This window comes from Mesocricetus auratus, unplaced genomic scaffold (assembly GCF_017639785.1).
Source record: "Mesocricetus auratus isolate SY011 unplaced genomic scaffold, BCM_Maur_2.0 Super-Scaffold_100003, whole genome shotgun sequence".
NCBI classification, from domain to species: domain Eukaryota; kingdom Metazoa; phylum Chordata; class Mammalia; order Rodentia; family Cricetidae; genus Mesocricetus; species Mesocricetus auratus.
The window spans coordinates 55,515,334-55,659,512 of record NW_024429188.1 but is presented as its reverse complement, the minus strand read 5'-3'; the positions used below and the strand labels follow the sequence as shown (position 1 = coordinate 55,659,512).

General features: G+C 37.0%; 1 pseudogene; it reads right to left on the bottom strand.

The window, feature by feature from the left end:
- Positions 1-69,672: 69,672 nt before the first annotated feature.
- On the bottom strand, positions 69,673-70,667 carry LOC101832227 (annotated as a pseudogene).
- Between the last annotated feature and the right edge of the window lie 73,512 nt (positions 70,668-144,179).

The window sequence follows — 144,179 nt, the reverse complement described above, 5'->3', positions numbered from 1 at the left end:
TATCTCAAAATATACCTTAGCATATGCAAAATGTTGTCATTCTACTAGTGTAACAAAAGGAAAGTTCACAGCAAGAGACATGTTTAAAAGCCAAGGAATATTAAGTAAAAACAAAGAATAATTCCAGCTAACAAAATGTTTTTAGAATACTTTGCAATTAACAAAACAGTTTTAAACAAGTTAACTAACTGCAGTACTTAAGTGCTAATTAAAAGAAGGCATAATTTTATATTAATTAACCTAGATGATCACCTTTACCTATAAGCTATTATTGAAAAAATATCATGCTAAAAACGTTTTTGCATTTTGCATTAATCAAAGTAATAAAAATTTGAAGACAATTTTGAAGATGATTTTAATCTCTATTGTACCACTTCAACATACATAAAAAAATGAATTTCTTATTTTTGGCTTGTAAAGAGGTCGATTAGTCTATAGCACACAAAATTTTGACTGCTCATGAGTTCTCTATTTTGCTTTTAAGAGACTTCTGCATGTATATGTAGAGATAACTAGCTACAAGCAAACCATATAAGTTTATACATAATCTTAATATCAAAAATGCCAAGTTAATATTTTAGAGTATAAATCAAAATATTAGCATTATTTTCTTCTAATATTGAGTAAAATCAATTCCAATCATAATTTTTAGTTACTTAGTCAAAGAAATATATGTTGTTTGCAGTTTCTTAGAAGAAGTCTGTTAAGAAGCAGCAGTGCATATCCCTTATAGGGATCTGGGAACTTAATGCCTGACTTTGGATCTTTCCATCCCTGTGAAGATTGACTCTGGATTTTGTGGTAGACTGATTCCCATTTTTCTGAGGAATCTCCATACTGATTTCCAAAGTGACTATACAAGTTTGCACTCCCATCAGCAGTAGAGGTGTGTTCCCCTTTCACCACATCCTCTCCAGCATAAACTGATATTGGTATTTTTTATTTTAGTTATTCTGACCAGAGCAAGACGGTTTCTCAGGTATTCTCTCCATTACTGCTTAGTTTGCCAGTTGGTGTCATCCTTGTAGATCTCTGAAAATCTCACTAGTGCCAGATTGTTGGGGAAGTCCTGTTATTTGCCTGTGCACTTGTCAATAAAGTACTGTCTGGCCAATAGAAAACCTAGATAGGAGGGACTAGGAGTCGAGGAGGATTCTGGGACGGGGAAACACAAGAGAGTCGACATGTGACGCCATGGGGGTAGGAAGCCGGGAACTATTCTCCAGTAAGAAACATACTTAGATTAACAATTATGGGGTAATTACTTAAGGCAGAGCTAGCCAGTAAGGGACAAGCAAGGCCAACAGCTTCATAATTAATATAGCCTCCTGTGTGTTTATTTGGGACTCATGCGGATCTAGAACCAGGCGGGCGCGGCAGAGCCCAGGCGACTGGCGGGGGATAAACCAAAGCGGCTAGCAAAGAAAAGCTTCTCTTAACACCAGATCTCTCTTCAAATCTGTAATGACTCCCTCTATTAAATGCCCATCCTAGATTATGAGTGTGATGATTACCTGATATGCCATCCTAGAAGTTTTATCCAGTGACTAATAGAAGCAGAGACAGACACCCACAGCTAAACATTGAATAGAACTCCTGGAACCCAGTGACAGAGGGGAAGGAATGATGATCAAAGGGTTCAAGACCAAGCTGGTGAAACCTACAGAAACAGCTGACCAGAAAAAGGGAAACCTCTTGAACCACTAACTGATGATCGGGAGACCATCATGGGATGGATACAGTCCCCCTGAATGAGGGTGTCAGCGAGAAGGCCTGGACAATCTATGGAGTCTTGGGCAGTAGATCAGTATTCATCCCTGGTATACAAATGGACTTTGGGTGCCCCTCCCAGAATAAGGGATGCTCTCTCAGCTTGGAATCTTGGGGAAGGGCCTAGGCCCTGCCCTGAACGAAATGATAGACTCTGAATATCCACCATGGAGGATCTCACCCTCCCTGGGAAATGGAGTAGGGGTTGGGTGGGGGCTGCGGGGGGTGATGAGGGGAGAGAGAAAGAGGTGAGGAAGAGAGAGCTGGGATTGATATGTGAAGCAAGCTTGTTGCTAATTTAAATAAAAAAGATAAAGATTTTAAAAAAGATGGTATCTCAGAGTTGTTTTGATTTCCTTTTCCCTGATGGCTAAGGATGTTGAGCACTTACTATGTGTCTTTCAGCCATTTTGAATTCTACCAGAAATTCAAAGAATAGCTAATTCCAATACTCCTCAAAGTATTCCACACAATAGAAGCTGGAGGCTCACTGCCAAACTCTTTTATGAGGCTACAATTACCTTGGTACCCAAGCCACACAAAGACACAACTAAGAAAGAGAACTATAGACCAATTTCCCTCATGAACATCGATGCAAAAATTATACAATGGAAAAAAGAAAGCATCTTCAACAAATGGTGCTGGCATAACTGGGTATTGGCATGCAGAAGACTGCAGATAGATCCATATGTATTGCCTTGCATAAAACTTAAGTCCAAATGGATCAAATACCTCAACAGAAATCCAACCATACTGAAACTCTTTGAAGAGAAAGTGGGAGATACTCTTCAACCAGTTGGTACAGGAGACCGCTTCCTGGATATAACACCAGTAGCACAGACACTGACAAAGTCTCGATTTTAAACATCTACGCCCCAAATACAAAGGCACCTACATTCGTGAAAGAAACATTACTAAAGCTCAAAATGCACATAAAATCTCACACACTAATAGTAGGAGACTTCAACACTCTGCTCTCACTGCTAGACAGGACCTCCAGACAGAAACTTAACAAAGAAACAAAAGAATCAATAGAAGTTATGACCCAACTGGGTTTAACAGACATCTATAGAACATTCCACCCAAATAAGAAGGGATATACCTTCTTCTCAGCACCACATGGAACCTTCTCTAAAATTGACCACATAATAGGAAACATAGCAAATCTCCACAGATACAAAAAAATTGGAATAACCCCCTGCATCTTATCAGACCACCATGCATTAACATTAGGATTCAACAATAACACAAATCACAGAAACCCTACAAACTCATGGAGATTGAACAATGCACAATTGCACCATCCCTGGGTAAAGGAACAAATAAAAAAAGAAATTAAAGACTTCCTCGATTTGAATGAGAATGAAGACACAACATACACAAACTTATGGGACACTTTGAAAGCAGTGCTGAGAGGAAAGTTTATAGCACTAAGTGCCCACATGAAAAAACTGGAGAACAGTCATACTAGAGAATTAATAGCACAGCTGAATGTTCTAGAACAAAAAGAAGCAAACTCCCCCAGGAGGAACAGACGCCAGGAAATAATCAAATTGAGGGCTGAAATCAATCAAGTAGAAACCAGGAAAACACTGAGAAGAATCAATGAAACAAAGAGTTGGTTCTTTGAGAAAATCAACAAAATAGACAAACCTCTGTCCAAACTAACCAAAAGACAGAGAGAGAACATGCTAATTAACAAAATCAGGGATGAAAAAGGGGACATAACAACGGACTCCGAGGAAATCAAGAGAATCATCAGGGCATACTTTGAAAATCTGTACTCCACAAAATTTGAAAATTTAAAGGAAATGGACAATTTCCTGGATAGATATCACTTGCCAAAACTAAATCAAGAACAGATAAATAATCTAAACAGACCTATAACCCCTAATGAAATAGAAGCAGTCATCAAAAGTCTCCCAAACAAAAAAGCCCAGGCCCAGATGGCTTCAGTGCAGAATTCTACCAGAAATTCAAAGAAGAGCTCATTCCAATACTTGTCAAAGTATTCCACACAATAGAAGCAGGAGGCTCACTGCCAAACTCTTTCTACGAGGCTACAATTACCTTGATACCCAAGCCACACAAAGACACAACTAAGAACGAGAACTATAGACCAATTTCCCTCATGAACATTGATGCAAAAATACTCAATAAAATACTTGCAAACCGGATTCAAGAACACATCAGAAAAATCATCCACCATGATCAAGTAGGCTTCATTCCAGGAATGCAGGGATGGTTCAACATTAGAAAATCTATCAATGTAATCCACCATATTAACAATCTGCGAAAGAAAAACCACATGATCATCTCACTAGATGCTGAAAAAGCCTTTGACAAAATCCAGCACCCCTTCATGATAAAGGTCCTAGAGAGATCAGGGATAACAGGAATGTACCTGAATATAATAAAAGCAATATACAGTAAACCAACAGCTAACATCAAACTAAATGGAGAGAAACTCAAAGCTATTCCTCTAAAATCAGGAACAAGACAAGGCTGTCCACTCTCTCCATATCTCTTCAATATTGTACTTGAAGTTCTAGCTACAGCAATAAGACAACAAAAGGAGATAAAGGGGATACAAATAGGAAAAGAAGAAGTCAAACTTTCACTATTTGCAGATGATATGATAGTTTACATAAGTGACCCAAAAAACTCCGCAAGGTTACTCCTAGAGCTGATAAACACCTTCAGCAATGTGGCAGGATACAAGGTAAACTCAAAAAAATCAGTGGCCCTAGTATATACAGATGATGAAGTGACTGAGAAAGAAATCAGAGAAACATCACCTTTTACAATAGCCAAAAACAGCATCAAATATCTGGGGATAATGTTAACCAAGGAAGTGAAAGACCTGTATATCAAGAACTTTGTGTCTTTGAAGAAAGAAATCAAAGAAGATACCAGAAAATGGAAAGATCTCCCATGTTCTTGGATTGGTAGGATCAACATAATAAAAATGGCAATCTTGCCAAAAGCAGTCTACAGATTCAATGCAATCCCTATCAAAAGTCCATCACACTTCTTCAAGGACCTGGAAAGAACATTAATCAACTTTATATGGAAAAACAAAAGGCCCAGGATAGCCAAAACATCCCTATACAATAAAGGAACTTCAGGAGGCATCACCATACCTGACTTCAAGCTCTATTATAGAGCTATAGTCCTGAAAACAGCTTGGTATTGGCACAAAAATAGGCAGGTAGACCAATGGAACCGAATCGAAAGCCCTAATTTTAACCCACACACCTATGAACACCTGATTTTTGACTAAGAAGCTAAAACTGTACAGTGGAAAAAAGAAAGCATCTTCAACAAATGGTGCTGGCATAACTGGGTACTGGTATGCAGAAGACTGCAGATAGATCCATGTTTATCGCCTTGTACAAAACTTAAGTCCAAATGGATCAAAGATCTCAACATACATCCAGCCACACTGAAACTTTTAGAAGAGAAAGTGGGAGATACTCTTCAACGAGTTGGTACAGGAGACCACTTCCTAAACATAACACCAGTGGCACAGGCACTGAGATCGACAATTAACAAATGGGACCTTCTGAAACTAAAAAGCTTCTGTAAGGCAAAGGACACAGTCAAAAAGACAAAAAGGCAGGCCACAGAATGGGAAAAGATATTCACTAACCCTACATCTGACAGAGGGCTAATCTCCAAAATTTACAAAGAACTCAAGAAACAAGTTTCCAAAACACCAAAGGATCCACTTGAAAGGTGGGGTACAGAGCTAAATAGAGAATTCTCAGTAGAGGAGGCTAAAATGGCCAAGAGACACTTAAGAAAGTGCTCAACATCCTTAGCCATCAGGGAAATGCAAATCAAAACAACTCTGAGATACCATCTTACTCCTGTCAGAATGGCTAGAATCAAAAACACCGAAGACAATTTATGCTGGAGAGGATGTGGACAGAGAGGAACACTCCTCCACTGCTGGTGGGAATGCCGACTCATACAGCCTCTTTGGAAATCAGTATGGAGATTCCTCAGGAAAATGGGAATTAATCTACCACTAGACCCAGCAATTCCACTCTTAGGCATTTATCCAAATGAGGCAGGTTCATACAACAAGGGCATCTGCTCCACTATGTTCATAGCAGCATTATTTGTAATAGCCAGAACCTGGAAGCAACCTAGATGCCCCTCAACTGAAGAGTGGATAGAGAAAATGTGGTACATTTACACAATGGAGTATTACTCAGCAGAAAAAAACAATGGAATCTTGAAATTCGCAGGAAATGGATAGCACTGGAAGAAACCATCCTGAGTGAGGTAACCCAGTCGCAAAAAGACAAACATGGTATGTACTCACTCATATATGGATTTTAGATATGGATCAGGATAGTGCCAGTCTGCACTTCCACAGATAGAGAGTCTGGGAAACAGGAAAGAACCTAAAAGATATGCATATATGCATAGTACCCAAGAGAAGAGGATGGAGACAAGATCCTCTGAATGGATGGGGAACACGGCGAGGGGTCGGAGGGAGTGGGACCCGGGAAGAATAGAGGGGGTAAAGAGGAAGGGAGTTGGTCATGGGGGAACAGGAAGTTGAGGGGGTGGGGGTAAAATAGGGGGAAGAGGGAATCATAGGATCGAAGACAGATCAGGCACCAGAGTGACCTCGAGTGATCCAAAGGTATAACATCAATTGGCAAGCTAAGCAATAGTGGAGGGACCACCTCGAATGCCCATTCCTGATAATGAACTTGATGTCTATAACCATCCGGGAGCCTTCATCCTGTGACTGATGGAAGCAGAGGCAAACACACAACTAATCACTGAACTGAACCCAAGGAACCCAGTGACAGAGAGAGAGGAGTGATGAGCAAATTGGCAAAGAATGGGCCGGCAAAACCAGCAGAGACAGCTGATCTGAACAGGGGAGTGCTCTTGGACCCCTGACCGACAGTGGGGAGGCCAGCATGGGGCTGATCTGGACCCCCCAAATGTGAGTGTCAGTGAGAAGGCCTGGGCAACCTATGGGGCCCTGAGCTGTGGATCAGTGTTTATCCCTGGTATACAAACTGTCTTCATGTGCCTATAGCACAAAGAGAGATGCTCTCTCAGCCTGGACTCTTAGGGGAGTGCCTTGACCCTACCAAGAGTAAAATGACAGACTCTAGATATCCCCTATGTGGAAGGATTTGGCAATAGCGTGGGAGGGAGGGGGGAAGGGGAGTGCGGGAAGAGGGGAGGGAGAGGGAACTGCGATTGACATGTAAAACAAGCTATTTAAAACTAAAATAAAAAATGATAAAAGAAAAAAAATTAAAAAAAGAAGTTATGTGGAAAAAAAAGAAAAAGGCAGTCCACAGAATGGGAAAACATATTCACTAACTCCACATCTGACAGAGTGCTGACCTCCAAAATTTACAAAGAACTCAAGAAGCAAGACTCCAAAACACCAAAGGATCCAATTAAGAAGTGGGCTACAGAACTACATAGAGAATTCTCAATAGGGGAGTCTAAAATGGCTGAGAGACACTTGAGAAATTGCTAAACATCCTTAGCCATCCGGGAAATGCAAATCAAAACAACTCTGAGATACTATCTTACTCCTGTTAGAATGGCTAAAATCAAAAACACTGAAGACAATTTATGCTGGAGAGGATGTGGAGAGAGGGGAAAAAATCCTTCACTACTGGTGGGAGTGCCAACTCATACACCCACTTAGGAAATCAGTATGGAGATTCCTCAGGAAAATGGGAATCAATCTACCACAAGATCCAGCAATTCTACTCTTAGGCTTCTATACAAAAGATGCGAATTCATACAACAAAAACATCTGCTCCACTATATCCATAGTTGAATCATTTGTAATAGCCAGAATCTGGAAGCAACCTAGATGCCCCTCAACTGAAAAGTGGATAGAGAAAATGTGGTACATTTACTCAATGGAGTACTACTCAGCAGAAAAAAAAACAATGGAATCTTGAAATTCGCAGGTAAATGGATGACACTAGAAGAAACCATCCTGAGTGAGGTAACCCAGTCACAAAAAGACAAACATGGTATGTACTCACTCAGATATGGATTTTAGACATGGAACAGGATAGTGCCATTCTGCACTTCCACTGACAGAGAATCTGGGAAACAGGAAAGAACCTAAGAGAGATATGCATAGTACTCCAGAGAAGAGGAATGAGGCAAGATCTTCTGAAGAGATTGGAAATACGGCAAGGGGTGGGGGGGAGTGGGAGCTGGGAAGAAGAGAGGGGGAGAAGAGGAAGAAAGAGTAGGTCATGGGGGAACAGGAAGGTTGAGTGGGGGGTAGAATAGGGGGAGAACAGGATGAGAAATACCATAAAAGAGGGAGTCATAGTTTAGAAGACAGATATGGCACCAGTGAGACCTCTAGTGATCTAAAGGGATGACACCAACTGCTAAGCTAAGCAATAGTGGAGAGACCACCTTAAATGCTCATTCCTGATAATGAACTTGACATCTACACCATATGCCATCCTAGAACCTTCATCCAGGGGCTGATGGAAGCAGAGGCAAACACCCACAGTTAAACACTGAACTGAACCCATGGAACCCAGTGACAGAGAGAGAGAGGAGCAATGAGCAAATTGGCAAAGAATGGGCTGGCAAAACCAGCAGAGACAACTGATCTAAACAAGGGGAGCTCTTGGACCCCAGACCTACAGGTGGGAGGCCTGCATGGGACTGATTCAGACCCCATGACTGTGAGAGTCAGTGAGGAGGCCTGGGCAACCTATGAGACCCTGGGCAGTAGATCAGTGTTTATCACTGGCATACAAACGGACTTTGTGTGTCCATAACACAAAGAGGGATGCTTTCTCAGCCTGGACTCTTAGGGGAGTGCCTGGACCCTGCCTTGAGTGAAATCACAGACTCTGGATATCCCCTATGTGGAAGGAAGTGGGGATATGGTGGGAGGCTGGGAGAATGATGGGGGTGTGCAGGAGGAGGGTAGGGAGAGGGAACTGGGATTGACATGTGAAGCAAGCTATTTAAAATTAAAGTAATAAAAAATTTTAAAAAGATTCCTCTATTGAGAATTCTCTATTTTGTTTTGTACCCCATTTTCCACTCTTAGGCATATACCCAAAAGATGCACATTCATACAAGGACATCTCTTCAACAATGTTCATAGCAGCATTGTTTGTAATAACCATCACCTGGAAGCAACCTAGATGCTTCTCTAAAGAATGGATGGAGAAAATGTACCTTTACACAATGAAGTACTACTCAGCGGGATTAAAAAAAACAATGGAATCTTGAAATTCGCAGTCAAATGGATGGCACTAGAAGAAATCATTCTGAGTGAGGAAACCCAGTCACAAAAAGACAAACATGAACCTTCATCTAGCAGCTGATGGAAGCAGAAGCAGACACCCACAGCTAAACCTGAGCTCAATTCCTGGAATTCAGTTGCAGAGAGGGAGGAGTAATGAGCAAAGGGTTCATGACCAGGATGGAGAAACCCACAGAAACAGATGATCTGAACAAGAGGGAGCTTATGGACCCCAGACTGACAGCTGTGAAACCAGCATAGAACTGATCCCTGAGTGTGGATGTCAGTTAGGAGGCCTGGGCAATCTATGGGGCCTCTGGTAGTGGATCAGTATTTATCCCTAGTGCATGAATGGGCTTGGGAGCCCACTACACATAGAGAGATACTCTCTTAGTCTAGACACATGGGGGAGGGCCTAGGCCTTGCTCCAAATAATATAAGAGACTTTGAAGATCCCCATGGAAGGCCTCACCATCCCTGGGGAGCAGAAAGGGTTTAGAATAGGGGGCTTGTGGGGGGCAAGGGAGAAGAGGAGGGAGAGGATACTGGGATTGACATGTAAAACACCCTTATTTATAATTTAAATAAAAAAGGAAAAAATATAATATAATTTACAGAAAAAAGACTGACTCTGTGTCCTTAGACATGTTATTTGACTTCTTTGTCTCTTGGATAATTCACCTGTTGAATTACTAATACTAATTACTAATACTAATAGCTATGTCAAAGCTTTATATGTGTATCATATATGAGTACCCTTTAAATTAATGACTATAATAATGCTTATAATAGAGATTGTTATGAATTCTTTGATAATAACATTGAGTCCTCAGATTTTACAGACAGTATTACTTTGGTTTTTAAAACGTTGTACTCCATCAGTCTATTAGATACAGTGAATAATAGAGAATCTTTTTGTTCTTCATTTAGGAGCACTTAAATATGAAGTGTGTTTTTAGACTCCAGGAGGATGGCGTTGGACTTTAGATTTCCCAAAGGGGAAAAAAACTAAAGAATTTATATATCTTCAAAATAATAATTCAGCCACTGTTTCTCTGTTAAAGAACAAATAAAAACAGAAAAACGATGAAATCCCTTTGTTTCCCTGATACTAGGGGTCAAAAAGACTGATTTCTAGGATCTCCATATTCCCCTAGGCATTGGCTGTGGAATTGCTGGAATTACACACAAAATCTGAATGTAAGTGTTTTAAAACCTGGGAAATTTTTGGATGAAAATAAGACTTCCCTTTCCTTCTAGATTCAAGGATACATGAACACTACATAAACACCAACATGTTTTCATCTGCCATTATACTTCTTTCTGATTTTTCCAAATTTAATTAACTCATGCCACAACATTCTTCCAATGAGCCAAATCATTGTCTGGCTAAGGAAAGCAAGTCAAATCGTTCCTCTCAAGTCAGTGTTAAACCAGGCAAAGGATAGTTATCTAGCAAAAAAAAAGACATTCTAAACATAAAATTTAAGTGTCTACAAGGAAGACACAAATTATCCCCCTTTAATGATCCACAGTGTCTGTGATAGTATTTACAAACTGCGCCATTACACACTGCCCAATTCTCTGTGCTGGAAGCTGAAGAAATAGCTTGTACAGTGTTCATTCTTCAGCTTTTCTGAGATAGGCATTAACCCAGCAAGATAATGTGCTCCTTGCTTCTCTCACACTGCTACCTGTTTCACCCTTAGCATTGCGAGAATCATTATCATTTCAGTTAGGAAGATCATTTCGTTGCTTAGTTTCCTCTGCATAGCAACCAATTTTACAGAGTTTAATCTGAACATTAAATATAAAATTCCTTTTAAGGGATGGAAAATGGCTGTATGGAGGAGGGTGTTCTGAAGCTTCTTTTGTATTAATGAAACCAATATTGCAAAGGAGCTTATGCTAATAACCAATTTATGCTGCTGGGAAGGAGCATGTAAAACTGTGTCCCCATGTCTGTTTATTTATGAACAAATATTTCATTTTATTAATTATGTTTTAAAATATGCTTGGTTTGCTACAAGTCTGACAAATGAAGAAATCAGCTCTGGCCCTTCTATGGAGACTTCTAAGTCAAGAAAGAACTTAAGTCTGCTTTATTGTGAATTACCCAAGCAAAAGTAGGTGTTGCTTTTTATTATATTTTCTCTTGACTCATCCTTACAGCTCAGCTTTAACTTTGTACCACTAATTTTAATTTACTTATTTTTCCCAGATACTATCATATCAAACTAATAGGACATTGGTAATATAAACAAATCCAGGAAGTTGATATTTCTGGGTAAAAGGTAAAATCATTTTAAGTACCATAAGGAGTTTTGAAAGTTCCTATATAGAATTTTAGCAAACATAAAGAATGATGTATATTTCTATTTTAAACCATAGTATATATGATGAGCAATATATTAAAGATCATTAGCATTTTTCCTTTATAGTCACAAAAGCGAAAATCACAACAAAGTTGCAACCTACAGATCATCGTCTAGGAAATCTTCTTGGAAATTATCAGGAGCAAGACAAAGATCAGAGAAAAGGTTGCCCTTTAAATGATAAAGGCAAGTTCATAATACATGAGTCCCAAAAGGAAATGGATTGTAATGTTTATTTTTTAAACCTCTGTCTTTACAGAGAAGAAAGAAAAGCAACTATGAACTATAAAAGACAACTCGAAGGACAGGAAAAAAGAAAGGTGGAGACTCAAAAGTCAAGGGGAACATTTTAATAAAGGAACTATCATCGATCTATCCCAACTTTAAGAAAAGAAAAACTGAGTACTTGCAGATCCAATTTGCATATCTGCAAAAATGGTAGGGGAAAATTCATATAATGAACTAGATAGAATAAAAGCAAATATTTGTGACCAAAGTAAGCAAAATGAAATTGTATCAAATTGTTTAGGGACAAAGGCAGGTTGTTTTATTTATGTATTTAAATTCATGACTAACACAAATTTTACAATAAAAATGTGATATCCTTATTCTAGAAGAGTATTAAATCTCTAGCTCTGTGCTATCTTTGCTGCTGGCTTTAATAATTTTGTGGCTATTTGATTTTAATTTAGTTTTAGATTGTGTACATCTGCCACATAAGCATTGACCTAAGTGAATCTTTAGGTCATTATTAGTGGCTGCTGTACTGATAGTTTTGCATGCATTATTTATGGCCATTCATCCAGGAAGCTTTTGGCTCTCATGCTAGCAAGTGACAGTCAGGAAAGGGCCTCATAAACATTCTGTCTTCAAGTTTCTTAAAACGTTGTCAATGAAAGGGCACGTAAGTAATTCAATTGAAATACCCCACAAATTCACACAAAAGTGAGCACAAACAAGAAAATCTAAAATATGGATCTCAAAATAAGGTATAGAGAAGTTTTGATATCTCATGTATGTTGTCCATGATGATTCAGTTTGTTCACTGTAATTTATGTGGAGGTAGATGTGTTTTTTATGTGCCCTAGTGTAAATGTGGCAATTTTTTACATGCAACCACATCGTTTCAGGTTGAGTTTCTCAAACTCATGATACTGTTCAGTTACAAAATATTAATTTCTCTTTAAATGCATATTATTTGCAACAATATGGAATAAACTATCTAGGGAGTCTGTCTATATAGCTTTAAAACCATATAAGAAAATGATGGAAACCATTAGAAAAACAACATTATATCTTAGGTACCCCAATATTATTTGTCTACAATAAATGAATATACATGTGGACAGCAATAAACTAATTGCAGTCATTACAGATAGTTTTTGAACTTTTAAAAAACATTATAAATACAGGTGGATTTTGCAATACTTTTTTTTGTAAAAGACCGCATTCATTTTGAAATTCACCAGACAAACAGCACAGCACCAATTTCAGCAACAAATGCAAAAACAACAAGATGTGACTGTAATAACACTTGTCTCGTTTTCTGATGTGCTGTATAAACGACTCTCTGGGAAAGTTTACAGGACCACCTCCCAAATAGTATGGATTGTGGTAGTCTTCTCACTGGGATAAGTGGTATCCTCCTAAAGCTGCTATTCTGAAGGTGTCAGTGCTCATTTGCATGTCAGAAATCAGCTTTACCTCTTTATAATCACATCTTTTATATGTGCCATTTACACACACATCCATAAATATACACAGTCATGCACGTCATTTACATATTCAAGGTTAGCATTGTGAGTATTTACCACATGCCTCATGGAATATGGATTTGAATGTGTTCAGTAATGTTCTGTTCAGTTAGTTGTTTTAAGCTTAAGGCTGTGTATGAAGACACCACCACCCTGGTGCCGTGCTGTCGCATAAATATTCTCTCTTACCTCTGAAGTTTTCCTCATCTCCAGCAGCAGTGCTAGGGGTCAAACTCACAAAGGTGCTGTCCCTCAATTGCAGCAAACACCGCCATGTGTTGTATGTTTGATGAATTAAAAGGATGCTGCCAACTTAATTACACTGTAACCCTTCAATAAAGGAAGGGCAGAGCTGATTAACTAGTGAATAATTGGGGGCTGATTGATGGCTCTCTCCCTCACTGCTGAAGGCTGTATATATAATTATTTTGCCTTTGGGCCTAATTTTGCCACTGTTAGCTTCCACTTTTGTCATCAGTTGTAATTTATAGTTGAGGCCTGAAGCTTTAAAAAAAAGGATAGAAAATGAAATAGCTCTGATCCCCAGATATGTCACCTGCAAAAGGCCAGCAGCCAGCCTTGAACATCAACACTTGCAGTCATTTGACAGAATTAACAATTCATGCTTAGCTAGAAAATAATATTGTAATTTGCTAATAATCATAATATCACCTTTTTCAGGTTAAAACCATACTGTATCACTGAGTGCTTTTGAATATACTTTATTACAAGCTCATAAGCTTAAAACTGTTAATGTAGTTTGTTTCCTGTCAAAGATTCAGGCTTTTAGTGCACTAACAAATCTGTAAATATTCAGTTTTTAAAGGCGGTGTGATATGCTTTCTTCAAAGAATATTCTTAAAATCAAATTTTTAAAAAATATACCTAACAAGTGACCAATGGAATTAATCTTACACTGTTAATATGGCTTCAGAGGAGCAGAATATATAATAAATACCACAGACTTCATATGTGTGTGTGCATGTATAAATACACCATTCACAATAACCTGAATATAGCCAAGCTTCAACTTCAGATATTCTGTGCAATATTTATCTTGTAACAGTAATATAAGATAAACTGAGGTAAATAAAGAAAACTAGTCACAATAAAGGATCTGCTTTGTACCATACTCTACATTTTATTTTTTAAAAACAGTTCCTTATGTTAAGACTAACAAACATTTTTAATGATTGCTCCTCTCTAAACCAAGCTAAAATAAAGCAAGTGACTTTTCAAATGTTTTTGTGCAATGGTAACATCTTGAATGCAGACAATACTGCATGCTCAGAGTTTCTCACTTCTAAGCCAAGGTATACAAAATTTCTTTCCCACATTTCCTTTGTTTTTTTTTTCCTCCCTGAGAGCTCCCTAGCTTATGAATCACAGGATGATTTGAAGAACCTTTCAGTCAAAGCTCAGTAGCATGCCAGTGGGCACAGGCCAGGAGAAAAAAAATAAAGATTGATATTTGCCCTCTCTTCTTATCTGCACTTGATTTATAAGTCACTGTGAGTATGCAAGAGAAATAAAGGCAAAGACCTTGATGCTTCCCCATGGAGAATATTCACCGTTTGGATTGAAGGCATGAAAGAGGGGAAATTAATGGTAAGCTGTTCATCTGTCACTACTGCCAGCCTGATGGTTTTGCAGAGAAGGCGAGGACTATATGACATGCCCTCCAGTGAAGGGCAAGTCTGTCCGCTGTTCTCCTATTATAAACACACCGCACTAGGTTTCAGAGGGATTTAAATTTAAAATAAGACCGTCTTTTAGATAGATGAACATTTACACTAAAATACCTTATTATTTTAAAATATTAACTTTTAGTATTCTGCTTGTTTTAGGAGAAAGAAGTATTTTCCATTTCTCTTTCTTCCTTTCATTTCTTCTCTCGTTTTTAAAAATGTAAGTCAAACCTTCTGTTTGACAATGTGGCTGAGCCTTTTTACATCTGGCTGCATTCTTCCCCCCCCCCCCCCCGCTGTCACATTGCAATGAAATGTAAATAGACCCTGAAGATTAGGCACATGCAAAGTGGGAAGGACTTGGTTTAATTTCACTGTGCAAAATGCAGAAAGTGACTCAAACTAGAAATGATAAGGTGGAGTCTTTACTTCCATAGGAGATTACAACGAAAATATTATGAAGTACACAGTTGACAGGAAAAAAACATCATAAATAAAAGTTTTATCTTCTTTGGAAGATCTCAGAAGCCTTGTATTATTATGAAATGATTAATGATAGTAAGGACCTGATATATTGACAGAACACTATGTACTTTAGTGGGGAAAAGTGTACATAAATACGTAGCTAAAATTAAGCTTTCACATTTTTCATTTAACTTCCCAATATAAGTAAAAGCTTTATATTTTCCTATGACAGAAAGGAAATTTTGTGTACATAACTAATTTTGCTATTGAGATTCTCACACTCAGGTGATCATTTTGTTGGAAATAAGTTAAAAATTAAAAAGAAGATATAGATCTTGTTTTAAGTAGAGAACAAAACAAATTACTAAGAAAATTTATAGTATTTATGTGTTATTTAAATAACTTTTCAATACAGAAAGAAAAAATAATTTATCTGAAGTAGGATTTTAGTAAGAAAACTACAATCCAGAAAGCAAAGATATTTCACCTTTGCCAGAGATGCATAAATGAATATTTATAACAGAAATTATTCAAATATGTTTATTAAACAAGGACCAAGCCGGGCGGTGGTGGTGCACACCTTTAATCCCAGCACTCGGGAGGCAGAGGCAGGCAGATCTCTGTGAGTTCGAGGCCGGGCTGGACCGACAGCCTCCGAAACAATACAGAGAAACCCTGTCTCGTAAAAACCAAAAAATAAAAATAAAAAAATAAACAAGGACCAAAGTATTACATTTTAAATATAAAAAACTAGTTTCTGTATTTTAATATACAAAGATACATGATATCTTGTCTGTTTTCTCTGAGACATATGCATTCTATTAGCACAGTAGACTAGAACAAATAGATCATTAACTACATTAGTAAGTAATAGTAACTTTTATAAAATTCAAAACAAACATTTAAAAATGTAACAGATTCAAAAGTGATTCCAAAAAGTAAATACTTCATATACAAGAATATGATGAACAAAACTTTGAAAATTTTGGAGGATTTAGATATAAGTAATGGGAAATACACATTTATTTTGAGCATAATATTGCTGACACAGAGTTGTTCAAAAAATAGCAATAAGCAAACTTTAGCTAGATTAGGGGAATGATAAAGGAGACATTATAAGATAAAAGGGAAAGCAAGTGGGATCTACAGAAGTAAGAGGTTTGAATTCCGGGAAAAATAATATGGCATTTTTGAGTAAGAGAAAGACTGTACAAGCATTTTAGTAAAGAAAGGAAATATAGCAACTTCCACCACTATGAGAGATAGCCAGGGGGGGCTGAAGCTTTCAGGTCAATACAGGCTTGATCACATTCTATAACTCATCTATGTGGGGTCTTTGACCTAAGGTTCTGGATGATAAACCAAGCGCCAGCATTTATTATCATTGTGCACTTCTGAAAAAGTAATTAATCAAAGCTGTGAACACTAAGAGTTACAATAACAACAGACCAGGCAAGTCATACCCACTGTGTAATAGTGACATGAATGTCATGGGAGCAACCAATAACATTTTATTAGATACAAAACCCAGTCCATAATATGAGAACTTTGCCTGCATTGTTATAAAAAACAAGAACCTATGACAAAGAGGCCATAGGCTGTGAGTGAGAACCACCTACCACTATTCTGCTAAATAGACATAGTATTAAACAAACTTCAGATTGGTACATCTTTCAACCTTCATCCAGGAAGCTTCTTTCTACATTAGATAGTAATTTACATAGAGACCCATAACTGGTCAAAAGAATAAGAGACTATGGAACATTCAACTCAAAATGGGTCACATACATCACCATTCTCCTTTCACGAATCAGGTATCATTGTGAAGAGGCAATAGAGACTGTAAGAACTACAGGTGGTGGATGACTACAAAGAGTGTTTTCTAGACATATCGGGGAAGTTGCACATATAAACTTATAGTAATTGTGACAGATGTACAAGACCTGTGCAAACTCAAGAATAGGGAGAGGGCATAGGCAAGAAGTCTTACTTCGTGATAAGAAGCTAGTTGCAAGTGATTACTTCTGTGAAAGTGAACATCAGTTTTCATTAAGGCTCTGACTACTTGTAGGTTGGCCACATTCCAGTGTAAGACCCACATTCAAGCATACATGGACAACACAAGGTGGACTTGAAGTGGTTTTAAAAACTGAAGAGGACACAATATTGGGTGAGTAGGCAAGTAGAGGGTATCTGGGAGGAATTGGGAGAGAGAGGTGAAATTATCAAAATACATTCTATAAAATTATTAGAAAACTAATGAGAAATGAAGAATGTAAAGATGATAAAAGGAATTATTTACTAAGACTTATCTGGTAGCATGCAATGACATATAATGAAGACATAGACAGATGCCAAACATTTTGAAGTCAATTTTAGTTATGGACATGACTGGCAACAATTACTTGAAAAAAAAGCAAGGAGTAAAAAGAATCAAAATGATGGATCCTAGGACTCATTTATGTGGACGTTAAACCCACAGAGCTTTTTAAAGCAGAATGGTGACTTGCAGTATTGAGCTTTGATGTTAAAAGAGTGATGATAAGCAGTATTGAGCTTTGATGCTAAAAGAGTGATGATAAGCATAAAAATAGGAAAAAATAACAGGAGTAAGGACTTTAGAAGGTATCTAAAACTCAGGAATAGAAAAGAGAGTTTGTTTGTTTTTGGTTTTCTGATACAGGGTTTCTCTGTCGCTTTGGAAGCTGTCCTGGAACCAGCTCTTGTAGATCAGGCTAGTCTCAAACTCACAGAGATCCACCTGCCTCTACCTCCCGAGTGCTGGGACTAAAGGCGTGTGCTACCACCGCCGGTGGAAAGGAGAGTTTGAAATTAGAAATTCTTCCTTTGGAGATATCTTAGTTACTGTTTTGCTGTGATAAAGAGATACCATGAACAAGGCAAATCTTATAAAAGAGAGCATTTAATTTGGGTCTAGCTTACAGTTTCAGCGGGCAAGTCCATTATCATCATGGCTAGAAGATAACAAGCATGAAACTGGAGCAGTAGCTGAGAGCTTTACATACGGATCCATGGGTAGCAGGAAGCAAAAGAGAAATATTAGGCAAGGCATGAACTTTTGAAACTTTAAGAGACATTCTTAGTGAAATATCTCCTCCAATAAGGCCACATCTCCTCCAACTAGACCACACATCCTAATTCTTTCCAAATAGTTCATCAACTGAGGACTACTATGCCTGCAAATATAAGAGTCTATGGGAACCATCTCCATCCAACCCATTACAAGAAACCTGATGTAAAGCAAAGGGAATATCACATCATTACTTTTGACATTTAAAAGAAAGTCTAGAAAAATACATATAGTTTATGGAACTGTATATTACAAACAACTATAGAAAACAGCTACATTGGAACTCTCAGGTCTTCTTTCTGCAATACTGAAAAATTAATCCCTTTGTCATAGATTTCAGTTTAAAGGTTTCTTACACTGTTGATCTCTCCTGACACTTAACTTTATTTGAAATATTTGAGTATAATGAACTCCTCCAGGATGTAAATCTGTTACTTCTTTGGTGCTTTTTCTTTTTTAAGATTTATTTTTCTTGTGTGTGGGGGTATGGGGTGTTTTGCTTGCGTGTATGTAAGTGAGCTGCAAGCATGCCTAGAAACCCTGAAACATTCTTGCCAGTTTCTGATGACCACTGTTTATGTGCCTGTATGCACCCATGCCCTACCTGTATGCACCCATGCCCTACTCTCTCTCTCTCTACCCCCCCTCTCTGTGTGTGTGTGTGTGTGTGTGTGTGTGTGTGTGTGTGTGTTACCCTGCCAGAGAGAAATAGGAAGTAATGGAGCTAAGGAGAGGGAGACTATTTAGAAGAGAAGGAAGGAAAATGTGATGGAGTGCAAATAATACACATTACTGTGAAGATATGACCAGAAATATAACTATTTGGGATTTGGGATCTATGTTTTCAAGTACAGTGTCCTTCTGGAGAATACTTTGTTTACTGTTAAGAAAATGTTTGACATAACACACATACAAAGTGGTATGGCTTACTTAGAGGTTCATGAGCTGTTTGTGTTGCAGTTTACAGTTTGTCAGAAGATATAGTGCATGGCAAGCCAAAAACATACACATCATGATCACAAAACCATATTTGCTGTATCCACATTTGTGAGGAGACTCCAAGTTGTAGTACATAGACATGTGCCTATAAGACATCATACTGAGCCCTATATTTTCAAGGATACAACATATCCCAATGACATTAAGATGGAAACGATTAGCTATTTACATATGGGTCTTTTAGGGTCATTGAAAATCCCAAATGTACCATTCCTACTCTAGCCAAAAAATTCACTTTTCATCTTACCATACAAAGTACAAGAAGTTGACTGTCAAGAGTCTAAATGTTTTAACTGTTCCAGTAATGCTCAAAAGTCCAATCCACAACTCCCTCTGTGATTTAAAGAATATTCTTAGTAAAGTTAAATAGTAAAAAATGTTATATACTTCTAGAAGAAGGATGGGATGTAGTCCCTTTTGGTTGACTCTTTCTATCATATGTGTATGACTTTTTTCTTCCATTTCTCCTGAATCATGCTTTCCAATAAATGCCTTGGATTCCAGGAATAGGTCTTTTGGATAAACATCTTATGACAAGATTACCAAGCTAGTAAAGTAGCAGTATTTTTCTTGTGAATTAAAATACAGTGCTTGTCCAGTACTAAGGTAACTATCAACCAGTATTGCCCAATCAAAACTCCCATTTGTTATTCAGTTATTCACAGTATGCGCATCCTACACTCTTGACATTGCTATTTTTTTTCCATAAAACATCAAAGTTACTGTCAGCCTCTCCAAGAAGACCACAAAATCTTTTATTATTTTCTTCTCTCATATTATACAAATACTGAATAAAGTTTCATGTTTTTATTTATTTATTTACTTTTTAATCACTGTCCATCTGTTTAACTGACAGAAAAGTGGGTGGCCAAACAGGTTTCTTAGAGAGAAATATAGATGGAATTTTTTCAATGAAACTGTGGGAAGAACTTTGGAAAGGCATTGGAAGAGAAACTAGGAACTTAGGATTTTTGATGTGAAAGGCTAGCTTTTCCTGAATATAGACAAGAAACTAAGTGTCTTAACAATTACCAAACTTATCTATGTTTATTTAGGAGATTATTTTATATTTTTTCATATTAGAAGCAGTAACAGATGCTTTCTATTAGCATGCCCTAGAGAAGGATTTACCTGCTTTTAGACTATGCATACTGGTGGATCCTCTTCAACAGGTTTAACTGAACCTGGATTCTATTTCTCCTTGTGGGTTATTTTAGCACTTAGGGTCTGAGGAGAATATTTGGAATTCTGTTACAAATTGTTACATCAAATAGCAAGAAAATACATAAAGTGTTTAGAAAAGCCAGGGAGCTAGGTAGATTTTTTTAATTGTACGTTGTGTACTAAAGCAATGACAAATACTAAATCTACTCTATCAGGAAATCTTGTAAGAATTCTCGATGATTAGCCAAACTATATCTATGATAAGAAGATGATTTACTATTGTAATATAATATGATTTATGTATCTGCTAAACACAAAAGAAAGATGGCTCAAATAAATCACTGAAGTAGTTTTCTATTTTACAGATAAAATTGGTTTGTGAAAGATAAGAAAATTGGGAAATACACCTAGTACTTTATGGTTTTGCATCATCAATTTTCTTCTAAGTAAAGTAACAAACATATAATAAAGGGAAAGCAGATATTAAAGCAAAACTCTTCCCAGGTGGCTAAAAAATGTTGGATGGGAAGACAAGATAATATTACTTCAAACTAAGTCACCCTGTTTCCACCAGGTTTTCTACCCTCCTGCAATCCAGTCATTTCTTAGTCAATATAGTTCATACAATGTCAAGAAAAATATTCCTCCTCAATATCCTAGCAAGTCAGAAAAAGGTCACTTTTCACACTTGTGTGGGCATCCAATTTTGTGAGCACATTCATGTAGTAGAGTAAGAGAAATTTCAATTAAGGAGAGAGCTAGCAATGGAGATAGCTATCAAAGACCTACTGATAAGCTACTTTTGACTTGAGTCTCATTTCTTATTTTTTAACTTAGAAAAGCTGTAAGCCTTCCTATCATAACAATTACCAATAGATGGGGTAACATTTTACAAACATTTTTTCACCCATTGCATGACTGAGAATAATACAGGAAGGAGGAATACTAAATAATTCACCACAATTCACCTGAAACCAAGAGTAGCTATACACAAGATGACGGTTAACTGGAACCTAAATTACAACAATGAAAGAGTCATTATGATGAATTTATCCTATAAGAGCTCCTATCAGAGTTACCTAAGAAAAGAACGTTAAATAAGTTACAACAAACATCAACGGCAATTGAGGACCCTTCAATCTGGTTACAAATACTATAGTAAATTTCAGGCAATATAGTGCCTTCCACCTTTTTTTTCATATTTTTTATTTAACTTTTTACACATGTCACTCTCAGTCCCCTCCCCCTCCCCTCCTCCCCCACCCACTAGTCCTCCCAACCCCTCACCCTACTCCATCCCCCCTCAGCTCCCCAGGGAGGACAAGGGCTTCTATGAGGGATTTTCAGAGTCTGTCACATCATCCCGGGAAGGGCCTAGGTTCTTCCCCATGTTCCCAGGCTGAAAGAGCATCCCTCCACGTGGTATGGGTTCCCAGAGTCCATCTGTATGCCAGGAATAAATACTGCTCTACTCTCCAAGGTCCCACAGATTGCCAAGGCCTCCTCTCTGTCACCCAGGTTCGGTGGGAGGGATGTCTGGATCATTCCCATGCTAGCCTCTCAGTCATCAGTCTGGGGTTCATGTGTTCCCCCCTTGTTTAGGTCAACTACATCTGTGGGTTTCTCCAGCCTGATCTTGATTCGTTTGGTCATCACTCTCTTTGCAAGTGGGTTCCAGGAATTCAATTTGCTTCACAGCTGTGGGTGTCTGCCATGATAATGAGAATGATGACTACCTTATCTGCCATCCTAGAACTCTCATCCAGTGGCTGATGGAGGCAGAGGCAGACACCTTCCACCTTTTATATCTTTTGCAAAAGATCCTGCCATTGTTAGGAGTGCTTGTAATCTCAATAATTCAAATAGGTTAAAGGAATCAAACTAGAAATTAAAAACAAAATAACTACAGAAATTACATAAACTTATGAATACTGAACAATACACTCTTGAACCTTCACTCACTGAAGAACTCAGCGTAGAATCTTTAAACCTAGGAATGAAATGAAAACAAACACATAAGAAAATATCATGTGTGGAACATGGGAATAAAATATCTAAGAATGATGGCTATAGCTTCAGTTCTACATAAGAAAATTAGAGAGATCTCAAAGATTTAAAGGTGCATAGCCATCTCTGACAAAAGCAAATCAATAGGGCTGCAGAGGTGGCTCAACCAGCTGTTAACCATGCATATGGATCTTTCAGAGGACCCAAGTTTGCTTCTAAGCATCCAGGTCAGGATGTTCACAAGCAGTTGTGTGTCCAGCTGCAGGGGACACCACAACCTCTTCTGGACTCCACAGGCATCCATACTCTCACTTGTACATGACAACATTGACACACAGTTTATTATTAAGAAATAAGAAGAAATAAAAATTTGAAGGAAGTCTAATTAAGATCAGATATGAGATTAATTAAATGGTAACTAAAAGAAAGCAAAAAGGATCAATGAAATACATGTTTAGGCCTTTGAAAAGATAAATAATATTTACGCATTCTTAGTCAAAATAACCAAAAGGTGGAAGTGCTGATTTGAATGAGAAACACCTATCCTCCATACACACAAACTCATGAAGTTGAATACTTTGTCTCCAGCTGGTGACACTGTTCTAGGAGACTGTGAAACTTTTACAAGGAACAGATATGCTGGAGGAAGTACATCATGTGCAGGTGGGGCAGGGGGCAGATTTCGCCGGGTTTATATCATAATGTGTTTTCTTGCTCACTCTCTATGCTCCCTGTGTACAGCTAAGACATGTTATCTCAGTTTCCTGCTCATGACACTATGTCAAGCCTTCTTGTCATGATGGACTCTCCATCCTTCTAAAATTGTAAGTCAAATACATTCTTCCTGCTTTAAGTTGCTTTTGGTCAAAGACTATACCACTGTAATGGAAATGCACCTAATATAAGGCAGAAAAATAAAATTAATAAAATTAAAAATGAAAGGGGACATTACTATCAATATCAGTGAAAGTCATAGAATCATTAGAGGATGCTTTGAAAACGTATATATATATATATATATACGAATAGAAGAAATGGACAAAAATTTTGATATGCATTAGAAATGAGTCGTAATTATATAAAAATATTTAAGCAGACGATTTGTAAGCAAGAACTCTGAATAGTAAAAATTCTCCATACTCTACTTAAAAAACTTAATTTTAAATGGACTTAATGATTAATTTTCTTAGAAAGAGCTAATATCAATTTCTTCAAAGTAGCACCGACAGGGAAGGATCACTCTAAAATCACACTAAACAGTCATTGTTACTTTAACACTAAACACAGATAAGAATATCAGAGCACTAAAAAATGTGAAAACAAATTTCAGACATGAACACAAATGCCCAGTTTCTCTATAAAAGCCTTTCAGATGAAATGCAGCATCCTACTAAAAAGATTATGTACTATGACCAAGATATTTTCATTCCAGGAAGACAAAGAGTATTCAGAATACACCAAGAGTTAAATCTTATATGAGATATTTACAGAATAAGGGATGAAAGTCACATGATCATGATCATAAGATTTAGAAAAAAACCTTTGAGAAAATTTAATATCCTTTTATGATAAAAACACCAAAGAAACTAGGAATAGAAATATTAAACAAAGTATGATGAAGTCATTTTATGACAAAATTATGTTCTATATTATCAGTGGGGAATTGTCTTATTAAATGGATTGAGTTTGGAGGACAGCATAAATGTGGGCAGCAACATACCTTGGGTTTGAGTCTTAGAATGTATAAGAAAGGAGAAATATGACTGAACAGGAGCATGTATGAACACTTTGCTCTCTGTTCTTAATTATGAATGCTATTTAATCAGTTTCACCAAGATTTTGCTGCTGTGATCTCCTTCCTATGATGGAATAAAACCTAGAACTTCCAACAAAGCAACATTTTCTTCTCCAAGTTGCTTTTGTCTGGATATATAATCACAGAAACAGGAAAGAAAATTAGCAAAGTGCATAATACAAAATTACTTTATAAAACTCATTTCCTCTTAGATATTAATAATGTTTAACAAAGTATTCATAAACATAATTTCATTCAAAATAATCTTAAAATAATTAGAATTTGATCTATTCAGAGATGTCAAATTCATCTACAATGAAAACTGAAAAGACATTGCTGATGAAAGAAACATTAAGCAATTCGAGGAATGATTGCTATAATGGCCATAGAAATCTTTAAATTTTCCTTAAAAATTCGTTGACATTCATGATGCAAATCCAGAATAATGTGGACCACAAGGCCGTTTTGGCTGTCTGTATTGGTTCCTGGCTCCTGTGAATAACATTTGCAGTAGCGTTCATTTGCTGTTGCTTTGTTAGAATAGAAAACGCCTTTTCTGAGGCCTTTTCTTTTCACAATTTGTAAGTTTAGTTGGGTAGTGTCTTGCCTGAGGACACCCTTTTCTTTATTCTACTACAGACATATCAGGCCTCAGCTTGCACTTATATCTTTTAGCACACGCGTTGGTTTTAACTTAAAAATTTCTGGTGCCCTTTTTACTCTTTAAACCGTACATTTTGTATTTCTTTTTGGCCAAGTTGTTCTTTTTAATTGTAGACCAGTATAAAAGTGATTACTGATAACTTTGTCACAGAGCCATTTTTAAGTTGTCTGGAAATATCTACCACCAAATAAATTAGTTCATTATTATTCTAATTTATCCTCAGGCAACTTCTTAGGACAAGAGCAGAAGGCAGCCAAATTCTTTACCAAATGTCACAATTTTAATTCTGTCAGCACTACTGTCTTTCATCTAATTTCCAACTACATAGCCCATGAAGCTACACTTACACATTCCAACCACTTTTCTAGTCTGAGGTCCCAAAGTCATACACATTCCTTTACAAAACTTGCTTTATGTTCTTGGCAGCAATATGAGACTCTTAGTACCAACTTATGTATTAGTTACTTTTCTATTGCTGTTACAAAATGCAATGGTCAAGGCAACTTTTAAAAGAAACTATTTAATTGGGCTGATAGTGTCAGAGGGTTAGGGTCCATAATTGCAGAGCAGAAGCACAGCGACAGGAAAAAGTTGAGAGCTTATATCTTGATCTACAAACTAGAGTCAGAGATAGAACACTGGGAATGGCAAATGTATTTTTTAAACCTTAATGCCAGTCCCTAGTGACACACCTTCAACAAGACCATACTTCCTAATCCTATCGAAAGTGTCTACCAACTGGAAGACAGGTATTAAAGTATGAGTTTATGTGAACTATTTTCATTCAAACTATCACATTTTGTAAATTTTTTCACCTTATGCCTTTCTATATATTTACTTTTCATTTACATAACTTATGTAGGAAAAAGACTTTCCAGCCCTATGCCAATTTTTAGTCATTTAACTATTTTAGTCATTTAATAATGTATATTAATATCGTATCAGGCATAAGGTGTTCTACAATTTTGGTTACCATTTAATTTCATTGCTAGTATAATTTTACTAAAAATGTGTATGCTTTTATGTATTTATTGTATGTTCATATATTTATGTGTACACATATGTATATCTAAGTATAGGTAATTCCATGCATATTTGGAGGTAAAAGGGCAACTTGCACAAGTCAGTTCTTTTCTTCTACTTTGTGAATCCTGAGTATCAAAATCAAGAAGGCTAAGATTTCTACCATCAAGTGTGTTGGTAGAAACTTTAAGCTATTAAACCAGTGGTTCTTAACCTGTGGGTCTTTACACTTTTGGGAGTCACATATCAGATGTCCTGCATATCTGATACTTACATTACAATTCAAATATGGTGTATAATAAAAATAAGCATTCATTGTTTATTGTGAGGATATCCCAATTTTTTGTTGTTTGTTTTAAACACGGTATTCTCGATAAGTGTCATTCTTACCTTCATTAAATGTTATCTGACAAACTCTTTGAGTTTCTTCTGGACTTTATATACTAGTAAATGTCTTTTTATTTTTGAATTATGATATACTAACTCTTTGGATTATAATTGATTTTACACAATGTTGATGTAATTCAAGTTAAACCGCTAAAATTTTTATTTTGTCTTTTTTGACATTCTTCTCCTTCACTTTGAATATAAGAATTTTTTTCCCTTTTGTGCATAAAACTTCATCAGATTATAAAAGACATTTCATTTATTTTGTAAATATGCTAGGTATCCTTCAAAATTCTATCACACTAATTTTAAATAATAACAGAGAACGTATTTTCCATTTATATCATGGTAAGTGTATTTCTGTTATTCCTTGGTAAAGATTTATTTATTAATAATCAGTCCATTTATTATGGTGTAATGGTATTTTCTGATTTGTTTCAATTTGTTAGAATCGTAGAAATACAATTAATTTTGCCCATTGCTTTTATTCTCTGAAACTTTGATGAATTTGTTAGTTCAAATATATTTTTTGTGTGTACAAAATTTGATCTTGGTCAATTGATCAGATTTTGAGTTTACTTACAGGAAGATGAGTATTTCAAAGATAACTACAATACAAGTTATTCCTTTGTACAACTTAGAGCAGTTATACCACTGAAAATTCCTTCCACTGATTATTTACTATTTAAGCAATCTTGTTGATGGGAGGACATTTGCATACATGTCAAGAGCCTTATGAGCATTTTGAACCTCATGATTCCTATGACTTTTGAGTATTATTATTTTCCCTTCTATCACTATTATAGATAATGTTAGTAGACCCAAACACATGAAAATATTGTGTGGATGATCATATTCACACTGAGTCAATACAGAAATGATCATATACAATCTTGATTAAATAGCGATGTATTAGCAATTAGCTGTATTGTATGTTAGATCATGAAATGTAGCACCTTCTGTTTTGAGGGCATAAAAACTAATTTTCATAGTCCATATATTAATTTATATTCTCTCCAACAGTGCCTAATGGTTTCTTTCTCCTCAAATCCATCAATATTTGTTATTTTTTACTTTTAATAATAGGCCTTATTAAAACTATGTTGAGTTGAAATCTCAATATAACTTTGATATGAATTTCTGTGTTGATGAAAGATAATGATTTATTCATCGAATAGCCATTTATAACTTCTTACCAAAACTTTATTTTTGCTCATTTGTTCAATAAATTATTACATTACTCACTTCTGGTATTTCATTCTTAAAATTATTTTCATGTTCTGGATATAAGCCATTTATAAGTGAATAGCTTGCAATGATTTTTTTCATGTTCAATGAATTATATTCATGATGTTATTTGAATTGATGTACAGATGCTTTTCAATTTGGCATGATCATATTTGTCAATTATTGTCATTATTTCTTAACCTATTAGAGGGATTTTCCAAACCTATGTCCATACATTGAAGTCACTTCACTGCTTTTTTTTTCCTAGTAGTGTCAATATTTCTGGTACTTTATTAGCATGTTTGACTCATATTGTCTGATTTTTTTACATGAAGTTAAGAATTTGATTTCAATCTTCCAAATTTGGATATCCTGTTTACTTGGTACTACTTTTCAAAAAAAAAAAGGCTGTCTTTTCATGAATCAAATAGGTGTGTGAACTTATTTATGATTCCTTTATTCAATTTTATTATTCTACATTTCCATTTTGTACCAATAACACCATATTTTGTCACCAATCATTCGAAGTAATTTTTGTATTACCTACAATGTTGCTCTTTTTGCTCATCATAGCAGTTTGTATTAAGGGTCTGCTTTGCTTCTATATGAAATTTAGTGGTTTCCTAGTTGTGTGAATAATCACTTTGGTAATTTACTAGGGCTTGCACTGCATCTACAGATTGCTTCCAGTTATATAATAAGTTGCAAAATATTAATTCTGATTTCTCAAGTATGATGAATAGCTTTACTCATTTTTGTGTCTTTTTTAATTTTTGCCTTCAGGGTTTTTTAATTTTCATTATGTAATTCTTTTACTTTTTTGTTTGACTTTATTCTTCAGTATTTATTTTTTAACAAGATTAAATAAAACAAATATATAAATAAAATGAATTCATTAAGAAAAAAAGAGCAAATTAATCCCATTTGTCACAGCTATAAAAGAAAAGCAAAAGCAACAAATCTAACAAAGAAAAACATGGGCATTGCAGTGAAATTTTCACAACAGTGAAAATGGAGATTTGAGTAAACACTGAAAGGTAGAAAGACCTCCCTATTTATTATTTACCTTGTTGTGACAAAACACCTGACAGAAGAAATTTTAGGGAATAAGTGTTTACTTTGGCTTTCAAGTCAAGGCTAAAGTCTACCATTGCAGGGAAGTCACAGCAGCAGGAATTTGAGATCAATTGTAATAGTGTACTTGTTTTCAGGAAGCAGATTGCAATAAATGTTATTACTCAGTTCGTTTTTTCATTGTTATTTGTCTGGCACTGAGGGTGAGTACTCTCAATTGAAATAAATACATATGCACACACACACATTCACACACATACATACATGCACACACATGTGTGTATATATATTTCAAATAAACATATGTATATATTCCTTCAAGGCATAATCATAGGCCTATTTTCTGTATGATTCTATATGTTGTCAAGTTGACAACATTAGTCACTACAACTCTACCATTTCTAAACCTAACCCCAAAACACATATTTAAGCCATAGCTTTCCCTGTGATGGTTTGAATGAGAATGGCCCCCTTAGGCTCAAATGTTTAAATACTTGGTCCCTAGGTTGGTGGAAGTGTTAAGGAAAGGTTAAAATGGCTGTGTTGATGGAATTGTGTCACTGAAAGGATTAATGCTTCAAAAGCCAGTGCCATAACCAATTGACTTTCCCTCTCTTTTTCATGCTTGTAGATAAGTATGTAAGCTCTCAGGTATTTTTCTTAAACTCTGCATGAGTGCCTGCTAAAATCCTTTCCACCATGATGATGATGCATTCAGTATAACTTCAAAAGTACCCATAGTCTTTATCAATTAAAAACTTCAGGTCTCTTCTGAGACTCAAACCATCTCTTAACTATGAGCTCCTATAAACAAAACACAAAGTTATTACTTTCAATATGAAGTGGCTAGAAAAATATTTCCATTCCAAAAAAGTAGTAATGGGGTCATAGCAAAGTTGGATCAAAGAAAGACTGAAATTAACAGGGCAAACTCAAAATCCTGTAGTTCCATGTCTGGCACCTAGGAATCATGATGGGAATGTATGTGTTCTAAAATGTCAGAATAGGCAAGCCATTTCAGCTGTGCTCCTTGCAGCATATACAACTGTCTCCTCTCTTGGGCCAGCTCAACTTCATTTGTGATGCTCACCTTAGTGGATATTCAATGGTCCTAATGAGAGACGAGGATCTAGTCAGATGCCCTGACAGGCAGTCAAATAGAGAAAGGGACCATCACTAAATAATAATGATGGTAAAATTCTAGTGTGCCTGACTTTTTTCTCACATTCCTATTTTAAGTCTCACAACTTAAAACAAAAGCTGGTAGGTGCCGGGTACTCATAGATCTGCTCCAACAAGCTCAAGGCTTGATTATGTTATGTTTATGCCAAAGTTGTGAGCTTATCAGATACCTTGTCTTTTTTCAAACTGTACAACACTAAATTAGGGGAGTGAGATCACTCAAGTCACTAGTAATCTCTAACCCTTGAAGAGAGGTTATGTTTTCAGTTTCTAGAATTTCCCCCTCTGCAAAGCATAGGGGCTTTCTTTGTGCTTGCTGTGTGTGTGCATTTCCTCACTCTAATAAAAGACTTTCTTCATTGGCTGATTCTGTCTGCCATGTTTGAGATTTTCCCCACTACTACCTGTTATGCTCTAGATTTTTCATGCATTGTAATTTTTTAGCTGGCAGAGAAAATGAATCTAATCAATATCTCTAAACAATAACAATGGCATCTATAACTTGTCAGAGACCCATTGAAACTAAGTCTTCACCTTCACACCACCACACCTTCACACCTTCACACAATAGATACTCAGGGAAGCCTAGTAGGGATTTCTTTCTGCCTTATAGTGTCTGGCCTAATTAGCTCTTTGTAGTGTTGATTCAAGACTCCAAGACTCCCTATATCCTCTGTATTTCATGCCTACAAAATCAGCTTCTAGCCAGAAATGGAATCTGGCCACTTTGAAGCATAGTTGTGTCAGCCTCTGTTGCTGTGGGATAATCCTTCTGTATGCAGTGAATATGTGTTACTCTCATTGGTTAACAATACAGCTAACTTGGCAGAATAAGGCTAGGCAGGAAAGCCAAACTGAAAATACCGAGAGAGGAAGAAGGGTGGAGTCGGAGAGATTTGAGTCAGCTGCCGAGAAACAAGATGTGCTAGAGGACACAGCCATGTGACAAAATAAAGATTAATTGAAATAAGCTAATTTAAGTTGTAAAATCTAGTTAATAATAAGCCTGAGCAATAGGGCAAACATTTGGTAATAGTATAAGCTTTTATATGATTATTTGGAACTTGGAAGTTGGGACAAAAGAAAAATTCCACCTTCATTTACACGCTGTTGTCTTCTCAGCCTGATCTTGTAGAAGCATTTCCTTACTAGGTTCTATTTGTGTAGGGAATTCCTTTCAGATAAATTAGAATGTTCACATGTTAGAATCTATAATAAGAGGAACTCCTTTCCTGCTGTCCAGGGCAAAATAAATGATGAATCTTAACAATTACAGATGCTTATTTATATACACTCTTCTTGTCCACACAAATTTAAACTTATACAACTTATCTCACTAATATTCATGTTCTTTTTCTCATGCTTTCATTCTCTCTCACTATAAATTTGAATAACAGTACTAAGAAATAGCCAGGCTATAGTGCAAATGCTATACTGTCTTCAGATTTTCTCTGCCAAAAAAATCATTTCATTGTTCCTTAATTCTCCCTTTTCCTGGTGATTATCTTTGACAATTTTATATAAACTAGAATAATCTAGGAGAGATCACTACAGGGATTACCTTCATCAGATTGGCCTGTGGGCAAATATGTGGGGCCTTTTCTTTATTAATGATTGATGTGGGATCACCCAGTCCACTATGGTAGATTCTACTGCTAGGTAGGTGGGCGTGGGTTGTACAGAAAAAGCAAGCTGGATATGTCATAAGATGCAAACTAGTTAATAGTGTTCCTCCCTAGTCTCTGCTTTAGTCCCTGATTTGAAGTTCTGACCTTCAGTTTCTCCCCTGAGTTTCCTTCACAATGGACTATTTGCTATAAAGGTAAAGAAACAAGTTCTCCCTGAAGTTGCCTTTTATCTTGGTATTGTATCACAATAATAGAAATTGAAGGATAACAGTCTTCATTGAATTTCTTGGAATATGTTCAGAATCTTGCCAAAATATGCAAGAATATCAAACAGACTCCAACCCAGTTACTAACAGATTCCTTGTTCCCCTCTAAAACCTTATAAGATAGCTCTCCTTTATCAGTGTTTCTCTCAGTACCCTTCTCTTCCGTGTTCCCACCAAAATGGACCATTAAGCTCTGCTTGTAGAAATCTAGGGCTTTTGTAGGCCAAAACTACAAAACCTACTACATTCATCCTATAAAACAGTGTCAAAGGACTAGGGACATTATTATCAGGTTTATCATATATTGGTTCCACTTCTCAGTACCGATTGTTTTGGATTAGTTACTTGTTTTCATTTCTGTGACAAAGTACTTGATAAAAAACTTAAAAGGGCTTATTTGGCTCATTGATTGCTAAATCTATCATGACATGAAAATCACAGTGCTCAGAGCTTAAGGCAACTGATTATATTGCATCCACAATCAGGAACGATAGAGCAATGAATGCCACTGCCTGGAACCCTTTCTCATTTCTCAATTTCTAGGTTGATTTTTTTTTTGCATTTAGGGTGTTCTCACCTCAATTAATTAAATATTGATAGTATATCACAGGCATTCCCAGAGGCTTGTGTCCTAGGGGATTATTAATTCTGTCAAAATGACAATCAGTATTAACTACCACATCCTCCCATGCCCATGGGTCAGGAATACGTGGTGTTTCCATAACCTTACTGGCCATCTTTATCAATATAGTCATTAGAATTGCCATGAAAATCTCAATGAAACTTTTATAAAGACAGACTTAAAATCAGAAATTAACAAAAAACTCTAAAGATTATATATAGTCATAGCAATACTAGGCAAAAGAGCATTTGGATATGTCACAATACCAGACTTCAAAAAAGAGCCATACTAACTCAAACATAATTGTATTTCCACAAAAACAGGCATATAGACTGGAGAAACAAAATAGAAAACCTATATCTTGATTTGTGCATCTATAGTCTATAGATTTTTGTTGAAGATTTAAAAAATACACATTGAACAAGGATGATGTCTTTAACAAATATTACTTGGAAAATAAGAACACATATATACAGAAACTGAAACATAGCTCCATTTCTCATTTTGTATAAAAATTCATTCACTATATATCAAAGACCTTAATGTAACCTATAAAAGTTGAAAACTTAATGAAAATGCCCTTCAGTTGTCTGGAGAATAATATACAGGATACATTTAGAAAACCAAAACTAAAAAAAAAAGAAAAATACATAATTAACATTTTAAAATGTGGAAATTCTCCATAAGCTCTTTTTTATATACGGCCTACAAGTGACTAAAATGTAATGAAAAATCTCCAATAATAATATCCATGAAAATCAATGTAAAATGATACACCACATAATCAAATTGGAGTATTTGTTATCAAAGGTAAGAAAAGGATTTTTTAAAAATACATACTGATCAGTATGAGAAAGAAATAGAATTCTAAAATAACACTATTGGGAAGGTAAATTGGTAGCCATAATGGTGCAAAAAGTAGGTGTTTTCTCACAAAGGTAGAAAGAATCAATATATGATTTAGCTATTTTATTTTTTTGTATATGTCCAAAGTAAATTAAGTCTGAATACCAGAAATACTTGGACATGCAATATTTTGTTGCTTATTTATAATAACAAACAAATACATTCAGCTAAGTGTTTTGTCAATATTAACATTATTTTGGATTAAGAGCTTTAATTAATGTTTATTTATAAAGAAACTATAGTTATAAGAGAACATTTATATACAGATATGCAAGAAATGGGAAATGGGAAACTTAAAAGTATGGGTATTTGTTTTTTATTTTCTTGAGCAAAGAGAAAGAAAGCTTTATTTTAAGGTAGGGTTACTGGATTATTTTAGAGTATGGATAAATAATATCAAGGACAGAACTGAACAGCTAAGATGTGTATAAGGTTTGTGAAAGGTGAATTTTTTAAAAGAAAGTTTGAATATAGTCACACTGTCATAAAATAGGAAGAAAGCCACTGAATTATCATGGTAAGTTGAAAAGAAATATTAAACATACAATGATGATTATGAAATTATTTTAGCTCTGATTATATAATCACTCAAATACATAAGAAGTATAAATAATTTAATGAAAATTATCTTCTGTGGAAAATTCACCAGGCAGTGTTGGCTATTTCCATAATAGTCATGCCTCTATTGTACCACTCAGTACAGATTCCCTAGAATATTAATGTTAAAGCTCATAGAATTCAAAATGAGCTAGTTATTTGGTATCTTTCTCTCCTTGAGAAGCCTGTATAGCGCTCTTAGGCCCTATGAAATCTGGCCAGGTAGGATGAGACTTCCTTCTCAGTCCTAGCTTAATTCATTGCATATTGCAATGAAAGTGTATGGCATCTTCACAAATAGTGTATTATCAACTAGTTATGTTGGGAAACCAAGAATAGTTGTAAAGGCATATATTGATGCTTATCTAATGTTTTGAGACCACTGGGGCTAATAACTCTTAAGAATGTATCCAGCATCTGACACTGGACCTCTATTTTAAAACTCATGACTTTCAGGAGCAGTAGGATAGCTTTCTTCTCTTGTTGTTTGACTTCACATTTTTAATTGAATTGCAAAATAGTCATTTTCCACATGTCCTTTCATAACCCTTTTTATGTTACCCTATCCCTTTGTATACCTCTCTCCTTGTTCCCTCTCCACTTAAGCCTTTTTACACCTAATATCCCTATTCCCTTTACTACCTTCTTTCAAGTGTCCTCTCTTAAAGCAGTCCCCCAATGGCTTCTTTATAGTTCCTTGGCTTCTTTAGGTACTTCAAATGGAACATGCAGAATTAGAAAGTAAAAGTTAAGATACACGCGTGAATGAGAACATAAGACATTTGTCATTCTGAGTCTGAATTAACTCACTAATTATAATCTGTTCCAGAGGTAGTTGGCTATTGAGTTAGTGAGATTCCCAGGTCATAGTGGCAGAGCCTAGGCAAGCTCCAGGTCCCCTAATAGTTCAGTTCTTATGGTAAAGTGCCTAGACAAGCTCTTTTAGTGGACAGGATACTGATGAAAGGGATACAGACTTTCTAGCCATGATTGGCTGTTTGCATGATGGGCATTTGGAGTAGGCTCTAGGGGCCCCTCCTCTCTTTCTTACTTGATATTATATGGATGCTTTACTTTTCTTCGTGAGAAAAATCTAAGTGAACATGCACTGTGCATAGCACTACCAACATCTTGTGCTATACACAGAGATCCTAATTAGGGTTTGTGGGAAATTTAATTTTGTTCTACCTCAGGAACCTTATTGGTATTTGGCCTAGGACATTATTGTTTTCTGAATAATTTTTGCTGAGTGTTTTAAGATTATTTTCACTAATTGGAGGTAAAATTATCTGCAACTAAAATAAGTATTCATCTTAAAGTACATAAGAATAAATTGATTTCCCTTTATAAAAAATTTAATTGAGCTCTTGTTGACTCACCTTAGCAACAGTCAGGAGTTGGTTATATGGAATTTAAAGGCAATATATAAATTGAGAAACATTTTCTGATTTGTCACTGATTAGATTTCCCATCGCTACAAAAATGTATGGTTTTTCCTTTCAAAAATTGTACAGAAAAAAATTATACTCATTGAAATCACTTAACAGAATATCATTCTGTTCTTTTCTTTCCAAGCTGGAGGCTTGTGTATGGTGCTGAACAAAATAAAACGTGGCACTTACTATTTTTCCTTATTTTATTATCACTGAGAGCTTGATTAAAACAGAGATGATGTTGCCAATTCTAACACATGGTCACTGAATACATTAAGTAAATTACTCAGTGAAAAGGAATACATGATGTGCTCATAAGAATATATAACAATTGATTTGCAGAAATATGGCATGGATGACAAGCCTGAGTGTTTGCAAGCTTTAGACTCATTAGATTTTGTTGTTGTTGTTTGGTTTCCAGATGAATATGAGTTGTGGCACCAGGCTAATTGCAAAGTTACAGAATACATCTGTAAATCATACCATTTTTCATCTGTTTACATTAGTAGTTAATAGTTATAATACTCCAAACAAGGACTAAGACAAATGATGCTAAAATGTTTCTGAAGGTTTTAGTTATCATACTTTAAATTTGATTTAATTTACATAGACTTCTATTGTAAAGCATATTTAAGTTTCATCATGTTTTTAATCATAAAATTTCAGATACTAGTTTACATCTATTATTCATGCTTCAAGTAGCTTTGTTTATAGTTGGAATAACAAATGTAAAGATACAAATTAATACCTGAAAGTTTATAAACAGTTATAAAATTTTCTATATTCATCATAATGATTACTGAACATGATGGTTCTCATGACCATGACAATGGTGAGTATCTAGACATTTAAAATTCTTAACAGGAGACTGAAATTGTTAAAACAAATTTTTCCAAAATTATAATTGTCTTAAACTAACCTCTTTACCTAACTGATAAATTTTCCCAAAGTGGCCTGTGAATGAAGTGGACTGTGATCTAGCTTTCAATATAATCAAATGATAACCTAATCATTGTAATTTATTTCTCATTATGACGATAAAACATCTGACAAAAGTAACTTAAGGAAGGAAGAGTTTTATTTAGGTTTCAGCATGAGGATACAATACATCATATTGGGAAACCAGTATATCCCTGAGGAAGCTGGTCATTTTGCACACACAGTCAAGAGGCAGATGGGATGAATCCTTGTGTTAGGATTGCCTTCTCCTTTTTTTTAGTCTCGGACATATCCTCACTCTATTATTCCAGCCATGTTCAGGGTAAGTCTTCTCCCTTCATTTAAATCTTGCTGCAAATACCCTAATAGATACACCCATAACATTGTCTCCTATATGTGGTGATATATTTATGATTTATTAAAACATGCCTGAGGATTCAGAAAGCAGTCAGGCACAAGCTATAGAAGTCAGGTGGTGGTGGCGCACAACTTTAATCCCACCCTTGGGAGACAGAGGAAAATAAGATCTCTATTACTTAAAGGCCACACTGAGCTACACAAAATACATACAGTCCTTAAGAGAAACAACTCACACAAAGATGATCTCAGCACTTCTTATTACACATCTTTAATTACAGGACGCATTAGAGGTATTTAAGACAGGAACGGTGTCTCAGAGCTGGAATTCATTCTCCAGTCACATTAAGGATAGTAAGGCATTCAGTCTCATCCAGCCATGTTGAGAAGAGCCTAGCAGTCTGGGATTGCAGTATGAGATTTAATGTAGTCAGGATTACCTTCAGCCTGAGGTAGACATAAGGACTGGTGACCAGCTGCTTTTCTTTCATATCTTCATCTTGAAGCTTGAACCCCAATATCAGTTTCTGGGTCATTTATTTTTTATGCTACGCCTATATGTTTATAAGTGTCATCAAGTTGACAATCAAGATTAAATATTACAAGTCCACCCTGTGTCAACTTGGTACACAAATATATCACTCAAAATCATTCCACCTGTAGTCTCTAAACTCTCACATTCATATCATAATGCAAAATGCAATTAGTCTGTCTATAATAGCCCAAGTCTTCAAAGAGTTGAATGTTGCAGAAGTGCACAAATGTTGACAGAAGAGTCCTTTTTGAAATTTAGATAATTTCTTAATTGTATATCTCTATAAATAAAATGACACAAAATAAACACTCCCATTCTAAAAACAAAAAATGATAATATAGCTAGGAAATAAGAGATCAAAGAGAGAACAAACACAACAGGACTTTCACCAAACACTGCATATAGATTTGAGCATATTGGGCTCCAATCTCTATTAGTAATCCTAGTCCTCCAGTTCTGTTTCTTGAAGCACATATCACTACTTATCTAGATCATCTCTATTACAAACCTGCAGCTATACTTGATAGATAGATATTCAATGATCCTTGTATATCCAACATCTTGGGTTCTCTATTGCACATTAGACTTCCCATTCCCAACTTCATGTAATACCTCTTCACCGGGCATCTAACTGAATACTAATACTATTACCCATCGCTTGGACTCGTTGTGTTTCTAGATGCAATGGCTTGGGAAACTTCAAAGCTAAAGCTTAAAAAACAAAACAAAACAACCAAAAACTACTTCCCTAGGCAGCTTTCTTTGATCAGAATTCTGTTTATCAGTTCAGGTTGTTTCGTTTCTCTGTTTCAGAGTCCTGAACTCCAAAAAGGGAATCTTGTTTATAGTTAACTTAGGTCTCACCACACTAATCATTCTAACCAGGCATGCCCACAGGCTCATCTCTCATGTGATTCTAAATGTATCACACCCATAGTCCTCCAAGTAAGATCAATAAATACATTGTTTAACCAATTTGGATGCAATCCTTAGTTCAGCCTCTTCCTTGTGCCTCATAAGGAATGAATAGGCATTTGTTCTCATATGTCCAAGAAAAGTAACATCATGAATTTCAGTAAGAAATACCAAAATAGGTTGCTTTGACTTTCTTGAAATTATTATTCACAGCATAGTATATACATTTTTGGTAACATTAGAATGCACACATACATAATAACTCAGAAACATATGGTAGTTGAAGAATAGCATCAACCATATATTGAATATACATTTTCTAAAAGGAAAGTGGCTCACTTAGACAAACATAAAGCATTTTGGAAGCTGTATCCTAAGTGTATCAATGTAATTTTTAAAGTTAAGCATAATTAAACTGAGACTATTTGCTGAATTCATGTATACATTTGTCCCCCAGTGATGCAGTTAGATTAGCCTTCTTATTATTTCTTTATTTGAGTCTAGAATTATTCAATTATTTGCTTCCAAATTTCTATTTAAATGTCATCAGTGCTATGTGAAAGAAGCTTTGCTAGGTATGCTGCAAAAAATATGCATTTATTAGCAAGATACTTTCATTACTCTCTATATACCTGATGGAAATGGAGAGAACAATGAGAATTGTCTCCTACTTATATACACCTGAGGGTACATTGTCATTGTGTGACTTATTAAAGATGTTATTATGTACAGTCTAATAATTTATCTATAAATACAGGAAAAATATAATTCCCCTACACTAAGAAATTTAAAGTACTAAGGACCCTCTATATAAAGCATACTTAATCATTCAATAAAAATTAGCTACCACAATACTAAGGATAATGATAACAATGATGTAAAACAGTAAGCAAGTTCCCTAACATATATAGAAAAAGTTTACAAAGAACCACACATATACCCAGATGGTTCAGAATGAGTAGATATCACATTATATGTTTCTCTAATTTTCCCATCACCACCTATCCCAGGTAACACAAACAATTAATAAGCATATCCACACTCACACACAGTCATAAGTAGTGTGAAATTTATGTTGCAATTTAGCAACTTTCCAAAAGCATAAGGGATGAGTTTTGTTCCAACTGGCCTCAAGAATTTCCAAGAAGCAGGTTACAATTTCTACAATTAGTATCTTATGTTCTGTTTAAACCAGAGCCACACAGATGATGTGTTTACAAAACAACTATATTACTGCAAAATCAATAAAATAAAACAAATGAGACATGCACAAATTATTTCAGCTGTTTTAAAATATACTGAGGTATCATAAATCTCAGAAAACAACCAACACAACTGCAAATGTTATTTCCCTCTATTGAATATACCTATTGATCTGTCTCTTACAGACTTTCTCTTTCCTACTTGATTTTGTTCTCCTTTTTAATTTTTTTAAATTTAATTAAGGAAGCACTCACAAAAGCAGTTATCAAAACATACATATGAATCCTTGATTTTTGGCGCCCTTTCTCTTTGAATAAGAATGAGGATGGAAAAAGTACTTCACTGGTGTCTTCTATGCAACAGAAAAGTGTTAAGCAAATTCGTTAATTTTCCTTACATCTTTAAGATTTTTTTGTTTTTGTTTTGTTGTTTGTTTGCTCTTAAGTGTCTGGACAAGGCAGACTTATTTTTTATCAACACTTCTTGGGAAAGTGAACAAACTAAGACAGAAGGTGAATTTGATTTTTACTCTAACACAAGATGTGTGTCTGTGTTTTTTCCACATTGGCTGATATTTTTAAAAATAGTTATTTTGTAGAATTCAATGCCTTGATTTCTAAAGTATTTTTTGTCTCTTTCAACTTAAATACTGTGCTTATAGACTTTATCAAGACTTATGAAACAGATGCCTCTTCAAACTTCTGTGTACATTTCATATGACTTAATGTCTCCATCTGTGTCTGTCAAATTTCCATGTATCTTCAACAAGGATGGTAACCAGGTTTAACTCATCTGGCTGTTCCTATCTGTGGAATCTATTCTGGCTTTCAAAGTATTTGAAATACTGTTTAATAAACATGTCTGGCCATTTTACATTTTGTTCAAGATAACACTAGCTAACAGTGAATCAAACAGTCTTACAACCCAGATATGGTTACAAAAATACTTCATAAAACACTTTAAAATAAGAAATATTGGAGGCTGGAGAGATGACTCAACAATTAGGAGCAAAGGCTGTCCTTACAAATAACACAGGTTTGATTCCCGGCACTCACATGGTGCCTCACAATAATTTTTTAACTCATGTTACAGGGATTTAATGCCCTCCTCTGACCTCTATTGGCATCAGGCATACACATGGTACAGAAATACATGCAAATAAAACACCGACACATGTAACATTTTAAAAATTGAAAAAGACCTTTAATTTCTTTATAGCTCTACACTTGATGCAAAAATTCTGTACTTCATATTACAGGTTATGTGAGAATTTCAAAGTTTCTGTTCAATTTTAGATTTTTCTTTTAGTTGTTATTGTTGCACTGTGTGTGTGTGTGTGTGTGTGTGTGTGTATGTGTGTGTGTACCTTCGTGTATATGAAGGTCAGAAGGTCAGAGGACAACACTGTGAAATCAGTTATTTCTTCAACTTAACAATTGGACCATTCTAAGAATTTATCTCAGGTAATTATGCTTATATCATCTGATGACCAGTATCTTTACCTGCTAAGCCATATCCCTGTGCCCAATTTTAGGTTTTGTTTCCTTTTGGTTTTTTATACATAATTTTTATTGACTCTTTGGGAATTTTCCATCCTGCACCCCTACTCATTTCCCAGTCCCTCCATATCCACCATTCACTCTTGCAGTGTCTCCCCAAAAGAAAATAAAAATATTAAATAAAAATATAAAATCACTTCATTTCTCCATCTGTATGCCCTCCATTATCTCTTTATTAATCTTAATGGCATTAGGTGCTGGGTTGTGTCATGAAGTATATCCTTTTGTCCAAACACTTTAATTGTAAATATTCATTGTAAAGTGTTGCTGGTCTGATTCAAGGCCTCTGGCATATGGCTTCTGGTACACCATCAATACTGGACCCTCACCAAAATTCCTCTTGGATATCCTGTTGTTGCCCTGAGTCATGGAGATCTTGTGGTTATAATTCCACAGTACCAGTCCCTTCACATGCTCTAGCAGCTCACAGATGTTGTGGTGGGCCAACTCAAAGCACTGAATATGGGCGTGGGTCTTAACAGTGTTGGTCAGTCAGGCCTCTGCTGGAACTGTCCTCCTCAGGCAAGGTGTGGGGCCAGCTTTCCTGCTGTATTGGCCAGTGAGGGCCAGGGTCAGATCTCCTATTAGGGGAAGGGCCAGCAAAGGGCAGGGCTGGATTTGGATGGTCCTCAGATTTCAATACACATGGCCCTAGACAGTAACTTGGGCCCAGATGTCACCATGATCATGGGTGACCACCTAGGTCACTCAGATCAGTATTGTGCCAATGACAATATGTCTTTTGGACACCAACATGACCTCAAGTGGCATCCCACACCCCAGGCATCCACATGGTCTTTGATGTTAACAGGAACCATGGACATCCACACAGAGCCTACCTGTGATAGGGCCACAGATCCAGACATGGCCCTTGGCAGCAGCCTGGGCCTAGGAAGCATCATGCCTCTGGGTGGTAGCAGAGGTCATCCATATCAACCAGTTCCTCCACACCTTTGCTTCTTCAGTTCTGCCTCTCTCCACAGCACAGCTTGACTTCTCTTTCTCTTCCATTTCTCCACCAAACATTTCCTCATTGTAATGGTGCCCCCCTGCCTGCCTGTGGCTGCCTTCCACTTGCCCAGGTCAACAGAGCTGTATCCTAATTTTAGTTTTGTTTCACATGCTTCATTAAGGACTACAGGTTGAGGAAGCCACAAATAATGAGCAGAACTCTTCTCACAAAAATCACAACACAGTACAAAACAGTCTGCAGGATAATGCATAATTTCTTAAAGTCTGGCTTAAGAACTAGGATTCTTCCATCCATGTTACACTGCCTGAAAGCAAACCACACAGACAAGCTCAATTATGTGCCAGGTACAGCACCAAATTTATTTAATTCTTTCAAGCATCTCATAAAACTGGCATAATTCTGCTGATTGTTTACACAGCTAGACTGAAAATCACGTAGAAATTGTTTTATCTAAAACTATGCAGGACTGTGGTTTAAATGTGTCTCCCAAATTTGGAAATGCGGTTCCCTAAACACTTTTGGCATGAGATTTCATCATGAAAGGTCTGTACTAATGAATGGATTAATCTCTTTGTAGATTAATGGATTAAGGGGTTATGAGAGTGAATGATGTAATGGCTCTTAGTCTTCATGCGATGTCCTCTGAGGAAATAAAACTTCAGAGACTTAGGCTGGTGAGATGGCTCAGTGGCAAAGAGCACTTGCATAAGGACTGTGTGTCACAGCTTGGTATTTAATGAAAGATTATAGGTAAGACACTACAGATTTTGAGGATAAATTTTAATGAAGTGAGCCACATAGATATCTTAGAAATGATTTCATGGGGAAATTTTTGTCAGTGCAATTTCGGGTGATACATTGAATATTTTTGAAACATACCTATATATTTCAGTTCAAAAGTTTGCTGGTGGTGAAAACTTGTGATTCCAGAAAAACAAATGTTTGGGGTGTAAATTAAAGCTTTATTCCCATGGAGACAGGTGACTTTTTGAAAAATTTAATTATACTCCATGTTCTTTCCAAACTCTTTTCTATGAAAATCTATTTTTGTTTGAATTTATCTCTTTACCTTACATATACTCTAATTTATTCTAAATACATTTACTTGCAAATAGTCAGTAGACTATGAAATGGCTTCCTAAGCATTATATTCATTTCTAACTTCTCAATACTATCAGAGTTACATTTTCAAAATAACTTAAACCATGACATTTCTTCTAAAACCTTCAGTGATTTTCTGTTGACTCAATAATAAATTCTTAATCCTCATGTAAGAATCCAAGGCTCTCCAAATTCTTCTTTCAAAGTACTTGCCCAGATTTATATTCCAGTAAATCCTTTCATATTTGCTACGTTGCACTCATTTTCCCTTCCCCAAATACAGTCTCTCAGCACAGGTATTGCATCAGATATCTTTTTCTGTCTATGTCCATTTACATATTCGTTGTATTACTAAGATTCCAAATATGCATGGAATTAAATTAAAAATTGACTCAAGTTTTTAAAATTAGATAAATATTTCACATTTCTAAATGGAGAATATCATTAAAGTTAGAAAAGATATTTTATTATAGATAAAACCTGTTCAGTGATTAAATGCAAGGGAATAATGCATCTTAAATGGGTCTCATGTAAAACACTGAGTGTATTGAAGCAAGCCTATGTTCCTAACACATTGGGGCAAGGAAGACAGGAGGGTCCCTAAACCTCAGTAGCCCATCAGTCTGGCTATACTACTTTCTTAAATTTTTGTCAATGTATCATGCTGTAAATTTACATTATTTAATTTATTATTTTGTGTGTGACAGTATGTGAGTTTTCATTGTGGTATAGGAAAAGGGGAATTTTTAAACTAGCCCACCGTAATTTACTTTTATTAGATAAATATGTTTGCAGTCAATACCTTGGTTCCTTGTGGTAACTATTCTGAAGCTCTGTGACTCATTTTGATTTGCATGTCCTTGTTAGCGGACATGTAAATATCATGTCTGTATTTGTATGTTTTCTTGCACATGCCAGCTTCAAAAATCAAACAGATTCACAAAAAGGGTAGGAAAATTTACAATGGAAAACAGAAAATTTAGAAAAGGTGATATATCACACTTGGTAGAATGATCTTCTAGAACACCAAGGTCAGTCAGGTGTGAGCCCCAATACCATATAAACCAGAAGCACTAATGCATGCTTATAATTCAAGAATTTGGAGTGTTAAAACAGGACTATCAAAACTACAAGGTCACTCTTAGCTATTCAGTGATTTTAAAGCCAGTTTGGGACACATGAGATCCTATCTAAAAACATAAACTCATAAATAAAAAATTTAAAGGACAAAACTTAGTTGGGCATGATAGTGTATATCTATAACTCTAGCATTTAGAGGCTAATTCAAGAGAACCACAAGTTTGAGGACAGCCTGGGCTACATGGAAAGATAATGTATCAAAAATCTTCACCGGGCGTTGGTAGCACACCCCTTTAATCCCAGCACTCAGGAGGCAGAAGCAGAGGCAGGCAGATCTCTGTGAGTTGGAGGCCAGCCTGGTCTACAGAGCGAGTTACAGCACAGCCTCCAAAACAATACAGAGAAACCCTGTCTCGAAAAACAAACAAAAAAGAACTCCATGTTCATAAAAGAGAACCTAAAAATATAATTTTATACAGTTAGTGGCTAGGTATCCAGCAATTGCATTCTGGATGCTACAGAGCCTGTGAACCCAGTAATTTCTCAATCCAAGAAGCTGGAAGCCTGTGAACTGGAGGAACTAATTATGCAGTCCCAGTTGGTAGACAAAGGCTTGAAACTCCCTAAAGATATGTTGCTATACACCTGTGTTATGTTTAATAGCTAAAGAAGTCTGATATCTAGGAGCAATGGCAGCAGCAACAGAGGCCATAACTCTGGAAAATAATCTTTCACACAGTATTTAGCCCCTTTAAAAAAATCAATTTTGTTCCATATGGATCTGTATCTATTGCATGGTGCTAATCACATTCAAGGCTGCCTTTGCCCTGGCAGGTATTTTCCTGCACGTCAACAATCTCTACAAATGCCCTCATAGAAAACTGCAATGTATATTTTTACTCATATAGTCATCCCACAACAATCTAAATAAATTTGGTTACCAAGATTAAAACTAGTACTGCTCAATGAAACACTCTGGTTTCTATCTTGCTCTTCCAGAATCTGTCAGCTATTCACTAGTAGGGTTTAACAATCATTATTGAGTTCTTTATACATTTTGTGGATCAGCCTGCTGTCAGATGTGGGGTAAGTGAAGATATGTTACCATTCCATAGGTTGTCATTTTGTATTATTGACAGTGTCTTTTGCCATACAGAAGCTTTTCAGTTTCAGGAAGTTCCATTTATTGATTGTTGCTTTCAGTGTCTGTGCTACTGGTGTTATAGTTAGGAAGTGGTCTCCTATGCCAATGCATTCCATGTTACTTCCCACTTTCTCTTCTATCAGGTTCAAGTTAGCTGGATTTATGTTGTGGTCCTTTATCCACTTGGACTTGAGTTTTCTGCATGGTGATGCATATGGATCTATTTGCAATCTTCTTCATGTCAACATGTTACACCAGTACTATATGTTAAAGAGGTTTTACTTTTTCCATTGTACTATTTTGGCTTCTTTGTAAAAAATCAGGTGTTCGTAGATGTGTGGATTGATATCCAGGTCTTTGATTCTATTCCATTGATCCACCTGTCTGTGTTTTGCCAATACCAAGTTATTTTCATTACTATAGCTCTATAGCAGAGTTTGAAGTCAGGGAATGTGATGTCCCCAGATGATCCTTTATTATATAGGATTGTTTTAGTTATTTTGAGTATTTTGTTTTTCAATATGAAGTTGAGTATTATGCTGTCAAGATCTGTGAAGAATTGTGTTAGGATTTTGATGGGAATTGGAGATTTTATTGAATCTGTAGAGAGCCCATTCCCTAAGGTGGGATACCATGATCAGTCTCAATTTACGAGAGAGGATATTGGCTGCGCCCCAATCTATTATGCCAGACTTTGTTGTCTCATCATGGGAGCCATTGCCCATGAGGAATAGTGGGTTGAGGGTGAGTTGGGGGTTGTAAGGAGGGGTGGGAGGAAAAGGGGAGTTGGAATGTAAAATAAAATAAAAAATGAATAAAAATGTTCTTGATAATCCTTCCAAAAATTCTGTATTCTGCCTCTCCTGGCTTTTCTCCCATTACTCCCTAACCAGTGTGTATCTCTCAATCCCAAAATTGGACAATCAGCTGTTGTTCACACCTGGAATTTCCCATTTTCTGTGCTTTACTAATTGCCCTTCTTTCTTGTTAGATTGCTGTGGTCTTTGTTTTCATTTATGCTTCCCTGTCTTTCAGTAGTCAGCTGACATTTTCACATAGATGCATGACTGAATAACTCCTCTGAGTTTCCTATTCATTTTTTGAGAACACGATTTTTAACATTTAATATAGCATTCTCTGTATATTTTATAATTTTTCTTATATTGAATATTCTTTGAGGACAAGAATAAAGTATGACATTTATTTTTAATTATTAGCTGACTGAATGAAGGCACAGAAGAAACATAAATATTTCATTGAATAAGATAATTTTTGAATAAACTTAGAGTGAATTAACTGATAACATATCTATATTAATATGTTTAATAAATATTCACCACGTACCTATTGTGACCCAAATGCTGAATTGTATTTTAGGATTGTTAAATGAACAAGAACAGTTTATTTCACTTTATGCTGTAGAGGATGTGGAGAAAGGGTAACACTCTTCCACTGCTGGTGGGAGCCCAAACTCATATAGCCACTTTAGAAACCAGTATGGCAGTTCCTCAGAAAAATGGGAATCAGTCTACCACAAGATCTAGCAATTCCACTCTTAGGCATATACCCAAAAGATGCACATTCATGCAACAAGGAATCAGTCTACCACAAGATCTAGCAATTTCACTCTTAGGCATATACACAAAAGATACACATTCAAACAACAAGGACATCTGTCCAACTATGTTCATAGCAGCATTATTTGTAACAGCCAGAACCTGGAATCAACTTAGATGCCCCTCAACTGAAGAATGGATAAAGAAAATGTGGTACATTTACACAATGGAGTACTACTCAGCTAAAAAAAATGGAATCTTGAAATTCACAGGCAAATAGATGAAACTAGAAGAAACCATCCTGAGTGAGGTAACCCAGGCACAAAAATAAAAAAATGGTGTTTAATCACTCATATATGGATTTTCGACATAGAGCAAAGGATTACCAGCCTATAATCCACACCGCCTAGGAAACAAGGAGGACCCTAAGAGAGAAATACATGGTCCCCTGGAGAAGGGGAAAGGGACAAGGTCTCCTGAGAAAATTTGGAACATGGGGGAGGGGAGAGGAAACATGGGGGAGAGAAAGAGAAGCGGAGAAGTGTAGGGGAGAGGAGGACAGGAGGGAGCAGGAAGATAGAGTCAGGGAAGAATAGGGGAGAGTAAGAAAAGAGATACCATAATAGAGGGAGCCATTTTAGGTTTAAAGAGAAATCTGGCACTAGGGAAATATCCAGAGGTCTACAAGGATGACCCAACTAAGAATCTAAACGATAGTAGAGAGGCTACCTTTTGCCCTTTCCTGATAAGGAGATTCATGACTACCTTATATGCTATCCTAGAGCCTTCATCCAGTAGCTGATGAAAGCAGAAGAAGAAGACACCCACAGCTAAACACTGAGCTGAGCTCCTGGAATTCAGTTGCAGAGAGGGAGGAGTAATAAGCAAAGTGATTAAGACCAGACTGGAGAAACCCACAGAAATAGCTGACCTGAACAAGGGGGATCTCATGGACCACAGACTGATAGCTGGAAAACCAGCATAGGACTGACCCTGACCCTCTGATCATGCAGGTCAGTTAGGAGGCCTGGGCAATTTATGGAGCCTCTGACAGTGGATCAGTATTTATCCCTAGTATATGAATGGACTTTGGGAGCACATTCCGCATAGAGGGATATTCTATCAGCCTAGACAAATAGGGGAGGACCTAAGGCACTGCTCCAAATGATATGACAGACTTCGAAGATCCCCTGTGGAAGGTCTCACCCTCCCTCCTTATGAATAGAAAAGGGATGGAGGGTGGTGGAGGACAGTGGAGGGGAATGAGAAGGAACTGCAATTGACATGTAAAACAATCTTGTTTCTAATTTAAATAAAAAAACGGAAAAAAACCAGTGTATTTGCACAAGGAAATTAGAGATCATTCTGTATCATATACTCTAATGGTTGCCACATATATATCAAGAGTTTTTCCAAAGACTTGTTTGGAAGTCTGTTGCACTTTTCTTCATGGTTCCCAAACAAACCCCATTTGGGAACTAATTTCCTGTCTCCTGATTTTTCATGCACTGTTTCACATTGCTTTTATTCCTGTGTCTCATGTACCCAGACAATCTGTGCTTGTTGTATATAAGACAAATCAAACTTGCTTTTCCTGCTGTGTTGGGTCAGCATTTCATAAAGACTTACTCTGGAATCCATCGATTCTGCTTTTCTTTCACACAGTAGGTCTTGGAATATTGCCCAGGTACTCCCAGGCATTCACAGTCAGATTAACTTTTCATCTCTGTGCCACAAGAGCTTGCTGTGACCTTCTTCTCTTACAGGCTCATATAGGACAGATGATGAATGACGCTATTCATTGCATAATGTGTTCTTAATAATTTTTTGTGCTAGTGAAGGCAGAGAGTGAACCAAAACTTTCTTTAGTGAGGACCTTGTGATTATTCAACATGTCACAGCACCCATGCAGGGTTCAGAGAACAATATCGTAGAATTGACTTTTTTCTTTCTCTATATGGCTTTTGGTAATTTAAACCAGGTCATCACTGCCGTGCATTCACCCATTGAGACATCATGTGAGCCCTCACATAAATTTTAACACTAGTTCGAATCATAGTAAATAACTGATGCATAGGTAACTGACAGGAGTATTGTTTATTATTTTTACAGTCAAATTCTTTAAATGAGTTATTACTCTTTTTAAAAAGATTTATTTATATATATGATGTATATGAGCATTCTTTTTGCATATATACCTGTGCACCATATGTATGTAGTGCCTGTGGTGATCAGAAGAGAGTGCTGCATCTCCTGGAACAGGAGTTTCAAGGGATTTTGGGCTGCCATATGTGGTGGGTATTGAACTTAGGACATCTGGAAAAGCATCCAGTGCTCTTAAATACTGAGCCATCTCTCACCCTCAATACTATTCTAAATTTTATAGGACACTAGTTTAAAGTGTAGTCTTCAAATATTTTATAATGTAATTAAAATATCAATCTCAACGTTCAACAATTTTTCATCTGCTTAGTCTGTTAAAGATTCAGTACAGTGAAAAAGCAGAAAACATTCAGATGTTAATATTTATAAGTTGATTAATATTACTCATCACTCTGGCTCCATTCCTATCTCCTTTGTCTGCTAGCTCTTCCGGCTAAGAACTGAAATCTTAGCTTTTGGTCTACAGCCAGAAACCAAAAACTAATAGGGAGAGGAAGGAGTATTTGAAATTCATATATTTAAATTATATGAATTCAGGATTTTTTTCTTGTTTAATTAAAATCTGTTAGAATAATTTATACAAGTAGTCTTTCTTATATTCTATAAGCACCACATTTACTTTTATAAATCTGTGTTCAGTCATATGCTATATACTTTAAGACTGCATGAAAATAATATCTACTTCTGTGTTTTATGAGCAATCTAAAGTAATTTCAAAAATAACTTTGGCTAAATACTGTATTCAACTTAATTATAACATAACCCAATTGTATAAGATACTGCTATGATATAATAGGAATCAGAAACCAATCTTCTTGAACACAATTGTTACCTCTGGATTTGACCAAGTTTATCAACAACTCCAGCTACCAGGGCCTGACACCTTTTAAAGTATTATAAGGCAGAACATTTCCCACTAGTGGTTTAGTGTTGGATGAAGAGATAGCTAGACTGATTAACATTGTTACCCAATTGGCAAAACTTCAACAGACATTATCAAAACTTCTAACAGGATTATTTTGGGAAGAACAGAAGAGGGCACCTCCCCTCTGTTCTGGGATCTTAATCTTGGTCTTAGTAAAAACTTGTGATCAAATTAGAGGCTGCATTCAACCCCATGGAGGAATCTATATCCAATTAATTTATCCACTTAAAGAACTGTAACAGGAATAGATAAGTTAATCTATGATACCTATTTCAAGACATGAACTATTCTTGATTCTCTTAAGCCACCAGTGGGTACCAAGATGAAGAGCCACCTCACATGAATTACTTCTGTGAGCCACTGTAGTATCTCAAACTTCTTTCCACATTATTTCTCTCCAACTAAGGGTATATCTGTATGCTTTACCCTAAACTAGTAGCCTGTATAGGTATTGCCATAACAGTGGCTATTATAATTAATGTCTCTTTTTGTTGTGCTTACCCTAATTTTCTATATAGTCGAATTTTTATCACAATTTGTGTATTATTTACTCTACTCTGAGGACTAAAATTGCCTTTTCCTATAGGGATTCTTCCCAGCTTACCTTGCATCTCTCTAATCCTAACTCTGACTCACTCATTCTACAATCCTATGTCCAACTAGTAGGCCTCATTTCTTTGAAATTTGTTAATAGGATTGAGAGGTTACATGATGTGGTGTTATCCCTCTACTTCGGACAGAGAGGATTCCTTTGTCATTAAGCTCATACCAATCACAAAGAAAGTTCAATCAGTTAGATGGGGGGTGTATCTGTTTTACACTTACATAAAGATGTCTACTTTCCAGGTTTCCTGTATTTAAGTCATATATCTGTAATCACTGGAGACTCCCCTGATGGAATTATAGGATATCAATCTATTTTCTGTATTGTCAGTAAGGTACATTTTAATGCCTCTAGGGTTGATTTCCAAAGTCTTGCACCACTATGTATGCCAGACTATTGTATACCAAGCCATGCACTGTGCAGTTGCAGCTGAATAATCCCAGACACATGGACTGCCAAGTTCTAATTTGTTAGGGATACTTGGTGACCCCAACTCTACAAAATGCTAATGATATACTTAAGCCAGAAAAGTATCTCATTAACAACTCTCTTAGGCATGAAGAAAATATGGAAGCCCCTATATTGAATTCATATTTCAGCCTACCTGGGAATTTGAACTAATAATCTAGGTTGGAACACTTGGAACACTGTAACAACCAAAAATGGCCTATAGACTTAAAATTATGTTGACAGAGTATAAGAGCCCTTATGGGAGATTTAGGTCTGCTAGGGTTTATAGGACAAACACAGTAGACTGCAAAGAGAGACATTCCCCAGAAAAGGACTGACCCCTAGGCCCATGGAAGAACAAACAACATTATCTTGTATGTGCCAATAATGAACACACTGGAAAAGAAACCAGGAAAATTGTCTTACTCAAAACTTTCTCAAGAATATTAAGGACTAAATCGTGTAAGAAACAAGTCAACAGGGGGAATGAAATAATACCAACCATTCAGCTGAGAGTAGAATTTATTGGTCTAAAAGTTTGGCACTCTCAAACCTTATGACTCAACATCTGAGGATAGAAGGAACTCCAAGTGCAGGGTCTGAGAAGAATTTCTTGTAGTGGAGGGTAGACTGAGGGAGGGTCCTGTCTTCACCAGGCCCTGAAAAAAACTTCTTTTCTGAATAAAATGTAGTTTTAAACTGCAGAGTGGAAGATAAGCCAGAGTTATGTTTCTTCCAAACTCCAGGTTTCAGATTGAGAGATCAGTCAGTTACATTGTCTTCTTTTGTGATTTCTGGGCTCCTGTACATATTGGGGTGGCTGAATTTTGGATTTCCATGGCCCCCAGGTTTCTTGAAGCCTTGGGCCTGTTTTATGTCCGTGGCTTTGAGTTGGGGGGTTTCCTTTCTTCCATACCCTTTATGTACAATGGAGAAGGGTGCAGGTTATTTTTGTTTAGCTACTTCTTGTTGGCAGAAAAGCTGTTGTTTGCAAGTTTTAGGTTCAGGAGTGACTCTAAGAGAAGCTTTGTTTTTATTTAATCCTGTCTTGTGGACCAAACGATGGTGGTAATTTAATCCAGTCTAACTTGGTGAGAGCAATGAATGTATTGGAATTTCTTGTAGCCTGTAGATGAGAGGTTATTTATAGGAGCTTGGGTGATCCCTAAATAGGATCATCAATACAAAGTCCCATCATGAATGGCAATCCCTTGGGAGGGGCATCATGGAGTCCCACTTTTAAATAACCTTTTTATGTATTCTAACTTACCTCCAAGCTGACTTGAAACAGGAGGAGAGAATAATAACTAGAATCCCAGTTGGGAATCTCCTGACTTTCAATATGGAGGCTTCCATCACAGCCATCATAGACCTGGAAACCCCTGAGCTGCTCTGCTCTAGTCATTGAATCTACCAAGACAGAGTTCAAAACGGCATCCTGTCAAGACTATGGCCAGAGGAAATTGTGTCATGGAATACCTCCTCGAGACACAAAAATAGGCAAAAACATTATTAGTAAGACTCCAAATTCAAGAAAAAATAACAAAACTTTACCACTTTTTCCATTGACAAAAGATGACTACTTAGTACATATAAAGAACTTCCAAAATTAAACAACACAAAGTAATCCAATTATTCAACTGTCAAAAAGACAAATTGGCTGTTCTTAAAAAGAATAAGTTGAAAGTTCCAATGCTTATATTAAAATTGTTCAGTGTTCTTAGCCATAAAGCACATACAAGTCAAACTACATTGGGATTCTCTCTCATCCCAGTCAGAATGTCTGTCTTCAAGCAAACAAACAACAAATTCTTTGAGGATATGGTGCAAAGATTTCTTTTATTCTTTTGGTATGAATGTAAATTATTGTAACTCCACTAAAATAAGAGTGGGTGTTTCTAAAGAACTAAATATGGATCTATCAAAGGGTCTAGCTATATCTATACTTTGTATATAACTGAAATTATCAAAGTTAGTTTAAAACAGATACACCAGCATACCCATGGTTCATCAAGAGCACAATTCACAAGAATCAAGATTTTTAGCAGCCTAGATGACAACCAAATTAATGAAGAGATAAAGATAATATGGTAACATGAACAATAGAATATAATCCAGTAATAAAGAAAAATGAAATTATTTCATTCAAAGAAAATTAGATGGATCTGGAAATAACCATGTTAAGTGAAATAAACAAGACTCAAAAATCGTGTATTTTTTTTAAAAAGGTGAGTAAAAGAGAACTATTTTCAGGGAAGGCTATGACAGCAAAGGAAGGGAGGGTGACAAGTAAGGGTAATGGAGGGTGTGAATATGATCAAGCACATTTTGCACATGAATGAAAATTTAATGCAACCCATTATTTTATGCAATTGAACACACATTTTTAAAGAAGTAAATAGATACAGCACTGCACAGAATACAATTTGTTGTGGTGTTTACTGACCAGAGTGTCTTCTCGATTGCAGCAAGAGCAAGCACATGGATGATGCTTTTGGTGAAATGGAGAGTGTGCGTACTGATTACAGCAAATGCGACTACATGATAGTTAAATATTTTTAATGACAAAGAGTCAGGCACATTACTGATTCCTGTTTTTTATAAAACTCTAAATAATTCTGCAATCATTTTGTGCATATATAATTTGATAAGAAACAATAGAAAAACAAGCTGTTGTTACTCTGGGGCAATCATTGTTCAACATGACATAGTTCAACTTACATTAAGCTTAATCCATATGGCAAGGTTAAATCTGAAACTGGTATTTCTTTCATTGCTTTGAATTTTTCAAAATGAGCACTTTCAAAATTCATGTTTTAATGACTTTCACATCTTGAAGTTTAAGGATAAGTGATATAAATTATTAAATAAAACCACTAAGTGTTTTTTCCTTAGAAAGGCTTATTAAAGTTATAAATCTTAAAATAATGTCACAGTTTATATATTTTGATTTAGTATCATAACTGTGAAAACTAATCACATTGTTCTTCAAAAAAGCATCAGAAGTCATATTGGTGCTACATACCTGCAATTCCAACAATAAGGAGGCTAATACCAGAGTGATCACAAATTTGAAATCATTCTGGGTTATATAGGATATACAAGTCCAACTTGAGCTACATAGAAAAGCTCTGTGTCTAACAAATACTTCAGAATATTATGTAGCATGTATTTTGTACTATTAAAATGCTTAGATTCAATAATGTATATTAACAGGAAATATTAGTGAATCATTCCAGATAAGGGTATTTTCATAAGCAATAATAAAGATTTCAATTCCTTCTAAGAAAAGTATCAAAAAGGATGTCATTTATACTCCTCATTCTAATTCATTTTATTTTATGACCAGTTCTGCACGAAACATCATTATGAGTATAGCCATAAAAGGAAGTAAGACTACTTTTCAATCCTTTCAGTGATTTTACTATGTAATAATGCGTTCTTGCTAACTCAATATCCTCTACACCCCACCCTCTCCATCCCCATATCTCTCAGGTACTTTCACAAGTTCCTGGACATCATGACATAGCTCCTGCAACAGAAATGAGAGAAACTGCGCAATATGGATTGAGTAGATGGTTCATTAACAAAGCACTTATATATCTTAAGGAGTTTGGATCCCCAGGATCTACATAAAAGCCAGGAAGGTTGGACAGCCTCCTGTACCCTCAGCCCTTGGGAGGTAGAGACAAAAGATCACTCACTAGTCAGAAAGCAAGCTAGGTAGATAAGACAGAAAATTGGTCAATTCTGAGTTTATTGAGAGACCCTGCCTCAGTAAGTAAAATGGAAAGTGGTAAAGGAAGAAACATGATACCATATATACAGACACAGGAGTGTACCCCATGCACACATAAACATTCGTATGCAGACATATACAGACCACACAGAGAGGCAGACCGATAGGCAGACACCCATGCACACACACACACACACACACACACACACACACACACACACACACTGGAAAATGTTTTGAGAACACAGTGTTTTAGTGATTCCTATTTTATACAGTGTGTGCTTGCGTGCACGCACATGCATGTGTGTGTGTGTGAGTGTGTGTGTGTGTGTGTGTGTGTGTTTTATTCTTTTTAAACTTCACTGAGGATTCCTAAGTACAGGACAAAAGAAATAGAAGAGACTGATATTGCTTATGATTCTTCTTCTCTGACAAGAGGGCAATCATAGATAATGATGATGATAGATGATAGATAGATAGATAGATAGATAGATATCTTTGCTCTTTAATCATTCTAAATAAATGCTAACCAGGACTTCTGTTTGATGAATACAAATACATAAAAATCAAAAAGTCAATTACATTAGTTCTCTGATTCCTTACACGCCTATTTTGAACTGTTCCTCTTCCTTATGTTGCAATCAAACACATTTTCTGACCTCTCTACCTTATACTAGAAATTATTATACTTTGGGTTAAAATTCCTTATCTTCCTTAGTCTTAACTTCAGTTATAAATTCTGTTTTCAAAACTTCTCAGCCTCCTCTCCATACTTGGTTTAGCTTGAGAATGCTGAAACTACGTCATAGTGCCGTTAAAAGTTCAATATTAGTCACATATTTCTACTTCCTTGACTGATGGAACAAGTTAATTGAGTAATAATAACCACCTGAAACTGGGCATGGGAAAGGGGAGAGATAACTTTGGAAAGCTGAACCAAGGGATATAAGGTTGTAATATAAAAATGAGAATAATCAACGATAAGTGTCAGATATTTCAAAGTAGCTGGAAGAGAGTATCTTTATTATCCTCATCAAGAAAACTGATAAGTGTTTATGTGATGGATGTGCATGCTAATTACACTCATTTAATTGTAACATACTCTATACATGTATCAAAACAATAATTGTACTCCATAAATATTTATAAATATTATACATCATTCTTAAAAGCAACACAACAATGAAATATCAGGGAGATTAGAATGGATTGTGTACTTCTTATTTTATCAGGCAAAGGTGTAGAAAATAAGGAAATGAAAATATGTACATGCCCAAATATACATGTACATATACATATATCTCATATAAGAGATCATATCAATCATATTATGAAAATGTGTAGGCTATTTACTATGCATTAAATTAGAAGATTATTCTAATAATATTATGAAACAATATAATGATTGAGTACTATTGAGCTGGGAGAATTATTGAAAACTGAATCACTTACTTAAGCATTATTTTAAAGTTTAAATTTTATGTGTGTGGGTGTGTTTCTAGTATGTCTAAAACTATGCTACACGTGTGCCTGATAACAGCAGAGTAAAGGATACAGGATGGGTGGGAACTGAAGCTATAGATGATTGTGAGGCATCCCTTAGTTGTGTATAGTTCTTTGTGTAAGGTTGAAGGTGTGTCCATTTTTGCTCTTCCTATTCAGCTCATGTTTAGGTGAGAGTTTATGAATGTAGTTTTTACAATCCTAGGAGACATAGTTGCACAGCAAATTCCCTGATCTTCTGACTCACACAATCATTCTACCTTCTCTTTCACAGTGATCCACAAGCCTTAGGTGTGAGAGTTCTACTGTAGATTTACAAATCAAGACTGTGTTCTAATTAGCATTTCTGTTGCAAGAACACACCATGCTAGCTTCCAAAGGATGAAATAAATGAATAGTCCTAACCAACATGTCAATATATCTAATTGTGCAGTAGTGAAACACATACCTTGGCAATCGCGAACAATTATGTAATTTGCTTAATATTCACCCAACAATAGGGGAATTGTGCCTGATGCTGAAAACCAAGCCAGAGATAATGAAATCATGAATCTTGGAGGAGAATCTACAATCACAACTTTACTAAACCATCATAATTCCTAAATGCATTATAAATGTTTGTCCTTCTACCCAAAGATAAGTACACTCATGCCTCATCAAGAAAATTTCTCTGTGCAACAGACAGAGACCATTATAGGAACCATAAAAATTGTTAATTTGAACTAGCATGCCATACAAACACCAAAATTTCAGTTTTAATTTTTACTTCAAACTGCTTCAATCAAACAGCCTGGAACGTATTTTCTACCATACAGTCCCTGTCTTCCTTACACAATTTTATCTCATAATTGAAAAATAGTCTTTTATTACCAGTTGACATCACAAAATTTGAAGGCAAATGAATGGAAATAGATAAAATCATCCTTTTTCTTTTTTTAAATTTAAATTAGAGCAAGTTTGTTTTACATGTCAATCCCAGTTCCCTCTTCCTCCCATCCTCCCCTGCCCCCACAAACTCCCTATCCCATCCCCTTTTTCCTAGCCAGAGAGGGTGAGGCCCTCCATGTGGGATCTTCAAATCTGTCATATCATCTGAAGCAGGGCCTAGACCCTCACCCGTGTGTCTAGGCTGATTAGCTCTCTATGTGAAGAGGGCTTCCAAAGTCCATTTGTACACTAGGGATAAATACTGACCCACTACCAGAGGCCCCATAGATTGCCCAGACCTCCAAACTGACATCCACATTCAGGGGGTCTGAAACAGTCCTCTGTTGGTTTCTCAGCTATTGGTCTGGTGTTCATGGGCTCCCCCTTATTCAGGTCAGCTGTTTCTATGGGTTTTTCTAGCCTGGTCTTGACCCCTTTGATCATCCCTCTTCCCATAAAAGAAAACTTTAAGTTATTTTTTCCTTTGCCCAGCAAAATTCATAATTTTCTCTAAAATAAATGCTTCTCTCACAAACAGTAGATACTGTTAGGATTAAAAAACCCTTTTTTTAAAATTGTGAGTCAGAAATAAGGGATTTTTGAAAGTTTACGCTGAGGTAATTTGAATTCTATAAATTACAACTAAGAGCAAACTTTAGGAAAGAATGAACTAAATCTCATTTGACTAATGTGGACACTGAACGTCCACAGAAGTTAACTTCCGCAGTATAAGTGGCAGAGGTAGAACCACTGAATTCAGATTCTTCCCATTACATGTTATCTCCTAATTTACCTTAAAATTACCCATTTTCATATGGTAAACACTGCTTATTCCATATACCTTTAGTCTCTTAGTCTATTTTATCTGCTTTAAAACAAGTAAAATTGGGAGGAACATTTTAGTTTCCTTAAACTGAAACTTATCCTAGCACAATAAATTTCTCCCTGTATTTTATATGACTTTTGTATTTTGATTTAGAAAAAATACGTTTAGGATAGTCACTTAAATAATTAACCCTCCATTTAGGATTTTAGTCAACTCTAGATTTGAATATCCCTATATTGATAAAATTGGATCAGACTTTGTGGAATTTAGCATCTTTTGAATGTTTATGTAGAACATTCTGAAGCAGCAATTAAAATAATTAAGGAGGGTGAAAAAATCTTTAGCATGCAACAAAGATTTCTGCAAAATGTTAATTTCTGTCAAATAAGTGAATCTATGCACAGATGCATCCTGACAGAGGCTGTGATTTCAAAATGCTTTGCATGCCAAATAACTTGTTTACCCCTTCAATGTTTGCCAAGTTTACTGTCAATTTACAAATAATTTCCATTTTGCTGTTTATCCCACTGCCTTTTGATGGATATGTCTTCCAGACTCTTATCTAGCATGTAGACAAACTAATTAATATTTTCCCTTCAGGCAAATATTTTTTTCTTAGATCTAAATGTGGGTTAGATTCTTATTCGTTTCCATATGCTTTGTTCTGTCAATCATGTATGTTTCTGATTTGCTAAAAATGTACCTCAGTGAATGTCAACATCCATGTTTATAGTACATGCACACAGGCACACACATGCACATACAGACAACAGAGAACAGGACAGAGAGTGAGAGAGACAGAGGCAGAGACAGAGAGACTGTAAGTAAAAGAGAGAAAAGTAGTATATTTATTTAGTGTATGCAGAGACACAAAGCACAAATATATTTTTAAAATACCTCTGTGAAAGTAAGTAGATTTGATAAATCAATTTCACAGTAATTATATCATACAAGAAATTATTGTTTTGTTTGTAAGTATGTTTGACTTTACTATATTTGAATACTGACATTTCTGAAATATAAATATTCTCACACTACTAAGGATAAGATAAAAATTATATCTCAGTATGACATGTATTTTATACATTGTTCAAGTGTCCCTGAAGGGCCTCTTGCAGGCCCTTAAACCAAGCCTGGGTAGCTCAATCAGTACAGCATGAGACTCTTACTCTCAGGGTCATGGGTTCATGGTCCATATTGTGTGACAATATGTAACAAGAAAAATAAAAGCCCAGAGACTGATATTGGAGTTCAAGCTTCAAACTGAGTATCAGAAAAGCAAAGCAGTTGACCACTAGCTCTTACTTCTTCCTCAGGCTGAAAGGGCTGTACTGTTCTCAATGAGTCTGGAGAATAAATCTTTGAGACTGACTTTGCTTCTTTTTTAATTTATTGTTATTATTTATTACATTCTTAATTAGAAACAAGCCTGTTTCACATGTCAGTCTCACTTCCCTCTCCCTCCCCTCCTCCCACACTCCCCCAAAAGGCCCCCAGCCTCCCAGCCTATGCCCACTCCCTATCCCATAGGGGATCTCCAGAGTCTGTCATTTCATCCAGGGCAGGGTCTAGGCCCTCCCCCAAGAGTCCAGGCTGAGAGAGCATCTCTCTTTGTGGTGTGGACACACAAAGCCCATTTATATGCTAGGGATAAATACTTATCTACTGTCCAGGGACCAATAGAATGCCTAGGCGTCTTCACTGACACCCACATTCACATGGATCAGTCTCATGTTGGCCTCCCAGCCATCAGTCAGGGCCCAAGAGCTCCCCCTTCTTCAGGTCAGCTGCTTTTGTTGGTTTCACCAGCCCATTCTTTACCCCTTTGCTGATCACTCCTCCCTCCCTGTCACTGGTTTCCAGGAGTTCAGTTCAGTATTTAGCCGTGGGTGTCTGCCTCTGGTCTCATTAGTCACTGGATGAAGGTTCTAGGATGGCATATAAGTTAGTCATCAATCTCATTATCAGGGAAGGGCATTAAGGTAGTCTCTCCACTATTGCTTAGTTTGCCAGTTAGTGCCTTCCTTGTAATGGTGTCAGATCTATTCTCAAGTCTATAAATAACTCCCTCTCTTATGGTATTTCTCATCATGTTCTCCCCTATTTTCCCCCAACTTAACCTTCTTGCTCCTCCCTGACCTCCTCTCTCCTGCTCTTCTCCCAGTCTCTTTTTCCTGGCTCCCTCTCCCCTCCCTGCCCTGCTCTCAATCTTCTCAGGAGATCTTGCCTCATTCCCCTTCTCTGGGGTACCATGCATATCTCTCTTAGGTTCCTTCCTGCTTCCCAGACTCTCTGGCAGTGTGATTGTAGACTAGCAATCCCCTAATCCATGCATAAAATTAGTATGAGAGTAAGTACATTCCATGTTTGTCTTTTTGTAACTGGGTTACCTCACTCAGGATGGTTTCTTCTACTGCTGTCCATTTGCCTGCAAATTTCAAGATTCTATTGTTTTTTTTTCCGCTGAATAGTACTCCATTGTGTAAATGTACCATATTTTCTCTATCCACTCTTCAGCTGAGGGGCATCTAGGTTGCTTCCAGGTTCTGGCTATTACAAATAATGCTGCTATGAACATAGTGGAACTGATGTCCTTGTTGTATAAATTTGCATCCTTTGGATATATGCCTAAGAGTGGAATTGCTGGGTCTCGTGGTAGACTGATTCCCATTTACCTGAGGAATCTCCATACTGATTTCCAAAGTGGCTGTATGAGTTGGCACTCCCACTAGCAGTGGTGGAGTGTTCCCCTCTCTCCACATCCTCTGTAGCATAAATTATCATTGACATTTTTTATTTTAGCCATTCTGACAGGAGTGAGATGGTGTCTCGGAGTTGTTTTGATTTGCATTTCCTTAGTGGCTAAAGATGTTGAGCACTTTCTCAAGTGTCTCTCAGCCATTTTTGACTACTCTATTGAGAATATTCTATAATTCTTGCATTAAAGGCTTGTGTTCCCAAGTGTTGTGATCACCTTTGTATGAGCTGTTTCTCTTAAAGACTGAATCATTTTCTTTTTTATATATATAAATTTTATTTAAACTAGAAACAATCTTATTTTACATATAAATTCCAGTTCCCTCCCATCCTCCCATAATCCCCAAGGACCCTCTCCATCCCATCCCCCATCCACTTCCCAGGGAGGGTGAGGCCTTTCATGAGGGTCATCACAATCTGTTAAGTCATTTGGAGCACGGTCTAGACCCTCCCCTGTATATCTGGGAAGTGGGCTCCCAAAGACCATTTGTGCACTAGGGATAGATGCATCCTGGTTCCACTACCAGAAGTCCCATAGCCTGCCCAGTGCTCCTAACTGACACCCACATTTAGGGGACCTAGTTTGGTCCTATGTTGGTTCCCCAGCTGTCAGACTGGGGTTCATGAATTCCCACTTGCTCAGGTCAGGTGTTTCTGTGGGTTTTTCCAGCGTGGTCTTAAACCCTTTGTTCGTTACTCCTGTCTCTCTGAAACTGGATTCCAGGAGTGTGGCTCAGTGCTAGGCTGTGTATCTCTGCTTATGCTTCCATCAGCTACTGAATGAAGGCTTTAGAATGGCATTTAAGGAAGTCATCATTTTCATTATAGGGGATGGGCATTTAAAGTAGCCCCTCCATTATTGCTTAGGGTCCTAATTTGGGTCATCCTTTTGGATCTCTGTATAATTCCTTAGTGCCCAGATTTCTCTTTAAACCTATAGAGGCTCCCTCTATTGATGTGTCTCTTTTCTTGCTCTCCTCCATTCCTCTCCCCACTCAATCTTCCTAATCTCTCATGTTCTCCTCCCTCTCCTCTTCTCCCCTCCTCTTTCTGCTGGAACAATTTCATGCTTCTCAGTGTGGCCTTGAACTAACAGAGATACATCTGTCCATCTTCTGTGTCCTGGGTTAAAGGTGTGTGTCTTCACTGCCTGGCTCTGTGATTTTAATGATTTATTAAATAATATATCACCATATGAAGGTAAGAAATGAATTAGGGCCAAATCTATTAGGTATATGTCATATAGAGAAGCACTTTGTGAAGACATCCAAAGACATTTTCCATGAGTAAAATTCTATTAGATTTTAAATTGTTATAATTTCATATCTATATGTAAAGGATTGTATAATAAATATACCTATGGTTAAATTTTAATGAATTATAGAAAGGTCTAAGAACGAATTTTCACATAAGTCTACATGGAAGACCAGATCATATTTTTATACTTTTTGGCTATCTTAAACATAATGTATCTGGGGCTGGAGAGATGTCTCAGAGGTTTGAGCATTGACTGCTCTTCCACAGGATCCAGGTTTTATTCACAGTACATATATAATGGCCCACAACCATCTATAACTCCAGTTCTAGGGGATCTGACACTTTCTTCTGGCCTTAATAAACACCAGGCATACATGTGATACACAGAATTACATGCAGACAAAACACTCATACGTAAATAATTATAAGTAAAATAAAGAAGTACCTGTCCAGTATAAGTAAACAAGAAAGACATTACCAATTATTATTTTTTGGTTATTTTAGGGCAGTATACATACAGATTAGATTATCAGAGTAGAAATGTTATCTCCTCAGGTAAAATTTGTATAAACATGAAGCACCTGAAAGTCATTATGAATCTTTCCGAAATACAGTTGCCAGTTATGCTGGTATACAGCCACACATTCTGGGATATTTAATCTTTGCAAACTGCACAAATATCAGTTTTTCCTGGATTTGAAGAATTTTTCTAACCCACATAAAAGAGAAAATTTTTCCTGAGCAGACTTCCCATGGAAAAAGGTGACAGTAAATATTTAGTAATTTGCAGATGAACTCTCAGATTTGTATATTGTAATCCCTAGATTTCTACATTGTTTCTAACTTACTAACAAGAGCAAAGAACACATATTTTCACTAATGCAGAGGACCAGATTTTTCACTTAATATATCAGGATGTTGAAAATTAAAAACCACTTTCTTTGTTGAAATGAAGCATTATAAAGTTGCCTCACAACAACAAGATAAAAGTACCATAAAGGTAAAAGAAAGAAAAAATGAAGTGCTAACTATCTAAGTAATAGGTCATATTGTTATAATGAAAAACATGACAAATCAGGCAACAAGATAAATGATAAAACTCTTGGCTAAAATAAATTCTCCTAAAACAACAAAAAAGGTATAAATATGTTCTTTTCTACAATTTATATTTGTTAGTGGCTGACAGCATGAGAGGACAAGAGGCTCCTGCACACCCTTAAAAATCCTCTAACCAATGTTTCAGGTATTCTCAACCATATTTTCCATTAAAATTCAGTGAGAGACCATTCCCACAACATACCGATTTCTGTGGTTATAACCAGAAAAATATGTAATTAACAAAAGTGTGCTTTGTCTCTAGTTTCTTTCTTACTTACAGAACATACATAATAAGAAGTAATGATATAACACATAGCACTAAGATATGTCAGTTCTATTCCCAGTACTTTATACTTACTTGAAATTTAATCTATCTAGTGTTTCCATTAAGAATTATATTGGAAATAGAAGCAAGACTCAGGCAGACAGGTAGCCTACAAGAAATCAATCTTCAGTAAGAACTAGAATGATGATTCAGAGATAATATTACTTTACTACTTTACAGTTCATATTAAGCAACCCTCTAAATCCCCAAGAAAGCAAGTAAGTGTCTCTGTTTTTCTCTTTCTCAGGAAAATCCTTCTTATACACCTTTATATTATTTTCAGTTACCTTGGCTATTATTATTATTTTTATTTTAGAAACACTCTTATTTACATATCTGTCCCCCTATTCTCTTGACATCCCATCCTCCCATATTGCCACCGACCCCCAACCTACCCCTACCCACTCCCCAGGGATAGTGAAACCCTCCACGGAGTATCATCAAAGTCCATCACATCATTTGGGGGAGGGCCCAGGTTTTCCTTTCTGTATCTGGGCTGCAATAGTATCCCTCCATAGGGAATGGGCTCCCAAAGGCCATTGTGACCTAGGAATAAACACGGGCTCCACTGTTAGAGGTTCCATAGACTTTCTTGGTCTCCTAGTTGGCACCTACATTCAGAGGTCTTGGTTAAGTCCCATGCTGGTTCTCCACTTTACCACTAGTGTCTGTGTGCTCTCATTAGGTCACGTCAACTGTTTCTGCGGGTATTTCCAGTTCCATCTTGGTTCATTTGCTCATCTATCCTCCCCTTTCCACAACTGGATTCCAGGAATATGGCTCACTGTTTAGCTGTGGGTGCCTGTTTCTGCTTTGATCAGCTACTGGGTCAAGGCTCTAGGAATGGTAACCAAGGTAGCCATCAATCTCATTATTGGGGAAGGGTATCAAAGGCAGCCACTTCACCACTGTCTAGATTATTAGATGGAGTTATCCCTATGGATCCCCTACAATTTCCTCTGTGCCAGACTTCTCTCCAAACCTGTACTGGCTCTCTTTATCAAGGCATCTCCTTTCTTGCCATCCTCTATTCCTCTCCTGTCTCAGAATTCCTGTTGTCCTCCTCTCTTCTCCCCCTCTCCCCTTTCCATCTGTCTCCTCTCTCCTCCATCCCCCCTGCTCCCAATTTGCTCAGGGATTCTTGTCCCCCTCCCCTTCTTCAAGGGACCATGCGTTCTTCTCTTGGGGTCCTTGTTTCCTAGTTCCTTTGGTGGTATGGATTTAGGCTGGTAATCCTTTGCTCTATGTCTAAAAACTATATATGAGTAAGTACATACCATAGTTTTCTTTTTGTGACTGGGTTACCTTGCTCAGGATGGTTTCTTCTAGCTCCATCAATTTGCCTGAAAATTTCAAGATTCCATTGCTTTTTCCTGCTGAGTAGTAAACCATTGTGTTAATGTACCACATTTTCTGTATCCATTCTTCAGATGAAGTGCATCTAGGTTGCTTCCAGATTCTGGCTATTGTAAACAATGCTGCTATGAACAAAGTTGAACATATGTCCTTGCTGTATGAATGTGCATTCTTAGGGTAGTAGATACCCAGGAGAGGAATTGTTGGATCTTGAGGTAGACTCATTCCCATTTTCCTGAGAAACCACCATACTGATTTCCAAAGTAGTCGTACAAGTTTGCACTCCCACCAGCAATGGAGGAGTGTTCCTCTTTTCCTACATGCTCTCCAGCTAGACTGTCATTGGTGTTTTGGACTTTAGCCATTCTGGCCAGTGTAAGATGGTATCTCAGAGTTGTTTTGAGTTGCATGTTCCTGATGGCTAAGGATGTTGAGCACTTTCTCAAGTGCCTCTCCCCCATTTTAGACTCCTCTGTTGAGAATTCTCTATTTAGTTCTGCAGCCCACTTTTTAATTGGATTGTTTGGTGTTTTGGTGGCTAGTTTCTTGAGTCTACTGTATATTTTGGAAGTCAATCCTCTGTCAGATGTGGAGTTGGTGAAAATCTTTTCCCATTTCGTGGGCTGCTGTTTTGTCTTGCTGACTGTATCCCTTGACTTATAGAAGCTTTTCAGTTTCAGGAGGTCCCATTTGTTGATTGTGGATCTCAATGTCTATGCTACTGGTATTATGTTCAGAAAGTGATCTCCTGTACCAATGCATTCAAGAGCACCCCTTCTAAGATGTTCAATGTGTCTGGATTTATATTGAGGTCTTTGATCCATTAGGAATTACGTTTTGTGCATGGTGATAGATATGGATCTATCTGCAATCTTCTACATGTCAGCATTCAGTTATGCCAGGACCATTTGTTGAAAATGCTTTCTTTTTTCATTGTATAACTTTAGCTTCTTTGTCAAAAATCAGGTGTTTGTAGGTGTGTGGGTTAATATCAGGGTTTTCAATTTGATTCCATTGGTCTACCTGTCTATGTTTGTGCCAATAACAAGCTGTTTTCAGGACAATGGCTGTATAACAGAGTTTGAACTCAGGGATTGTGATGCCTCAAGAGGTCCCTTTATTGTACAGGGTTGTTTTGACTATCCTGTGTTTTTGTTTTTTCATATAAAGTTGAGTATAGTTCTTTCAAGGTCTGTGAAGAATTGTGTTGTGATTTTGATGGGGATTGCATTGTATCTATAGATTGTTTTTGGCAAGATTGCCATTTTTCCTATGTTGATACTACCTATCCAAGAGCACGGAATATCTTTCCTTTTTCTGGTATCTATACTTTTGTGAATGTGCTATCTTCCTTGGGTTGGAGTATTCCTTCCAGTACTTTTGGTGGGGCTGGATTTATGGATATGTATTGTTTAAATCTGGTTTTGTTGTGGAATATCTTGTCTTTTTCTTCTATAGTTATTGAAAGTTTTGCTGGGTATAGTAGTCTGGGTTGGCATCTGTGGTCTCTTAGTGTTTGTGGAATATCTTTCCAGGGCCTTATGGTTTTCAGAGCTTCCATTTAGAAGTCAGGTGTGATTCTGATAGGTTTGCCTTTATATGTTACTTGGCCGTTTACTTTTACTGCTCTTAATATTTTCTCTTTATTTTGTAGGTTTGATGTTTTGATTTTTATAATATAGAGGGGACTTCTTTTTGTGATCCATTCTATTTGATGTTCTGTAAGCTTCTTGTACTTTCATAGGCATATCCTTCTTTAGGTTTGGGAAGTTTTCTTCAGTGATTTTGTTGAATATGTTTTATGCACCTTGGAGCTGTATTTCTTCACCTTCTTCTATACCTAATATTTTTAGGTTTGGCCTCTTCACAGTGTCCCATATTTCTTGGATATTTTATTAGGAATTTGTTGGACTTGAGATTTCCTTTAGTTGATGACTGCATATCCTCTAGTGAGTCTTCAACACCTGAGATTCTCTCTTCCATCTCTTATATTCTATTGGTTATACTTACATCTGTAGTTCCTGACCATTTACCCTACTTTTATATTTCTAGCATCCCCTCATTCTGTGCTTTCTTTTTGTTTCTATTTCAGCTTTCATGCCTTGAACTGTTTGAGTTTTTTTCCTTCAGTGGTTTGATTGTTTTTTCTTTGCTCTCTTTAGATTCTTTAAGATTTTTGTTTATTTCTTGCATTTTTGGTTTGTCTTTTCCTCTATTTCATATATTTTTTGTTTGTCTTGATTTTTCTTCTATTTCTTTAAGGGATTTTTTCATGTCATCTTTGAGGGTCTCTATCATCTTCAAAAAATAATTTTTAAGGCCTGTCTCTTCTGCTTCATCTGCATTGGGCTTTTCAGGTATGGAGCCTCTAGATTCTGGTGTTGTCATATTTGTCTTTCTATTGCTGAGTGTGTTCTTATACTCTCGTCTTCCCATCCTTCCTTTGAGTGGGTGCACTTGGGGTCTCTTTGTCTCCTCAGGTCTCCTTTTGGCATATGTGGGCCAAGACTTCAGTGTTTGCAACTCTAGATGGCCTGGCTTCTCCTGGTATTCTCCACATTCAAGCAGAGCGAGGCAGGTGAAGGGGGAGCCAAGAGTGAGTTGTGGCAGGACTCACATCCTTCTTGTCTGGACAGGTCTACTCAATAAGGGAAAGGGAATAGGCCAAGGAATATCAATGGAGGGGGTGATGTGTGGGGTTGGGCCCGAGCAGAGCCCGCACTCACCTGAAGATGGGTGGAGTGGGAGCTCTTGGTTATTATTGGCTGTCATTTTTCTGGATTAATATATCATTAACACTTTTATCCATGACATCAGCATCTGGTACCTAAAAATCTTTGCATAAATGTGTTATGAAATAAAGAACGGCTTAATAGAGTGAATGATTCAATTCAAAAGTATGAAATTCTGAGCCTATACTCATATATTAACAAATTTACAAATATTTCAACAGTATTTTCTAAACAAACACTGACACTATCAAATAAGAGGGCAAGCAATTCCTATATAAGTATTTCTTGCTGAAATATTTGTGACACACTGAAAAGTGGAAGCAATAGAAGAACGTTTAAATTAATATAAAGACAAAGTATCGAATAATTAGAAAGGAATGAAGCAAATTGTTACATAAATTCTAATTTATAAATATAACTACTATATGTATTTAAACTGGAAAACACTGAAAGGGTATCTATCAAAATGTTAACAGGTTATTTCATAGTTGTGAGATTCTAGTATCATTGTTATTTTCCCCTTTATGCTCAGTTGAACTTTTCAAAATGAGTGTTTGTTATTATAAAATATGTTAATATAAAACTCACCATTAAAAGAGTATACTTTAACAACAGAAAACAACAGTACATAGCATGGTGTTTCAGCCATTCATAATTCTATAATTTGTTTTTATTTTCATTTTATTATTCATTAAAATTATTTTTTATGTTTTTATTTTCATTACTTTTCAAAAACAAGTATGTGTAGTAACAGGTTTCATCACGCATTTTCTTATGGTAATTCACCTCTCTTACTCCTTTTTCCTATCCCATGCCCTCCTCAGGAACCATTCCTTCCTTCTCACAGTATTCCCTCTTTTGTTTTCATGATACATGCATTCACCTACCCAGACTGCCACTTCATGACTATTCTAGCCACAGTGATTCTACACAAATATAAATGTGTAGGACAGATATTTGTGTATATCTAGGATGTACACCTCATTACTTATGAGGTAATTTATATACACCAGAAAAAGATGGTAAGCCATGGGCTCTCTACAAAGGTCAAAGATCAAGAAATGGCGTTTAAAAAGAGAAAATGGAGTGTTGATCTAAATTTCAGAGTTACAATTGAAAGCACGCATGGGATGCAGTGGAGTTTCTATGAAGAGCAGAACATGTAGCAGATCACCTCACATCAAAAAGTTCTCTGACTCCAATAAACATACCAGCCAAGCGTAACAATAGAGTCGTTTTATAACAAGCAAAGAGATAACTGTTAAAGCTTTATTGGATGCATATTGAAGGCCTGCTACTGACACTGCATGCAAATGGACACATTTGTTCCTGTTTTCAACACATGTAAATAGACACATAAACAGTAATTTGTTCAATTGAATATCTGTTGGCACATAGTGCAAAACTACAAATACTGACTCACAGAGGTTATGATTTAATAAGTGAAGTAGGTATCACAAATTATCACAATATAATATTGTAGCATACAGTATGTTTTTCAAGAAAAGTAAAGAACTAGGTATGGAAGTTCCCAAAAGTGAAGAGATATAATAGGCTGTGTAAATATAGAAACTTTTAACAAATCAGTTGGAAGTTTGAGCTTATCTTGGGTTAAATATATTTTACATAAGTAATGCAGGATGGGGGAGATGGAGAGAGAGAATTGCTGCAGAAAATAATAATAATAAAATTCACAGCCAGTGTTAATTAGGCTACAAAACTGATCAAAACTGAAGGAGAATATGGAAATCAATTCATGACTCATTTTTTTTCTCTACCAACTTTCTATCTTACTACAACACATATATACACCAAGTATGCCTATTTCCTAACAGGTGTTCCAAACAATCACCCTTACTGTAAATAAATATGTACACAAATAAAACCTGGGCCCAGATGGTCAATCTTTTATAGAATAACAGTGCTGAAGGGTTGAGGTGGATATACCCATTCATCTTCTGATTTACTATTGTATGAGAATGTATTATCAGCACTTTACCTCCTAACTTTAGAAAATTAACATCCTAAGAACAGAGGTTACTTAACATTGTGACATTTCAGTTTTAACTGAAAATTTATTTTTTCCTGACTCCAAACAGTCACAGATAGCACTGCCCAAATGCCTGGGGAGAGACTTCTGTGACCGGCTTTATTAAGTGCTACAGGGCAGTACTTTACCAGTAAGCAATTCCTCTGTCTGCCAGTCACCAGTGAACCTGAGGCAGGGTCAGCAGGCCTTGGAGCAGCTAGGCCTCTGAGACAATCAGGTCTCTGGGTGACTTGAAAAGCAGTGATGAGGGAACTCAGATGTATCTTCTCACTGGTGTCAATGGAGAGTCTGTACTCAATGTCTGCCATTTTGGTCAATAAATGTATCCAAACTGAAGATGGAAAATTAACCCTGTGCACAAACAAGTGAACCTCAGTCAGGATATTATGCAGAGCCAAGCCCTCTTGAGCTCCATGGTATGTCTGTAGGCATCCAGCCCAGAATGTTGGCAACGTCTGTCTTTAGGGGTTGTCCGGTACAGGTGTACACGGTCTCTTCTGTCACCTTCCCAAAGGCCATGTTGGTACTCTGCAGATTGTTCAAAGCCCTGGGAATATCCCTACTGGACAGAGTGACTATGGCCTTCATTCCATCTTCACATGTATCAACATTTTCCTCTTGTACTACATGCTCCAGTCGAGTAACCATGAGTTCAAGTGTCAGGTGTTCAAATCGGAACTTTGTGCACATGGACTGCAAGGCTGGAATGACCTTGGGCAGATAGTTACAGATGAGGCAAAACCTGGTGTTTTTTTGTGAACTTCTCAATCACTCGTATCAAGGCACTCTGGGCATCTTTAGTCATGGCATCAGCTTCATACAGCATCACAAACTTAAAGCCTTTCTTGAAAATTGTCCTTGTGCTGGCAAAGCTGAGGATTGGTTTGGCCCCTGGACAATGTCTATTCCTTGGTTTTCGTAAGCATTCAGCTCCAAGACAATGGAGCCGAATTCTTTATCTTTGTACAGCTGCTTGGCACAGGCCAGGATGGTGGATGTCTTTCCTGTGCCCGGAGGGCCATAGAGAAGCACGTGTGGCAGGCGGTTCTCAGCGATGAACTTCTGAATGGTACTCAGAGTGTTCTGGTGAGAAATGAGACTGGCCAGGGTCTGCGGCTGGTACTTTTCAATCCAGGGCAAGTTCTGGGTCAGGGCAACCTCAGGCTGCTGCTCCGGAGGCACCACCACCATGAGTGACAGATGCTGCAGGACTGGGACACTGACTCACCGCACTCAGGGTGAATTTTTTTTTTATAGTTGAAGATAGTATTAAATCTTATGTAAGCAAGCATATTATAGCCATAATCAAATAAAGTGAGCTCATTTGCTGAGTAAAAACCCAGAAAACACAACAAGAAGATAAAAGCAATGGTGAAAGAATTTAATCACTTGAGAAGAGATCTGTAGTTATTCCAAAATCAGTACCTTTCTGCAACCAAGAAATTAGGCAATTCTCTCCATGAGGCAGACACATATTTACATGGGAAAAGTTGGGGGAGGGATACATACCTGAGCATGCTAGGATAAAGGTGTTCCATACTAAATTTGCATGGTTTAAGATCATGGGTAACGAAAAGATGCTGTGAACATTCCTGGGTATACTTTTCTCAAGGTCATGAAGTACATGGTTTAAACCTTAAAACAGAAGACAGAAACACTCTGGAACTGGGCATAGAACTTGAGTCAAAATAAAGAAAGTTGGGAACTTTCTTGGCTTACTTATTTGCTTCTTAATATTTCACAGAGCAATTTTTCCACAAGTATTTATTTGCAATAACTTCTTTTATCTAGTGAATATCAATCAAAGTGACTGGGCATATTATGGTCCCATAAGAGTAAATTGTCATATGAAATGTACAAGTATTATAATACTCTGGCAATATAATCTTTGCAGTTGTCACTATGTTAATCTTTAATAAAGTGCTTTAAGACTGATTTAGCTGGAAATGAAAATAAGACTTTTAGTTTGTCATTATCATTCTCTGCATTTCCTCAGTGTCTGTTGTTATGGCCTCTGATTTGATTCTAATTTTGTTAATTTGGATATTCTCTCTTTGTCTTTTAGTTAATTTAGATAAGAGTTTGCCAGTCTTAAATGATTTTCTCAAAGAGCTAATTATTTATTTCATTGAATCTTTATATTGTTTTTTTCCACTATGTTCACTTCAGTCCTAAGTTTGATTATTTCTTGCCATCTACTCCTTTGGAGCATTATTTCTGCCTTTTATTTTAGAGCTTTCAGGTATGCTATTAAGTTACCAATATGAGATATGTCTAGTGTTTTATGTAGGCTCTTAATGCTATGAGTTTGCCTATGAGAACCACTTTCATTGTGTCCTATATTTGGATTATATTGAGTTTTATATTCACTCCATTCTAAAAAACAAAACACCTTTGATTTCTTCCTTGACCTTTCTTTGTGTTCCAGTATGTGGCCTATTTTGGAAAAAGTTCCATGAACTTTTAAGAAGAAGGTGTTTGAGTAATATGCCTTGAAATATCTGTTAGACACAATTGGTTTATAACATTAGTTACCTACAGCATGTCTCTGTTTCGTTTTTGTTTGGTGAATCTGTCTATTGGAAAGAGTGGGATTCTGATGTAACCCATTAGTATGTAAGCATCGATATGAGATTTAAGTTGTAGTAGTGTTTCTTTTGTGAACTTGGATGCCTTTGTGTTTAGTGGATAGATGTTAAGAATTGTAATATCCTATTGATAGATTTTTTCCTCTCCTGAGTATGTAGTATTCTTCCCTATATATTCTTATTTGTTTTGAGTTGAAGTCTATTTTGTCAGACATTGAATAGACTACACCAGCTTGCTTCTTGGGTCCATTTGCTTGAAATATCTTTTTCCATTATTTACCCTAGGTGATATTTATTCTTGATGTTAAAGTGTGTATCTTCAAAACAGCAAAAAAAAGGCATCATGATTTTTATTCTAATCTGTTAGGTTATATTTTTAATTGGGAAACTGGGATCATTTCATTTGAGAGTGACTAATGAGCTGTGTTTCTTGATTCCCATAAGTTTGTTGTCATAGTTTAGAGTTTTTTATCCCTCTTTTGATTTTCTGGTTTGAGATTATTTCTTCCTTGTATTTTACTGAGTGTGGATAACTCTCTAGATTGGTGTTTTCCTTCTAGTACCTTCTGTAGGGCTGGATTTGCAGATAAACATGGTTTTTCTTAATTAGGTTTTCTATTGCTGTGTTTAAACAGCATAACAAAGAGCAAGTTGGAGAGGAAAGATTTTATTCTGCTTAAACTTACACAGCACTGTCATCACTGAAGGAAGTCAGGACAGGAACTCAAGCAGGCCAGCATAATGAAGTCAGGAGTAGATGCAAAAGTGGTGCTGTTTACTGGCTTGCTTCACATGGTTTTGCTCAGTCTGTCATCTTATAAAGCTCAGGACCACAAGTCAGTGGTACAATTAGGAGGTGTAGTTTTGTGGGTCTAGGTGTGGCCTTGTTGGAGGAAGTGTGTAAGTATGAGGGTCAGGCTTTGAGGTCTCCTATGTTCAAGCTATGTTCAGTTTGTGGCACAGTGTTGCTTCAGCTGCTTGTGAATCAAGATGTAGAACTTTCAGCTCCATTGCCAGTACCATATCCGCTATTCGCCTGCATGCCACCATGAAGATAGTGGACTAAGCCTCTGATACTGTATGCCAGCCCCAGTTAAAAGTTTTGTTTTGTAAGAGTTGCTGTGGTCATGGTGTCTCTTCACAGCAATAGAAATCCTAACAAGAACAGCCGCCAACTGCTGCTGTGCTTGTTGTGGTTGCTTCGATAGGAAAAGCTCAGAATTTCTCATCTGTGATACTTCTGGAATCTGGATTCAGTTTACTGAATCTGTAGTATTGGTAATGTTAAAATATTGTTTTGAAGCAGGCTCTGGCGTTAGCTGTGGAAACCCCACTCAAGACTCAAGAATGTTTGTTTAAAAGTTTCTGTCCCATGTCAGGTGAGCCTCCTCAGTTTGTGACAGGGTAAAAAGAACAAAGCAAAGTGGTTAAAAAAGTAGACTATAGGTTACATTTAGCTGCCTAAAACTTTTGTTAATCACTAGATTTGTAAGACTACTATATGAACTTTCTCTACCTCAAATTTTATAAATTTACTGGGTATAGTTAGAAATCTGTAAAATCTATAATAAAAGTTGCCTTAAAACTTATAACACAAGGTTGGCAATTAAAAATTTATGCATAGTTAATCTTACTAATCAGGTTGTAAAATACAACATATAAAAAATAAAAAAAACCAGTCAAGACAAAAATGACTTAATCCATCTAAGTCCATAGTTCAGGAACAATCTAAATGTATTAACATTGCCTTTTTACTTCTGTAGTTCTGCTTCTGAAAAATTGCTATTATTAACTGAAATATATTAACCCAGATCATGGTTAATGTGCTTAAAAATCTCACCCTGAGAAAGGTTTGAACCTACACTGGAATCCTGAACACTCGATGTAGTTTTCAGCTGGCTAATAAAGATTTTATAAAAAGGAAAATTTGGATTTTTCCAAAAAATTTAAATAAAAACCTGGATTAAAAAAACAATATTGAAAATATTTAAATCATAAGACTATGAGACTTTTTAAGTTTATAAATGCTTTATATTATGATGTCTTTATTAATAAGCAAAAACAAGAAAAGAGAGAAAGTTAATAATTAGGGTCACAGCTATAAGCACCAAAAAATAAACATCAGAAACTGGGATAATCCAATCTCATGATGCAGCAAGATACTGACCTAAGCAGTATGGCAAAGAGCTTCTGGAATGTCTCTCCTTATCTAAGACCTATTCAGGTTTACAGAGTCTAACTTGAGAATGTATGGCTAGCCTCCTTATCTTTGCAAACTTTGTTAAGATTTAACTATTCTGATAAACTGAATCATATAAGAAACTGTGATATCCTGTAGTGATGCACTAGAAAATCTCCAGGAATGTAAAGTTGACAGATTATCTATTTATTTACTTAGTTATGTTTTAAAGTTTTATTTTGATACTAAAATAGCTTCAGTTAAAAACTTACAAATTTCTAATACTGAATGTAATGGGGACAAAATTACAAATCCTAATATTATATAAGTTACTAACTAGTTGTAAACTGTTAAAAATAATTAAAATTTGAAAGTTAATAGTCACCTTATGGATAAAAAAATTCTTTAATGTGTTCAGAACTATACTTGTAGCCATGTTAAATCTAAATATTAATTATTTATAGTAATAAGTTTTAATTAGCTCCCATAGCTTATTATTATTTTAGTTTTTTAATATTTTATTTTTCATTTTTAAACTTAAATTTAAATTAAAAACAAAGTTGCTACACATGTCAATTCCAGGTCCCTCTCCCTTTCCCTACCTTCCTCCCACGCCCTTCCACCAACCCCTCCAATAGCCCCTCATTTTCCCAGGGAGAGTGAGATCACCCCATGGGGGTGTCCATAGTTTGACAATTCATCCAGGGCAGGGCCTAGACCCTCTCCCGAGAGTCCAGGGTGAGAGTGCATCTCTCATTGTTGGATGGGTGCCCAAATAGTAATAAGTTTTATTTGGCCTCCTTTATGTATTTTCAAGGTCAAATTTTTAACTAAAAATAAGTAAAGTTTATTTAAAATAAGGTATACTTAATTGATGGCATTCAAAACTTTCCAGAGATCTGATGAATATGACCTATAAAATGTTTAATGGAAAAAGCTTCCCATTATACACAAAAATGCCAACTCTTAGAAGTAACACTAGTGTCTCCAAAGAAGACAATGGGACACAGACAACTCTGATGGGGGAAGTCCCTCTGTGTATATGTTTGTCTTATTGGTTGATAAATAAAGCACTGTCGGCCAATAGAGAAGCAAGATAGGTGGGACTAGGAGTCAAGGAGGATTCTGGGACATGTAGTCAAGAGGAGTGAGTCACCATGTAATCCAGGGAAGGGAGAATGCATGAGGCTGGCATCCTCAGTAAGATAAGACCTTATAGAAATATATATATATTAGCAGTTATGGGTAATACTTAATACAGAACTAGCCAATGAGAAGCCCTGGACATTGGTCAACAGTGTTTGGGGTTGATGCAGTTCTGGTATCAGGCTGGCAGGAAGAATACTCATTACACAACTCCAACAGAATTATAATAAACACTGGGTCATGAGCTGTCACATGCTTTGCCAACCACAAGGGCCCTGTCCTAGGTGTAGACACTGATAGGCTGACTGTACAGTGCTTCATCATGGTGGGTCAGTTTTTCCAAATCCTTCTCCACAGGAAAATCTCTCAGATCTTCTGGGTCCAACAGTGAAAAGCCATCCTGCTCTGTGCAGCAACTGAAGATTTAATACTGTATTATGTACTTGCCAAAGACTGATCTCTGTTCTCCCATGAAGCCATCAAGCCCACAGAAACCTACAATAACTGTCTAGATAGTGGGTAAACATCTGTCATTTTAATTGATACATAGCCTATTTTGGATTACACTTCCTGCTATAGTTTATACTTCTCAGATCTCTGAAGTTGTTTACAGATAACTGTAGCATTATCAGTTTAACAGCAGGCACCCAGCTGCTCTCCCAAAGCTACAGCTGTATGGTCAATTCATTTCATATATGAAAATCAGGACTTGCTTTTCTAGAACTATTGAGTCTTCTGTTGAAAAAGGCAAACTCTCAGACTGCTTTATCTTGCTACCAGGCTTCATATTATAAGATTATTAGGTTTCAGGTATAATTTTTATTATTCCTTTATTTTTTTAATAAGCCCTTCTTTGTAGTGTCTTCTCTCTGTAATCAACCACTCTAATGTGTGCAATAAAACTTGATTTAACTTGGCAATAATTTGGGTTGGTGGTCTTTCTCCTCACACCTGTAGGGTTAACAAGAACCAGGAAAAGCTGCAGTATGCAGTCTACCACAAAACTGGGGGATTTGATTTGGAGGAGATGAATGAGAACAAAAGTTGTCTGCTTATTTAATTTTCTTTTGTTTCAAGTAGAAAACTATGATATTGAGGAACATTTAACTTTGCCAGTAATGGTTGTTTTCATTCTTCCTATTTGAAATAGTATCAAGAGTCTGTTTTAGGTATAAAACAGGAACCTATAAATTGTCATAACAATGAGAAATAAATCCTATATGTGTACTTTTTTTCTCCCTTCTATTCTCATAAGTATTGCCATATAAGTATTCTATGTATCAATCTATTTTTCACTCAGCTGATAGATAATTAAGTATCTCCCATGTGACTATATTTTTAATATCGTTAAGTTTTCACTTTTTTCCCACTGTTCTGAACTTTCTGCTTCTGTTAAATTGGGCTTTTTTCATTGTTTGTTTATTGTTTGTTTGGCTTAGTTTGGTTATTTATTTAATGAGATTGACTCTCTTAAAAAATAAAAGCCTTGAACTTACTATGTAACCAAAGATGACTGAAATTCTAATCCTCTTGCCTCTATCTGCTGAGAACTGGGGCTATTACAGACAAGTATGATATTTGGTAATAAGTGTCATTCTCAGGTATCATTGTATACTAGGCAAGAACTCTCTGCCAATTGTGCTACATCCCCAATCTTGCTATTGAATCTTATTAACCTGGTTGCTAGTTAGTATGGTAATCTTGCTTGGATAATATTCTAATATGTTGTATTTTCCTAATCACAATTTCTTACCTGGCATAAACCTTGTGTGTTAACATGTAAATGAACTTTAATATATTAACAACAAAATGTTTGGATAAGACACAGACCTACTTCGTTTGAAGTAGTGTGGTGGGTTAATGGCTACAGGGGAACTTTATAAATGGTTAGAACCAAGTAATGGGAGCTAGACATGATTACAACTGGAGGCTGGGAGATGATACAGATCTCCTATACCTGAAATAATTATTTGATCATATTGCGTATTAGTTATTTTGTATTAACAAATATTTGTCCTGTTTTATCATTTTAATTTATTTTACATCCCAGTTGCATCTCCCTCCCTTCCTCCCTGCCCCTAGCCAACCCCCAACCCCATCCCCCTTCTGCTCCCCAGGGAGGGTGAGGCATTCCATGTGGGATCTTCAAAATCTGTCACATCATTTAAGCAGGGCCTAGGCCTCCTCCGTGTGTCTAGGCTGAGAGAGTATCCTTCTATATGGAGTGAGCCCCCTAAGTCCGCTCTTATACTAGCAATAAATACTGATACACTGTCAGAGGCCCCATAGGAGGCCCCAAGCCTCCTAACTGACACCCATGATCAGGGGGTCTGAGTTGGTCCTATGTTGGTTTCCCAGCTATCAGTCTGGGGTCCAAGAGCTCCCCCTTGTTCAGGTCAGCTGTTTCTGTGGGATTCTCCTGCCTGGTCTTGACCCCTTTGCTTATCATTCTTCCCTCTCTGCAACTGGATTCCAGGAGTTCTGCTCAGTGTTTAGCTGTGGGTGTCTGCTTCTGCTTCCATCAGCTACTGGATGGAGCCTCTAGGAAGGCATATAATGTAGTCATTGATCTCATTATCAGGAAAGGGCAATATTTTCCTCTTATTTAACTTAAGACTTTCAAATCTTTGTTCAAAAATATATTCAACTCCGTTTTCTCCTTTTCATTTTTATCTGCTTTTGTGATAAGTAATTTTAGGCTTATGAAATGATTTAGGGAAGGTTCTTCTCATCTTTATTTTCTGAAAATTGTATGGAATGCATGTTCATTCTTGAAATATTGTGTAAAAATTCCCAGTGGAATAATTTTGGAATTTTTTGTTATTAAAATCTTTCCTAAACTGTAAAGGAATTATTTGTTATGTTTCATATTGAGTAGATTGTGGTAGATGATACTTTCAAAGGAATTTTCCTGTTTAATCTAAACTGTCATATTTGTTTAAATAAAGATCATTGTATTTTTCTGTTGTTATTTTGTTGTCTGCAGCACCTATAATGACAGAGTGCTCTATGGGATGTCAGTCATTTATGTCTCATTTTTATCAGCCTACCTTGAATTTCATTGTTTTTTCAAAGAACTAGCTTTTCAATTCATTGTGTTTCTATATATATATATATATGTTTTTCTGTCATTAAATTCTATACTTATATTAGTTTCACTTGGTTAGTATTTATTGCCTATTTTATCTAGTATTTTAATGACAGCTCAGATTATAGAATTGATATTTATTTTCTATTATAAATTCTCAGCACTTTAAAGGATATGTTTCACACTTTTTAGCATAATCTGTTCTCATTCAGTTAACTATAATTCATTTACCTTGGGAATTCTGCTTTTATCCATAGATACTGTAAAAATATGCTTTTTGGCTGAGTATAGTTTCACATGCTTTTAATCTCAGCACTGAGAGGTAGAGGCAGACAAATCTGTGAGTTCAAGAACTGCCTGGCCTACATAATGAGTTCCAGGAAAACCAGGGTAACATAGTGAGACTGAGACTTTGTCCCCTACCCCCAAATTTGTTTCTCCCCAAATTTAGATATTTTTGCATATTTTCAGTTACTAAGTTACTCTTTAATTTCATTGTCACCATATGTTACATTTTATACAAATTGAAATTCTTTATATTGGTTGATGCTTATTTCACACTTCATTTGTTGATGCTATTTTGTGATATATGTTGATAATAAATTCATAGGTACTGTTGTTGCTGTTGATAAGCAAACTGTTCTATTAATATGTATTAGGTACATTTGTTTGAATGCATACCCAAATTCTTTCAAATCTTTGCAGATTTTCTGTTTGTCTGCTCTGTCAATTATTGTAGTTCAGCTCTCAAAATCTCTAATTATTATTTGCTTGTTGGGTTCTTAAATTTCCATCAGTTCTTGCATCACATGTTTTCAGTTATAAAGTTTGGAATATGTGCCTTCATAATTGCTATACTTTCTTCAGGAAATTATCCTTTTCAAATGATTTAATCCCCTTCTCTTTCCTTCTGACATTTATTTCTCAATATTTAATCTTTTTTTCTTTTCTTCTGCTTCATCGATTTCTCATTTTTATCTAAGATTAATAAGATGGGTGTTTGTGCTAGATAGGATATTTTTTAACTTGACGCAAGATAGATTTATCTGGGAAGAGGAGCCTAAGTTGAGAAAATTTCCCCATCAGATTGCCTGTAGGTAAGTCTTTGGGGACAGTTTCTTTACTAATGATAGATATAGGAAGGTTCATCCCAAACCTGGATGATGCTAGTGAGTTGCATAAAAAGCAAGTTGAGCAAGTCACAAGCAGCATGTCAAAAAGCAGTCTGAATGATTTTTTTTTACACTGCTTAACTAATTTTATTTTATTACTTCTGCTTGTACTTTGAACACAATATTGGAAAGTATTAGGGGACAGTGCACACTTTCTTATTTTTGACTTCAATGAGATTGCCTCAAGCTTTTCTCAATTTTGAATGACTTTGGCTGCATTTTTCATATATAGCTTTTATTATGTTGAAATCTGCTTTCAAATGTCCTGGGTTTTTTGTTGGTGTTTTTTTTATTTTTTATTTTTAAATTTAAATTTAAATTAGAAACAAGGTTGCTTCACATGTCAATTCCAGGTCCCTCTCCTTTTCCCTCCCCTCCTCCCGTACCCTCCCTCTAACTCCCCAATACCCCCTTGTTTTTCAGAGAGGGTGAGGCCCTCCATGGGGTGTCCATAGTCTATCATTTGTTGGTGTTTTATATCTTGTTTTCATTTTTTTCATGATTCTTTAAATTACATTCTTGACTTCCTCTTTAAGATATTAATCATTCAGTAATGAGTTGTTTGATCTCATTGAGTTTGCGTGTTTACTAAAGATTTGTTTGGTGTCAGTTTTGAGATTTATTGTATTGTGATCAGATAAGATGCAGTGAGTTATTTATGTCATTTTGAATTTGCAAAGATTTGTTCTGTGTCACAGGATGTGGTTTATTTTAGAAAAACGTCCATTTGCTGCTAAGTAGAAGGTGTATTCTTTGGTGCTTTGGTGGAATATTCTGTAGATATCCTGTTGTAGACACCTTACTTCAGTTTCAGTATGCTCTTATATTTGAATGTAACAAAGCAATGATCCAAGAAATGTTGCATTAGTTCAGATAATTATGATCAGAAAAACATAAACAAAGGTCAGTAAGCATATACCATAGTATTAACAGAGCAGACTTTCCCAGAACTTTCTCAGGACAGACCAATGTTTTAGTTTTTTTTGTTTTTGTTTTTGTTTGTTTGTTTTTTGGTTTTACAAGACAGGGTTTCTCTGTATTGTTTTGGAGGCTGTCGGTCCAGCCCGGCCTCAAACTCACAGCAATCCACCTGCCTCTGCCTCCCGAATGCTGGGAATAAAAGCATCTGCCACCACCGCCTGGCAGGACAGACCAATTTAAACACAAATGCCCAGCACATATTATAGATTATATCTGTGAAAGCATGAAAGCAAGGCAGAAGGCCATATCCAGATTCAGGACACACTGACCAGATTCGGTACTACAGCTATGTTCTGACATCCAGCAAGAATAAACATGTCTTATAAATTGAATGTAAATGTTTGCCCTAGGAGTCAAGAAGTCACATTAAAATACAATCCAAGGAGCAAAATGTACTTGAGGTTAAAGCTCCTCCCCTTTTTTCCCTATATCCTCTCTCACAGCACTCCAAGGTATAATCTACCATACATCGTTCTTTTGAGAGTGTCAACACTCTTGACCCACAAGACATAAATTTAATAGCACATATATCTTGTATTTGTCAAAGACATCACACAACATTATAGAATTTGGATTTACCATCTACCTGGTGATATAAATGCTGTATTAGAATTTTGTGAACTTAAATCTATGAATCTTTTGATATCATTAATCATAATTCATTTTGAATTGATAAACAATAAAAGGTGTCTAAGATAAAGATGAATGATAAATAAAAGATAGTATACATACTAGGGTTTGATTCAGCCACAAAATGAACTAGCTGATGTCATTTGCACAAAAATTGGTGGATGGCAAAGTAAAACAGAATTTAAAATACAGGCATAATTCTTACTCTATTAATTCATTCCTAAGACAGCATCTGATTAAGAAATAAAATATAACCAATTTTAGACAATGTCTTGCATCAAACAGAAAGAGCAGAACATTTTGAAAATCACTTTATGAGACTCAACACCCTAATAATAAAATCAGGTGAAAAGTGTAAAAAGGAAAAGATAATTACACACCAGCATATATTGTATTCTTAGACATACAAATCTTCCTGAAAATTATTAGACATTTTAATTCAATATTGCAGAGAATAAGAATTGATCATAATGAGAAAGTAGCCTTTGTTTTCTAAATGTACAAGATAAATCTAATCTTAATGTAATGATGGAAAGCACAAACTTTATTTAAAAAACAAAACAAGATACATTAATGGAAATATAGAAACATCAAAGACTGACAAAACACAAAACAATATAATTAATCATAAAAAGAAAGTACAGAAGCGGCAGGAGAGAAATATCAGCACTCATGTCAGGGGTTCACAACTGCCTACAACTCCAGAGGATCTGACACCACTGACCTTGGTAAACACACACACACACACGCACACACACACAGTGAAAGAGATAAAATTTATATAAATTAATGTAAAAATATTTTTATGAAAGTCAAGACTCTTTCACAATCAAAATACTCAAAATATCCTACTAAAGTTGATAAAGTATACACTAGGATGATGTCATCTACTTAATATTAACACTTTCAATAATGATACAGTAATGAAGACTGTGTGATATTAGTGAAAGGATAGACACAAAATAAGGTAGTCTAGATCCCCAAAATGGGTTAAATTTAAAAAGGTATGTCACTGAGAAAAGTGTCTTTATTGTATAGCCCAGAGTGTCCTGGAACTCAGCTTCAGCTTCCTATGTGCTGCAATATAAGCATGTATTATTATACTTGTTGGTTTGAGTTTTGATTAAGATCCAAAAGATTAATTTTTAAATACATAGTGCCAAAACAATTAGAGTCCTATAGGAGGAACACACAATTTATGCTACATTTCACAATTTTGAAGAACTGATTTACAAGATGTAGCTTAAACTATGCTTTACACTTAAATATCAAAATAGAAACCTTTACAAAAACATGAAATAAACTTTTGATTTCTAGACTGAGCAGAAAAGGTCTTGGACTTAATTCTGACAGCATTAAATGTGTATTTTTCTCTGAAGTCACTTTTATCTAAAATTATGAATCTATAGGTGTACAATCAATTCAGTATTAACAATTTTAGTGTTGAACAAGAAATGTAAGAAAAATCCTTAAGATTATAAATGAAAATCAGAAGCACAGAAGCCACACAGTGTGATTACCAGTAACCTTAATTTACTATAAAGAAACCAGAAGCAATTTACAAATCTAATATTTGCCAGTATTAAGTGAGTATTTAGTTATCCAAACATGTTCATTATGGTTTATAAACTGAGTAAATTGATAATGACATTTGGATTAAGTTTTCTAAAAATACACAACTATGCCAAGGTAGTTAGGTGTCTAGACATCATTGTTTACAGAGAAGCAATGTGTGTATGTAACATTTATAAAAACTATGAGAAAAAAGTAAGTTAGTTTCTCACAGCTACATTGTAGATGTGTTAAGAAAAAATGATTTTTTTCTATCAAGTTCTTCATATTTTCCAATTGTGTTGAATAATATTAAATTTAAAACACTTTTCTTTAGGTATCATTTGAACAATATAGTAAAACAAGGCTATGTGTGTGATAGATAAAAATATGTCATCATAACTGAAAAGATAATGCTAAATTGAATTGGAAGATACGGGGAGGGTTAAGAGAAACTTCTCACCCTGATGTGAGCCAGATGGAGTCTCTGAACTTTAATTCTAAAAACCTCATGCCCTTGAGTTCATGATAGACTTTCTACATTGAGCTCTGAGACCGTTCCTACCTAGCAACAAAAGATTCTAAACCTTGAATGAGATGTTTGAAGTAAGCGCTCCCAATTGGGGAGAGCTCTTACATCCAAACTGCCTAAGCTCCTCAGCCTGGACAGCTGGTCAGCAGCCTTTGTGAGGAAAGCTCTTTACTAATAATTAACAGAAAGGTCTGCAATCAAGTCAGGAAACCCTCACAGCTCCAGTGTCACTGAAAGGGCACTTAGGAACTGTTTTCCCTAGTAGACTAATGAAATGGGAATTTGTAGGTTATAAGATCGGCACTACCTTGAGTGGACCCCGGATTGTTTGGTTTACAAAAGTAGTTTTATGAGCTTTTTCTCCTTGCTATTTCTAACTAAAATTGCGTGATCAGATTAGGTTAACAGGAAAATGCTGCATTTGAAGGACCTTTGTAGGTGGGGACACTTGCTAAATTCTTTGATTTTCTCAATGGGTTGAACATGAAATATGACCGTTTTGTCTAATAAATGCTTTGTTGATGCAAATGTCTACTTTCAGAAATTTCTGAAGCAGGTTTAGCATGAACAAAATTAGGAATCGAAAGCTTTTGTTTTCCACGCTTTCCATCTTATCTTTCAATGTGGTGGTTTGCCTTCCCCAGCCCCCATCAACCCACCCACCAAGAAAAGAAAGCCTTCATTCTGCCTTCCTGCTATCCAAGCATTCTCATGGCCCATCCCACACTCAACCCTTCTAACTAATTGATGTGCATTTCACTTCTCTTATTTACCCTGCAAACAAATTCCATCTGTTCTTTTTAATCTAGTGTCTACCAGCTAATTCCTTAAACTTACATGATTCCTGAATGATAGCTACTTTCATAGGCTACAAATAAAGTAATTACAATCAAATAAGGCACTTATAAAGATCAAATATTTCAAACATATAAACATTTAAACAGAAAAGAAATAATCACTTGTCACCTTTAAATTACACATGTAAACAGCTGCCCACATAGCAATTTATCACCAGTATTCATTTGAAGTTCCCAATATCATCGAAGATAAAAACATGTTTTATCTTATATAGCATATTTAAATCAAAACCAAGAGAATTATAATAACAAGTTAGATATTCAGAATACAAAGACAAAAAGAGGACAACATGAAGACTTTATTCTCAAAATATGAACTTTGCTGCAAGATTACTAAGTTTGTTGATATATCTGATTTCATTTGATTATCACAAAAACCTATGTTGTATAAATATACTGGTATGTTATAAATTTAAATAATTTATATGCCTATATTTCAGTTAAATTTTAAAAATAAATGACATTACATAATGTTAAGGATGACAAAATGGGATTTTTAAGACTACTTCTCTTTCAATGGTGGTTATAGGTCTATTTAAATCGCTTATCTGTTATTGATTTAATTTTGGTAAGGGATACCTATTGAGAAAATTGTCCATTTCCTTTAAATTTTCCAATTTTGTGGAGTACAGGTTTTCACAGTACGATCTGATGATTCTTTGGATTTCCTCAGTGTTCTATGTTATGTCTCCCTTTTAATTTCTGATTTTATTAATTTGAATATTCTCTCCGCCTTTTCGATAGTTTGGATAAAGGTTTGTCTATTTTGTTGATTTTCTCAAAGAACCAACTCTTTGTTTCATCCAGTCTTTGTATTGTTTTGTTTGTTTCTACTTTATTGATTTAAGCCCTCAATTTCCTGGAATCTACTCCTCCTGGGTGAGTTTGCTTCCTTTTGTTCTAGAGCTTTCAGGTGTGCTGTTAAGTCTCTAGTGTGACTATTCTCCAGTTTCTTTATGTAGGCAATTAGTGCTATGAACTTTTCTCTTGCAGTGCTTTCAAAGTGTCCCATAGGTTTGGGTATGTTGTACCTTCATTTTCATTGACTTCTAGGAAATCTTTAATTTCTTTATTTCATCCTTGACTCAGGAGTGACACAATTGAGCATTGTTCAATTTCTATGAGTTTGTAGGCTTTCTGCAATTTATATTGTTGGATTCTAACTTTAAGTCATGGTGATCTGATAAGATACATGATGTTATTCCAATTTTTTGTATCTGTTGAGGTTTACTATATTGCTGAGTATGTGGTCAGTTTTAGACAAGGTTCAATGTAGTGCTGAGAAAAAGGTATATTCTTTTGTGTTTGATAGAATGTTCTATAGATGCCTGATAAACCCAATTGAGTCATAACTTATGTTAGTTCTTTTATTTCTTTGTCTCTGGGGATTCGGTGGGCAAGACAGGACAACATGCCCTGGTAAAGGGCCTCCAATGGGAGGGGCAAGAGAAAACCCAGCATTCACCTCTCCTGGTGGGTGCAGAGCCAAGACTCTAAAGGTGACAGAATTAAAACACCAACCAAAGTTTATGCTGGAGATGATATGAAGAAAGGGTAACATTCCTCCATTGATGGTGGGAATGCAAACTTTTACAGTCACTTTGGAAATCAATATGGCAGTTTCTCAGGAAAATGAGAGTCAGTCTACCTCAAGATCCAGCAGTTCAACTCTTAGTAATATACCCAAGGAATACGCATTTATAACACAAGGTCATATGTTAAACTATGTTCATAGCAGCATTATTTGTAACATCCAGAAACTAGAAGCAACCTAGATGCCCCTCAACAAAACAATGGATAAAGAAAATGTGGTATATTTACACAATGGAGTACTACTCAGCAGAAAAAAATAAAACAATGAAATCTTGAAATTTGCAGGCAAGTGGATGGAACTAGAAGTAACCATCCTGAGTGAGGTAACCCAGTCACAGAAAGAAAAACTTGGTATGTACTCACTCATAAGTGTATGTTAGACATAGTGCAAAGGATAACCAGCCTACAATCCACAACCCCAGAGAAGCTAGGAAACAAGTAGGACCTAATGGGAGACATGTATGGACCCCTAGATAAGGGGGAAGGTACAAGATCTCCTGAGTAAATTGAGAGCATGGGGGAGAGGGAAGTGAGGTAGGAGAAAGAAGACAGAAGAAGGGGAGGGGAGAGGAGAACATTAGGGATCAGGACGATTGAGTTGGGGGAAGAACAGAGAAGGAGATCAAGGAAAGAGATACCTTAAGAGAGGGAGCTGGCAGAGGATTAACAAGAAATCTGACACTAGGGAAATTTCCAGGGATCCACAAGAATGACCCCAACTAAGAATATAAGCAATAGTGGAGAGGGTTACCTTAAATGCCTTTCCCCTAGAATGAGATTGATGACTACCTTATATGCCATCCTAGAGCCTTCATCCAGTAGCTGATGGAAGCAGAAGCAGACACCCAAAGGTAAACACTGAGCTGAACTCCTGGAATCCAGTTGCAAAGAGGAAGGATTGATCAGCAAAGAGGTGAAAACCATTCTGGAGAAACCCACAGAAACAGGTGATCTCCCTGTCTGACAGCTGGGGAACCAGCATTAAACCAAACAAGGCTTCCTGAGTGTGGATGTCAGCTGGGGGGCCTGAGTAGTCTATAGAGACTCTGGCAGTTGAACTAGTATTTATTCCTAGTTCATGAATGAGCTTTGGGAGCCCATTCACTTTGGAGGAATATTTTCTCAACTTAGAAACTTAGATACGTGGGGGAGGGCCTAAGTACTGCCCCAAATGATGTGACAGACTTTGATGAGCCCCATAGGAGGTCTCACCCTCCCTTGAGAAGTGGATGGGGGGTAGGGTGGGGAGTTGGTGGGGGAAATTGTAGGGAGAGGGAACTAGGATTGGTATGTAAAATAAGATTGTTTTTCATTTAAATAAAAGTTAATTAAAAAGGGAAGGATGACAGAAATGAGACTAGGAGATATTATTAACTTACTCCATCTATTACAGAATGTTAATAGTACAAGTTTCCTACCTTATAGTTGATGTCTAGTCCCATGTAAATATATGCCTACCTTCAAAATTTTTCCAAGCTTGGTTTTTACCGTCAGCCACCTTGGTTAACTTTTCATTACTAACTCTCCTTATATAAATGACAAAACACAAAAATATAGAAAAATATAGACTTTTGTATTTTATTTATTGAGGATATTATATTGTCTTCAGGTTTTATATAAGGTATAGGCTTCTCCAACTTTCTCACTGTATGAAATAATTGAAATTCAATATTCAATTGAATTAAATTGCCTGTTTTAACTCTTTCCTATATAAATTGTTTCAAAGTATTAAGCAACCCTGGGCATTAATAATTATAACTCTTGTAAGTCATTATCTTAGTAAAGATTATTTAAAATCACAAATTATGGTAATCACTCTAATATTCACACTTAATTTTATCAGTAATTTTTGAATCCTATGGAAATAAGTTCATATTTTGTTGAAACCTTACATTTTATGTTATTGTGTCCAAATAAAAATTATTCTTGTAGAATACCCACTTAATTCGGACTTCTGGGTTTGATCAACATGATTCTTTCTAGTCATCTATCTAAGAACAACTAGTTTGATAACAAAAAAATCCAGATTTTTACTTTCTTTTTATTTATTCCTTGTGTCTTTCACATCATATATCTCCTTTCCATGAATTTCCTCTTCCCTTCGTAGCCACCCTCAGCCCTTGATATCTGCCCTTGGCTAACTTTTCATTATGATTTTCAAGATCAACCTTATTTCCATTGGAATTATCTTGTCTGCATACAAAGATAGCAGTGCCAATACAACTTAAGGGCTAAAGAATTATTTTATCTGATTCCTATTGTAATGTTCATTTCAATTGTCAACTCAACTTAATTATATCTAGAGTCACTTAGAAAACAAGGCTTTAGTTATGCTTGTGGAAAATTACCGTGATTAGGTTGATTGAGATAGGAAGAGCTGACTACCGTGGATACCACCACTATCAGGGCTGGGATTCTGGATGGTATAAAAAGGGAGAAGTAAGCTAAATACAAGCATTCATTTCTCTGCTTTCTGTTCACAAAATTATACTAGAAAATTAAAACCTTAGTGACTCAGCAATAAACAGTCTTTAGTTGGGACTGCCTTTCAAGAACACATGTCACTGCCTGCACGCATGTGGGGGTTGGGGGGATCAGACGCAGATACCCACAGCCAGACATTATGCAGAGGGACTGTCTAAATTGGAGGTCTCTATCAGCTCCTTTCCCTCAGAGCTTGGGAAACCATGAAGAAGAGATGGAGGAAAGATTGTAGGAGTCAGAGGGTATGAAAGACACCAGGAGAAAGTGATCTACTGAACCAACTAAGCAGGGCTCATATGAGTGTACAGAGAGAGACTGAAGTGCCAATCAAATGATGCAAGGATCTGCACCTGGTCATTTGTGTATATGTATATTATCCTTCTGTGGTCTTTGATGGAGTTGAAGATAGATAGTTATAGTTATAGTTTTCCTTAGTTATGATAAAAGATAAACTACATATAGAACTTCGGACTCACAAGGATGGGATGGATATTTTCTTTAAATCTTGCTAAATGTTGATAGACAAAATATTGTAACTATGTTCTTACTTGATAACTGTTCTTTTATATATAATTTGACTATGTTAAAGTCAAGACCTTTCTTTTTGTTTAAACATAAAAGAGGAGATGTTGGGGAAGTCCTGTTATTTGTCAATAAAGCACTGTTGGGCCAATATGGAAGTTAGATAGGTGGGACTAGGAGTCCAGGAGGACTCTGGGTAGGAGAAACACAGGAGTCAAAATGTAACGCCATGGCGTAGGAAGCCCGGAACTATTCTCCGGTAAGAGAAATACTTAGATTAACAATTATGGTGTAATTACTTAAGTCAGAGCTAGCCAGTAAGAAACAAGCAAGGCCAACAGCTTCATAAGTAATATAGCCTCCTGTGTGTTTATTTGGGACTGATGCAGCTCTAGAACCAGGCTGGCGGGAAGGCTTCTCTCAAAGAAAAAGCTTCCCTTTACAAACAGTGGAAGCAAAGTATGTCTCTGACTCTTTTGCCTACTCTTATGACTCTTTTCCTCCTATTGAGTTGCCTGATCCAGCCTCATATGAGGGCATTTATCTTGTCTAGTTGTCTAATTGTATTTAAGCCCTGATCAATACAAGGGAACTCATGACTAGTACTGTAACCTAGTCAAGAACTTGTGTGGGGGTGTGCATGTGTGCAGATGCTTGTGTGTGTGTTTGTGCAAATAAAAATAATTATAAAAGAGGTCATAAATTGGAAAGTATGTTATAGAGGGGGACAAAAGAAGCATTTAAAGATTGATAGGGAAATGAGAAAGATGCAATAGACATGCACCAAATTCATATATAAAATCCTCAAATAATTATTTAAAAAGAATAGCAAAAGACTCAAATAAGTGAGTATACAGCAACTGATTAGAAAACCTAGAAAAAAAGAGATAAATTCAAATAAACAAAAACAGATATAAGCAACTTAAATATTCAAGCCAGGAATAAATGAGATGATTGAATGACTATCTAGCACACAAAAAGTCATGTGTTCTGATCAACAGGTACTTAACCCATAAATGGAAGAGAAGTACAGCATACATAAATCATCAACTTTTAATTACATATTAGAAAACAAGGGGCTGACATAAGATTATATGAATACTTGTAGACAAGACTGAGCATACAATAACTTATACATGTAATCACGACATTAGCAGGATAAGGCAGAAATAGTGCCACAGGTCTTGGCTCAAATTGAGAATGGGTACCTAGTGAATTCCAAATAAGCCAGGGATGTATAGAATGACAGTGTCTCAAAATATATCCTCTAAAAATGTAGAAAAATATTTATCAGAAATATCATTTCATGAAAAAAATGCTTACTATTTCTAGGTATAAAATAAATGGACTTTAACAAAATTAAGGTCATATATCACAAATATGCAATTACAGAATCTGAAGTGGTTTAACAAATTAAAACCATTATTCAGATATCAAGAATCTGATAAGGATAATAAGTTTTGTCACTGTTATTCAACAATTTACTGGAAGTCCTAATTATAATTATCAGATAACAAAATACATTTAGGGGACCTAGCAAGTGAAAGATTCAAAGGAAATTAATAAATTTGTCTCTTTGCAAATAGCTAGATTTTATGAACATAAAACTGAAATGAACACATGTAATAATTTTATTTTTACTTTTTGAGATTATAATTAAAACGTTTTCCTCTCCACAAATCCTTCTGCACACCCCTCCCAACTCGACTTCATAGTCATGGCCTCCTTTTTCACTAATAACTATTGCCTATGTGTACATATATATGTATGTATGCATATATATATATGTGTGTGTGTGTGTGTTTGTGTTTGTGTGTGTGTGTGTGTATTCTGAAATACAACATGTTCAGTTTGTATATTGTTGCTTGTTTATATTCTTTGAGAGATGACCATTTGGCACTTTTTTTTTAAGAAATAACAAATTCAACAATTTTATAGGATACAAAATCAACCTAAAAATAGAAATAGCCAGGTATTGGTGGCACACACCTATAATCCCAGCACTCGGAGGCAGAGGCAGGTGAATCTCCAAGTTCGAGGCCAGCCTGGTCTACAAAGCTACACAGAGAAAAAGTGTCTCAAAAAACCAAACTAGCCAAAACAAGCAAACAAACAAATAATGAAAAATCTGTGAATCAATAATACAATATATGAAAATGAAATTAAGAGAGAAACTCTGCTTAAAATTGCATAGATGGCACAAAACTTTTTGGAATAAACTTTTTATTCCAAATTATATATAATTGAAATAGATGTCTCTTTCCTCACTCCATGTTCTTCTTTCATCTGTTCCAGGTACCTCTCCTCCAAATCCTCCCATCCTCCCATGTCTCCTTCACCTCCATTCATCATCTCTTTTTCTTACACACACACACACACACACACACGCGCGCGCACGCACGTGCATGCACGCACATACATACACACAAATATATAAGTACAACCTACTGAGCTCTTGCGATTGTTTGAATAAAAATGGACTCCATAAGCCCATAGGGAGTGTAACTACTGGGAGGTGTGACCTTGTTGGAGAAAGTATATCACTGGGGCTGCGGGCTGGGCTTTGGGATTTCAAAAGCTGAAACCAGGCCAAGTGTTGCTTTCCCTTCCTAATGCCTGTTGATCTGGATGTAGAACTCTCAGCTACTCTCCAGCACCAAATCTGCCTGGATGACTGCATGTATGCCTCCATATTTCCCTCAATGATGACCATAATTCCAAGTACCTCCTCTCCAAATCCTATCCTCCCATGTCTCCCTCACTTCCATTTCATCATCTCTTTTTCTTACACACAAACATACATACACACACACACACACACACACACACACACGCACACGCACACACGCACAGTAGTTGAGGTACCTGTGAACTATAAGCCTGACCCAACAAAATGTTTTCCTTTATGAGTTGCCATGGTCATGGTGTCTCTTCACAGCAATAAAACCATAACTAAGACAGTCCCTTTTTGCTTGTTCATTTGGATATCGTTTCAGTGGTGATTACTCTGCACTGGATAACCTATAAGAGAGCTCATACCTGGGAGAGTCATGAGTCATTAATTTTCCATAGGCTTTTGTGTGGGTATAAAAAATCCTCTTCCCCCTTAACAAGTTTCTTGACATTGCCCACTGTTCTGGCCTAGGTATGTCATTTCACATCAGACTTCTTGGTATTCTAGTTCTTGTAACCATTCCACCTTACCTGTTTTGATGTCCCCTGAGCCATAGATACAGGAGTTGCAATATAAATGTAGCCAGTGGAGCTGGGTTCTCCACAATCCATTAATCTTTGTTTTGTATCCGGTTGTGGTTTTCTCTGATGATCTCAATTTGCTGTAAAAAGGGGCTTCTTTGATGAGGACTTGTAGCCACAAAAACAAAAATTAGAATGTAGTAATGATGCTAGTATAGCAAATTGGTGTTAGCAGACCTTTTTCAAAGGTCCAAGAACTCACTATCCCCTTGAAGCTGACTAAGTTTCCATTTCCTGACATGATTTCCCTCCTGTTGAGTGTGTTTTAATTACAATTAGACATCTGCTGGTTACCACAGGAAAAAAATGAGTGTCACTTATGATAACTTTACAGATATCTTGCCACGCTGTTCATTATCGTTCATAGGCACTGTAGCTGGGTAGGACAGCTTAATTGTTTCCCTCCTTTTGCGATTTGCATAGTATTTTCCAGAGCCATGGAAGCTAGATTGTAGAAAACAGTATTTCAGGTTAGATCATGCTCAAATCACTTGAGTCACGGGCCTAAGTATGTGATGTTCTCAGCAACAGGATATCCACATATAGAAGACTGAATTATATCCCTATTTATCTTCTTATAAAGAAGTAAACACAAGGAGATCGTAAGTTGTAATATTGTTCTTGAAAATTTGAAACTACTGAAAGAAAATAATGGAAATTCTTCAAGTTCTGAAATCATGCATAATTACTTTCTATAGAGGACTCCGATATTTCAGCAAATATTAGCAAAAATTAATAAAGGAAATTGTGACAAAGGAAATACTTTACACAGCAAAAGAAGCAATCAACACAGTGAAGATAAAGCCCATGAAATAGAAGAACATCAGTGACGTTACTTATACAATAAAACATTATAATCAGAATATGGAACACACTCAAAATATTAAATACCAAAGAATATTTGCTGTTTTTCCAGAGGACCATTGCTTAATTCCCAGAACCCACATGGTGACTCATAACCCTCAACCCTCTGTAACTCCAGATTGAAGGAATTAAACATCTTTGGCCTCTGAGGATATCTGCATTTATATGTACATACCCACATGCACATAATATAATTACACATAACTAAGATTAATAATAATAATAATAATAAAATTTTCTTTACATAAAAAACAGCAAATGGTTTTTTCTAGTTGATGTTTTATTATTATTATAGAAAACCAATACAATATGTTCTATTCATGGTTTCTCCTTCCAGATCCTTCCCTCCTCCCTACCCATCTAACTCACCAAATTCTTCTCCTCCACTAAACAAATAGGAAAATAAAATGCAAACAATCTAGGACCCAGAACAAATCCAAATCAGAACTGCAAAAAAGCATGACACACACACACACACACACACACACACACACACACACACACACACACACACCATAAAACACTTAATCAGCAACTTTAATATACCAGCAAAAGACCAGTAAGATTTTTAAAAATCCCAAGCAGAGCAACATGACACAAAAAATAATCTACAAGAACAGAATTCTACCAGATTTTAAAGGAGAGTTAATGTTTCAAATGTTTCCACAAAATAGAAACAAATGAACATTGCTAACTTCATTTTATGAGACCACAGTTTCCTTGATACCTAAATCACATGAAGACTCAAAAAGAAAGAGAACTACAGACCAATTTCCCTTATGGGCATAGAAGTAAAACTACTTAATAAAACATTCACGAAACTAATCTAAGAAAACATCAAAAAGAACATTCAACATTATCGAGTAGGCTTCATCCCAGGGATGCAGGGATGGTTCAACATATGAAAATCAGTAAATGCAATCCACCATATAGGTATACTGAAAAAAACACATGATCATCATATTAGGTACAGAAAAGACCTTTGACAAAATCCAACACCAATTCATGATGAAAGTGGTGCATTTTTATCATGGAGAAAATATAGATACAAGGGACATACCTAAATATAACAAAGAACAATTTACAGCAGGCCTAAAGCCAACATCAAATTAAATGGAGATAAGCACAGAACAATTTCATCAATATGAGGAATAAGACAAGATTGTTCATTCTCTCTATATCTATCCAATAGTACTTGCAGTTCTAGATAGAGCAAAAAGAAAAATGAAGGCGATCCTGGAGATACAAATATGAAAGAAAGAAGCCAGAGTATCATTATTCACAGATAATATGATAGTATACATAAGTTACTCTAAAAATTCCACTAGAGCACTTCTACAGCTGATAAAAACTTTCAGCAAAATGGCTAAATACAAGATTAATGAAAAAAAATCAGTAGTCATTCCATATGAATATGATAAATGGACTACAAAGAAAATCAGAGAAATAACGATAAATAATATAAATTATTATGGGTCACTCTAACCAAGCAAGTAAAAGACTTGTATGATAAAACTTTCAAGCCCATGAAGAAAGAAATTGAAGAAGTTATCAGAAGATGGAAAGATCGTAAAACAAGCTATTTAAAATTAAAATAAAAAATGATAAAGAAGATGGAAAGATCACCCATACTCATAGATCAGTAGGATTAACATAGTAAAAATGGCCATACTACCTAAAGCAATCTACAGCCTCAATATAATCACCATCAAAATTCTAACACAATTATTCTCAGACTTTAAAAGGACAGTTCTCAACTTTATATGAATAAAAAGGAAACTGAAACAATCCTATACAATAAAAGAATTTCTGGAAGTACCAACATCCCTGATTTCAAATTGTGCCAAAGAGATACAGTAATCAAGACTGGATAATATTAGCATAAAACAGACACACTGATCAGTGGAAGAAACTGAAGACCCAGACATAATTTCACACACCTATGGACACCTGACTTTTCATGAAGAAACCAGAAACACATACTGGATAAAAGACAGCATCTTCAACAAATGGTGCTTATCAAATGGGATATAGGTATGTAGAAGGATACAAGTAGATCCATATCTGTCACCCTGGACAAAATTCAAGTGGAACAAAGACCTGAACATATAACTGGACACATCAAAGTTGTTAGAAAAGAAAATAGGGAACATGCTTGAATGATTGGCACAGAAGAGAACTTTCTGAGCAGAACACTGATAGGACAGGCACTAAGATCAACAATTCATAAATGGGCCCATAATGGGAAATGATCTTAACTAACTACAAATATGACGAAGGTATAATATGCAAAAATATATCAATAACACAAGAAATAGATATTGGCAAACAAAATAATCCAATTAAAAATGAAGTGCTGGTGGAGCAGGCTTTCTTGGACTGGCAGCCCCCAAGCCATGACACAGAGACTTATTATTAATTATGAATGTTGACCTTAGTTTAGACTTGTTTCTAGCTAGCTTTTTATGTCTGCTTCTTTTTTTAATATTTATTACATGTTTTTAAATTAGAAACAAGCTTGCTTCTAGCTAGTTTTTTAAACTTAAATTAACCCATATCTATAAATCTACGTGCTGCTCTGAGGCTTGTTTACCCCATCTACATACTGTCCGTTATGCTTTCCTGATTCCTCTATGTCTGTCTACCTCCCCTTTTCTTTCTGCCCACCTGCCCTGCCATTCCCTCCTCCGCCTTGCTATTTGCCATTCAGCTTTTAATTAGACCAATCAGGTGCCTTAGACAGGCAAGGTGAAACAGCAACACATCTCTAAGTAGTTAAACAAATGTGGCATACACAAAAGCAACATACCTTTACAAAATTAAACAAATGCAGGATAAGCAAATATATCATATTATTATATAGTTAAACAGTTATTCTGCAACACAACAAATGCAACACATCTTTGTGTATTTAAGCAAATATTCTATTCCACAACAGAACATATCCGAAGACAGAATTCTCAACAGACGAATCTCAAATGCCTGAGAAACACTGAAAGAGACTTTCAACATCTTTAGCCACTAGGGGAATGCAGATCAGACATGTCTGAATGACTAACATCAATAACACATGTGATAACTCATGCTGATGAGGATGTGGAGCAAGAGTAATACCCCTCTACTGCTGGTGGGAGTGTAAACTTGTACATCCACTCTAGAAATAAATATGCCAATTCCTCAGAAAATTAAGGATTGATCTACCTCAAGAACCAGCCAAATCACTCATGGGTATACACCCAGAGGACACTCCAGCCAAGCATGAGGATACTTTCTCAACCACATTCATTTTGGCTTTATTCAGGATAGCTAGAGACTGGAAAAAGTCTAGATGTTTCTCAACCAAAAGATGGATTAAGAAAATGTGGTGCATTTATACAATGGAGTACTACTTGGCTGTTAAAAATGACATCATGAAATTTGCAGGCAAATTGATGTATCTAGAATAAAAACATCAACCTCAATAAGATGACCCATTCTGAGTTAGGTAAATGATCCACGGATCCAGAGGTATTAGTTAAAGAAGGGTGCTCTATCGAGGACATATGGACCTTGCTGGCAAGGGGAAATAGAATAAATTTTGCTGGTGGACTGGAGGCAGGTGAGGACATGAGTGGGAGAGAGAGATAAAGTGGGTGGCAATGGAGGGAGTGTGGGGAAAGACAGCTGGAATTAGTGAGCATATGAGGGGGTATAAACCCAGTGCAGTGGAAATTTTCTGGAATCTGTAAGGATGACCATAGTGAGGACTCTTAGCAATGGAGGATACAAAGTCTGAACTGCCATTTTTTTGTAGCCAGGAAAATTTCAAGTGATGGGACTGTGCTGTACTCAGTTGAGTTGCTGGCCAAGGGGTCCCAGTCTCATGCTAGGACAGAAGTTCTTTCTTGGAAATATGACTGTTTAATAGGGCTCCATTGCTGAGGACAGCATCCATACAGTTCATTGAATGTAGAGAAGTTGAGCTGGCAGGCACCTGAATGAATCCTTCACCCCCACATTCTACTCTCTTTGGTGTGAGAAGGCAACTAGCAGGCTATGGAAGGAGCAACCTGAACAACAACCCAGTCACAGAACCCTTGAACTACAATCTATCCTACCTTAAAGATGTGCTAGGATAATGGTGGTACAGAACTTGTGGGAGTGGCTTAACCAACCATCGTGTGGTTTAGCTTGAGGCCCATGCTACCACAGGGAGTCCATGCCTGCGTGACCAGGAAACAGAGAGAGGATAGCCCAGAGACCTATGGTAGAAGCAAACACAACTGGCTTAAAACAAATCAATGAAATGATTCCTAATGATATTCTGGTATGCTCATTGATTGGTGTGTTGTCCATTCATCACCAGAGATGCTTCTTCCAGCTGTAGATGAGAGTGGATACAGAGACCAACAGACAGACATGCAGAGAGAGTGTAAATTGGAGGTCCCTTAGAGATGGGAGGAAAGACTGCAGGAGTCAGAGAAGATGGTGGACACAAGTAGAACATGGCCCAGTGAATCAGCTAAGCAGGGCTCATATGGGCTCACAGAGATTGAAGGGGCCTGGTGGGTCTACACCAGATCTTCTTGCTATATGTTATTGCTGAATACTGGGTCCCAGCTGATTGAACAGTTTGGGAAGGATTTGAAGGTGCGGTCTTTGCAGGAGGAGGTATGTCACTGAGATGGGCTTTGAAGTTCTAAAAGCCGGTACCAGGTCCAGTTCTTTCTTTCCTTCCTTCCTTCTTTCTTTCTTTCTTTCTTTCTTTCTTTCTTTCTTTCTTTCTCTTTCTTTCCTTCTTTCTTTCTTTTTCTCTTCCTTTCTCTGCCTCGTGCTTATAGGGGAAATCTGAGCTTTCAGTAACTGCTCCAACACCATGCTTACCACTCTACTGCCGTGCTCCTTACCGTGATGCTCATGGACTCACCCTATGAAACTCTTAAGAACTTATTAAATGCTTTCTCTCATAAGTTGCCTTAGTCATGATGAATTTTTATGGCAACAGAAAATCATCTACAATCCTCTAAGTGTATTTGGAGTCATTCTACTTAAACAACATGTATTTTTAACAAATTCAACTAATTATAGTTACCACTTTTCTATAGAGATATATTGTACTGACTGGTTTTGTGTGTCAACTTGACACAAGCTGGGGTCATCAGAAGAGGAAGGAATGTCAGTTGAGGAAATGCCTCCATGCAAGGCGTTTTCTCAATTATTAATCATTGTGGGGAGGGCCCAACCCACAGGGGGTGGTGTCATCCCTTGGCTGATGATTCTAGGGTCTATAGGACAGCAGACTGAGCAAGCCTTTAAGCAGCACCATTACATGGCCTCTGTACTAGTTCCCTACCCCAAGGTCCTGGTGTATTTGAGTTCTTGTCCTGTCTTCCTTCAGTGATGAACAGCAATGTGGAAGTATAAGCCAAATATACCACCCTTTCTTCCCCAACTTGCTTTTTGGTCATGGTCATGTTTCTTCACAGCAAGAGAAACCCCAACTGAGACATATATTGTCCCATTGTCTTTTAAAGTACCATTTATTAGTTACACATAAAGACCGTATAAACATCTCTACTCCACTAGTGTTAATAAATTAAAATATTTACTCTCATTCCAAGCTACACCTAATGCCAATCATAGCTATTTGTAGTTTGATATAAATGCTGATGAAATAAAATTTTATTTAACACATTAGAAGTTTTAAAATCATTAAGAGAAAAAACAAATATATGATTTGACCCAACAAATAACAATATTAACTCAAAAAGAAGAGTAATTTCCTAGTGTTGAAACTGGCCAAAAGTAGAAATTGAAAGCAATGATTTTACTATTTTATTTAAGGAGAAAGGGTATGTTCAGTACATTTAACATGATCTCAGCAGACAAAGTAGCATTTATAACTCAACCAAATAAAATGACATAGTTGTTCTGAGGAATCATGTTTTCTAGTGGTAGACACATCTGGCTATATGTAAGATCTAAAGTGGCAATAAGTCATAAAAGTTCTAACAGTCTAATGTACTTATGTTGTTAGCATATAGGAGGTGTGTGTGTGTGTGTGTGTGTGCTTGAGATTGGGAGAATGTTAAGAAAAGTTATATCCTATTGCTTTTCTACATGTCCAGATCTTTTTTACACTATACTAATTTTATTTTATTTCATTTTGCTTCTTTATGTTTAGTAAATAAAGGTGAGTTTTTTGTTGTTGTTGGATTTTTTTTGGCTTGTTGTTTTGAGACAGGGCTTCTCTGTATAACCATCCTGCCTGTCCTGGAACTCACTCTGTAGACCAGGCTGGCCTCAAACTCACAGAGGTCCACTAGCTTCGGCTTCTCAAGTGCTGCGATTAAAGGTGTTTGCCACCACTGCCATGCTAGTAAACGAAGCTTTTTATTGCATTCATTATTTGACAATTTCATAAGACACTATACACAAACACACACACACACACACACACACACAGTGAAATAGACAGTTTATCTCCACTACACTTAAAACAATGTGAGAAGACAGTTTTTCTTTGATGAACTTAAATTTAAATAAAATAGAGTCAATAAATTGTTGAGCAATTCATGAATTACAAAGATGGATATATAAAGGATTCAAATGTATGAAGTATATTTAAAATCACTCAAAATAAAAATATATAAATTAACTTCACAAAAATATTAATTCAATCCCACTGTAGGGAAAAATTATTCTTTTACTTTTTTATCAGGATATGCAAAATTCATAACATTGAACACTGTTGACAGACTTAAAAATAAGCGCAATCTCAATAGAGAACAGGTTGGCAAGATTTATCAAAATAGAAAATAAACATATATTTTATTTCACAAATTCAATATGATAAACAATATCGTAGTTTTCTCATTATTTACTGTGACATTGTTTATAATAGCAAATAGAAAGAAACCCAAGTGTTAAAAGTAAACTGCTTAAATAAGTCAGTGGTGTATAATAAAAATATACAGTGTTGGTAGCATTTATAATTTAAACAATTATAGTAGCATATTCTCCCTGTATAAAAATCAACTCCAGGTGCATCAATGACCTCAACTAAAGCTTGAAACTCAATTTAAGATTGTGGTTACCCCTCACCCAGAATCTATCCATAGCCAATATTTCTGAGGTAAAGTTAGGGTAATGTGAGCACTTCCTCCTTCCTTGACTGATTGTTGACAGACTTGGTCATTGAGCCCACTGCAAGTAGCTAAAGTTGTGAGTCAATGACTGCAGTTGCAGTATAGTGTTTTGAGTATGGAGTTTAAGAGACGTACACACAGCTGGGCATTGGTGTTGCACGCCTTTAATCCCAGCACTCAGGAGGCAGAAGTAGCGGATCTCTGTGAGTTCGAGGCCAGCCTGTTCTACAAAGCAAGTTCCAGGGCAGCCTCCAAAACAATACAGAGAAACCCTATCTTGAAAAACCAAAAAACAAACAAACTCTTGTATATCCTGCCTCACATTCTTCAATGTTCCTTGATCCTTAGAGGTTTTGATATAGGTGACTTCTTAGAGACAAGCCAATATTTATGTCTTAATTTCTTTTTCTTGGGCAGTCAGAGTCTCTGCAGTTGTTACTGTTCATTGTAAGGAGAAGGTCTCTCTGATTAAAATCAAGAACCAACTGTGTAAATGAGTATAAGCGTGGGTGTTTTGTTTTTTTTGTTTGTTTGTTTGTTTGGTTTTACGAGACAGGGTTTCTCTGTATTGTTTTGGAGGCTGTCAGTCCAGCCCAGCCTCGAACTCACAGAGATCCGCCTGCCTCTGCCTCCCGAGTGCTGGGATTAAAGGCGTGCACCACCACCGCCGGCTAGGCATGGGTGTTTTGAACTACCTGTATATATTAATACAAGCATGGGTATTTCAAACCACCTGTACATATGAATATAAGCATGGGATTTCAAAGACAGTTTGATTCTATCATTTTAGTTAACCACAAGAGATACATTCCTGCACGAGCATCCCAGATCAAAGTTGGTAGAAAGGCTCACAACACCAGGCATTGATCCAATTTCCCCCCATGGAGTGGATCTTGAATCTATTCACAGTAGGTAATTGTTTATACTGCCTCCCTTCCATGGGTCAAGGGACTATTACACAAATGAGCATGTCTTACTTTCCAAACAGTTTCTTCATACTTTCTTTATTCTAGCTAATCTTCCCCATTCCACACCCTTATCTCCCCAGTTCGTTTGCCTCCCTCCCTGCCTAAACTTTTTCACCCACAGTATTCTCTCCTCATTTTTCTTTTACTTATGTTAATACTATTTTCCATCTCTTAAGCTGTTTCCCCTATTCCCTTTACTGTTGCCTGGATTGCACAGACACTCCATGTGAGACATACCATACTAAGGAGTAAATGTTAGGTTCCTCATATGAGAGGGACTTACAGGGTGCTTGTACTTTTGTACCTGTATTACCTCACTTAGACTCTTTCTTCCAGTTCTACCTGCTTCCCTGAAAATTTTATTTTTTATAGCTGAGTAATGTTCCATTGTGTACATGTACCATATATTCATTATCCATTCATCAGTTGTTGAACTCTAGTCTGCTCTTATTTACTAACTATTTTTGGTGGTAATGAACATGTATGATGAGCCCATCAGGCTCCACTGGATAGTCCCAAACACAGACACACAGATGGCTCTATCAAATGTTTGTAACAAAATAAAAAGAATAAACATGAATGTAAAAGAAATAATTATTGATTGGGGAAAGGGTGGATGGGGTGGGAATGAGACAGGAGGTGAGAATAATCAGTATGTAATCATACATATGTGAAATTATAAAACTAAAACCTACAGATTTTAAAATTAAAACCTGATGCTTTTTTATACCTAAGAACGGCACCTACAAAATTCTCAAAAATAATAAAAATTTTATTAAGAAATCAAAATAAATATTCATAGTAAGACATTATACACAGTGTAAGAGACCTTGGAACAGTAGTCCTAATGAGGTGTCTCCATTAACACCACCACCACCACCACCCCCTGTTAGAACTCAGAAAACCCCAAAGAAGAGGAGACAAAAAATATAAGAGCCAGAGTGAATGGACAGCACCAAGAAAACAATGCCCCTCTAAATTAACATGAGCAAAGCTCTTATGAACTCACAGAGGCTGAATTAGCATGCTCAGGGCCTGCACAAGTCTGTATCATGACCTCAGCATTTATATTATGGCTTCTAATTTAATGTTTTTATGGGATTCCTGAGCATATGAACTAGTGGGTCTCTGGTGCCTTTCTTTTCTTTCTGTTGGTCTTTCTTGTCCAACTTCAGTGTGATAGTTTTGTTTAATCTTAATATATTTTGTTGTATTTTTTAAAAAATATGAATGCAAAGTTAGACACTATGGTAAAGGTTAGCAGCAGAACTGTCATTTATACCTGTGAGGAGAGGGAAAATAATTTTTTTCAATGGGATAATACTGGGTATATCCACCACTCCAGGGAAGAACTCATGATCAAGTGTAGTTGACCCACAAATAATGCACTCTACATGTCTCTCTCTCTCTACGTGTGTGTGTGTGTGTGTGTCTGTGTGTGTGTCTGTGTGTGTGTGTGTGTGTTATTTTATGTGGTTACAATGTGGCGGTGTTTTTTGTTGATGCTCTTGTTTGCTTTTTTTTCTTTTGGTGCAATGTTGTATTTTGTTTTCTAAGTTTTGGGCATTTTGCTGTGGAACTGGGTTTTGGTTTGCTTTTGAGAGAGAAGAGGATGTGGAGGAACTTAGGTCAGGGGAAGAGACTGTCAAAATATATTTTAAATTTAAAATTGTTTTAAATAGTAAAAAATTAAAATAGAACCTAAAATACTGAAACTTCTAGAGAAAAACACAGGGAATATTCTTAAAAATGTTGATAGAGGCAAGATGTTTTTGAACAGACAGTCGCCTCAAGAACAGATGGGACTATAAAAAAATTAACAGTTTCTGCATTGCAAAAAACTATCAATATAACAAACAGGTGGCTCATAGAATAGGAGAAAATCTTAACCAACTGCATTGGCAAGAGGAAATCTTCAGCATTTACGAAGAACTGCAAAAAATGAACACCAAGGAAATAAAACAACGAATAAATGAACTAAGCAGACAGTCTCTCATGGCCTGTAATTATTGGGGGAAAAAGGTGTTCATCATCCTTAATTGTCAGGGAAATACACATTAAAACTTTTCGAGATAATACCTCACCCTAGTCAGAAGAGCTAGCATGAAGAAATCTGACAACAAATATTGGAGAAGATATGGGAAAGAGGAACCCCTAGTCACTGATACTGAGAGTATAAACTAATATAGGCATTATAGAAATCAGTATGAAAGTGCCTCAAAAATTAATACTAGAGCTGCCATATGATCCCCCTATACCATACTTAGGTATCTCTATATGACTCTAAGTTAACATACTACAGAGGTACTTACAAATACTTGTTTGTTGCTGCTTTATTCACAATACTTGGGAAAAATAAGCAGTCTTTCATCATAAAAAGTCATAAGGAATAGCACTATCTATAAAAACAAACCAAGAATACATGAGTTTGTGTATAAACACAAATATAATTTAAATAAAATTTTCTCATCTGAGCGGTCAATGCTATTTCCAAGGGCCAAAGACCTTCTGAAAAAGCCATAACACCAGGCATGAGAAACCTTCTTTTGTCTCAGAGAAGCCCAAAGTATACAGGGACTGTTTTATTGCCATTGTTGCCTGCCAGATCTAAGTCCCTATTGCTGAAGATACCATACGTTTCAGACACAAGACCTTGGTGGCCCCTGTAATAATATTGACCTGAATGCCTCCTTCCTTAGGACTGTCTTTCCTGGTTCCAAAGCCATCATTCAATATTCCAAAGCAGGGAAGCATCCGACCATCCTGCCTAGCTATGATGCCTATATATCACAACAATGACCAGAATAGCATGATAACTCTAAAGGTACAATAATGTTGGTGTTAATACCTTGGTGTTAATTACCCACCCTCTAATTGAACTAAAGCACTCTTAACAAGAGGGAAATCATGCTTAACACTGCAAACCTAATTAACTACCCAGGGATGGTGAAGTCATGGATCTAAAAGGAGCTGCTACAACCACCACTTTACTAAACCAGCATAATTCCTAACTGTATTTTAAATTTTGTGCTTATATCCACAGATACATATAGCCCTGAACCCTAATCGAGGGAACTTCCCTTTGTAACAAAGACAGTTACAGAAAACCGCAACCAATCAAAAGGCAGATGTTTGGTACCCAGGCCCCACTGAAATATCTGGAACATAACTCCTATACCTAAGGCACAGGGATCATTGTGGAAGACATGGGAAATAATTTAAAACCCAGAAAAATCAGGGAGTTTTCTGTCACACCATCTCTCCTAACAAAGTCAAATGCTACATCTATCAAGTTTCATCAATTTGCTTGTTAAACTATTGACTGAATAAGTTTGACAAAAATAGAAATGCCCAAGTGGACAGGAAAAAGCCCATGAGGCCTCAATGCTTTATAAAGTACTACAGGCTACTAAAGAATGCTGACAGCAGGAGAAACAGTCTTCTCCAGAGAAGAACACATCAATTGAGTGTTCCATATCAAATGGTTGGCCCTGAAAACCTACCTACAATTAATGTCATGCACACAAAGAATATTATGTTTATATGTGTGAAATAAATTGCCATGGTTTTAAAAAGGTCAATGAGGTGAATATGGAATGAATTAGAGGAGATGACAGGGAAGATGAAATGATGTCATTATATCAAAAAAACTCCAAAAGAAATAAAAAATAGAATAGAAGCTCAGAAATTTTAGAAGGAAAAAATTTAAAAATGAAAGGACAGAGTAGCTAGGAGAAAAATATACACATACAACCTACAGAGAGAGATAGAGAAAGAGAGGAGGGGGAGAAAAGTATGCAAAAATCTTTTGGATATATCTGAGTGGAAAATCATTCTGGGGTGGTCATGGTGTCAGATATTTAGTTATCCCATGTAACATTTACCAAATTCACATATGCAGGAAAATTAGTGAAATTTCTAGAGACCAAGTTCACTTGCTTGGTCACACTTAGAAAATGAAAGAGCTGTGCAGTGTCGTATAATATGAATTTATATATATTTTAAATCCCTGATTGTTTATTGCAGTGAATGTTACCAACCTGAATTTACACTATGCAAAAAATAATTTCATTAGGAAATTTTGCTTTTGAAAATTAAGTTACAGTCAAGGTCATATGTACTACTGATGAAATGTATAACTACATATGCACTATGTCAATATTTTATACTATTTATGATAATTTGAAAATATTTCTTTTCAAATAAACATCATCTTTGACAATGGTTGTCTTGGGGTAAAGAATTAAAAAAAACAAGTGAAATAAAACTTGCAAATTCAATAATAAAGAAAATTAAAACATAAACATGTTCTACAAATAGAAATATTGCATGTGATTTTTCTTACATATGAATTCTGAAATCTGATAATAGTTCACATTTATAAAATTTGATTCATATAAGTTATACCACAGTTACTCAAAAGCCACAGATTTTTTAATGAATAGTATCTATATTGGCAAACCTATGAGGCACTATAGAAATATTTTTTTCAAAAGAAAATGGGATTTTATTTTTCTTGTGCTATGCCATAAATGTATGTGAACATGTCTGTATTTCCACAATGTCATAATTTGTTGAACAATAAATACACAAGATGCAGAAGACAACAATAAATTCACAAGATACAGAAGTATTAACTGCACTCATGTTTCAAATAATCATACCTATCTATCATAGTAATTTAGCTGAGGCTAATTTAAGTTCTTTTGTGTAAATCTAAATTACTAATATTAACTCTCAGATCATACACAATATTACACACATAAACTATATCTGTTTATCTATTTATCTAATACATATTATCTACCTATGATAAAGTGACTATAGCAGAGTTAAACAGGTTTCAGAACAAACCTAAATCAGCCTCAGGGAGAAGCTGCTGCTGTAAGTCAGGCCTTAGGAGAGTGAATACTGAGAAGGATGATATAATCAAGTACAGAGATATAAGAGCAGAACAAGGTCCAGAGCACGAAAGCAGTTCTAAGTCAAATGGAATAAACCAATGAATGTGCAGAAGGCATTTGAAAAAGCCATACTAATGGCTACAGTAATGACTCAGCACTCAAGGGCACTTGATGCTCTTGAGGAGGATCTAGATTCAGTTCTCTGAATCCATATACCGTACATCCCATAAATTCCTTTGACCACTGTTCCAGGAGAGCCAACATGCTCTTATGTCCTCCATGGGGATATACAACTAGACAGGCAGTCACACATATGCATAACAAAAATACACTAATTAATAATTTTTTTTAGAAGCAACATTTGTCGCACCTGCTGTGCGGCCTGCATCCGAGAATGTAGCGAGGTGGTCGGGATAGATGACACAGAGACCGGTCGGTTGCTTTAAGAAAACTTTATCTTCCCAAGTCAGCTTAGGAGGAGACCCCAGTCCGCTTAGCAGAGCTCTCAGGAGAAGTCCCTCTAAGAAAAAGGAGCTTCCCTTTTTAAGGACTTCTGCCATTCATCTACACACCATTCTTTCCTCCTGGCTGGTGGTCTAATCTCCGGCCCCAGAAACGGGGAGACACCACAGGAAAACAGGAAGAGGCATCTAGCCGTAGGAGGTGTGAAAGGCATGGTATTTCAGTGAGCAAGCCCTTATCTCAGCCCTATGAAGAGCTTTAAAGCACTGAATTGTTTTCAGTAAACATTACACAGATGCCTGCTCCCAGGCCAAAGGGGAAGTGGGTTTCTGCTCAAGGTCTGGTGTCCCCACAAACATTAACCTTGGAGGCTAAACTCAGCTGAAGCCCCAAGGATAATTGGGAGTTCTCTATTAGCCATTGACCTGCATATACACCAGGTACCAGTTGACAGATCACTGGCACCTTGCAATGTCACTTCTAGGTAAGGGAGTTACAATCTTCAGTCTGACATATCCCATAAATTCATGGATCTTCTTTACATTATATGATTTTAATAAACCCTTGTGACACTACATTTCAATTTATCTCAATAAAATTATATGATGGTACCTGTCTGTTCCAAGAAATAAGTCATTTATCAGTCTTTATTGCATGGGTGGTACAGGACAGTTGATTTTGTTTGCAGATCCACCTAGGTGCTAAATCATCCTCCACCCCAGAATGGAATCCAACGTTGTTTGCAAAATAGTCTTAGGGAATGACTCAGACTGATAAGCCACTGTCTTGCAAACAGGAATAACTCATGGCTGATAATCGCCTGATCTTTACATTTTAAACAATGAAAATACTCAAAGGCTAAACAGATGTATCAGTGGATAAGAGCACTTACTGCTTTTGAACGGGACCTGGTTGTAGTTCCTAGCATTCACATAGTGGTCCACAACTATCTGCAATTTCAGTCCCAGGAAACTGGCATTCTCTTCTACCCTCTGATTGACCATGAACATGCAAAAACACACTCATACACATATGGTGAATCAATTAATGAGTTTAAATATATATGCAAAAGGTTAATAAGTGACTTCTTCAGAAGATGAGATCCCAGTGGCTGCATCTCAGATGGCAGGCAGAATAATTTTACTTCCTCCTTTAATCCTGAATTTGAATTGTGTAACTACATTACTAATTTCAATAAAAGACAAATATAAGAGCTGCTTATATACCCAGTGGAGGAATGGTAAAATAAAACATAATATCTAGTGAGAAAAATGGGTCTAAAATATACATAGCTGTATAAAGGGCACAGGGAAATTTCTGGATGACAGAACCATATAGATGGTCAAACTAAGTCTCAGTTATTTGATATTATACTTCTGGCCTTGTGTTGGACTAAAGAATTTGCTTTCTTTCTCAGACAGAACAGATTATATAGACAGAGTGTATGATTTAAGAGACACTTCTTATGCTAATATGGCTAATATAGTTCATTGTTTCAGGTAATTTTGTTTACATTAGCAGGTTAATCTTGCCAAAGAAAAGGTATGGAGTGGTTCTTGGTTGCATAGCAATTTAGATAATATATTCAAAACACTATGTTATGTAAATGTAAGACATCATCATTGTAAACATGGACATCAGTGCTATACAACACTCCTTTATCTCTCCAGACTGTGTGTGATCTTTCTTACCCTTCTATGAAACATAATTTCATTTTTCTAGTTTGTTTTCATATAGTAAAGAACTTTTGAACAGATTTTCAACTAACCTTTAATAAGGAAGAACTACTGCTGTGGGCAAATGAAGCTGATGTTTAATGCCCTCTTTCTGAGTTGGGACTGTCAATGTAAACACTGAAACTCTAACTTGGTTAGGGAGTTTTAGAATGAAATACATGATGAGAAGTTGAATGCTATATCCAAATGCCTCACAGTTAGATAACTACACATTTGTAAACAGTAAATCTATATATAGGTTGTCTTGTGTGTCTATTGTAAAACCAAATGAATTTGGGAGTTTTCCACAACACAAGGAAAAGACAGAAGCAGAATTAGTTATGTCCATATAAAACCATTTCCTCTTGTCACTTGAGGGAAATTTAATTAGGTGGAGAAAAAAATTAAGTTTCTTATTATTAAATATTTGGTAGATTTTAGCAAGCAAGTTATTTAGTATCTTTAAAATGCCTACTTCTGCATATTGATTTTATATTCCACAACTTAGTATAATATTGCAACTTTGATATTATTGTCAGTATATTTTCACTGCACTCCTCTCCGGGAATTATTTCCTTACATTATCTTTCCATTCCACCTCCCCCATTTTTTTCTAAAGATGCCATTCCATTACTTGGGGAGCATTGCTGCCTACTAAATTGTGAAAATGGGTTTCATTCAATTAATGAGCTGGAAAGAAGGAGACATTCCATAGTAAATGAAGTTTACATATCATATTGTTGGGTTTGTCATAAAGAGATTGCTTCCTTTCACCTCTCAGGAAAGACTAAATTTTGCTTTTATAGAGTCTGTACAATGTTAATATAAATGATCTTGATAAACTGTACAACAAAACTGCAATTTATAATAATACTAATGAACAAAAAATTTTTCACTATGAAAGCAGGCCTTCACTAAAGGCTAATTATTTTAAAACGCAACAAAAGAGAAGGATGAAGGAATGAGATCTGATCCTGCAGTGGTCTTGTAACTAAAACCACTTACATTTTATCTAACAAGAAAGAAATAATTTGCAAAACATGAAAATGCATACACAGCATTAGTTGTCTTTCATGTATGGTCATGCTATGGTGTTTCATTATTACTTTATTAAGGAGGCTAATAGAACTATAGTAAAACCTAAAGCTGTAGATAATACACTATCAATTCATTGCAATAAAGGACATTTCAATTGTGCACAATCAATGAGAATTGTATGCTAGCTTTTAATATTGTTGTTAAGAAGACACTGGCAGCATTGTTTAATTAGCTCCATGGAAAGTTGACAGAGAAAATTAAGGCTTGACTTTCTAGCCCATCTTGGGGACCTGTAAAATCAGCACATCATTAACAAAAATTTAGTACTTCCGACATAAAATATGACATTGTAATATTTAACTGGTCTTAACACATTATTTGATAAAACCCTATATTAAACTATTCACTGATTGTTTCATGGACAATTACAATACATAACCTAATGAAAGGAAAATCAATTTGCGACAGTGTTTTCAATTACTGATAATAAAATGTTTCTCCTAAATAAGGCACTGTTAGTTTATTTGTATATTTTCTTTAAACGTCATAAAAGCTTCATTAGAAAATATGGTAGACAATTTTAATCCAAGAACTTGGGAGGCAGAGGTAATAGAACCTTTAGTTCAAAGCCAGAAAGCACTACACAGACATCCTTTCTCAAATAAAATACACATTCATATGTACATAGTATACCATTTATTCTATTATATAGATTTATTTTTATATATTTACTTTGTATAATTGGAGATAAAAACTCCCTAAATGAAAAAATACAAAAAGTCATGAAAAGACATTATTAAAAAGTTCACACTCGACCTTTAATTTCCAAGAAGAGTATATGCAGGAACCAACATTCACTACGAGATTCTGAAAGCTGCTCATGATCTAGCATAACAACCACAATAATGGTAAAAATACAGTATAAATAAGTAAGCATTGGTTAGTATATATACAGTATAAATAAGTAAGCATTGGTTAGTATATTCAGTTGTAAATAACTGTTTAAAAGTCATTCTTAAATGCCTGTCTGTCTTATGCCACATTTTTACTGAGCACTGAACCACCAAGAAATATTTCCCTTTAGAGGAATGAGTGCAATCTTCAAACTCTTCAAATAGTTCCCTTAGTGACCATAGATTCTCACTTTTGGTAAAATCATGCCATGATCACAATTATGTTTCACCTGAGATTGTTACTAAATACAATATACAATAACTCATAAACAACTTAACATGCTAATACTCTTCTCAAAATATATATGGTATAATGAATGAGATTTTGGGATAATCAAAACATCATAACCTTAATGTTTTAATACTTGAATTCATGTTTCATAATTGTTTGGATGTTATAATCCTAGAAAGATCCTCAAGATATTAGCTTATTATAAAGGTTTTTGATTCATGTAGATCTTTGTACCACAATCACTCACTTAATCTTTTTAATATTTTGTGACATTATGCCATAGACTATGTTTTTGTGAAGAAGTATTTTGCACATTTCTTTGGGCTAAAAAGAAAAATAAAGGAGATTGTATCTATGAGAGTTTTCTTTTCTCTCATTTTTATGGGAAATACAATCTCTGAAAGGTCCTAATTGGTTAAGACCTTTTATGACATTACTTGCCTCCATTATTTACAGACCATAAAAGGAAAATACTCAACTTCATATGGAAAAACAAAAATCCAGAATATCTAAAACATTCCTGTACAATGAAATAACTTTCAAAGTACCATCATTGTTGTAATTTAAGAAAAGAGGTTCATAAGAAAAAGACGCCATGCAACAGGGTTCAAGCAGAAGGGTTTTTTGTTAGGGAAAGGGATCATAAAATTGGGAAAGTGAAGGGGGGAGACTGACTTCCAGAGACAGGAGCAGCAGGAGAGCGGAGAGAGGAAGAGGAAAGACTGGGAGTGAGAAGAGAAAGGAGGAGGCACAGACAGAAAGAGGGAGAGAAACAGAGAATGATGGGAGGTGGGCAGGGCCCCTTTAAAAGGGAACAAAGTGAATGTGCACAGGGGGTGTGCTTAGTGGCTGCAGCTGAGGTTATATCCTGTCAGAACCCTAAGGACAGACCAGTACAGATGCCTGAATACTTAACAATCATCCCAAGTTTCAAGCTGTACTACATAACTATAGTAATAAAAAACACTTGATACTGTCATCAAAATAGACAGGTGGATCAATGGAATTGAATCAAAGACCCAGATGTAAATCCACACACATATGGACAGCCAAAATTATACAATGGAAAAAAGACAGAATCTTCAACAAATGGTGCTGGTCTACCTATATCCTTGCATGTAGAAGAATGCAGATATATCCATATTAATCACCCTACACAAAACTCAAGTCCAAGTGGATAAGACCTCAACATAAAAACAGATACACTGAACTTGATAGAGGGGAAAGTGAAAAAAAAAAAAACCTTGAATTCATTGGCACAGGAGACAACTTCATGAACTGAACAGCAATAGGGCAGGGACTAAGATGAACAATTAATAAATATGATCTTATGAAACTGAAAAAGCTTCTTACAACAATGGACACGCCAACAGGACAAAATGACAGCCTACCGAATGGGAAAATTTTTACCGTCTCCAAGAAGACAGACATCAACAAACAAAATAATCCAATAAAAAAATCAAGGGTTGTGGAAAATTATTTTTAGTTGTGTTACATTTGTTAATGCTGTAGAACATTTGTTTTAATGATGCAAAGATGTGTTCCATTCTTTTAGATTGCATATGTTTAACTCTGTGAAGCTGTGTAATTTTACCTATCTAAAACACCTGATGGTCTAATAAAGAGTTGACTGGTAGGGGAACGAATAGGTAGGACAGGCTGGCAGAGAGAAAAAATAGGAGGAGAAATCTGGGAAGAAATAGGAAGGAGAAAACTAGAACAAGGAGAAGAGGACATGAGGGGTTAGCTACCCAGCTACACAGCCAACCATGGAGTAAGAGTGAAAGTAAGATTTACAGATGTAAGAGAAAGATGAAAGCCCAGAGATAAAAGGTCTATGGAGTAATTTAAGGAAGGCTGCCTATGACTCCCACAGCTAAATACTGAGCTGAACTCAAGGAATCCAGTGACAGAGAGGGAGGACTGATGAGCAAAGGGGTTAAGACTGGGCTGGTTTAACCCCCAGAAACAGCTGACCTGAACAAGGGTTAGCTCTTGAATCCCAGACTGATGGCTTGGAATCCAGCATGGTACTGATCAAGACCTCCTGAATGTGGGCATCAGTGAGGAGGCCTAGGCAATCTATTGGGCCTTGGGTAGCAGATCAGTATTTATCCCTGGCATACAAATGGATTTTGGGTGCCCATCCCACAATGAGAGATGCACTCTCACCCTGGACTCTTGGGGGAGGGTCTAGGCCCTGCCCTAGATGAAATGACCAACTATGAAAACCCCATGGAGGGCCTCACCCTCCCTGGGGAAATGAGGGGATATTGGAGGGGTTGGTGGGAAGGCGTGGGAGTAGGGGAGGGTAAGGGAGAGGGACCTGGAATTGAAATGTGAAGCAACCTTATTTTAATTTTAAATTGAAAAATAGAAATTAAAAGAAAAAAGAAAAGCTGCCTAGAAACATGCCAAGCTAAGGCTTGACACTCACAGCAAAGATTAGGACTCCGTGGATGATTTATTTGGGAGCTGGGTGGCTGGCCCTCAAAAGAGCCATAAAAGCAATGAATAAAAAGAAAACAGAGAATTCTCAACATAGGCATCTCAAATGTCTGAGAAACACTTAAAGAAATGTTCAACATCCTTAGTAATCAGTGAAATGCAAATCGAAACTAATTTGAGATTCCATCTTACAACTGTCAGAATGGCTAGCATCAAAAACACCAGTGACAACTCATGCTGGCAAGGATGTGGAGCGAGAAGCACTTCCATTACTGGTGAGAGTGCAAACATAAATGCAAGTATGGAAATCAATATTGTGGTTCCTCAGAGAATTAGAAATCATTCTACCTCAGGAACCAGCTATATCACTCCTATGCTTGTACACAAAGGAGGTTCCATCATTCCACAAAGGCACTTGCTCTAATAATTTCATAGAAACTTTAATCATAATATCCAGACACTAGAAACAATATATATGTCCCTCAAATGAAGAATGAATAAAGAAAATGTGGTGAAAAGCCCATTCAACAACGTCAGACTGCATCCCATTCCCTGGGTTTCACATTTTGGCCTACAACTTCTGAAGAGGACATATGCTTTACGAGAGGCCAGGCAAGATCTAGGGACCCAGGTAACACCAGCCCTGGGCTCCATACTCTGTCCCATAGCTTTGACAGATTTACTGGAGGCCAGTTAATCCTAGTGAACCAGGCAAGATAAAATCTACCACCTGATAACACTCCTTTCTTATTTTTTTATTTAAATTAGAAACAAGCTTGTTTTGCATGTCAATCTCAGGTCCCTCTCCCTCCTCTCCTCCCCTGCCCCCCACTCATCTCCTATTCCATCCCTTTTCTGCTCCCTAGGGAGGGTGAGGCCTTCCATGGGGGAATCTTCAAAGTCTGTCACATCAATTGGAGCAGGGCCTAGACCCTTCCGCATATGTCTAGGCTGAGAGAGTATCCCTCTATGTGGAATGGGCTCCAAAAGTCTGTTTGTATACAAGGGATGAATACTGATCCACTACCAGAGACCCCATAGATTTCCCAGGCCACCCACATTCTGGGTCTGAATGGGTCCTATACTGGTTTCCCAGCTATCAGTCTGGGGTCCATGAGCTCCCCCTTGTTCAGGTCAGCTGTTTCTATGGGTTTCTCCAGCCTGGTCTTGACCCCTTTGCTTCTGATAACTCTCCTTAAAGCCCACTCAACATCCCGAGACAGCTCTCTTTCCCTTGGAAATCATATTCTGACCTACAACTTTGGAAGATTATGGCTTTACCTGAGGCCAGGATAGATCTAGGAACCCGATGGTCCAAAACCCCAACAGAGATGCCCTACTGGACATGAAGACTCACTAGTCATCAGAACTCTTAGCCACATAGGCCAGAAGACCAGAAAAAAAACAAATCAAGGAACAAGACACCTATCTAACAAATACAAATGCAGTAATCAACACCTAGAAATATAATTATCTCAAATCCAGATACCTAAATGCCAGTGTAAGAACACAGTCAATAACAGGAGAGGCAATACGGCATTACCAGATCCCAGCTATTCTAGGACAGCAAGTCCTGAATATTTCAACAAGCTGAGGCATAAGAAAACAACCTTAAAAATAACTTTATGAAGATGATAGAGGTCCTGAAAGAGGAAAAAAAGAAAATCTCTTAAAGAAAACAAGAAAAAGACAAACAAAAATTGGAGGAAATAAAAAATTCCCTTAAAGAATGCAAAGAAATCCAAGAAAAAACAAACAGGTAAAGGAAACAGTTCAAGCTCAGAAAATGGGACTAGAAGCAACAAAGAAATCACAAACTAAGGGAATTCTGGAAATGGAAATTCTGGGTAAGCAAACATATAGTGCACATACACACTATCAACACCAAAAACCCAGGAATTAACAATAATTGATCATTAGTATCTATCAATATCAATGAACTCAATTCACCAATAAAAACACACAGGATCACAAAATAGTTAATAAAACAGAATCTATCCTTTTGCTATACACAATAAACACACCTTAACTTCAAAGACAGTCATTACTTCAGAGTGAATGGTTGGAAAACTGTTTCAATAAAACAGACCTAAGCATCAAGATGGTATAACTATTCTAATATCTAACAAAATAGATTTCAAATACTACAGATGCAAGCATCACCAACCCAATACAAGAGATCAAAGAGAGAATCTTAGATATTGAGATATTGAAGACACAATAGGTAAAATAGATTTATTGATCAAAGAAAATGTTACATCAAAAAATTCCTAGCACAAAATGTCTAGGAAATTTGGGAGCCTATGACAAGATCAACCCTAACAATAGTAGGAATAGAAGAAGGAGAAGAATCACATCTTAATGGCCCAGAAAATATAGTAAACAAAATCACAGAAAAAAAATTTCACAAACCAAAGAAGGACATGCCTATAAAGGTACAAGACGCTTACAGAACACCAAATACACTGGAACATAAAAAAGTCTACAAGCCACATAATAATCAAAACATTAAACATATAAAATAAAGAAAGAATATTAAACTCTGCAAAGGAAAAAGGCAAATAACATATAAAGGCAGACCTATCAGAATTACATCTGACTTTTGAGTGGAGACTAGAAAATCCAAAAGGACCTGAACAGATGTCTTGCAAACTTTAAGAGACCATGAATGCTAGCCAAGACTACTAGTCCCAGCAAAACTTTCAATCCCCATAAATGGAGAAAATAGATATTTCATGGCAAAGTCAAGTTTAAACAATATTTATCCACAAATCCTGCCCTACAGAATGTTCTAGAAGGAAAATTCCAACCCAAGGAAAGTAGCTGCTACCGTGAAAACATAGGCAGACATTATCTTACACTAGCAAAACCCAAAGAACAGAAACACACACACACATACACACACACACACACACACAACTACTACTACTACTACTACTACTACTACTACTACTGCTACTACTACCACCAACACCACCCCAAAACAAAACTCAGGGATTAACAAAAACTGGTCATTAGTATTTCTCAATATCAGTGAACTCCATTCTCCAATAAAAAGACAAGCTAACAAAATAAAGAAGAAAACAAGATCTTTACTTTTTGCTACATAAAATAAACACACCTCAACCTCAAAGACAGACATAACTTCAGTGTTTTTGAAAAAAATTTCAATCAAACAGACCTAAGAAGCAAGGTGGTATAGCTATGATAATATCTAAAAAAGTAGATTTCAAACCAAAATTAATCAAAAGAGATGGAGAAGGATATTTCATACTCATCCAAGGAAAAATCTACCAAGTCGACTTTTCAATTCTGATTATCTAAGCTCCAAATGCAAGGAAACCCACATTTGCAAAGAGACATTACTAAGGTTTAAATCACACATGGAACCCCACACATTAATAGTGGGAAACTTAAACACCACACTCTCACCAATGGACAGGTCTGCCAGACAGAAACTAAACAGAGAAATAACAGAACTAATAGGCATTATAACTCAAGTGGAACTAACAGATATCTACAGAACATTTCACCCAGACACAAAAGAATATACATTCTTTGGAGCACCTCATGGATCCTTCTCCAAAACTGACCATAGACTCAGTCACAAGGCAAGTTTCAAGGAATACAAAAATATTGAAATAACCCTCAGCATCTTATTAGATCACCACGATCAAAGGAAACTACAGAAAGCCAACTCTTGGAAATTGAGCAACTCTCAACCGAATTATCACTGGGTCTAGGAAGAAATTGAAGAGTTCCTAGAATTCAATGAAAATGAATACACAACATACCCAAACATATGAGACACAATTAAAACAGTGCTAATAGGAAAATTCCTAGCACTAAGTGCCTGTATAAAGAATTTGGAGAAATCTGACACAATCTACTTAACAGCACATCTGAAAGAGCTAGAACAAAAAGAGACAAATACACCCAGGAGGAGTACATGGCAGTAAATACACAAACACAGGGTTGAAATCAATAAAATTGAAACAAAGAGAAAAATTCAAAGAATGAATGAAACAAAGAGTTAGTTCTTGGAAGAAATCAACAAGATGGACAAACGATTATCCAAGCTAACACAAAGGCAGAGAAAGAATATCCAAATTAACAAAACCAGAAACAAAAAGGTTGAAATAACAATAGACTTTGAGGACATGCAGAGAATCATTAGGACATTCTTCAAAAACCTGTACTCCACAAAATTGGAAAATCTAAAATAAATGTACAAATTTCTTGATAGATAACATATAACCAAAATTAAATATAGATCAGATAAACAGTTTAAATAGACCTACAAATCCTAAGAAAATAGAAGAAGAAGGTCCCAGGTTTTAGTACAGAATTCTACCAGATCTTCAAAGAACTAATACCAATACTGCCCAAGTTATTCTACATAATAGAAACAGAAGAAACATTGCCAAATTATTTTATGATGCTATATTCACTCTGATTCCCAAACCACACAAAGATTCAACAAAAAAATAAACACAGACCAATTTCTGTCATGAACACTGAAGCAAAATTGCTCAGTGAAATATTCACAAACCGAATCCAAGAACACATCAAAAATATCATGCGTCATGATCAAGTAGGCTTCATCCCTGAGATAGAGGGATTACTCAACATAGGAAAATCTGTCAATGTCATACTCGTAAAAAAAGTGAAAGAAGAAAATCATATTAATATTTCATAAGATGCTCAAAAAGCCTTTGACAAAATTAAATACCCCTTCATAATAAAAGTATTGGATGCAAGGGACATATCTAAACACAGTAAAGCAATATACAGCAAGCCAATAGCCAACATTAAATTCAATGCAAATAAAGTTAGAGCAATTCGACAAAAATCGGGGACTTTACAAGGCTGTCCACTCTCTCTATATCTATTCAATTTAGTATTTGAAGTTCTAACTAGAGCAGTAAGGCAACTACTAAAGAGATCAAGTGGATACAAATTGGAAAGAAAGAAGGCAGAGTAGTGCTATTTGCAGATATGATAGTATACATAGGTGACCCCCAAAACTGTACCAGCAATTATCCTACAGCTGATAAACACTTTCAGTGAAATGATTGGAAACAAAATTATCTCAAATAAATTAGTAGCCCTCCTGTATACAAATGATAAATGATCTGAGGGAAAAAACAAGGATGTAAAACCCTTCAGAATACCAACAAATAATATAAAATATCTTGGGTTACTCTAATCTAGCACATGAGAATACTATATGACGAGACCTTCTTCAAAGAAAGAAATTGGAGAAGGTATCAAGCGAGGGAAAGATCTCCCATTTTCATGGATTTGAAGGATTAGCAGAGCAAGACTGACTGGCAATCTTACCAAAAACAATCTACAGATTTAACACAACCGCCATCAAAATCCCACCACAGTATTTTACCTCTGAAAAAACAATACTCAACTTCATATTGAAAAACAAACAATAACCCAAGGATAGAGAAAACAATCCTGTAAACTAAAAGAACTTCTGGATGTATCGCTCTCCCTGATTTCTACCTCTACTACAGAACTATAGTAATAAAACAGCACAGTATTAGCTTTAAAACAGACAGGTAGATCAATAGAATTGAGTCAAAGACCCAGATATAAATCCATACATCTATGAACCTCTGAATTTTCTTTAACAAAGGAGCCAAAACTATACAATGGAAAAAAGAAAGCATCTTCAACAAATACTGCTGGCATAACTGGATTTCAGCATGTAGAAGAATGCAAATATATCCATATCTATCACTTTGCACAAAAATCAAGTCTAAGTGGATAAAAGACCTCAGCATAAAACCAGAATTCACTAGAAGAAAAACTGAGGAATGTCCTTGAACACATTGGCACAGGAGACAACTTCCTTAACAGAACACCACTAGCATACACTGAGATGAACAATTAATAAATGGGAACTCATGAAACTGAAAATCTTCTGTAAGGGAAAGAACACTGTCAATAGGACAAGACTTCAGTCTACAGATGGGAAAAGATCTTCACCAACCCCACATCTGACAGATGGATGATTTCCAAAATATATAAAGAACTTAAGAAACTAGACATAAAAAATAATCTGATTAAAATGGGGTACATATATAAACAGAGAATTCTCAATGGAGGAATCTCAAACAGTAGGGATAAAAAAAAAAACAAAATGACCCTGAGACTCCATGTTATATCTGTTAGAATAGCTAAAATAAAAAACACAAGCAACAGCTTATGCTGGAGAGGATGTGGAACAAGAAAAACACTCCTCCATTGCTGGTGGGAGTGCAAACTTGTACAGCCACTTTGGAAATCAATATGACAGGTTCTCAGAAATTTGGCAATTAATCTACCTCAAGAACAAACTATACCAATTTCGGCATACACCCAAAGGGCACTCCATCCTACCACAAGGACACTTGCTCAGCTATGTCCATACCATCTTTATTCATAATAGCCAAAAGCTGGGGAAAACCTAAATGCCCCTCAACCAAAATATGGATAAAGAAATCATGTTACATTTACATAATGGAATATTACTCAACTGTTAAAACAATGACACCATTAAATTTGAAGGCAAATGGATAGAAATAGAAAAATCACCCTGAGTATAATAACCCGGACTCAGAAAGACAAGTATGGTATGTACTCACTTATAAGTAGACTTATCAGCTCTAAAGTAAAGGGAATCCATACTAATAATCCACAGACCGAGAGAGACTAGGTAACAAAGAAGGCTCAGGGGGGCATGCTAGGATCTCTCTGGGAAGGGAAAATAGAAGGGATCTTATGGGTGGACTAGGGACAGGTGTCGATGGAAATATGAGGGGCCAGGTTGGGGACCAGAGTGAATAGGAAAGTACTGAAAGAGAAGACTGGAAAGGGGCGCCATTTTGAGGTCAGATAGAAACCTAGTGCAAAGGAACTCCCAGGAATATAAAAGGATGACTCCAACCAAGATTCCTAGCAATAGCAGACATGTTGATCCGGCAGGACTTCAAATGGATGGGACATAACCTTTGAGCTACAGTCTGTTCTGCCTATGGGATGTGCTGGGGTAAGGGTGGCTCAGAGTTTGTGGGAGTGGCCAACCACACAAACTGAGACCCATAATAAGCATGGGCCCACCTTGACACTGGCAAGAATGCTAGGACCCAGAGGCTGGATGGCACAGGGGCCTAAGAAAGAAGCAAACATGGCTGGAGAAGAAGATGTTGATGTAATGATGCTTAAAGATACTCTCCTGTACTCATAGATTGGTCCCTACCCCAACAACTGTCAATAGAGAGCATTCATCCAGTAACTGATAGAAGCAGACACAGAGACCCACAGATAAACATTAGGCCAAACTTGAGGAATCCTGCTAAAGATAGGGAAGAAGGATTGTAGGAGCCAGCAGGGTCATGGGAGCTCACAGAAACTGAACCAAAAGCCAGGGACTCTGCATGGGACTGACCTAGGCACTAGGCATATATGTGACAATTTTCTACCTTGGTGTTCTTATAAGACTACTAATAGTAGGAGCACAGGTTACCTCTGACTCTTTTTCTGACTTTTAGAACCCTTTTTTCTCATATTGGGTTGCCTTTCACAGTCTTGATACAAGGGAAGTGATTACTTTTACTGCAACTTGATATACCTTGTTTTGTTGAAATCCATAGGAGGCCTGCACACTTGTGAACAGAAGTATATTGGGAGACAGAAGGGAGGTGTGGGGAGGGGATGGGAGGAAAGGAGGGAGTTGAAACTTTAGTCAAGATGTAAATAAATAAAATTTTAAAAATAAAAAATAAAGTTGTAGTGCATTTACAAAATGGAACATTCTTCAGCTGTTACAAAAATGATATCATGAAACTAGCCAGAAAATAGATGGAACTAGAAAAGATCCATGGAAAAAAAGAAAGCATCTTCAACAAATACTGCTGGGTAATAATACTGATTGAGATAACCCAGACACAGAAAGACAAACATGGCAAGTATTCACTTTTGAATGGATTTATCTTTTAAGTAAAGCATAATCATTTTCTAATGCACAGATTCAGAGAGGCTAAATAACAAGGAGGGCTCAAAGGGGAACAGATGGATGTCCTTGGGAAGTAGGAATAGAATACATTTCTCCAGGAAGACTGGGGACAGCTGGGGATGGCAACAAGAGGGATTAGATGGGTGGAACAGAATGAGAGAGCACCAAGCAAGATGACTGGAATTTGGGATATTGCAGAGGTGATGTGGAAGCCTAGTGTAGTGGAAAGTCTCTGGAACTTGCATTGGTGACTCAAGCAAAGACCAGACAAAGGTTAACTCTTGAATCCCAGACATCAGCCTGGGAATCCAGCATGGGACTGATCAAAACCCCCCTGAATCTGGGTGTCAGTGAGGAGGCCTAGGGAATCTATTGAGCCTTGGGCAGCAGATCAGTACCCATCCCAAGTATACACACGGACTTTGGACTCCCATAGAACAATGTGAGGTGCACTCTCACCCTGAACTCTTGGGGGAGGGTCTAGGCCCTGCCCTATATGAAATGACAGACTATGGACACCCCCATGGAGGGCCTCACCCTCCTTGGGGGAATGAGGGGATAACGGGGGGGGGGGGGGTTGGGGGGATGGCACGGGAGGAGGGGAGGGAAAGGGAGAGGGACCTGGAACTGACTTGTGAAGCAACCTTGTTTCTTATCTAAATTTAAACTGGAAAATAAAAAAAAGACTTCTATTAATAGGGGAAATTGAGCCTGAACCAGCCATCTCTAGTAACCATGAAAGGTATCCAGTGGTGGAACAGGGATGTCAACCCAGCCAGAAAAGCTTCAATCTATAATTTTCCCACCTGAAAGATGTGCTGAGTTATTGTGGAACAGAATGTGTGGCAGTGGCCAACCAATGACTGATCCAACTTGAGGCCCACATCAGAGGGATAGCTCATACCTGACACTGCCTGAGTGGCCAGGAACAAGAGGCTGGATATCCCAGAGAACTAGAATAGAACAAATCACAACTGGCAAATTAATTAATTTATCAACAAAATGTTTCCTAATGTTATTCTGCTATACTCATAGATTGGTGCCTAGACCAATTGTCATCAGAGAGGTTTTGTCTAGCAAGTGATGTGGCCAGATACAGAGACTTACCCCCAAATACTAGGCAAAGCTCAAAGAACTCGCACAGAAGAGGAGAAGGAAAGATTGTAGGAGACAGAGGTGTCAAGGACACCAGGAGAACACATTCCACAGAATCAACTAAGTAAAACTCATAGGGTCTCACAGAGACTGAAGCCTCAATTATACACCCTTAATAGGTCTGATCTAGGTCCTCTGAATATATGTTGTGGATGTTTAGCTTGGTGTTTGTGTGGGAGTGGACTGTGCCTCTGACTCTTTTACCTATTCTTGGAACCCTTGATCTTAGATATTCTGATGGGTGTAAAATGAGATCAAAAAGTAGTTTTGATTTGTGTTTTCCTGATGACTAAGGATTTTGAACATTTCTCTGAGGTTTTCTCTGTCACTTACATTTTCTTTATTGAGATTTCTCTGTTTATATCTGTACCCCATTTTAACTGGATTATTTGTTTTCTTGACATCTAATTTTTTGAGTTCTTTAATATTTTGGACATTAACCCTGTCTCAAATGTACAGTTGCCACTCTGTCCAAATATGTACTTTGCTGTGCAGAAGCTTTACAGTTGTAGGAGGTCTCATTAATTAATTGTTGATCTTAGAGCCTGTGTTAACAGTCTTTTGTTCAGAAAGTCTTTTCCTGTGCCAATGAGTTAGCTCAAGGATATTCCCCATCTTTCTTCATGTCCAGTGTATCTTGGTTTATGTTGAGGTCATTGATCCCTTTTCAATTGACTTTTGACCTGGATAGTATCTGTTTAAATTCTTCTATACCATATCATCCAGTTTGACAAGTATCATTTGTAGAAGATTATATTTCTTTTTTGTTTTTTAGTTTAGTTTTGTTCTGGTGTATATTTTTGGCTTCTTTATCAAAAAACCAGGTGTCCATAGGTGTATGAATTTATGTCTCTATTTTCAGCTTAATTCCATTGACCAACATGTCTGCTTTGTGCCAATACAATGTTGTTTTCATTACTATATCTCTGTAGTACTAAAGACAGCCAGCAGGACTTGTATTATTCAGGACTATTTTATCTGTGTTGGGTTTTTTTTTGCTTCCATAAGAAGCTGATATTTGTTCTTTCAAGATCTGTCAAGAACTGTGTTGGAATTTTAATGGGGAATGCATTGGATCCATAGATTGCTTTTGACATGGAGGGCACTTTTACAATATTAATCCTACAAATCCATGCAAATGGGAGATCTTTTTATCCTCTGATATCTTCTTTTTTTTAATTTTATTTTCCAGTTTAAATTTAGATAAGAAACAAGGTTGCTTCACAAGTCAGTTCCAGGTCCCTCTCCCATTCCCTCCCTCCCTCCCGAACCCTCCCCCCCCCCCCCGTTATCCCCTCATTTCCCCAGGGAGGGTGAGGCCCTCCATTGGGGTGTGCATAGTCTGTCATTTCATATAGGGCAGGGCCTAGACCCTTCCCCAAGAGTTCGGGGTGAGAGTGCACCTCACATTGTTCTATGGGAGTCCAAAGTCCCTGTGTATACTTGGGATGGGTACTGATCTGCTGCCCAAGGCTCAATAGATTCCCTAGGCCTCCTCACTGACACCCCCATTCAGGGGGTCTTGATCAGTCCCATGCTGGCTTCCCAGGCTGATGCCTGGGATTCAAGAGTTAACCTTTGTCTGGTCAGCTGTTTCTGGGGGTTAAACCAGCCCAGTCTTAATCCCTTTGATCATCAGTCCTCCCTCTCTGTTACTGGCTTTCTTGAGTTCAGCTCAGTACTTAACCAAGGGAGTCTGCCTCTTCTTCGATCAGCCACTAAATAAAGTTTCTGTTTCCCAGACTCTCTGGCCATAGGATTGAAGGCTGGCACTCCCCAGATCTCTGTCTAAAATCCATATATGAGAGAGTACATGCCATGTTTCTCTTTTTGTGACTGGGTTACCTCACTCAGGATGGTTTCTTCTAGTGTCATCCATTTGCCTGCGAATCTCATGATTCCATTATTATTTTTTTTTTTGCTGAATAGTACTCCATTGTGTAGATGTACCACATTTTCTCTATCCACTCTTCAGGTGAGGGACATCTAGGTTGCTTCCAAGTTCTGGCAATTACAAATAAAGCTGCTATGAACATAGTGGAACAGACATCTTTGTTGTATGAATGGGCATCTTTTGGATATATGCCTAAGAGTGGAGTTTCTGGGTCTTGTGGTAGGTTTATTCCCATTTTTCTGAGGAATCTCCATACTGATTTCCAAAGTGGCTGAACCAGTTGGCACTCCCACCAGCAATGGAGGAGTGTCCCCCTTTCACCACATCCTCTCCAGCATAAATTGTCATTGGTGTTTTTGATTTTAGCCATTCTGACAGGAGTGAGATGGTATCTGAGAGTTGTTTTGATTTGCATTTCCCGGATGGCTAAGGATGTTGAGCACTTTCTCAAGTGCCTCTCAGCCATTTTAGACTCCTCTATTGAAAACTCTCTATTTAGTTCTGCAGTCCACTTTTTAATAGGGTCCTTTTGTGTTTTGGAGATTTGCTTCTTGAGTTCTTTGTAAATTTTGGAGATCAACCCTCTGTCAGATGTGGGATTAGTGAATATTTTTTCCCATTCTGTGGGCTGCCTTTTTGTCTTGCTGACTGTGTCCTTTGCTTTACAGAAGCTTCTCAGTTTCAGTAGGTCCCATTTATTAATTGTTGATCTCACTGTCTGTGCTACTGGTGTTATGTTCAGGAAGCTGTCTCCTGTACCAATTCGTTCAAGGGTACCACCCACTTTCTCTTCTAAGAGGTTCAGTGTGGCTGGATTTATGTTGAGGTCTTTGATCCATTTGGACTTAAGTTTTGTGCATGGCGATAAACATGGATCAATCTGCATTCTTCTACATGCCAGTCTCCAATTATGCCAGCACCATTTGTTGAAGATGCTTTCTTTATTCCATTGTATATTTTTAGCTTCTTTGTCAAAGATCAGATGTTCGTACGTGTGTGGGTTAATACCCGGATTTTCAATTTGATTCCATTGGTCTACCTGTCTATTTTTGTGCCAATACCAAGCTGTTTTCAGGACTATAGCTCTATAATAGAGCTTGAGGTCAGGGATGGTGATGCCTCCGGACGTTGCCTTGTTGAACAGGGTTGTTTTGGCTATCCTGGGTCTTTTGTTTTTCCATACAAAATTGATTATTGTTCTTTCAAGGTCTGTGAAGAATTGTGCTGGGATTTTAATGGGGATTGCATTGAATCTGTAGATTGCTTTTGGCAGGATTGCCATTTTTACTACATTGATCCTACCTATCCAAGAGCATGGGAGATCTTTCCATTTTCTGAGGGCTTCTTTAATTTCTTTCTTTAAAGATTCAAAGTTCTTATGATACAGGTCTTTCACTTGTTTGGTTAGCGTTACCCCAAGGTATTTTATGTTGTTGGTGGCAATTGTAAAGGGTGATGTTTCTCTGATTTCTCTTTCAGCCCTTTTATCATCTGTATATAGTAGGGCTACTGATTTTCTTGAGTTGATCTTGTAGCCTGCCACTTTGCTGAAGGTGTTAATCAGCTGTAAGAGTTCCCTGGTAGAGTTCTTTGGGTCATTGATGTAAACTATCATATCGTCTGCAAACAGTGAAAGTTTGACCTCTTCCTTCCCAATTTGTATCCCCTTGATCCCCCTTTGTTGTCGTATGGCAATAGCTAGAACTTCAAGTACCATGTTGAAAAGGTAGGGAGAGAGTGGACAGCCTTGTTTTGTTCCTGATTTTAGAGGAATTGCGTTGAGTTTCTGTCCATTTAGTTTGATGTTGGCTGTTGGTTTGCTGTATATAGCTTTTATTATGTTTAAGTATGTCCCTGTTATCCCAGATCTCTCCAAGACCTTTATCATGAAGGGGTGTTGGATTTTGTCAAAGGCTTTTTCAGCATCTAGTGAGATGATCATGTGATTTTTGTTTTTCAGCTTGTTTATATGGTGGATTATGTTGATGGATTTTTGTATGTTGAAACATCCCTGCATCCCTGGGATGAAACCTACTTGATTGTGGTGAATGATTGTTTTGATGTGTTCTTGGATCCGATTTGCCAGTATTTTATTGAGTATTTTTGCATCAATGTTCATGAGGGATATTGGTCTGAAGTTCTCTTTCTTAGTTGTATCTTTGTGTGGCTTGGGGATCAAGGTTATTGAAGCCTCATAGAAAGAGTTTGGCAAAGACCCTTCTGCTTCTATTGTGTGGAACACTTTGAGAAGAATTGGTATAAGCTGTTCTTTGAATTTCTGGTAGAATTCTGCAGTGAGGCCATCTGGACCTGGGCTTTTTTTGGTTGGGAGACTTTTGATGACAGCTTCTATTTCCATAGGGTTATAGGTCTATTTAAATTGCTTATCTGTTCTTGATTTAATTTTGGTAATTGATAGCTGTCCAGGAAGTCATCCATTTCCTTTAAATTTTCGAATTTTGTGGAGTACAGGTTTTCAAAGTATGACCTAATGATACTCTGGATTTCCTCAGAGTCTGTTGTTATGTCCCCCTTTTCATTTCTAATTTTGTTAATTTGAGTGTTCACTCTCTGCTGTTTGGTAAGTTTGGACAAAGGTTTGTCTATCTTGTTGATTTTCTCAAAGAACCAACTCTTCGTTGCATTGATTCTTTGTATTGTTTTCCTGGTTTCTACTTTATTGATTTCAGCCCTCAATTTGATTATTTCCTGGTGTCTACTCCTCCTGGGGGAGTGTGCTTCTTTGTGTTCTAGAGCTTTCAGCTGTGATGTTAATTCTCTGGTATAACTGTTCTCCTGTTTCTTCATGTGAGGACTTAGCGCTATGAACTTCCCCCGTAGCACTGCTTTCATAGTGTCCCATATAGGTTTGGGTATGTTGTGTCTTCATTCTCATTGAATTCGAGGAAGTCTTTAATTTCTTTTTTTATTTCCTCTTTGACCCAGGGATGGTGCAGTTGAGCATTATTCAATTTCCATGAGTTTGTAGGTTTTCTGCAATTTGTGTTGTTGTTGAATTCTAATTTTAAAGCATGGTGGTCTGATAAGATGCATGGAGTTATTCCAATTTTTTTGTAGCTGCTGAGGTTTGCTATGTTGCCAAGTATGTGGTCGATTTTTGAGAAGGTTCCATGTGGTGGTGAGAAGAAGGTATATTCTTTTTTATGTGGATGAAATGTTCTATAGATATCTGTTAAACCCAGTTGGGTCATTACTTCTGTTAGACCTTTTGCTTCTTTGTTGAGTTTCTGTTTGGTATTCCTGTCTAGTGGTGAGAGTGGTGTGTTGAAATCTCCCACTATAACTGTGTGGGGCTTTAGATGAGATTTAAGTTCTAATAATGTTTCTTTAACGAATGTGGATGCCTTTTAATTTGGGGCATAGATGTTCAGGATAGACACTTCATCTTGGTGGGTTTCACCTGTGATGAGTATGTAATGACCCTCTGATATCTTCTTTAATTTCCTTCTTCAAGGTCTTAAAGTTTTTACAGGTTCTTAAAGTTTTAATTATACAAGTATTTCACTTTCGTGGTTAGAGTTCCCCCAAGATATTTTATATTATTTGAAGCTATTGTGAAAGGTGGTGTTTCCTGATTTCTTTCTCAATCCATTTGTCATTTCTTTATAGGAGAAATACTTGTTTTATGAGTTCATTTTGCATCCAGCTACTTTGCTGAAAGTGTTTATTGGCTGTAGGAATTTACTGGTGGAATTTCTAGAGTCACTCATATGTACTATCATATAATTTGTAAACAACTACCCTTCTATCTTTCTTATTTCCTTCTTTCATTTGTATCTTTTATCTCCTTCAGTTGTCTTATTGCCTTAGATAAGACTTAACTATTGTATTGAACAGGTAAGGAGATATTTGCCAACCTTGTTTTGTTCCTGGTTTTAGTGAAATTGCTTCGAATTTCTCTCCATTTAGGTTGATATTGGCTATATGCTAGCTGTAAACTGCCTTTATAATGTTTAGGTATGTGTCCAGTATTCCTAATCTCTTTATGAATTTTATCATGAGGGGTTGTTGGATTTTTTTCAAAGGCCTTTTCCACATCTAATGAGATGACCATATATTTTTTATTTCCAATTTGTTTATATGACAGATTATGTTTACCAATTTACAGTTGTTGAACCATCCTTGCATCTCTGGGATAAAGCCTACTTGTTTATGATGGATGATCCTTGGATTAGGTGTGCAAATATGCTATTGAAAAATTTTCTATGCATGTTAATTTGCAGATTTTTATTATTTGGGGTATTCTTTATTGATTCTATTTCCATCTTCAGGTTTTAAAATCTTTTAACCTGTTACTTCCATTGTTTGGCTATATTTACACAGATTTCTTTAAGTGAATGATTCACTTTTTATTTTTTTATCTTTTATATTTACATTATAAACAAGCTTGCTTCACATGTAAATCAAAGATGAAGCCCTCCATGGAGGATCTCCAGAGTCTGTCATTTCATCCAGGGCAGGCCCTAGGCCCTCCCCCATGTGTCCAGATTGAGAGAGCATACCTCAATGTGGGATGGGCTCCCAAAGTTAATTTGTATGCCAGGAATAAATACTGATCTACTACCCAAGGCCCCATAGATTGCCTAGGCCTCCTCACTGACACGCACATTCAGGGATTCTGGATCAGTTCAACGATGGCCTCTCAACTATCAGTCTGGGGTCCAAGAGCACCCCCTTGTTCAGGTCAGGTGTCTCTTGGTTTCACCAGCCCAGTCTTGACCCCTTTGCTCATCACTCCTCCCTCTCTGCCACTGAGTTCCAGGAGTTCTGTTCAGTGTTAAGTTGTGACTGCCTCTGCTTCCATCAGCCACTGGATGAAGGTTCTAGGATGGCATATAAGATAGTCATCAAACTCATTATGAGGGAAGGGCATTTAAGGTAGTCTCTTCATTATTGCTTAGTTTGCCAGTTGGTGTCATCCTTGTAGATCTCTGGAAATCTCACTAGTGCCAGATCTCTCCTTAAACCTATAATGACTCCCTCTATTATGGTATCTTTCATCCTGCTCTCCTCTGTTCTTCCCCTGACTCAAACTCCCTGCTCCCCCATGTCCTACTCTCGCCTCCACCTCTCTCCCTCTCTTTTTCCCAGCTCCCTCTCCCATTCCCCATACTCCCAATCTGCTCAGGAGATTTTCCCCATTCCCCTGCTCTGGGGTACCATGCATATGTCTCTTAGGGTCTTCCCTGTTTCCTAGACTCTCTGGCAGTGGGACTGCAGGCTGGCACATCCCTGATCTATATCTAAAATCCATATAAGGGTGAATACAGCTGTCCTTGCCCTGTGTTTAAGGTGAGTGGAGGCACTACTCTGAGCCCCAACTCCCTACACCCTCCTTCTCTGTCTCTCTGGTTTTTTTCTACACCTAGAGAGGACCTGCCCTGCCTGGATCACCCTGAGTCTGGCCACACCTCAGTCTTCAGTGCCTTCCTGTCCTTGCCATGTGCTTAAGAAAGGACCTGCCCTGCCTAGAAGGATCACCCTGACTCTGCCCACACCTCAGTCTTCATTGCCTTCTGGTCCCTGCCCTGTGCTTAAGGTAAGTGGGGGCCCTGCTCTGAGCCCCAACTCCCTACACCCCTGGCTCCATCTCCCTGGTCATTTTCTGTGCCTAGAGAGGAACTGCCCATCCCAGAAGGATCACCCTGAGTCTGGCCACACCTCAGTCTTCAGTGCCTTCTGGTCCTTGTCCTGTGCTTAAAGTGAGTGGTGGCCCCACTCTGAGCCCCAACTCCCAACACCCCCCTGCTCCATCTCCCTGGGTGTTTTCTACCCCTAGAGAGGACCTGCCCCACCTGGAAGGATCCCCCGGAGTCTGCCCACACTTCAGCCTTCAGTGCCTTCTGGTCCTTACCCTATGCTTAAGACTTCAGTCCTTTCTGGTCCTTGCCTGGTGCTTAAGGAAAGGAAGAGACCCCATGAGCCACCTCTGAAAGAAAGGATGGGAAGAAGGCAATATAAAAGCACAGCCAATAACACAAGAACCAATATGACACCACCAGAGTCTAGAAACTTTACACCAGCAAGACCAGAACATACCAACAGAAAAGAATGACCTTCAAAACAACCTCCTGTAAATAATAGATGCCCACAAAGAGGATATGAGAAAATCCCTTAAAGTAATGGAAGAAAACACAAACCAAAAATACAAGAAATCAACAAATCTCTTAAAGAAAGCAAGGAAAGCCAAGAAGAAAACAATCAAACAGATGAAGGAAACAACTCAAGACCTGAAAGCCAAAATGGAGACAATAAGAAAAACACAAACTGAGGTAATGCTGGAGATCAAAAAGCTTAATAAACAATCAGGAACTACAGATGCAAGCATAACTAACAGAATACAAGAGATGAAAGACAGAATCTCATGCACTGAAGATAAATTAGAGGAAATAGATTCATCAGCAAGAGAAAGTCTTAAGTCCAACAAATCCTTAACACAAAATATCCAGGAAATATGGGACACCATGAAAAGACCAAATCTAAGAATAATAGGTATAGAAGAAAGTGAAGAATCCCAGGTCAATGGTGCAAAAACCATATTCAACAAAATCATAGAAGAAAACTTTCCCAACCTGAAGAATGAGATGCCTATGAAACACAAGAAGCTTACTGAACATCAAATAGACTGGACCAAAAAAAGGAAGTCCCCTCGCCACATAATAATCAAAACACCAAACATACAGAATAAAGAACGAATATTAAAAGCAGCAAAGGAAAATTGCTAAGTAACATATAAAGGCAAACCTATCAGAATTACACCCGACTTCTCCATGGAAACTATGAAAGTCCTGGATAGATGTTCTACAAACACTAAGATATCACAGATTCCAGCCCAGACTGCTATTTCCAGCAAAACTCTAGATCACAATAGATGGAGAAAACAAGATATTACATGACCAAACCAGATTTATGCAATATGTATCCACAAATCCAGCCCTACAGAAAGTTCTAGAAGGAAAACTCTGACCCAAGGAAGTTAACTACACTCAAAATAACATGGGCAATAGATAATCTAACTTTACCAGAAATCAGAAATAGGAGAAAAAACTCACACACAAAACCCCCACCACAGAAGGATGCAAAGCAAACAAGAATCAACAATCAATGGTCATTAATATCCCTGAATATCAACTGTCTTAACTTACTTATAAAAAGACACAGGCTGACAGAATGGATATGAAGACAAAATCCATCCTTCTGCTGCATACAAGAAACACACCTCAATTTCAAAGACAGATGCTACCTCAAGGTTAAGGTTTGGGAAAAGACTTTCTAATCAAATGGACATAAAAAGCAAGCAGGTGTAGCTATCCTAATATCTAACAAAATAGACTTCAAATTAAAATTAATCAAAAGAGATGAAGAAGGATATTTCATATTCATCATAGGAAAAATCCATCAGAAAGAAGTCTCAATTCTGAACATGCATGCCCCAAATATAGAGGCACCCATGTTCATAAAAGAAACAGTACTACAACAGAAATCACACATGAAACCCCACACACTTATAGTGGGAGACTGCAACACCCCACTCTTACCACTGGACAGGTCCACCAGACAGAAACTTAACAAAGAAACAATGGAAATAACAGAAGTTATCACCCAATTGGGTTTAACAGGCATCTATAGAACATTCCACTTAAACAAAAAAGAATATATCTTCTTCTCAGCACCACACAGAATCTTCTCTAAAATCGACCACATACTTGGCAGTAAAGCAAACCTCAACAGATACAAAAAAATTAGAATAACCCCCTGTATACTTTCAGAACTACCACGGCTTAAAATTAGAATTCAATGTCAACACAAATTGCAGAAACCTCACAAACTCATGGAAATCAAACAATGCTCAATTGCATCACCCCTGGGTAAAGAAAGAAAGAAAAAAAGAAGGAAAGAAAGAAAGAAAGAAAGAAAGAAAGAAAGAAAGAAAGAAAGGGAAAGATGATGGGGGAAGTCCTGTGTATATGTCAATAAAGCACTGTTGGCCAATAGGGAACCAAGATAGGTAGGGACTAGGAGTCCAGGAGGACTCTGGGAAGGAGAAACACAGGAAGTCGAGATGTAACTGCCATGGGGTAGGAAGCCCAGAAATTTCCCCGGTAAGAGAAATACTTAGATTAACAATTATGGGGTAATTACTTAAGTCAGAGCTAGCCAGTAAGAAACAAGCAAGGCCAACAGCTTCATGATTAATATAGCCGCCTGTGTGTTTATTTGGGACTGATGTGGCTCTGGAAGCAGGCTGGCAGGAAGGCTTCTCTTTACATAATGGTGTTCAAAAGTGGATCATGAATTTCCATGTAGAATGACAAAAGCTTTAAAGGAATTTTAGAAACAAAAGAACGGAGAGAAGCACAGATTTTTGGTAGCAGCATTTTCTCAGGTGGGCTCTGTTTTGCTATCGACAAGCAGAGACTCATGCTATTCACTTAAGGGAGTCTTCCTGACTTAGCATAAGCAAAAAAAAAACAAAAAACAAAAAACAAAAAAAAACCCAGCAAGGTACTTTTAAGAGGTTCTGCTAATGATTGAAAGGTGTGTAAGCACAGCTGAAAGTGGCAGTGACCACATCTCCAAACCGGCAGCTGGAGTCACGCTTATGCCCGCCATCTTGGAAAAACAGCAGTTTAAACAGCTGCGGTTTTAACAGATAAGACACGTGGCCAGAAAAACATAAAGATTTACAGTAAAGTCAGACTTGGATGAAGAAAAACCTCTAAAGGTTTACAGTGTGTTTAAAAATACATGTAAGATTGAGAAAGAAAAAGAAACGACATAGTGGTAAATAAATAGAGAAGCCAGCTGTGATGGTGCAAGCTGGTAGGATTTACACCAGAGGCAGAGGCAGAGGCAGAGGCAGAGGCAGAGGCAGAGGCAGAGGCAGAGGCAGAGGCAGAGGCAGAGGAGGCAGAGGCAGAGGCAGAGGCAGAGGCAAGCAGATTTATAAAGAGACACCCGGTCTCAAAGAAATAAAGAAATAAAAGTATAATAATAGATAAATAAATAAGCCACATAAAGATGGAAAATACACAGAAAGTCTGGCTACTGTATGCTGTTGTGTTTTTCAGTTTTTTGATTGCTAAGGAAGGAACAACTGCTAAAGCACACTTGATTATAAATGCTGCTAAATTAATTCAACTTATATCTTTTGAAAATGCCTTGACTTCAAAATTTAAGTATAAAGATATGTTACTTGGAAAAGGAGTTTTTGTTTAGGTTTCTACAGAAAATGAAAAGCTGAGGATTCCTTCCAGGCTTCTGTGGTTTGATGAACCAAGACCCCCAGAAGCAGTGGACCAGATGATCCAACAATTGAAACAGCTAAGATGATGCAGTCTTACAGACCTCGAAAATAAGGACTTATACAAGTTTCTGAGTTTTGTCATGATCCCCATGGTATAAACAGCGCCCCCTTCCAGCACGAAGCAGTTTGGAATGAGCGACGTCCTAATTCCCATCTTGTTTATAAATCTTTGTTTTCAATTAAAATGGGTTGTTTATAATTGTCTAAGGATCACAGCCAATCTCTTTTTAATGGTAAAAAGGGGAATTATGGTATGGGTATGGTTTTTCATTTATTGATACAAATTCAAGGTTAATTTTGTGATGTGTATATTTCTCCACTTGATTAAGTATTGTGCTTATACTGATCTTTTAAAACATAAGGCATAATTGAATACAGAGTGTAGGTAATTACTTATAATAGTCAGAATTTATAGTTAGGTAAGTTAGGTTTTCTAGTTATACAGAGATATATTTGAAATAGATAGTCTTCAAACCTTTCAAAGACCTTCAGAAAATGGCATTTAAAATGATTTAGGGTTTTTCTTGACAATGAGAAATGTCTGCTCCTGGCAGTACCAATTACGTCTGAGAGGAAGATGGGCGTCAAAGAAACTTGTTATGGAGTTTGCTTTCAACATGGCAAGATTAGCTATTTGGCCAAGAAACTGCTCTTGCCTGGACTGCTTTACTGTTGCTGTATAAACTGGAAATGCAGGACCCACAGGAAAGTGACTGCTGAACTCAAATAGTCCTTCAGGGTTCCTGATTCATGGAATAGTCTACAAGACTTTCTGCAGGACACAGAAAAATGACTGACAGACTGCTGATGCAGATGGACAGTTTGAAATTTCCTGCTTTCCTAAGAAGTCTTCCAGACACACTGTGGCCTATGGGCTGAAGATGGATACCCCAACGTTACAGAGGAACTTTGGGTGACTGTCCACGCAGCAAGATGTCTCTGTCAATCCTAGTGTTTATGTATTATCCTTCTGTGGCCTTTGATGAAGTTGAAGGCAGATAGTTATAATTATAGTTGTCCTTAGTTATGATAAGAGATAAGCTACATATAGGACTTTGGACTCACAAGAATAGGATAGATAATATTTTCTTTAAATCTTGCTAAATATTGATAGACAAAATGTTGTAACTGTGTTCTTACTTGATAACTGTACTGTTATATATAATTTGACTATGTTAAAGTTAAGACCTTTCTTTTTGTTTAGACAGAAAAGAGGAGATGATGGGGGAAGTCCTGTGTATATGTCAATAAAGCACTTTTGGCCAATATGGAACCAAGAAAGGTGGGACTAGGAGTCCAGGAGGACTCTGGGAAGGAGAAACACAGGAAGTCGAGATGTAACCGCCATGGGGTAGGAAGCCCGGAAGTTTCTCCGGTAAGAGATATACTTAGATTAACAATTATGGGGTAATTACTTAAGTCAGAGCTAGCCAGTAAGAAACAAGCAAGGTCAACAGCTTCATGATTAATATAGCTTCCTGTGTGTTTATTTGGGACTGATGTGGCTCTGGAACCAGGCTGTCAGGAAGGCTTCTCTTTACAGAAAGACTTCCATAGAATTCTATGAAAACAAAAGTACAACATATCCAAACCTTTGGGATACTTTTAAAGCAGTTCTAAGAGGAAAATGCATAGCACTAAATGCCCACATGAAGAAACTGAGAAATTGCCACACTAGAGAATTAACAGAACACCTGAAAGCTCTAGAATAAAAAGAAGCAAACTCACCTAGGAGGAGTAGATGCCAGGGAAAAAAATCAAATTGAGGGCTGAAATCAATAAAGCAGAAACAAAGAATCAATGAAACAAAGACTTTGTTCTTTGAGAAAATCAAAAGATAGACAAACCTTTATCAAACCTAACCAAAATACAGAGAGAGAACATGTTAATTAACAAAAACAGAAATGAAAAAGAGAACATGACAACAGACACTGGGGAAATCCAAAGAATCATCAGATCATACTTTGAAAATCAGTACTCCACTAAACTGGAAAATATAAAGGAAATTGATGATTTTCTGGATAGATATCACTTACCAAAATTAAATCAAGAAGAGTTAAACAATTAAAACAGCCCTATAACCCCTAAAGAAATAGAAGCAGCCATAAAAAAACTTCCAACCAAAAAAAGTTCAGGGCCAGATGGTTTCAGTATGGAATTCTACCACAAATTCAAGGAAGAGCTAAGACCAATAGTCCTCAAACTGTTCCACACTATAGAAGCAGAAGGATCACTGCCAAATTCTTTTTACAAGGCTACAATTACATTAGTAGCCAAACCACACACAGACACAACCAAGATAGGGAATTACAGACCAATCTCACTCATGAACATTGATGCTAAAATACTGACAAATCAAATCCAAGAACATATCAGAAAAATCATACACCATGATCAAGTAGGCTTCATCCCAGGGAGGCAGGGATGTCTCAACATACAAAAATCCATCAATGAAATCTACCATATAAACAATCTAAAACAGAAAAGCCACATGATCATCTCACTATATGCTGAAAAACCCTTTGACAAAAAGCAACACCCCTTCATAATAAAGGTCTTGGAGAGATCAGGGATAACAAGAACATACCAAAACATAATAAAAGCTATATACAGCAAACAAACAGCCAGCATCAAACTAAATGGAGACAAACTCAAGGTGATTCCTCTAAAATCAGGAACAATACAAAGATGTCCACTATCTCCATATCTCTTCAATATTGTACTTGAAGTTCTACCTAGAGCAATAAGAAAACAAAAGGAGAACAAAGGGATACAAATTGGAAAGGAAGAATTCAAACTTTCACTATTTGCAGACGATATGATAGTCTACGTAAGTGACACAAAGAATTCTACCAGGAAACTCCCACAGCTGATAAACACCTTCAGCAAAGTGTCAGGAGACAAAATTAACTAAAAAAATCAGTAGACCTACTATATATAGACAATGAAGGGGATGAGAAAGAAATCAGAGAAACATCACCCTTTACAATAGTCACTAACATCATAAAATATCTTGGGGTAACTCTAACCAAACAGGTGAAAGTCCTGTTTAACAAGAACATTGAGTCTTTAAAGAAAAAAATTAAATAAGATACCAGAAAATGGAAAGATCTCCCATGCTCTTGGATAGGTAGGGTCAAAGTAGTAAAAATGGCAGTCTTACCAAAAGCAATCTACAGATTCAATGCAATCCCTATAAATACCAGCACAATTTTTCACCGACCTCAAAAGGGCAATCCTCAACATTATATGGAAAAACAAAAGGCAACCCTGTACAATAAAGGAACTTCCAGAGGCATCACCATCCCGGGCTTCAAGCTGTATTACAGAGCTATAGTCCTGAAAACAGCTTGGTATTGGCACAAAAATAGACAAGTAGACCAATGAAATCGAATAAAAGACCCTGATATCAACCCACACACCTTTGAACACCTGATCTTCGACAAAGATGCTAAAACTATACCATGTGGAAAAAAAAAGCATCATCAACAAATGGAGCTGGAGTAATTGGATGCTGGCATGTAAAAGACAACAGATAGATCCATATCTATCGCCATGCACAAAACTTAAGTCCAAATGGATCAAAGACCTTAACATCAATCTAGCCACACTGAATCTATTAGAGGAGAAAGTGGGAAGTACCCTTGAACAAATTGGTACAGGAGACCACTTCCTGAACATAGCACCAGGAGCACAGACACTGAGATCAACAATAAATGGGACCTCCTGAAACTGAAAAGCTTCTGTAAGACAAAGGACACAGTCAGCAAGAAAAAAGGCTACCCACAGATTGGGAAAAGATATTCACTAACCTCACATCTGACAGAAGGCTGATTTACAAAGTTAACAAAGAACTGAAGAAGCAAGTCTCCAGAACACCAAAGGATCCAATTAAAAAGTGGGCTACAGAACTAAATAGAGAATTCTCAATAGAGGAGTCCAAAATGGCCGAGAGACACCTGAGAAAGTGCTCAGCATCCTTAGCCATTAGGGAAATGCAAATCAAAACAAATCTGAGATACCATCTCACTCCTGTCAGAATGGCTAAAATCAAAAACACTAATGAGCAGCTGGAGAGGATGTGGAGAAAGGGGTAAAATCCTCCACTGCTGGTGGGAATGCCAACTTCTGCAGCCACTTTGGAGATTGGTATGGAGATTCCTCAGGAAAATGGAAATCAGTCTACTACAAGATCCAGCAATTCCACTCTTAGGCATATACCCAAAAGATGTACCCTCACACAATAAGGACATCTGCTCCACTATGTTCATAGCAGCATTATTTGTAATAGTCAGAACCTGGAAAGACCCTAGATGCATCTCAACTGAAGAATGGATAGAGAAAATGTGGTACATTTACACAATGAAGTACTACTCAGCAGAAAAAAATGGAATCTTGAAATGACCTTCCATAATAATGAGAATGATGTCTACCTTATATGCCACTCCTAGAACTCTCACCCAGTGGCTGATGGAGGCAGAGGCAGACACCCACAGCTGTGAACCGAATTGAACTCCTGGAACTCAGTTGCAAAGCAGAGTGATGACCAAAGGAATCAAGATGAGGCTGGCGAAACCCACAGAAGCAGCTGACTTAAACAAGGGGGAACACAAGGTCCCCAGACTGATCACTGAGGGGCCAGCATAGGACTGATCCTGACATATCTCCCCTGAAACTGGATGACAGAGAGGAGGCCTTGGCAATCTGTGGGACCTTGGAGAGTAGAGCAGTATTTATTCCTGGCATACAGAAGGACTCTGGGAACCCATACCACGTGGAGGGATGCTCTCTCAGCCTAGACACATGGGGAAGAACCTAGGTCCTTTCTGGGAGGATGTGACAGACTCTGAAAATCCCTCATGAAAGCCCTTGCCCCTCTCTGGGGAGCAGAGGGGGGATGGAGTGGGGGTGAGGGGTTGGGAGAATTGGGGGGTGGGGAGGAGGGGAGGGAGAGGGAACTGAGAGTGATGTGTGTAAAAAGTTAAATAAAACATATGAAAATAAATAAGAGTGAGTACATACTTTGTCTTTTTGTTACTGCGTTAACTTACTCAGGGTGGTTTCTTCTAGTGCTGTCCATTTGCCTTAAAATTTCAATATTCCATTGTTTTTTTTTCTGCTGAGTAGTACTCCATTGCATATATGTACCACATTTTCTCTATCCACTCTTCAGTTGAGGGGCTTCTAGGTTGCTTCCAGTTTCTGGCTATTACAAATAATGCTGCTATGAACATAATGGAACAGATGTCCTTGTTGTATGAATGTGCATCTTTTTGGTATATGACTAAGAGTGGAATTGCTGAGTCTTGTGGGATACTGATTCCCATTTTTCTGAGTGGATGCTTGCATGTAGAAGACTGCAGATAGATCCATGTCTATCGCCATGCACAAAAACTTAAGTAAAAATGGATCAAAGACTTCAACATAAATCCAGCCACACTGAACCTCTTAGAAGAGAAAGTGGGATGTATCCTTGAATAAATTGGTACAGGAGACTGCTTACTGAACATAACACCAGAAGCACAGACACTGAGATCAACAATTAATGAATGGGATCTCCTGAAACTGAGAAGTTTCTGTAAGTCAAAGGAAACAGTCAACAAGACAAAAAGGCATCCCACAGAATGAGAAAAGATATTCACTAACCCCACATCTGAGAGAGAGCTGATCTCCAAAATTTACAAAGAACGGATGAAGCAAGTCTCCAAAACACCAAAGGATCTAATTAAAAAGTGAGGTACAGAAGTAGAGAATTGCCACCAGAGGAGTCTAAAATGGCTGAGAAACACTTAAGAAAGTGCTCAACATTCTTGTCCATTATGGAAATGCAAATAAATACAACTCTGAGATACCATCTTATTCCTGTCAGAATGGCTAAAATCAAAAACACCATTGACAGTTTATGCTACAGAGGATGTGGAGAAAGGGGAACACTCATCCACTGCTGGCAACTTGTACAGCCACTTTGGATTCAATTTTACTTTAGGGGCCCACATAATATTATAAAGACTGTCTTAAGGTCCTTTTCTTGTGTTTTATCTATGTTAGAATATTCAGTACCAACAGATGTAGGGTGCCCTGGATCTATTGGAAATATATTGTTCTAACTTGTGCTTTTTGGCTCACATCTAGGCATCTTGGCTTGAGAAGATTGTAATTCTAGCTGATGATATCTAATCTTGTCTTTGTTGGGTGAGTATTTTGTGTGTGGTTTCTGTTGCTCTTTGTTTCTTGGGAGGGTGTGTTGGATGTGTGATGCCTGGTGGGAATTCCTCTGTGATTCTGCTAGGTGTGGTCACTATGAGTTAAGACTAAAATATATTTCTATGTATTGGGATTCATAGTTAGGCTACTTGCTTCCCATTCTGGATTGGCCTACATTTTCCCAGGGAATATCTTCTGGAGTTGAGGGCTGGGATAAAGCAGTGAGTAGGAAGACGAGAGATTGAAGGATGATCTTTATGATCCACTGGAGATGGGAAGATTGGGGATGGGGAGTTCCCATAGCTGGTCTACTACAGAGCTGGGGATGAGACTAGATGATTGGATTTGAGGAAAAAGAGAGGTGTGAAGACCTGAAGTTAGCCTACCTTCTTCCATGAATGGAGTGGCCTTCATATTTCCAGATAATTCCTGCTGCAGTGGGGCATAGAATAAATTATTGAGTGGTATAAAGAAAGGTTGATGGGGAAGATCTGTATGACCCACTAGATAGAGAGACAGGGGAGGGAGAGGAGGCAACATCAGGTGGACTACTACAGAACTGAGGGTGAGACTATGAGATTGGATTTGAAGGAGAGGAAGGAAAGATGAAGATCTATAGTTATCCTTCCTGCTTCCCTGGCTACCTGGCCATGGTTTCCAAAGGAATGTCTGCTGGCATTTGGGGATCAGATAACATGATGACTTGAGAGAGGGAAGGTTGAAAGAGAAGTCTATTTGATTCAGTGAAGATGGCATTAGAGAGGAAGGGTATGCCACTCCTACAGAGCTGGGCATGATTCCTGGGGATTTGACTTGGAGGAGAGGAGGGAGAGCTGAAGATATGCAGTTATGCTACCTGTTTCCTTGGCTTAAGTGCTGGCTTTCTATTTCTTAGTAGAATATATTTGTCGAGGATTTTGTCTATTTATTCAGCATTGTAAAATGTATTGTCATGTAACTGTTTATAAAATTCTAATGAAACATTGTGTTTCATTCTTTTAAGATAATGTCTTCCTGAGTAACCTGGGAAACCTTTTGACTTATCCTCCTGCCTCAACTTTTTTTTTTTTTTAATCATTTTTTATTTTAATTTTAAATAGCTTGTTTCGCATGTCAATCCCAGTTCCCTCTCCCTCCCCTCCTCCCGCACTCCCCTTCCACCCTCCCTCCCACCCTATTGCCAAATCCCTCCACATAGGGGATGTCTAGAGTCTATCATTTCACTCTTGGTAGGGTCAAGGCACTCCCCTAAGAGTCCAGGCTGAGAGAGCATCTCTCTTTGTGCCATAGGCACATGAAGACAGATTGTATACCAGGGATAGACACTGATCCACAGCTCAGAGCCCCATAGGTTGCCCAGGCCTTCTCACTGACACTCACTTTTGGGGGGACCAGATCAGTCCCATTCTGGCCTCCCCACTGTCGGTCTGGGGTCCAAGAGCACTCCCCTGTTCAGATCAGCCGTCTCTGCTGGTTTTGCCAGCCCATTCCTTGCCAATTTGCTCATCACTCCTCTCTCTCTGTCACTGGGTTCCTTGGGTTCAGTTCAGTGCTTAGTTGTGTGTTTGCCTCTGCTTCCATCAGTCCCAGGATGAAGGCTCCCGGATAGTTATAGACATCAAGTTCATTATCAGGAATGGGCATTCGAGGTGGTCCTTCCACTATTGCTTAGCTTGCCAATTGATGTTATACCTTTAGATCACTCGAGGTCACTCTGGTGCCTGATCTGTCTTCGATCCTATGATTCCCTCTTCCCCCTATTTTACCCCCACCCCCTCAACTTCCTGTTCCCCCATGACCCACTCCCTTCCTCTTTACCCCCTCTACTCTTCCCAGGTCCCACTACCCCCCCCCTCGCCCTGTTCCCCATCCATTCAGAGGATCTTGTCTCCATCCTCTTCTCTTGGGTTCTATGCATATATGCATATCTTTTAGGTTCTTTCCTGTTTCCCAGACTCTCTATCTGTGGAAGTGCAGACTGGCACTATCCTGATCCATATTTAAAATCCATATATGAGTGAGTACATACCATGTTTGTCTTTTTGCGACTGGGTTACCTCACTCAGGATGGTTTCTTCCAGTGCTATCCATTTCCCTGCGAATTTCAAGATTCCATTGTTTTTTTCTGCTGAGTAATACTCCATTGTGTAAATGTACCACATTTTCTCTATCCACTCTTCAGTTGAGGGGCATCTAGGTTGCTTCCAGGTTCTGGCTATTACAAACAATGCTGCTATGAACATAGTGGAGCAGATGCCCTTGTTGTATGAACCTGCCTCATTTGGATAAATGCCTAAGAGTGGAATTGCTGGGTCTAGTGGTAGATTAATTCCCATTTTCCTGAGGAATCTCCATACTGATTTCCAAAGAGGCTGTATGAGTCGGCATTCCCACCAGCAATGGAGGAGTGATCCTCTCTCTCCACATCCTCTCCAGCATAAATTGTCTTCGGTGTTTTTGATTCTAGCCATTCTGACAGGAGTAAGATGGTATCTCAGAGTTGTTTTGATTTGCATTTCCCTGATGGCTAAGGATGTTGAGCACTTTCTTAAGTGTCTCTTGGCCATTTTAGCCTCCTCTACTGAGAATTCTCTATTTAGCTCTGTACCCCACCTTTCAAGTGGATCCTTTGGTGTTTTGGAGACTTGTTTCTTGAGTTCTTTGTAAATTTTGGAGATTAGCCCTCTGTCAGATGTAGGGTTAGTGAATATCTTTTCCCATTCTGTGGCCTGCCTTTTTGTCTTTTTGATTGTGTCCTTTGCCTTACAAAAGCTTTTTAGTTTCAGAAGGTCCCATTTGTTAATTGTCGATCTCAGTGCCTGTGCCACTGGTGTTATGTTTAGGAAGTGGTCTCCTGTACCAACTCGTTGAAGAGTATCTCCCACTTTCTCTTCTAAAAGTTTCAGTGTGGCTGGATGTATGTTGAGATCTTTGATCCATTTGGACTTAAGTTTTGTACAAGGCGATAAACATGGATCTATCTGCAGTCTTCTGCATACCATTACCCAGTTATGCCAGCACCATTTGTTGAAGATGCTTTCTTTTTTCCACTGTACAGTTTTAGCTTCTTTGTCAAAAATCAGGTGTTCATAGGTGTGTGGGTTAAAATTAGGGCTTTCGATTCGGTTCCATTGGTCTACCTGCCTATTTTTGTGCCAATACCAAGCTGTTTTCAGGACTATAGCTCTATAATAGAGCTTGAAATCAGGTATGGTGATGCCTCCTGAAGTTCCTTTATTGTATAGGGATGTTTTGGCTATCCTGGGCCTTTTGTTTTTCCATATAAAGTTGATTAATGATCTTTCCAGGTCCTTGAAGAATTGTGATGGAATTTTGATAGGGATTGCATTGAATCTATAGACTGCTTTTGGCAAGATTGCCATTTTTATTATGTTGATCCTACCAATCCAAGAGCATGGGAGATCTTTCCATTTTCTGGTATCTTCTTTGATTTCTTTCTTCAAAGACACAAAGTTTTTGATATACAGGTCTTTCACTTCCTTGGTTAACATTATCCCCAGATATTTGATGCTGTTTTTGGCTATTGTAAAAGGTGATGTTTCTCTGATTTCTTTCTCAGTCACTTCATCATCTGTATATAATAGGGCCACTGATTTTTTGAGTTTACCTTGTATCCTGCCACTTTGCTGAAGCTGTTTATCAGCTCTAGGAGTAACCTTGCGGAGTTTTTTGGGTCACATATGTAAACTATCATATCATCTGCAAATAATGAAAGCTTGACTTCTTCTTTTCCTATTTGTATCCCCTTTATCTCCTTTTGTTGTCTTATTGCTGTAGCTAGAACTTCAAGTACAATATTGAAGAGATATGGAGAGAGTGGACAGCCTTGTCTTGTTCCTGATTTTAGAGGAATTGCTTTGAGTTTCTCTCCATTTAGTTTGATGTTAGCTGTTGGTTTACTGTATATTGCTTTTATTATGTTCAGGTACGTTCCTGTTATCCCTGATCTCTCTAGGACCTTTATCATGAAGGGGTGCTGGATTTTGTCAAAGGCTTTTTCAGCATCTAGTGAGATGATCATGTGGTTTTTCTTTCGCAGATTGTTAATATGGTGGATTACATTGATAGATTTTCTAATGTTGAACCATCCCTGCATTCCTGGAATGAAGCCTACTTGATCATGGTGGATGATTTTTCTGATGTGTTCTTGAATCCGGTTTGCAAGTATTTTATTGAGTATTTTTGCATCAATGTTCATGAGGGAAATTGGTCTATAGTTCTCTTTCTTAGTTGTGTCTTTGTGTGGCTTGGGTATCAAGGTAATTGTAGCCTCGTAGAAAGAGTTTGGCAGTGAGCCTCCTGCTTCTATAGTGTGGAATACTTTGACGAGTATTGGAATGAGCTCTTCTTTGAATTTCTGGTAGAATTCTGCACTGAAGCCATCTGGGCCTGGGCTTTTTTTGTTTGGGAGACTTTTGATGACTGCTTCTATTTCATTAGGGGTTATAGGTCTGTTTAGATTATTTATCTGTTCTTGATTTAGTTTTGGCAAATGATATCTATCCAGGAAATTGTCCATTTCCTTTAAATTTTCAAATTTTGTGGAGTACAGATTTTCAAAGTATGCCCTGATGATTCTCTTGATTTCCTCAGAGTCCGTTGTTATGTCCCCTTTCTCATCCCTGATTTTGTTAATTAGCATGTTCTCTCTCTGTCTTTTGGTTAGTTTGGACAGAGGTTTGTCTATTTTGTTGATTTTCTCAAAGAACCAACTCTTTGTTTCATTGATTCTTCTCAATGTTTTCCTGGTTTCTACTTGATTGATTTCAGCCCTCAATTTGATTATTTCCTGGCGTCTGCT